The following is a 143,114-nucleotide window of genomic DNA, read 5'->3' as shown; positions in this document are numbered from 1 at the left end:
TTATGCAGACTTTTGGGGCTTCAGCCTCAGCCTTGTTTCAGTGAAGTTTGGTGAGCATTCTCTTAACTCCCTAGGAAGTTGTCCAGTTAGTAAAAGCAGTTGAATCAAAGAGCTGAAGCTTTATTTCTCATCCCAGATAAGACCATAACAGAAAGGACATAACTTCTCTTCATATAAATACTTAGCTATAAAAGTACAACAGATTTAACAGAAGTAATTAAGGGGTCTTAATTTGAATCAAATGGAAAGAAAAAGAACATTCTAATTATCACAAGAGCCATTGGAGTAGATGCTCTTCTGGAGTGACTGTCTCTTTTGTTTGCTCCTGCTGCTTTCTTTTAAGAGGGACACCACCTGCTTCTTGTCCTATGTGAATTCCAATTGTTCAATGTTGGATAACTTGCTCTTATATCAAGTATTGCCAGGTTCTTAGGAGCATTTTGCAAGTATATGCTTCCCCCTTAACTGCTGTGGACCAGATGTAGATATTATATAAAAATTGTAAGGTTAGTCCAGAATTTCACTTCACTTATACATTTAACTGATTAGATTATGATCTTATTAAGTTATTATTCCAGTGAAAGTATATCTATACTTCTAATTTATTTACTACTGCTTGTTTTACCTTTGAATTTTATACTTTTTCCCTTTTTATTCTTGGTTTGTTACTGTTTAGTTTAAAAATAAACTCTTTCACTAAGAAAGGTCTTTTTTTCATCATGCTTGTTGGTCACTGAATCAATTTGAATTATAGTCCCCTGGTCCTAGTGAGAGGTCATATGTGCGTGGTATGTTTACTTATTCGCTCTGACAAATGGTGGAGACATCAAACATCAGGGCCAAGAAGAACTCCATAAAACTAGGTAAGGTAATGGCTGAGGGCTCTGACTTGTATTCAGCAGTGAGCAGAAATCACAGGCTGAAGTGTCTCTCCCTGGCCCTTGCCTTGTCCTCCAGAAGCAGCTTGTGGGGAGAAATAAAAATTGTGAAACAGCTTCTGAATCACAATTTTAAGCCAAGCATACTGAAATGAATGAAAAGATGGATTTCAATTAATTTGTATATGCCATGCTTATCTGTTGTACTTTCATTAGCTATCTGGTTTAATTCTCCTTTCTTTTGCAAGTCAGATTCCTGAAGCTTGCCAACATAGCACAAGAGGTAGTTTTGTGGGTGTGTACTAGCAATTTGGTGTGGTATCCAAAGGTAAGGAGACAAAGACACTCAGATCTCAGCTGAATAGGTCAAACTCTATGTGTTTTTGCCAGAAATATTTCCTTCATGAAGGATTTTCTTGGTGACAGACTTCAAAGTTTTATATCAATATTCTCATTAAATAGACGTATCTTTGTTTTTGAGAAATGCAAATATTTAAATTGTGGAATAAATAAAATTAACGGATGCTTTCATCACTGGAGGTGGGGTCCAAAAGCATCCCACTGTTCAAGCAACTTTAGGGCTAGAAGCTGAGTTCCATGGTGGAATTTTAAATGCTATGAGGTGCCTAATTCCCATCAAAACTTTAAGGTATGTAGCCTTGCTCCTTTAAAAGAAGCAATAACATATCACCTAACAGAGGGTATTGAGTTATGTGGCTCCTCATTTCATGTTTGAGCCAATCTGTGTACACAGAGAATGAGTCTTTATTGGAACATTGCTAGTTTTTAGGATCCTCCTATGAGCTTGCTGTGCTCAGTCATATTTGTACTCAGTTCTAGGCTGTTTCTCAGTCTATTCCTAAACCAAGGAGAAAAAAATCCACTCAGTGAGAAGAAGTCAAAGTCTGGTTATTAAGGCACTTGCTTGGACATTTTGCTGATGGAGAGCATGCTCTGCACTCTCCAGCCTTCCAATGCTGCACTGTGCATGGGTTTCACTAACAGCACAATGTCATTTTTTCAACTTTGGTGGTTGGGCAGATTCTGACACACCAGGAAAATGTATCTGTTTCAATTTGGTATTTAACAAGGTGCACAGATGGTGTTAAAAAGCAGGTAGAAGTGGTTAATCACCTGTGAATTTTAGGCATTTTTCTGCTGTCCATAGAGGACTTGAAAAGTGCATTTACTGCATGGGTTTCTCCACTATGATTTGCATTTCCATGGTTATTTTCAATCAATCACTCCAGAGAGGTTTGCAAGGCTCTTCATTCCAAAGCAGTGAAGACCTGCTCATGTCCACATTGCTAGCGCAACAAATGATTTGGGACCCGAATCGTGGGGTATTCAGTATTCACGTTCAGGCAAATCTGTACCTCATCGCACCCTGAATTGTTTCATTTTACTGACACCATCTGCTTCTTGCGCCTCAACCAATTTGTATTCCATTTCAAGAGTTGTCCCCTATGCTCAGCTTTCTGACCTTGTAAATTGATCTCCTGTACAGTCTGTAACAAATACTTTCCTGAAATCTGGATGAATTATGTCAACGATTTCATCTTTATCAATTCAGCAATGCCTTGAAATGGCCCTAATACATTTGTCATACATGATCTTCTTTTAGCAGAACCAGGCAGCTTTCCCTTTACTAAATCACATTCCTAAAAGAATTGTAATCTGCCTTATAAATGTTTCCATTATCTTGCTCACTACCACAGTCAGTCTTACAAGTCTGTATTTTGCTGGGTCTTCCCAGTGTCTCTTTTTGACAGGTACTGAAGACACTTAACAATGAAGTGCATTTCAGGTAAATATTGAATGCTCCTTAAAAGAAGAAGAAAAAAATTAAAACCTAGTAAGATATACTCCTGGTGTTCAATAGTAGTTTTGGAGATTCACTTAAATGAATGGAGAGTAAAGGAGGATTTCTTTATTGCTGGCAGTTAGTGGCATTGATGGATCATGGCATGGACATTCTCAGTATGGCCAAACAGTTTCACTGTATGGAATTTTATATACCTACAGCTAAAATTCAATGAACTGATTCAGAAGGTTCAGGATAAACTATAACAATAAGTTAAACCCTTAAATCGATTTGGTATTTTAAAAGGATAGGGAGCAGCAAGATGTCATCTTCCTTCACAGATCTAACTTTAACTGGAACTGTAAATCCAAAGCAGAGTATTGGTGGATAAGAGTATATAATGTGTGATTTAAGACCCATCCTGGAAATCAGTGAGGATTTGAGTACACCAACTCTAAAACATTATCGGAGCATTATAAGAGTCCATCCAGAAAGTTAGGAGGATTTTTTTTTTTTTTGAAGAATAAAGATAAATTTCATATCTTAAAGAGGCTATTTTTGAAGAGTGCCAGGCAAGATGAGAAAAGAAAACGACTGTGAAAGGAGAAGCAGAGTAGCAGAGGCGTAGATAACCACTCATCCTATTATCCTCTCAAGATACGAGCTGAGGATGATTTCTATCAATGAGTTCCAAATATAACATTATTCAGCTTTCATTATGTTGTCAATCTAATTTGAATGTAAGTTATTCAGAGCACATGGCTGTTTTGCCTTTGTGTTTGTCTGTAAAGAGCTGCACCCCCAAGCCAGGAAAAAATAGAATTCTCGGATTAGAGGAGATAACGTCCTCATTGAAAGTCCTGTGTACAAATGCTCATTTTCTAATCACCTTTGTGAAACCTACCCCTACTACACCACACAGAGAAATTCTTCTTCAAAGTAAGAAGAATTGCAGCTTATTTTTTACTAACCCTGAAACAGCCTCTCTGCTTTATGAGGAATGGGAGAAACTCCTGCCAACTTACGTTAGTTTCTAGGGAAAAAAACACCTGAATCCCAAGATTTGGCTTTGGCAGTGACCTGAAGTTCTCAAAGCTCTCAATATTGAACAAACTGCATGTGTGAGATGAAATCCTGAATTCTCACTGAAGTGAAATAGAGTTTTTTCATTGACCTTAGAAAAACCAAGGTTTCAATCTGTCTTTTTGAAAGAGGAGTTACTAAAGTTTTTGCATTCTGTGGCATGGTTACATCAGAATTGAGTGCTATATAGATAGCCCACAAGTAATACAGAAAATATTATCCCTAGAACTGCAAGATCTAAGAGAAAAGCCCCCAAAAAATAGCTTGTTCTGTGCCAATAAGTCCATCTTCCTTGTCTTGACTCTAAATAAAAGCATAAAATTTGAACTGAAGGACAATTAAAATCTGAGAACATGCTCTTCATTAGCCTACTGAGTAATTTACTAGATTTCAGCTTCCCTTTCCTGTCCCCTCCCTCTCTACAATGAATGTACTCTAAATCTCCCTGGTTTTGTTGCTGTCCTAGGTTGCAATACTCTACTACCAGCTCCACCAGCTGTGGGGCATTAGCTGTTATGTCCTGCTGTGACTCACCCCTGATAACAGAAAATGAGCCATCAGGAACCAACTGCATGACTCATGGACTTACCTCACCCTATTGTGAGATGCTCCACCCAGAAGGGAGGAGCCAAGCATTCCCACCTGGATATAACCTGGCCTTGGACCTGCCCAAGTCAGCCCTGTCTGCTAGGTTCCTAGAGGGTGAGAGCTCCCACTGGAGCTTCAGGTGGAGACCAGACCTTCCACAGGATCACCATTTCAACATAACTACTTCATTTGGACTGCCACCACCACCCTGACTAACATGGTGTCAGGTTGTATCTGACTCTGTCAGTGGTTTTTTTTTTTTTTTATTATTGCATTGATTTTTAATTTTTCTATTAAATTATAATTTTGACTTGCAATCTCCCACTGGTTTGTTTTCAAACTAATACAGTTGCATTGTATCTTTCTCTTCCGCTTTTTATTTTATTTTTCTTTTGGCTCTTTTTCTATCTGAATTTATTGTGGGGTCTGCCTTTGAGCAGGGCCTGACTGAGGAGCTAGTTCATAACTATGAAACTCCAAACTGGAGATGCTTTCCTTGCCTGAATCTGCAGAGCTGCCACTGGTCAATCCATGGTTCCAATCTCATTCTCAAATGAGGCCTCTCTAATGAGGGAGGATGGCTGTCTCTTGTCTGACAGTTACTTTTGGGCATGAGCTACATGTGCAGCTGGATGAGAAGCCACTGCAGATCGCTTGCAAGGCACCACAGCACACCCTACATGAGCCTCCAGTAACACGAGCCAAGGATAAAGTCCGACCACAGGAGTAACTACTGGCAACAGACTGAGCCCCACCCCCTTTTGACAGCAGCAAGAGGTGTGTTCAAGACTGTGCTGCAAGGCATGTCCAGTCTGAGCACTCAGAGCAGGTCAGGTAGTGGTGCTGGTGTGCAGCTGCAGAATGGCTCAGTGGGGAATGCCTCCTCACCAAGCAGCACAAGGGATGAACAACAGGCACAATGAAGAGGGAGAGTAATGGTGGTTTTCATCCTTTCAGAGGCTAAAAGGCAACCAAGCAGAGGCTAACAGGTAAAAGAACCAGCCCCTGAACAACTTACAAAGGGTGCAGAAGCAGCTTGGACAACACCAAGCTGAACTGAAAGCGTGTTCCTGCTGCAGAGTCAAAGGCTAGGGTGTTACCTGCCAGCAAGCGAGTCTGAGTGCAGGCACTAAACACCTCCCAAGCAACAGGAGAAAGCTGTACAGGAAAGCTGAGGAGAGGCAGAATCTCAGGAAAATGCTGGAGACCAAGCTGCTCAGCTCCCAGCCGATGTGGACTGGTCCTGGCATGGAAGAGCAATCTGCACACGGCAAATTACACAGAAAATCAGGGGTGTTACATAATCCAATGGGTAAGTGAAAAACTGAAGGATTTTTTTACTTTTCAGGGGTTTTATTCCCATTTTTGGGTTCTAAATGAGCAGCAGTAGTATTGTCGTTCTGTTAAACATTCCCTGTTCAAGGATCCATTCCACATATATAATGCTTTTTTTGAATTTTACAATAATTAAGCATATTAGCAGAAGAGATGGGAAAAAGCAGTTTATGATAAAAGGAAGGGAAAACTTCATGAAGTTGAACAGTCCACAGGATAGCATTTACCCTTTGGCTTATCTACATAAGAGGCAAAGAGCTGTTCTCCCACAGACATCTTGTGGGCAGCAGGGCTATGCCGGTGTGTGTGACCAGGACTGTGTGTTCCACACCAGCAAGAGGCAATGTGAGAGTGAATCCCCCTGTTGCATCTCCAGTTGGGTTCATGCCTGTCAGTACAGCTACCATGTGTCTTTTCTTTTTAAGGGAGGAATTTAAATCAGCTCCCAAGTTTTACACTGGCAAAATGTTAGGATGAGAGCAGTTGGTAACCAGCGGGGAAAAAATTCTGCCACAAAAAATAAATAAAAATGAGGTGTTCCATTAGATTATTGGGGCATTTCAAGCCTCAGAGGTTATTCATGTAAATGAATCTTGTGCTTATACTCTCAGGGAGCACTAATCAATAGCACATGAAGAAATAAGCAACAGTCTTAAAACCCAGATGAAATCAAACCACACAAATCAGATCCCATTATAGATTTCAGTACCATGCTTTCGATCAGTGAGAATTTTGCTTCTGTAAATAAAGTTGTTAAAGGTGACCCCACATAAGGGTGAGAGTTTTGAACTTGCCTCCCAAAACATCTGAGGTGTTTGAAGCACTGTTTTTCTTTTGGATCAAGCCCAAAAGGTCTGCAAATATGGTTTATTTGGACAACGTGTGAAGGCTTGATTGATCCCAGAGCTCTGTTGGCATAAAGATTTGTTGAAGTGTGCTTTCAGGAAAACGTATTTGACTGTCCAGTGCTACCACCATGAGGACTATATTCCCCACAAAAACTAACAGTTTAGTTATGACTCTAAATAACTAGTGCAGAAGTTAAAAAAAAAAAAGTTTCAATTACATGAAATGTGATTGCAGAAAGAGAAATCAGTCTTGATATCAACACCATTGGCAATCCAAGTATCTGGAATTGCCCTGTTACCTGCTCACCAGAGTCACAACATTGAGGTTTTTTCTGCCTCCTTGTCTCTGAATGCAGACTTTCCACTAGCTCACATTTTCCAAGTGTTTGGAGGCATACAAAAGCAAGATGCTAAAAAGGAGGAAGGCTTTTCCTTGGTCTCTTGAACCTTGGGTTTGAAGATCTAAATTACCTGAGACTAATCTAAATTACCTAACTCACTTCTAATGAGAATGATTTACAATGTTTAGTTTGAATCAGACTGGCTTTCAGTCCATGAAAGGTGTACTTTGCATCTTACAGGTTATGTGTAGTTCCATGGCAGAGAAATGGAGATTCAGTCCCTATCTGCACTAGCCATATTGGTACCCAGGTATCTTACTTCAGTAATCTGTGTTTAGAGGGCTTTGTTCAGCAAGAGAGCATCACTTTAGTCTTTCCACAGCTTGTTATGTTGTTTACGATCTTACTCTGGCTGCTGTTGAAAACGCTTTTTTCCTTTTCCCAGTATGAAGTCACAACCTGCTGTTACTGTTTACAGCAAATAGGCTGGCATGGCTCTGCAAGCTGAGGAGGAACACACATGCAGCGGTAGATTTCCTGTAATGTTTTCACAGAAACTTGAATACATACTATTTTTAAAGAGTTCTGCCATCAAAATAGCTCATTTTGTTTGGGCAAATAAAAACCCTCAGAATTATTTGCGGAAAATATTGTGGAAATAAATAATTTGAAAATGTGACCTGCTGCTTACAATCTCTTAAGAACTAGACAAAATTTAGTGACTTCTTAGAGGACCATAACACTACCTAGTCTATTTGGAGGTAGTATATACTTCCCAGGGAAAAAAAAAATTGAAATAAGGGGGGAAAAAGCACTCAAAATTAGTGCAATGAGAAAGTCTGAAAATATAATTCTGAATAATTTACTTCCAAATCCACTTTTACCTATAGGACTCAGCCTGTGAGATGCTTTACAAAGATGTGGTCTACAAGACGTGGCTCTAGAGAACAGCCACACTCATGACCCAGAGCTGAAGGCTGCTCTTTGAAGTCGTGAAATTGCATGTAGGTATTTGAAGCCTGTATGGTATTTTTTTTGCCCTGCCTTTAGACCTCCAGCATAGTGTGTGCATTCATGTGCATGAACTAAAACATGTTGCTCCCTCTTGGCAATATGAAAAACTTTGTCAACTAATGGATCAAAAACACTTTTGTGTCTATCATAAAATCATAGAACTATTGAGGCTAAAATGACCTCTGGAGGTCATTTGGTCCAACACCTTGCTCAAAGCATGGGAAATGTCAAAGTTAGGTCAGGTTACCAAGGCTTTGTGAAGTCTAGCTCTGAGTGTCTCCAAGCAGAGAGATCCTACAACCTCGCTGGGCAACACAGTGCAGTGTTTCACCACAATGAATGAATTTATTTCCTTCTATCTGATGACTGAAGAAAGTGATGACCCAGTGGGGTCCCTTCCAACCTTACCTGTTCTGTGATTCTCTTTAACCAGAATGTCCATTACAGCAACTTGTGTCTGTTTCCTCTTGGTCTTTTGCTGTGTAATACTCAATCAGGGGAAAAATTGTTCTCTGTTCCATCTAACTCTACACAAACCTATCCATATTACAAGGCAGGGAGAATGAAGACATTTTCTGGCTATTAGAGTTTCTTTTTGCAGGCTGCCCTAAATGAAATTACACAGTCAATTCTCCATCAACAAAAGTAATGGCTGAATTCAGTGGTTTTTATTGATGCATCGTATTGGTGTTCAGGTACAGGATTTCCCATGCCAGAAGGCTGCCTTTACAAGGATTAACACGTCTTCATTTCTGTGGTAGAAACACACTAGATTTTTCATGTTTATGAGAAATATGAGGAACTAGTGATGTTCGCTCTCTTTTACTTTGTCCTTAAAACATATGTGGCAGACCTGTAACCACTGAAATAGCTAGTTAACAGTTATAAATGCATTTAAAAATGCATTTTTATTATTACATATAGGTAGAGTGTGTGGATGGGAGATTACTGTACAACCTTGTTCTAGACAGGCTTGTTTAATTTTTGTTTAACTGATTTACAAAGAGAGTCTGAATTATGATATTTTCTTTAAAAATTAACAATTTTATTAATCATAATTGTTTTTAATACCCATAGGTAAATAATGAATTAGATTACTACATTGATAATACATCTGGATAATTAGGAAATATGATGATGGCCACCACAATTTCTCATCTCTTCTGAGGTGTCTGCTTCTATCTAGGAGCTGTGGATGGGGTCAGGGCAGCCCTCATGCTGTTTGCTCAAGGGATATATTGGCATCCTCTTGACATTCCTCTCAGTCTAAGTGACTTGATCATGGACCTATGGACTTGGGGGAGAGTAGAAAATGCAACTCAGGTCTTCAGCATCCTGTCCTGAGGCGTAATTATATGCCAAAGTTGAAGAGCTCCAAGTTACCCTCTGCGCTCCAGTGCAGCACAATTAATCATGTACTCTCTAGAGGGACCCAGGTGGTCACACACTGCTAAAGAAGAAAGAAACTGAGTTAAAGGCAGAGATCGGCAGTATTGCTCCTTTCCTAGATTGGTTAAAGTCACTAGGAATAGCAGTCCCTTTTTTCTTTTCTAGTTCTGAAGTTTTCATACAACTGCAGTTGAGGAAAGGAGGCTTTTAGAGCACTTCCTGAAAAGATTTTTGTAATGACAAGGCTATATATGAGGTATAACATTCTCAGCTGAGCTCTGTTTCAGACATTGTTAACTGAGGTCAAATAGCACAAATGTGTCAGCTGTCTAAACATCAGCCTCATCAGGAGTACACTGCAGTGCTAACATGTTCAGACACCCTTCTATACCTTCAGACTGAGGGCCCAAATCCTATTTACAGAGCCATGCAGTAAGGAGATGGTGTTCTCCCCCAGCTCCTCTATCACAACAGACAGAAGGGAAGAGTTCAGCCCACTGGTGGGGATATGGATCCACCAAGCAAAATAGTTAGGATAGATTTCAATCAGTGGTACCACTGATACAGTGAACATTTCAGTGGATTACACAAGATGGGATGTGGCCTTGCTTTTCTTCTCTTCTTTATTCCACTGTGCACTGCTGCTGTAATTTCTTCAGCTTCTAAGGGAGCAAACCCAGAGCTGCTGCAATGTAGGGAGAAAGGGAAGAGTTGGGAAATCATGGAGTGAGGCATCCTGTTAGCTAGAAGGAAGGGCAGGGTTTAGGTAGCCTATCATGGACCATGGCAGAGGAGGCTTGAGCAGCATGAGATGCCAGAGGGGAGGATGTATCCCTGCTTCATGGGTCAAGCATGCACGAACATGACAAATCACAAGTTCTTTGAGGGCTCAGACTTGCCAGCACTGCAGAAGCCTACCATCAGTGCCTTTAACTCCGAGTGTCACTTATGTGCTAGGGCTCTTTTATGCTTCCCTTTCCTGTTTGCAGAGGCTTGTTTAATTTTGCTAACGACTCTGAATGAAGATAAGGCCCATGTGTGTAATAACAGACTAAAATTAAACTTCAAACAAATTATCTGTTAGGGTTTAGGAAAATCTTATCTGGGGAGGAATTAATCCTTGCAGCTTGTTTTGGGGCTTTAGCAGGCCACTAGGGATTTGAAAGAGAACAATTTTTCAGGCTGGAATATACACAGCAACTGGAACAATGTGCATAATTCCGTGGATATGATAAAGAGAGAAAAAAAATCCCAAAAAGACACATAAACATCTGAAGTGTAGCATGAACTGACTACAAACCAAATGCAGCTGCTGCAGATCATCAGCTGTCGCTGTCAAAGCCCTGGTCTCTTTGTGACTGATGTCCCTGCTTCCTTTGTCACTGTGCATGAGGACAATTCTGTAAGTCAGCTCTTATGCCCTAGTGCTCCCTGCTGCAGGGTTTGGAAAGCAGCCATTGCACCCTCCCAGTGACGTCAGGTTCCTCTGAGAAGGAAAAGTTGCTCAGTCCAGCCCATTAATCAAATCAACAGCGAGGGGGCAAGAAGTGCCCGTGGGGGTCACTTTGCTGAAAAATGCTCACGTGGCTTAGCCTGCTGTTGGGAATGGGATGAGAGGTTCCCATTCAAATGGGGCTGGCAGAGACTGGGCAAAGCCAGCCCCATTTGAATGCTACCACCCCATAAAGGCTTGAGGGATGTAGTCCCAGGAACAATTTCAGACTATCACTTTAGTTCTGCTTCACTCCCCTGCAAGTAATAGCTATGACAGACAATAAAGACAAAGGAAGACCTCTCGAAACACCTTCTTACCCTCATACCACAGAGATACCTCAAATTCCCTTTGGCAAGAGACTCCTGGTAGCGGTCTTCCATCTTTTTCATTCTTTTTTTCTTTCTTTCATCTTAGCTGTCCACACCAGCTGTAGGGTAAAAGAGCTATAGGAAGAGGGAGTAAGTGGGAAAAGGAGCTTTAACAGCCAGGAGGAAATAAATGAGTGTCTTTGTAAGTATAACCTAGATGCAATGGGGTAAGATGCAAGTCTTAGGTGGAAATATGCAGTGCCTGAACTCTGCAAAGGTTTTCACGGAATATGCTGTGTATTCCACTACTGTTCTGGGAATATTTGACTACCTTGCCATGCTGTCAGATTGTTATGGTCTGGGGTACTTAGAGCAACCAAATGAGTAATAGAATGGGCTAAAACTGCATCCTGGAACACTAGAAGACTGAATGCATCCACTGTAGGTGTCCAAAATATCTGACTGTGTTTCCTGAAGCTGTTTACGAAGAGGGATATCTTGTCTGACAGAAGTGAATGCAGTCAGAAGCTCAGAACACAGCAGGAAAGCATGTACAAATAAAGAGCAAAACACCCATTCCCCCTCTTTGATAGCTGGTTTAGATTCCTTCCCATCCATGTAGACAAAAGCTCTTTGGCCATTCTGCCTCTCCATCCACTCTCCTCACAATTTGCATTCCCTCCTCACAATTTGCAGCAGTAGTCCTTTGGTATTTGCAGGTCTCTTTCCCGCCTGAAGAGCCCCAAGTCACTGTTTGACCTACCATAATTATACAATTTATTAGGAAGTTAAACAGCTGAAGACTCACTGAAGTCCAGCTCTGCTGTCCTCCCTAGCCAGCACCATCTCTGCAGAGGTACACATCTGCATGGTTTCTCCACCCTGTCTCTGGGCTTGGGCTACATCCAAAGAGGTGTGGAGAGGGCTTAGCACAATGTGTGATCTTCCTGTCAGAAACCACCTCAGTCTCCAGAACAGGGCTCCTTCCTCTCCCTGAGCTGCTCGTGACCCCATGGTGCTTACCATAAATCTCAGGTGTCAACAGAGGAATTGAGAGCTAGGCAAGGAAAGCTCTTTGAAATAATATTTTCATCCCAAAGAGACAGAAAGCAAAAAGTAGGACCTGTTCTTCTGAAGCTTCTGCCAAGGACACCAGATTTACAGTCACTGAAGTGCAGTGGCACACCTGCATCAGTTGTCCTAGGTTGCAATACAGATGTATTCTATTACCACTTCCACAAGCTGTTGAAGCAGGTGGGGCACTGGTTGTTATCTCCTGCTGTGACTCACCCCTGAAAACTGTTAAGTGGCTATCAAGAACCCACCACATGACTCATGGAATTATCTGATCCTATTGTGAGATTCTCCACCCAGGAGGGAGGAGCCAAGCATTCCCACCTGGGTATAACCTGGCCTTGGAACTACATAGGGGAGTCTCTGTCTACTGGGTTTCCAGAGGACAAGAGCTACCACTGGACCTTCAGGTGGAGACCAGACCTTCCACAGGATCATTGCTTCAACTGAACTACTTCACTTGGACTGCTACCACCACCCTAACAGGGTGTCAGGTTGTATCTGACTCTGTCAATGCTTTTCTTGAATTATTTGATTTATTTTTAATTTTTCTGTTAAATTATAATTCTGACTTGTGATCTCCCACTGGTTTGTTTTCAAACTAGTACATCAGTGTACAGTTCAATGATGCCCTGACCAAAAACCCCAAGTACACAGGGTTAGACCTGAGGATCTAACAGTCCAGAAGTGCTGTGCTGGTGCAGTACTTTGCCTCAGCCATCCACCCCTGTTAGGTGGGCAAGTTTCTCTGTTCTTCTACTCCTCTTTGTCTCCAGCAGTGCTGGAATCACACACATCAAACATCTCGCTCTCAGTGTTTGTCTTACCTACCTAACCATCAGCCTGGAAGAAAACCAACTGCAGTGTGCACCAGTTGAACTTGTTCTTTCATGCAATTTCTTGAAAGGCATTTAACAACCTGTTAGTAATCACTACCTGCATGGTCTTTCTCAGTAGGCAGCCAAGCAGGACAAGGCAGAAATCCCTAGCAACATGCTGTCATTTTTCAGTCCAGACTTTAACTGGGCACAGAGGTCACTACTGAGCAATCTCTAGTCCATGCAGAAGGAATATGTAATCTTGGCAACGCTTCAAATGTGTGTTGATCTGAAGAGTGAAGGACTAGAGACAGGAGGTTAAGTAAGTTGTTGTGCTAAACTTATGGTATAATAAACCAGCTCTTTTTTACCTTCCTTGAATTTCCATCTGTAACTCCCATACAGGTCTTGACAACAAATGTCATATGTTTTATTGTGATGGATATTACTTGCAAAAGGCACACGTTTCCAAAGGATTGAATTTGCTGCCATGGGAGACAACGCAAATAATTTGGGGTTAAATACAAAGAGACAAAAGAAAGCTCTGTTGTTAGAGTAAATATAATCTTACTGCTTTGTATTCAGTTTTAGAGGATTCATGAATATCTTTGTTTTCTGTAACCTTGCACGTTATTGAAAAAGATCTTTCATTTGCTTCTACTCTTTGCAATTTCTTTAGATATTCTATTTCCTTGCATCTGCAGAAACTGAGCTGTTTTTCGTGTGCTTGACAAACCATCAACATCTGCATGTGAAAGATTTCAGAGACAGAAGAAACAGTAAAAAAGCAGAAGATAGGAGCCTTTCCTAATCATTTTTCCTTTGATTTTCAGACACTTGTGTAATAGGATGTATCCAACAGTGAATTTTTATGAAAATATGTTTAAACTGAGCAAATTCAGATTTGATTTGTTGACACTAGAGAACAAACTTAGTGAAAGAAGTAGTCTGTCTTTCTCAGAAGCTACCTCAGACTGAAGCTGTGTTTTGATTTGAGAGCATGAAACAAAAATACAGAATTATGCAGGGTTGATACCTACTGGAGGTCATTCCTGTAGCTGGAGGGCTGCCCAGCACACCGAGGTGGCACATTTCACTACTCAAGATCATGCTGCAAAAAGCAGGGAGTGAGGAAAGGCACTGTGAGCATCCAGCCATCCTTTCTGCTTTCCCACACAAACTGGTTTGCAACTGTGCAGTGCCTTGGTTTCTTGGTGACAACAATTGCCAGCTTTTACCAGATAAAGGAAGAGAAGTCCGAAACCTCATCCCTGGGGGTTTTCACCAGGGAAATGGAACAGTCTTCCTCCCAGTTTATCTTGCTGAATTTTTCATGTAAATCATGCAATTTCAGGTGACTGAAATTTGCTTTGTACAAAATAAGCTGCAGGAGCAGTTGCCACATGCTGAAGCCCTCCCCAAGTGGGAAGAGCTGCTCCCCAAGGGGCTCTTATTCCAATTTCTGCTGCTTGGAAGAATTTAAATCCACTGCTTATAACACTCTGTCTTTTCCCCAAAGACCTGGGCACCCTCGGATGCTGCCTGTGTCCAAGAACCACAGATCGCTTCCAAGAAAGAAAGGGGGTTGCTTATCTAATCTCATTTCCAAGTGTGGGCTCTGGGGAGCACCAGGACTGGGATCCAGGCTCTGTCTTCCCTCAGAATTGGGGTGGGTTGAGCTTTCCTTCCACCCAAGCCGTTACAAGTAACAGAGGGCCTGATAAACGTTCTCCTTAGCCCATCTATGGGGAGACAACTGTCAGCCACTCATGACTTAGATCAGAGGGCTTGCGAAAGACCATTTTGTCACAGTTGTTATGGCTCTAGATAATTTCTGCAGTGATCACCTCGGTGTCAGTGTTCATGGATAACTGCAGATAGTTGGTGTAAAGGGTAAATCCTGAGCTAGCTGTCAGTGTAGGCAAGTGATGGTGAAGTAGAGCAGTGTACCCATCGATGAGCCTGAGATGTTTTTAGTGAAGACAAACTTTGTGCCTTGGGCTGCACTTGGGAGCAGTAGGAGTGACTCACCCTCTTCCCTAAATTATGCCACTATGTGGGGCATGCATCAGACATTAGCAAGCTCCCAGTTATTCCAGAAGTTAGTGTGCTGTGCCAACTCATTACTTCCTAAATAGCTCCAGTGTCAGCGCTGAGTGGTGACTTAACTGACTGCTGACATTCACTGCAAGGTCACTAAGCTAAGTCTATACTTAGGAGCACTTTGGTGCTGCAAATGACATGGAATTGATTTAATCTATACAATGCCTTGTCTCTGATGATCCTTTCTATCACAGGTCTGACCAACATGGACAACAAAAGTAGAAGACACAATTAATATTCAGGTCACTAACTAAAACCTGGAGAGGAGTCTCCGTAAAGCAAACACTAAAGACAACACCAGTAAGGAATTGAATAGTAGCTGAAAATGTGAACATTCCTGCATTTTTTCCTAAGGAATCTAGCATGCCTCTACTGATGACTGCAGCAAATGTGCAGCATTTCTCACTGCAGAGAGCTCTTCTTGATTTGCACAGCTCTCTCTACAGTCCACATACTGCAAATGGATTCTCCCTGTCAATGCTCACTGAAGTGGATCTCCCTGAAAAGGCCCAGTGCCTATGGCCAAATGACAAAGATATGTACAGCTCTATTTGGCAGCCTTGAGCTTTCAGCATCTTCATAAATTCCCAAATTCAAAAGGTAATTCTCATCCCCCCTACCCCTACAGCTGTTAGCACATCAGCATGTAACTGGTGCCAAGCTACAAGAACCTCTTTGTTCTTCTCTGCCCACCACACCAAAGGGCCATGATTGGCTCCAGCTGGCCCTCATTGATAGTCTATCAAAAATACCAAAAGACAAATTATCCTCAGATGACCTGCAGATGTTGCTACCAGACACCCTACAACAATGAAGATAAATATCTCAGCTGTCATTTAAGGGGAAATGGCGTATGGTTCTTCAAGTCTGATGATTCAGACATAATAATCTCCCAGCAATTATGAACACAGAGGCAAAGAAAGAAAATTGAAAGGAGATAAACTCTCTATTACCTTCCATTTTACCCCCAAATCTGTCTTCATCTGTGTCTGAGAAAAGCAAAGGAACCAATCACTATTTGTTACTAGCAAGGCAGCACAGGATTGGAAAGTGTGTCTGCACATATGTGCATTCTGTTGAAGCCAAGGGTGGTAAAAAGGCATTAAAGTGTCAGTTTGTTCTGTATTTCACTCTATTCTCTTGGCTTGGGTTAGGTACACCCTTAATGCACATAGAAATAAACCATGTGGGAGCCATGCATTTCCTGCAATTCTGGAATGGGCTGGCTCAGGCACACCAGCTTCCTGCACCCCTGTACCTGCTCTATCATATGGGGTGGGACTTGAACTCAGCATGGATGTGAGCACAGCCCTCTCCACACAGTTGTCATCCAGGATTTCTTGATCATTTTCCAGCTCAAAAAGGCAGTGAATTCTGTTGTTTATTGGAGTTTCTTTATTCTACCTGCACTCATCTTCGGCCAGCAGTATGCTCCCAGCTCATGCAGCTTGTGTTGTGACAGAGAAGGAGATCTGGCCACACCTTCACAGTCCCAAGTGTGTGGGGGTTTATAGGACAAGCTCCAAATATGAGGTTTCACTCTTTAAAAATCATAACAATTGGGTGGTAGCTATTCCTCTGATAGAGGTAGCTGCAGTAAGTTTGTGGGGAGTAACTGCAGGACTCTGTAGTTACTCACTTCATTAAGTCTTAATTGTAACAATTCAAGGTACAACCCCAGCACCATAATCAGATCCTGAGGTGACAGAGGCACAGATAATTGTAATGAGCCTTCCTCTGAAATGAAAGGCCTGCAGTTTTCTCCCCAGATGCTAATAGCAGAGTCAGAAAATGCTGTCAGCAGGATCCAGAAGCTGGGGATCAAGGAGACCCCTGGGCTTCAGAATTTGCAAAAGAATAGTAGGCAGATGCCATTAACCAGGATTGCTGATGTAACTTCTCTTTCCTCTGTCTATTTCTAGCATGCTCTCAGAAGCATCCCAAGCAAACCTACACCATCCTGGCCTCATTGGTACTCTGTTTTCCTTAAAACTCTGGCAAAACTTTTTTCCACACTGGCAAGACCAAACAGAAAGAAACAGAAGAGAGAGATTAATCCATATGCAGCTCTCTCCTTCCATGTGCCAGCCCAGGCTTCATCCACACTGACCCCACCAGCACTGGGTGGTGAGCTCTTTCTTGACCCCCTGGCCTTCCATTCATGGGACTAAAATGAAGAATCAACTGTCAGGGCACACCTGCAACTAGAGGGTGAGTCAGCCCCAAGGGGCTGCTGAGTCAGAAGAACTGAAACAGCCACTGAAGTTGGAAAATGAGCATTCTTGTACAATCCAGTGCTAATGTCCAAGCAGGAAATAGAAATGAACTTTGGAATAGAAGTCAACAATTACAAATGAATAAAAATGGGAGCAATGCTACCAGAAGCCCTTCATTCTGGTGATGTCATGGTTCCCAAATGCCCTTCAGAAATGCAAATTGCCTACAATGTAATAAAAAGGGCATTTTCTAGAGTGTGCAGAGCTTGCATAGTTTAATTAAGCATAAACTAGGGTGACTCTTGAAGGGAAAATGATGTGGATTGCATTCTCTGAGTGACCTTGGAAAGGCACTTATAACTTTCTCTACACAGCAATTAAGTAAACTCACACTTCATATGCTGTCACTCCTATTCCTTTCCTTTTTTTAGAAAGATATTTTTTGTTCTCTCAGATTCTCTGATCTCACACTGATTTATCTGTGTGCTTAGAAAACGTGATTTGTTTCCCTCAAGTTAACTAAACATTTGTCTACAGCCTCACCACCTCTAGTTTTCTAATCTCTACTTCAATATTACTTATATTAAACTTCTGGCACCTGCTTTCCTTGCATTCCACCAAAGTCTACCTAGGCTGCCTCACAGACATGGCAAAACTGGAAAAAGGATATGCCTACAGAAATTTCTCATCCAATCTTCCCAATCCAGTGGCCTTCTCTGATGAAGTGACTGTGTCAATGGGCAAAGGAAGAGCTACAGATACCATCTATCTGGATTTCTGTAAAGCCTTTGACATGGTTGCCCACTACAACCTTCCCTCTTAATTGGAGGGAGGTGTATTTGATGAGTGGACTGTTTGGTGGGTGAGGAATTGTTTGTATGGTTTCATCCAGAGGGTAGTAGATAATAGCTCAGTGTCTGGATGGAGATCAGTGACAAGTGGTGTCCCTCAGGAGTCTATACTGGGATCAGCACAGTTTAAATTCCTTCATTAATGACATAGGTAAAGCAATTGAGTGCACCCCCAGCAAATTTGCTGATGACACCAAGGTGAGTGGTGCTACTGACACACCTGAAGGACAGAATGCTATGCAGAGGGACCTGGACAAGCTCAAGAAGCAGGCTCAAGGGAATCCCAAGAGATTCACAACCAAGTGCAAGGTGCTGCACCTGGGTCATGGCAATCCCCAGAATCAATCCAGGCTGGGGGATGAAGGGATTGAGAGCAGCCTTGCAGAGGAGGACTTGGGGTCACTGGAGGATGAAAAGTTGGACATGAATGTGTGTTTGAAGCCTAGAAAGTAAACTGCATCCTGGGCTGCATCCAAAGAAATGTGCCCAGCAGGCTGAGGGAGGTGATTCTCCCCCTTCACTCTGCTCCAGTGAGATCCCACCAGCTATGTGGTTTTGTGCACAGGAACAACATTGACCTGTTGGAATGAATCCAAAGGAGGGCCACAAAAATGATTACAGGCTTGGAGCCCCTCTCCTATAAAAGCAGTGAGAGAGTTGACTGTGTTCATCCTGGAGAAGAGAAGGCTATGGGGAGACCTCACCCTGATCTTTCAGTACTTAAATGAGGCCTATAAGAGAGATGGGGACAGACCTTTTAGTAGGGCCTGTAGCAACAGGACAAGGGATAATAATCTTAAACCAAAACATAATAAATTCAGAGTAGATGGAAGAAACTTTTAAAGATAAGGGTGATGTAACATTGGAACAGGTTGTCCAGAGAGATGATGGATGCCCCATCCTTGGAAACATTCAAGGTCAGGTTGGACAAGGCTCTGAGCAACTTGATGTAGTTGAAGATATCCCTTCTCATGGTGAGTGTGCTGGATCACACAATCCTGGGGCAAGAATGGCAATGGCTTATGGGGGAATTGGTACTGAGGGATTAGGATTTTTTAGTTGCTGTTTAAACTGCTTTCACAATATCAGTCTCTTATTTTGTGGGGGAGCTCACATCACATGGCCAGCCGGTTTTGTCAGGTTCTGAAGGTCAGGTTTGAAGTCCATTAGGCCATCAAGACTGCAGTTTCTCAAAAAGAGGCTGACGGTATGGGGAATGCAAGAGTTGTCAAGCGTCTGGTTTGCTAGGAAGTAAAAAAAGAAACCCAACCACTGTTAGCAACTCAGCTCCATTTCTTCTGGGATGGGGTGTGAAGAAATAGTCTCAGCAATTCCTGGCTATGAGCAGTGCTGCCAAGAGGGAGTGGTGGTAGCAGCTCATCTCTGGGGGCCAAGAGTGAATGGGACTGAGGGGATGAGTGGGACTCTTACAGCTGTTCTTCCACATCTGCCTTTAGCTTGACTTCAAAAAAAGCCCTGCTCTGTGCTCCCCTTGAAATTTGCAGAGGAGTGACCATCCTGCATTGCCCTTTGTGAATGCCTTTCTTTTGGTATCTTGCTATGACTTTCAAGGAGTAACAGATACTTTCCAAGGAAGATTTGAAGAATGTGGTAATGGGTGGAAAAAAAAGTTCACCTAGCAAGGGCAAAGAAACCAGGGGAGGGTAGGTGGGGAAACAGTGCTGATTTGCAACTGATGTTTGAGCTATGACGGAGTTTCAGTGAACCACACCGCAAGGGCTGCTGACTCATAAAAAGGTGGAATACCCAAAAGGAAAGCAATGATCCCAGCAATTGCATCCCATTATGGTATGTCAGACATGTCTTTGATTGCACAAGCCTATAATTAGTTACAGAGAGTTGTGCTATTTGTGAAGAACTGAGAGGAAACAAAAGAATTATTCCCTGTGTTAATGACTTGCAGGATCAGTGGATAACGCTCAAGGATTGCTTTAAATAAAATGCATTCACTGCTGATAGATTTATTTTTTCAATTTCAGAGTGTCAATGATTCGGTAAAAGTTAACAAATCTTAAGAGACCCCAGAGCAAAGATCTGAAAGTTTCGGGAGTAATTTCAGGGCTTGGTTCCTATTCACTCAGCATGTAAGAAATCCACTTAAAAATCTTAAGTACTTTTTATTTGAATTATTTGGAAAATTAAGATCTCTTGATTTTGTGGTAAGAAAGAACCGAGCTCATGAGCGAAACTCGCAGCAATAGCTGCGTTACATACTTGCTGACACTAGATGGGGTGTAAGGAAAGAGTGAAGGGGAAAATCAGGGAACAGCCAAACCTTGGAGGTCCGAACTATCTCATGCACAGAAGAATTTAACTGAGCTAAGCCCGGCTTCCTCCACCTTGTCAAAAGCCAAACCCAATCATAAATAGACAGGGACACGTTTGCCTACCCTGTCCATTCCTCCGGCAGTGTGGATCCCCACAATATGGGTATTTTAACACACATGATGCACCACTATTACTCATATTAACTACCTTTTATTCATATATTGAAAGAGTACATACACATGTCAGTAGCATAGATTGCATCAGCTCTTCTTTTCTAAAAAAAGCTCAATGTATATACAGCCTTAAAATGCTCCTGCTGTAGCTGGTGCATATTAAATCGATGCTTATATAAACTAATGTTCTTTACATAGATTTATGTATTTTAGAATACATTAAAAATTAACGGTGGCATGTTCTGTTATCCTTTTTCACTGTCCTGATGGTCTAACATTTGCATGGATATATGGATATGCATATTTTATTTACTATTCAAAACAATTTCTATTACAGGATTTAGGACATGGAGACAAACCCGTGGTTGCATTTGGAAAGGCAGAAAGTATTTTCAATGATTAGTGGTCTGTTTTTATGCCTGCATCTTGCAGCTTTTCTTTGGGAGCAGAAAGAGCAAAACAAGGCTCTATCTGAGATCCTGCCTTTGTTTTATCCTGTGAAAAGTACCATAACCTTTCCTAAATCAACTGGTGCTTTTTATTCTCCCTCTTAGCTGCTTTGACCTCAGCAGAACAGGCAGGCCAGTGTCTGACTCCAGGCTGTTCCTGAAGCTGGGAGGGGTGCTGAGCTGGGCTTTCTGTCCATCCAGCACAGCTGCTCAGCAGAAGCGGCAGCCTGCCCGCAGAATTCATTTCCCTCACTCTCTTCTTCTGGTCCCATGTGAACGAGCTAGACTCCTGTGGATCATTTTATCTTCTTTATTAAGCCTGTCTCTGCAGAGACCATTTTAATTTAATTCAACTTGATAGCCAAGTCTCAAAATCCCCTTGGCTCTTGAAACATTACAGTCTCCTGGTATTCAATACACAAGCCTTTTTCCAGCATCCTCCAGCTTCCCTTCAAGGATCCAATTTCTCTAGCTTTTCACTCTGAATGATGCCCCTTCCTGAGTGACCAGTACTCACTGCTGAGCCCTAAAAGGAAGTGCTGATGTACTGAGAAATGCCATCCTCATCAGAATATCTAACTCTGGTTAAACCTGCATGCTTGACAGAAAAACAATACAAAGTGCTCTCCGACAACATAGGCTAAATAAACGTTGCTTGCCAGCCATATCTGCTTTAAAAAGTAAACTGGTAACATGGTAAGAATTTGCATTCGCTGGCAGACGTGAATTTCTTTGTTTTGCCAGATTGATTAGCTTAATCCTAGGAGAGGTATTGCAAAATCCTACTGCAGAGTGTTGGTTTGCATCTACTCATCTTGACTGAACCACTGGGACTGACCCTGCACTGGGATTTGGAGTGCAACGCTTGACACTTCAGAGGGTGGGATGGGCCAGGTTGCCAGTGTAGTTAAAAACAAAGACAGGTTGAGCACCTCTGTAAGAAAAAAACCCTAACACACAATTTAAAATCAGAATAAGTTATATCTCTTACAGGCCAGTAATAACTTCATTGCATAGCAGAGAGGCAAAAGTTGGGGAAGACTGTGATATGCCAGATCACTGGTTGGTTATGACTCCTCACGGGAGCTCTTATACATAATCCTCTTCTGCAGCACACTTCCCATCTTGGATACTGGAAAGCCTAGGAGAACATCTCTGTTTGTGATAATAGTTCATGTTTCACATGTCTAGGGAAAAAATGTGAAACTCAGTCAGCAGGATGGTGAGATAGCCCTAAGTATGAAGGAATAAAGGACAACTTCCTTTGCTCCTCCTGCTTTATGCAAAACCTCTCTATTATCCAAGGCAGCAGTGAAACAGCAAGACATGATAAAACCACCTAGTAGTTTAAGTGGTATGAAAACTTAAAAAATATGTTGTGTAAGTGAACAGACAAGAGCTCTGATACACAATTTGTTGGGTAAGGGTGGCAAAGAGCCTTTCCAGTAAAACAATTCCTTGCTGTTATCCTGAGAGAGGCTCTGCATGCCAGGATTGCCCTGTTTGGGATGACTGAATGCCTTGGTTTGTAACCACCCAAAACACCAATGCAGCACAGTCTGTCCACATCTTCCTGTTTAACCTTCAGTGGATTGGCAACGTGGCAAAAGCCTGGACTCACCCTGTGGAAATCCCTCTTGGAGGCAGGATTAGCTCTAGTCTTGAACAGTCCCAACTGCTCAGTTTCAAATGACTTGGTGATACTGAAGTCACAGTTAGACTTCAGCCAGAAGGAGGAATCCCCAAACACAACTTTGATGTCCCAAACCTGAATTTATTGCTTATGAGCTGTGCTTGGGGGTGTGGGGGAACTCTAGACAATAAATCACCTCATGGTGTACAGAGGAGCTGCAACATGGAGTGAGTGTGTCAATGCAGATATGTGTTTCAGGCAAAGCTTAAGCTCTGCCTTCTGTAATGAGAGTTCACAACAGAATAACAAACACCCAGAATCTACTGGGAATCATTGGGAAAAGTATGAATTAGGGCAAAATGGGATGGATTTCTGGAATACCTATTAAAGCAGAGAGTGGGTGGGATTTGTAATTGACCCATTCACTGCACCATGCAGACCTCTGGTATTTTCTGTCTATGTTAACTTCTTAAGATCTCACAGTCCTGAAGTGACACACTTCTTTTCCTGGCTACCTAGTTACTGTGGGCTGGGCCACTTGTTATGCACAATTTGTTGCTGAAAAAAGTGAATAATGGAAGAAAAATGGCAATAGATTTTGACTTTCCCTTCAGTCTACAATGAATTAAAATGATGCCTTGGATTTACTATGAATCAGAGAGACCGACATTGAAGAGAGAGCTCAGTGTATTCTGGAATGCTCCTGCTTGCCTTTATAACTCATCAGCAACCATGAAGAATTAGCTATAATATTAAAACTTTCATTACTGGAGCATTAGTTTAGGAGTCAAGATAATTTTTATGCTTTGTATGGCTTACTCTTCACTTTCTTTATGAGATGCTCAACTCAAGGTAGTTTTCTGGATAAAATTTAAATAATTCTCTTAGATGTCAACATTAATCCTAATGCACAGCACTCCTCTTTGAATGACTGCAGATTGCAAAGTGTCTTTGAAAAAGGATAAAATGGACATGTCATGCAGTAACCATGTAAATGCAGTCCCTGATTAATATGCAAGTTTGAAAAGTTCAGAAAATGTCATCATACTCCATAGGTGCACCTGTTTTTGGAAAGGTCTCTTTTTGTTTTGTTTGTGTATAAATGTCATTCTACATAAATTTCACTCCAGCAGCTTTTCATAAACTCAAGTCAATGGTGATATGTTCAAATATTTGAGTGTTTCCTTTAAAACTAGAGGCAAAGAAAAAATCTCTTCGATCTGTTGACACAGCTGTGAAAGATCGTGGTGCTTGCACGTAGATCTCTTTAAATAATCTGAATAGCTTCTTTTCACCATCCCACTGGTAAATCTGGGAGAAGGTATAGTCACTTCCCAAGGCTAGATAGTGATTGTTCTTGAAGGAGAAAGGCTGCAGTGTCATGGCTCCTCGGGATGGAAGAGCCTGTATCTCCACAAACTGTTTGCTATTCCATTTCATAACTCTGGAGTCACCAATGAATCTCGTGAGTGTGATGTATAGGTCATCTTGCATCCTGAAACTCTTCACAGCCAAGACATCCTCCATGTTGGGGATTTCACCATGTGGGACAAACTTTTTGGAGGCTTTGTTCCACTGAAGTATAATGGGCACCTGAGAACGGCTAGAGAGGATTAAATGTGATTTCCCATCTATATCGAGAAACTCAGCATCAGTGTCCCTGAACCACTCATGAAGGGACTGATACGAATAAAATCCTTTGTTATTCCACTTATACACTGTTGACAAACCTGCTTTAGAGCTATCTGCTATGACAAAAAACATTTCACTGTCTATCTCAAAAAGCTCTATATCATTTGGCTTGGAAATGCGAGATACTTCAATATCCTGGAATTTGACAAATTTTGTCCAGCTTTCATCAAACTTGTAAATGTGTGAGCCACCGAAGAGCTGCGCCACCACCACAAAGACTTGGTCTCCAACAAGAATGGCTTTACATCCCACTATAGACTGACCTATTGCCCAAAGAAAAAAAAAACACAGAACAACACATGTATTAGCACAGCATAAAGCAACCTTTTTAAACCACAAACATTACCAAATCACCTCTCCTATTCTTTAAACATGCACCATCTCATAATTTTGTCTTCTACTACATGCCATCAGAGTGTCTTTCCAAGCTCTTTGCTTCCCAATAACTGCAGAGATGACTTGTCCCACCGTGCAAGGTATGTAAGTATGATGTACCATAAAATGCTAATACCTTTTTCTAAAAAAAACGTTTTATTTCTCTGGTTGGTCAAACACATGACCCTTAATATCCAAAACAATTATTTAAGCTAAATTTTATTATTTAAAAATGACAAGAGATTTTATCTTGCTGTTCGTCAAACATCTGAAATTCTCTTATTCTTGTAATTTCTATCTTTCCATCTTAACTAGAAGAATGAAATCTAGTATCTTTTTCTTGCTCCAAAAGGTTTAGAGTCAGCTTTTTGCTTCTGTACGTAGAAATATTGATGCATCTTGTGGATATATCATCTGACAGCAGGATGAAAAAGATAAATCTAACTCAGTTGTTTCTGTTAGGTATTCTTGAAATTTTGTTAAACTAGAAATATTTAGGAATATTGCAGTTGCCAGATAGATCAGATCAGGTTATGGTCTGTTTTGAGAATGTCAAGTTACACTACACAAGAACCACATCAAAAAAAGTAACAACCAGAAAATTACGTTAGGTTTTGTTGGAAGTGGAGAGGAATTCCTCTGTGAAGCACAGTTTAAGTAGAACTATACCTGCACAAGTTCCCCAGTGTATGCTTGGTCAGTCAGTGCAGGAGATTTGCCCTGGCTCCTCTGCTGGTCCCTACCCACAGCTTCCAGAGCTGGCCTGGGATGATCTGTCATCTCCCAGTGCAGGAGAGCTGGGAGTACCTTCATCTCAAGTACAGCAAGGTATCTGCAGCACAGGCATGGATGCTCGAGCTGATCATCCAGGCTCCTTCTGATCTAACTGAGTCAAAACACACTCCAGAAGAGCTTTCACCTGTCTCCTGTCTCCTTCTGCAGAGGACAGCAATGCCTTTCTCTGCATGTTCACTGTGAAGGCAACCTTGACAACTAGCTCAGCTCCATAAGCCCAAGTTGTAAAGGGCTAAATTTAGATATCCAAATGCCAAGCATACAGCAAATAGTGAAATTCTCTGTGGAGCTGGCTCCAGAGCTCTACAAAACACTCTTCAGGCTCTGCAGGAGGCACTTTATGTGCCTGTGTCCCCTGGCAAAAATCTCAGGCTCACATAGATTTCAGAGTCCACAGCTCAATCTCAGACCTTCAGGGAAAAATCTCTGGGTGTGGAGTGAGAACACAAGTCCCTGGCAGAAATGTCTCCCAATCAAGTCATTCAGAGTAAGGTGAAATATACCTGGAAGGCAGCTGTCTTTGCAAATGACTCAAACTCTCAATTTCATTTCCAGAGCTTTTCTAGGGCTCAGCTATCTCTCTCTGGGCTGTTGACTTCTCAGTTTACATCCATTGGTATGTATTTTACCCTAATCTACCAAAACACAATGAAACTTTAAAAAGCAACATTTAGCATTTCCAAAATCTCCTGAAAGAGGGGTAGCTTCTTGTAAACTTTTGTTAGTGACACACAGAGCTGATCTGAGGAGGTAAGTGCTTGCTGCCTTTGTAGAATTCAACACCAGGTGAGGACACAGCATACCCTATGTCTCCCAAAATGTAAGGGAAAAAATAATCTATCCCACACAACCAGGAACAGGAGGGAAAGATGCTCCATGGCTAAATTTAACTCCTGAGTCTTCAAAACCTCTGGCTTGGAGTATCTGGCAAATCAGGCAGTGGATAACAGCTCTAAAGACTCGGCTGTCAAGGTGTGACTGAGCACCACAAGTGTTGGTTGGGGACAGAACAGTTGTTAGAAAATCAGCATTAGAACATCACCTGGCATCCACACAGGCTTTTTGTCTGATCAGTAATCTGGCCAAGATGTTAAATGAGCATGTTTGTAAATTGAAAGTAAATGTGGAAGTTTTACAGCACATCTCCCTAGGTAACAACCACAGTTTAAATATTTCTTTTGTTTTTATGGGCTTCCTGGTCAGCTCACCCTAAAAGCATCCTTCAGAGCTGTTTCTTTCTACATGCAATGGATTATTTTTATATTCTGTTTTGCAGGCACTTTGGCAAGATCAAGTGTTCCCTCAGCTTCTGCTTTAACTAGCTGTGTGATTGAGGCAGTGAGTGCTAAGCTGGGCTATGGTGTGACATTCACAGCAAGTGTTTGTGCCTTCAGAGAAATTTACAAGATTGAACAAAAAAAGCCTAGTTTGTGTGCTACAGTAAGGTTAAATGTACATGTACTAACAAGATGCACTACTCCATGGAGTCACTCATGTCCAAACACCACTCACTTTGATCAGCTAAATTCAACAGAAATTCAGGACAAACCCCAAAAAACTGGTTCCATCTACAAATTTTATCCTTGCGAAATGCCAACAGCTCATCAGTGACTGAAATCCCAGTGTTCATTTACCTGTGATATTGTCATAACTCCTGAAATTCATTTCAATGTGATCCCACTCCAGCACCATGCAGTTCTCCATGCTGGGCTGTGCAATGGCTACAAACACATCATTCTTTGAGTTGAACGTATCCACTGAAACTGACTGGTAGGGCAAAATCTGGTGGACAACAAAATCTAGAAACAGACATTTACAACAGTTAGGATACATCCTTGCTGAAAACACAGAGTAAGTGGTCACTGATTAGAATGATTTACACTGAAAAATGAGCTAAATACTTTGGATTTTGTAGAACACTATCATGGCAGCGTCAGTGCTCACATTAGGCATGCAGCAACAGGGAAAGCGTCTCCTGCTTTAGGTATCATGAGCTGTCCCCTGGAAATGTGTTTGTCAAGGAGACCAAATATGTAAATAGTGAAATAATTCAGATTTTCCAGCTAGGCTGGCTACTGTCGGTGAAATAGAGAGAGAAGTCTCTTTCCCCACAGCTGGAAGTTGCTTTCCCGTCAAGTGAAATGGCCTTGCTAGAATCACATTCAAGCTGAGAGATAGCAACTACCAGCTGAAGTCCAATAACATCTTAAGTCATGCAAATTTAATCACTAGCAATTTGTGTTATGCTAAACCAGGCAGAAAGTGAAATGATATCTCAAGTTTGCCTGGGGATAACCCCATTTTGCCTAGACCATAGACAAAATGGTGTAATCAAAAACTCAGTTAACATAATGTTTTATGGGGCATTGTAATGTAGTTTAGGCATAAAATACAACCAACCTGAAAATTACTATCCAGTGGAAAACTTATCCTAGACAATAAGACTGAGGAATTGGAGCAACCTGTAAAGATTAGGAGTGTAACTCCAAAATTAAAGACTTTTTTCCTCAAAAATTATGTGCCTTTTTTGATTTAATTTGAAAATTCACCCAGGGCTAAGTCAGCAGTCACCACAGAGCTAATCTCAGGCAAAGTGAGGAGACTTGTGTCTGAACTGGATCTTTGACCAGACAGCTGTGCCAGATCACTATTATCAGAAAAAAAACAAACATGGTGTAGCAAAGTTGATAAAGCACTTGTGTCTAAAATGTGGCAGGAGGCCTGCATTGAAGTAATATATGGATAAAGATATGTAGAAAAGGAAAGGCATCTTCCCTATGGTGGTACTTTTCTGCAGAACCACACACTGCTCTGTTTTAAGCTCCATTTGCTACATGCCTTCACCATGCACTGCTACGTTGGAAGGGCCTGAGCATCCAGGGATTTTGGTGAAATGGTAATTAAGTCCTCACTCGAGTCCCTTATTTTGGTGCATTATGAAATAATTGCTGCTGAATGAAAAACCCTCTGTTTCTGCATGCTTGAAAGCCTTGCCCTTGAGGAGTTACACTTCTGGAGAATAAAGATAGATGACTGCCATTAAACAAACAGAGCAGATTCCACAGCTGTGAAAGAAATGACAGTCTTTATTCTTCGAGGGACTATTATAAACAGAGTTTGGGCTTGGTTCATAAATACTGGTAGGCAAACAAGAAAGTTATCTTCATTCTCACTGGAAAACTAAAAGGGCTGGGGAAAACTGACACTGAAGTATGCAGAAAGTAAAAGTAACTGACCAGTTACGAAAGGTAGCTAAAGGATGGAGCAATAGCAGATACAGTCACAGAAAATAAAAATATGTTTAAGATCTTGAGGGGAAAAAAGTCCAAAAAACTAATCCTAAAATGACATCTCCTGAAATCTGAACAGTTATGAAACGCTTTGGGGGAATACGTGAATTGAAACAAATTTCAATTTTGTTTTAAAACAGCCTGTTTGTAAAAATGGGTAGGAAAATAATTTGTAATCAGTAAAAAGCAATAAAAGCTGCTTCTGGCACCAGCTGGGAATGCCAGACTGTAATGTAGGACAGAGCTACCCAGTAGAAAGTTGCTGCCACATCAGGCTTGCCAAAAGTTTAGGCCCTGGGGGCTTGATTTAGTTCTACATACATTTCTTTGCTGTAATGTTAGAAAGAACTAGTACAGTAAATACAGGATTGGGGGGGAGAGCCCTTTTCCAACATTTTTCTCTTTTAAGTTGGATTCTCTGGATGGGAGAGGGAAAAGGACACTTTCCACCGTGCTGCTGGCTGCAAGAGCTGAACCTCTCTCCGTCCCACCCCATACCCAGTTTTGCTCTCCCTGTCTCAAGACACATGGTTTTCATGCTGTTTCCTGCTGGCTGAGAGTGGGGGCTTCCCCCTGTCCTCTAGTCCTTCATTTCACCTCTGCTCCCTCTGTGGTTGAACTGGCATCAGGGGTGAGGGACCCAACACTTTTATTGGGCTGATTTTCCTTCTGGCAGCCCTCACTCTGGCTGATCCCAGTACACAGGAGCACTGATGCTGGCACAGGAAAGGAGGAGAGTGCAGGGAACACAGGAGGACACGAAGGAAAAATGGGAGTGATTATCTGTTTGGGCAGCTGCTCCAAAACTGCATCCTGTGATTCAGCCCCACTCTCCTCACATCCCTTCTTCCCTGCAATGGATACTTCTACTCCACCTGAGGCTACCCAGGACCTGGGTGTGCCAGCAGGGAATGTTTACCATCCTTCCCTTCTCCCACTACAGGACATCTCCAGCACAGGAGCAAGAATGGAGCAGGTATTTATTAATCTGCAAACTACCTCCCTTCCAGACAGCAGGGAAAGAGAGGACCACCTCCAGAAGACAAAGGTAAAAAAGGGGAAAACAAGCTTCCAAAGCTCAGTGAGATGATCCGTGCCTGCAGGTCTGGGCAAAGCAGGTTCCAGGCATGGACACAGCCTGTTTCCAGTGGCTGTGGGAGCCCAAGACCTGTTTTCCAGTCTCCTGAAAGTGAATTACATGTTGCCCCGCAGCACAGCCCCCTCACACACTATTGAGGAAGAAAGACAAGAAATGAAGTGAAATGGCTTAACCTGCTTCCATGATGCAAGCACTGAGAAATGGAAAAGACAGATGCTATCATAAAAAGAGTTAAAAGTGCAGGTCATCAACACTGTCAATCACTTTCTCTGTGAAGAAACAATGGGATCATTTTGTTCTTTGCCTTTAAAAAAAAAATTTGGCAGCACCTCTTTCCATCTCTCCTGTTACCATCGTAGCAGTTCAGCTGATGCAATGAGCTGATTGAGCCAACGAGACACACATTTTACCAAGCAAACTGCTTTGTTACCACATCCTGCATCCAGTCATGACACAGAGTACTGGAGACCAGAAATTATGGAAAGTCTGATCCCACCTGGCAAAGGAGGGAAATACTATACAAAAGACTAACACAAATGATGGAGCTTTGCAGAACCCTGCCCATCACTGGCTTGGAAAGGAGAATACACCTATGGGGTATGTTGCTTTATTTCAGAGTACATTGTAAGCCTAAACCTGTGACCATTCAATCCTCAAGGAATGAATATGGGTATATTTACACTCCCTTTGGATCTGGAAGAGGCAATGGCAGAGAAAGAGAAAGCAGCAGTGGCCTGACACCACAGACCACCAAGGTCATACACAACACGCTGTGCTGTGGGAGCACTTCTCTGAGGGCATTGGAGCAAATATTCAGCTGGGCAATCTTTGCCCCATGGAATGCCTTCAGTCCCCAAAAGCTCTACAGCACATGAAATTAGATTTATGCTTGGTCTAATTTTGCTTACAGCAGACAAAGGGACAATGCTAAGGGTGAGTATTGCCTGTAGCAACTTTACAACCTAGGTACAAAAAGGTGACAGAGAGCAGGTAGATCAGGATAGGTATGAGGACCTGGCAAGTCTTTCTCTTGTGCCCTGTTAGTGCTACACAATTGCTTAAACCAGATTGCAATGAAATAAAGCCTGCTTTTACTTTGCACTGCTGCCTCTCGGTGATTTGGCAGACATGGGAATGTAACCTTGGTACTGTTCTAAACTTAATTGCCCTCCTGTGTTTGACATCCTTTTATGCAGCAGATTATTGCACTTTACCTCTGCTGCTCTTCTGACATAATTTTGAATTCCTAGTTCATTCTCCTTTCCTTCACATACTGCCATCGAAGCACCTTTCATACCTTTCCTGAAATTTTGTTTTGCATTACTAGTAATCAACTTTTCTGTTGTCTTTTAATAATAATGACTGACTTGATGACAGATGAGAACTTGCACACCTTTGATATTACTGTCTAGAAAAACAGCAGAGTGCTGACATTCTATTTAAAAAAGATGAAAAACAATACTTGCAACTGATATTTTCAGTTATATGATGTGACTGTATTTAAAGATAGGTAACTGCCGCAGTTTGGTCATAAAATATAAGCATAACCACATGCAAATTTTTTGTCACTCCCTTCAGCATGCTTTACATTACCTAAAAAAGAAAATCAAGATCCTAAGCAAGACAGTAGTCAGAATATTATTGGACTTTTCTCTTCAACTTAATGGAGTTCCATGAAGAACTTGGCACTATTGCCACCACATTTGATGCTAATAAATCATGATTTATCAAATAAAGATAACAGATATAGCCAGATATATTGAATTTATTTTCATTGCTTTCTGTGAAATACAGAGATTTTCGGAAGCTCATCTGCCATAACTATATGGCATTACTCCATTTAATAGAAAGCATTCTGTGATGAAAATTAAGCCACAAATTGAGTCATAATCAAGTCTTTTGGAATATGAATAGTCAGAGCTCTTCTCCCATTAGCACTTAATCCAAATAAAAACTCAGTACTTACTTTGGCTTCGAAATGTAATTTTCCCATTTTGTACTTGTTCTAGTACTTGGAAGTGCTTTGTATGTAACCCTTTCCTCCCCCCAGGTCATGCTCACAGAAGCAAAAGGGTATCATCTAAACTGCTGATATTTAACCATTTGTAGTGTGCTTAGAAATATACATTCTGAATACCTGTAGTGGTGCATTCATAATCAAAACTTGTCACATCATTTAACTTCTTATCCTGATATTCTGCTGGACCAATACACAGGACATCAGAAACAGTGGAATTTGTCATCTTTAACCACAAAAACAACCACTTGGCTTTGCAGTCACACTCAAATTTATTTCCCCTTAAATCTCTAAAAAAACACACAGAAATAAACATATTTGAAAACGTTGATAGCAATATGAGTACTACAGAACTGTTATCACCTTGACATGCTGAATTTCAAAATATCTGAGTATCCTTGAATTGTTCTGAACTGATAACAGCGACGTTTCTTAAGTTTCATTTGGACCCTTCTATTATGAGCTCTCTTTCACTGAGTTTTTTGAAAAACTGTATTAGTCTCAGGTCATACATAATCATAGTAATAGAGCATTGTGATTCGCATGTGAAGTTACTTTTTTGGTAAGTTTTCCTAGGATGAGGACTGTAAAATAATACATCCTGACACTCAGGTTGTCTGCCACAAACATCCTCTGCACCATTTGCTGCTGATAAATCCCATTCCTTCCCTGAATTGTTCCAGTGCTGCTGGTTGACAGAGCAGCCTTGCAGGCGCAAAATACAAATGTAAGACTTGTATTTTTTGAATTGCTGCTGATGTAGAGTCAATTTAACTTCTTTCTACTAATGTATGTGCAATTTCAGCACTCTACTCGTTCTTTGATCCTTTGGCAATTTCTGTGGCTTATGATTTTACTTTGCTGTTTGGAAGAGCCAGGCCAAAAATGGGAAATCCTAGTTATACAGGGAAATACTGACAGAATATCAGCAATGTGCTACAACTGCACAAAAACAAGGAAAAAAGGTTTATTTTTAAAAAATTAATAATTTTTACTAAAATAATCTCAGGGAATACATGCAACAATAATGGGGAAAAATGTAGTTTTGAAATTCATTGTCTCCCTTTCCCTAAAACACAATTTACATGAGACATCAGAAAGAAGTACAATAACACACACTGTGTACAACATCACAAGAAGCAACAGTGATTTAAGAAATTACAGTTACTTTAGAGGAGTCTATCAAGCAAACAATTATAAAATGAGAAAAACTAGAACAAAAAAATACACCTTTTCTCTTTCTGTGCAGATACCAGGTACAGCATCACACACCCAGAAACTAAAACTGAGAGCAAGAGTGACAGAAGCAGGCAGCCAATAGAAATGTTCTCATTTTACTTACAGTTCAATTAAAGAATCTAAATCGCTGAAGACATCCCTTGGCAGAGCCTTGAGATGGTTATTGGCCAAAGAACTAGAAAAGAAAGTTAAGGCTTAATATCCTTTCTATCTCGTATCTTGCAATTCTTACCAAGTCTGAGCTCACTTACAGGTTGTTAATTATCCAATACTGTCCAGCCACTGGCACTGTTAGTAGTTACCAGGAACAGGCATTAATTATTCTCATTCAAAAATGAAGATTGCTTGAAGTTCACATAAATGTAAAATATTTAAAGCTTTTTTTTTTTTTTGCCCAGGTGCAAATGTAACCCACAGAGCAGCCACTGAGCATGCTGACAGAAGCAGGAATGTTAATCATGAGTAGGCAGTGTAGTGTGGTGACACCAGAGCAGCACTGGGGGTGCCAATGGCACCTCAGCCTGAGCTGTGCCTGCACACCAGCAGCCCAACGAGTGGCAGTGCTGCCCGGGCAGGAATTGCTCTAAGGCTGGGTTTTAATTTATGGAGGGCATGGTGTTGACAGCAGGAGGAAGCTGACACACAGAGGGAAGAGAGGTTTTCTGTGTGGCAGGAAAACCAGTGGTGTCTCAGAGGAGTTTTGTTCAAGTAGAAGTTACTCTACCAAGTGTTAAATAACTTACAGGTGAGTCAGGTCACGAAGGCCACGAAATGCATTTCTTGAAATGGTTTCAATTTTGTTTCCTTCAATAAATCTAGGGGGAAAAAAGTATTTTAAAATACTATAAGTAACATTATTATTAGCATCATAGTGCTTTAAGCTATGGTTGCCAGATTCAGCATATTTCTGGGTAGCTCACTCAGACTGAAAGTTGGGAAATGTCAGTGGAGCTGCTCACATTCCCTTTTCCCTTTTTCCTTGGGTAGACTGCAAGAAGCAATGCAAGTACCTGGCAGCACAAGGGACAGCACATGACAAAAACGTCCAGCAGAAAAGGAACAAAGGGAACAAGGCAAAAAAAATTTCTCCTCTCTTGGTAATCCTCTCAGGATGTGTTGTGTGGGAGAATCTCCTGAGACAGACTTCAGAAGCCAAAGTCCTGCATTCCCCTCTCACAAATCACCAGCATTTTCAAGCAAGGGTGCAGCACAGAAGTGCCAGGGCTGCCCAGGCTGCAGAGCTGCTCTGACAGGGAGCTCCTGTGGCTGCACACACAGTGCCACCTCCACACCCACACAGCCCTGACTGGAACTGCACACATTTGACATCTGCACAAATGGCCAGACCCCTGCCTTGGTTTAGTTCTGGCTGCCACAGTTCAGTTCTCTCCAGCTGGGACATCACTTCTGCAGGGTGCCTGCTGCACACAAGTCACAGCCCCATGCACTGGGGGAATAATGACAGGCACATATTGATTCCAGCAGCACGCTGCTCCTCCTGCCTGCACGTCAGCATTTAAAGAAAGAGCTGATATTTGAGCATCTTGACCCCTGAGCACTTGAGGACTCATCCCTAAATACACCATCATCCCTGCAAAGTGATTGCAGCCAGGTGGCCATCAAGATATTGCATGATACAGCTATACCTGGATGAAGACAGCTGTATGCTGACTTTATAAAATGTTTATAGTATAAAAGTGCCTCCCTTATTCCTAAGCAGCTTTGTTTGCCTTCCAGAGAAGTTAGAGGAAAAATGCTTTGAGTCAAGATGGGAATGCAGGAGATGACAAGTGCTTTTGCTTCTGCAGTTCAGGTGTAGCAAAAATCCTTCATGAAGAGACTGGGACCCTGACTGCAGGCCAAGGGTGCAGACGAGAGAATGTTGCGTCTGCGTGGGAGGTGTCAGAGGCAGGTCAGCCCTTTCAGGGCTGCCTGGGGCCATAAATTCAATTCACAAGAGCAGAGCCACCTTGCTTCCTTACACCCTCACTGGCACTTGGTACCCCTGCACAGCATCAGCTCACTGGTCCATGCAAATAAACAAGGCTTCACTGCACACACTGCAGCAAGCTGGGACTCAGTGATTTGCTGGGTTCTTGAGTCACCAAACCTGGTCTCCAAGAGATTCTATTCTGGGAGTTCCAGCCTGTTTGCCAGCAAAGCTCCCGTGTTTATCACACCTGTCTTACCCAGACTCTGTACACAGGGTCAGATTAAAGGTGCATTGAATGCCAATGTCAGTGCTGCAAGTGCAAGAGGACACTGCTGGAGATATATTATATATACACCTAGGTATCAGCTGTGGGTGCTTCCCAGTTGCTCTTTGGCCAGAGACTTTGCTTTGTACACACAGACACTTGTCATTCCTGTTTGTCACTGAGGTTTCCTTCTGCTCTACAAAGTCTGATCCCTAGTAACTAAGAGACATGAGTTATGGAAGCTGTAATGGTTTTACTGGCTGCATGGCCAAAAAAACAAATCACAGAGAAAGGCCACTGACAGGCAGTTCCCAAAAGGTGGAGGGTGATTTGCTGGGAAGAGGAAAAACTCTGTGGAATTGGCAGAAAAGTCAACCACAACAATTAACCAAGCCCACTTGTTCAGCTCCTCAAAGAATTTGAGACTGTAAGGCATTACCAGTCTTCCTCCTGCCCCCTGGCTTGCAGCTGGTGGCCAGGGACAGAGATTTGCCCTTTGACCAGCTGAGAAGAGCAGGGTGTTTCAGACAGGGCTCTGGCTGCAGTGACCATTACAACTGCCACGATGTATGCTATGCTCCTGAGACAAGCTCATCAGCACTTGAAAGTGGGTCTCTAACGGTACAACAAAAAATGTTTTCCTTCCTTTTCACAAACATACTGCAAATAATTTTTTCCCCTGTAGACACAAGAAAAGGAGAATGCTCAGATAACTTGCTATCTCTGAAAAATCCAGATGTAGCTGAACCATGGATTTTGGCATATACTATTTACCATTATCTGCAAATTCCATCTTTGGCTACTCCACAGGTACCAGACTATTAACCCTGAATATACCCCACCTTAATATCTTATTTGCCTGCAAGATTTTAGCAAGAGTCAGTTTTATGAGCGTTGGTCTTCCTGTACAAAGGAGTAAATGTTTTCCACAGCTACATTTCAGCTCAAAAATGTGGGTGGAAAGAAGAATTTTTTCAGGTTGTATTCATAGTTTCAAACACACCAACTCATATTGAGTAACACAGAGAAATGCCAGTCTTTTGGAGTGTGAAGGGAGGACAACCTTGTACCAGGGTTACTACTTTTTTCTTTAAAGAAAAAAAGGTGAACTAAAAAGAAACAAAAATAAGGATCAGAAAATGAAAGTAATGTAAAAATCAACTAAGTGAATGATATAAACTAAAGGAGAGTTAAGTAATTTTAAATAATAATATAAATAATTACAATAATTTATGTTCTATGGAATATATCTTTATATATTTATTTATTTATAATTAATTACATAAAGTTAAATTAAAATTACAGTATTAAATGTATGAACAGTAGATGGGATATCAGGGAAAAGGCAAAATAGTAGACAAAAGTTTGGAGAAGAGAACCAGAATCAGGGTTGTTCTGGGCAGTACACCAGTACTCTGCAATTCCTCCCCAGGCCACCCACAGGTCAGGACAGGCTTCCCCACCTCTTGCCTGAGGTTCAAATCCCCTAAACAGGGATGGCACTGCTCTGGAAAGCCAAGACAAGCTCTTGCTAGGCAGTGCCTTTTTGCTGTGCTGTAATTGCACAGAGACACCTTGCATCCATGGTATCTTTTAAAAATGCACTGTAACCTCTGAAAAATCGTGAGCCACCATAAAGAACATTCGCACAGGAGTGGAACATAAATCCTTCAGCTCCCCTGCTCTTGGGAATTACAGTAAAGACCAAGACTCTGCAGCAGGAGTCTTGGCAACTTATCAAAACATCTTTATTTATAAAGGACGTAAAATACCAAACTTACAGGTATTCTAGATGGAAGAGACCAGCAAAGGCATCATCTCGTATAACAGTGAAGGAGTTGGAGTTCAGCAAGCTGAAAATGGAGAGCAGGCATTAGGAAAGCACATATAAACTTGACACACTGGATTATGCCTGTTGTGTTTATTGCCCATGACCAAACTAATCTTACTGACTTTAGCCCATATTGCCTCACCAATGCAGCACACATAAAATACTGTGGAATTGTCTATTAAAAAAAAAATCAAAAGCATTACATGATGGTAGTTAATGTCCACTAGTGCCCAGGAAAAATGCTTGCTGTGGCATTGACCTTGGCTAAATGTAACCTGGTCCTCAACTCTGTGGCCTGCTGAGCAGGACAAGCCACCATTATCTGGCAGGTCTGCTGAGTACGGACCCCATTCCCTCACCACCCCTCCAGCCCCACTGACAACTTTCAGGAGTCCTCCTCAGCACCAATCCTAAGCTCCCGAGCACCAGCACCAGCTCTCATTTATGCAGCCTCAATGGGCCAGTGCTCACTCATTCCACACTCCCAGGGGAGTGCTCCAAGCCTGACCTGCACATGGGCACAGCCTGCAGCATGGGAGGACAGCAGCCAGTTTGTCAGCTGGAAACACAGACATATCCAGCTCCCTGAGACTGAGAATCCTGCTATCTTTATAAAGCAAAGCGTTGTGTCCACAGGCAGGGAGGAAGAGAGGCAGTGCTGCCTCCTCCAGGCACTGCCTTGCCCTTCTCCTTTGTGAACTTCAGGGAAAAAACACATTAGAGCTGCACTAGAGAGGCTGTCACCTGAGCCAGGACAAGGCAGCCAGGGAGAAGGATGCTATGGAAGCTTTGCCAGCAAAGTTCATTCCTTGCTGTATCAAAGCACAGCAGTGGACTATCACCAATGTTGATGTTCAAAGGCAAAAGGGCAACCTCCTTTCAAGAGAATAGCAAAACTTCTTACTTGGTCTAAAAAATGAAGACTACTCAAAGGAAATAATTTGTTGAAAATCTCAGAATTTTTCCCTATGAATGAATATGTCTGCACTAATTGCTTTATTAGAGCACACTGATTAATGTTCCTTTTGTATGGTTTTAGGCATTTTACTAAAATTAATTTAGAAGACTAATGAACATGAAATGCAAACTTTCCCTGTGATCCCAGGATATTATGCTAATACTAGACAAACGTTCCTTAAATTATCCCGAAGAAATCTGACAAAGATGCAGGCCACTGTCAAAATTAAATCCTTGCATTACAATTTTACCATGATTACTGCCACAGAAGACGTCCTGAGGTGCCCATGTGCTCAATTATGCATGCAGCTCTTTGTCATTTAATCATTATTTTTTCTCATGTTTTAAGGAAAAATTCACAAATGACACAAACTGACAGCATTTGTCAGTGCCCAAGGTGGTGGGGGTGGTGACAAACCCCTCTCGCTTCCACATCTGACTTACTGCAGAAAGTGACACAAGCCACTTCTACCTTTCTCAGCAACCCACCTCTGCCCCACCACCCCACACCCCCAGCTTCCCCAGGAAATCTACAGCTGAGGAAAAAGGACAATCTCCATCTGCTCTTCTTCGTAGCACCACCATCCAAAACAAGCCCGATTCCCCCCATCTCTAATTTTCCACCCACAGTTTCTCACTGTTTGGTTCCTCCCTTTCCTTCCCAGCTGGCACAGGTCTGCTGTTTGCTGCCATTTATTGGTGGGCAAGGTCCTTATTGTCTCTGCTCAGGGCTCTGTGCTGACCCCCAACTCTCACAAGAACTCAGTCTTGGGACCAGTTTCACTTAAAGGAGGTGAAATTTTCCACCCCTTGTTTTGCCCACTTGCCCACTTCTCCACAGCATTTTGCACGGAGTGCTGCTCCTGCCAGTAGGGACACAGGCCTTTGAGTCCAACAAAGGAGGTGGGGTGCCCAAGCAGAGGAGCCTGGCCATCAGCTACCAGACACCTTTACAGACTACCTCTTGCTAAGACCAATTTTAACATCTAGCTCTGTGGCAAGCACTCAGCCTGGGTTTCTGGTAGGCTTTTGTTCTTTTTGCTGAATTTTTCTTTGCAGTGTATCTTTGCCTGGGGGGTAAGCCAGTCCTTACGGGGGGAGGTGTGGAGGGTATCAGGCATCCGGGCAGGCTGCACTGGGCTAGACAGGACACAGGCTGCTGCTCAGCTTCGCTGCAGACTACCAGAGAAATGAGTATCCAGGCTCCCCAGGGGGCTTGTACTGCAGTCTGTGTCTGTATCTTCCCTGCTGCCTCCCAGGACAGCTAAATTAAGCAAGTTTGGGTAAGCTCCTGGAGCAGGAGGTGCACACTTAACTGCAGCACGGGCACGACCGAGCAGCTTGCCTGGCGTCAGGAAGCAGGGGTGGCTGCAAAGTGTTGGGAGCTAGACCACTCTCTCCTGGGACAGAGGACCACTGGGTCAGAAGGTATCTAAGGGGCCACCCTCCGAGTTGCATGCTGAAGTACAGAGTCATGCTGCAGCCAGCACCGGCACTTCACACACAGAAGATTCCCTCTGAAGTGTGTCCCGGCAGCCTCCGCTCACCCCATTTGCCCACAACGTCAAAGGCAGTGCCAGACTCCTGGGCACAAAGCGAGCAGGAGTGAGAGCCACCACCACATGACTTTGGGGGAGAAAACTCAGCCTTAAACTTACTGAAGCTGAAGTTAAAAGAAGAGGAACTTAGGACATCATAAAACATTTCGCCCTCCTTTAGTAAATAAATACACATTTTATGAAGTGGTTTCTGAGCAGAAAATGCATCCCTGTTATGAAACGGCGGCTACATTGGGGGACTGTGCAAGCTGAGGATTTACCCATTTTCTCCCTTTCTGCCAGGGGAAGGGAACTCTATTTAGGAGAAACGGGGAGGCTCTATGCTTAAAGGGACTCTATTTAGGAGGAAGGGGCGAAGTGCTACTTGGCCGTGCTCCTTCCCAGTGCCATACTTACAGCAGCTGCAGGGAGGGCAGGTGGGAAAACATCCTGTCCTTGACTTCGGAGAAGGTCCCGTTGACCAGGCTCCTGGAAAAAGAGATGGCACCCATCAGGCGCGCCCGCCCCGCGCCCTTCCCCGCCGAGCCGCGGTCCCGCGGCGCGCAGCCCCGCACTCACAGGGAGCCCAGGCCGGCGGGCAGGCTGCGCGGCGCCCCCGCCGCCCCCACGCACAGCGCCGACTCCCGCCAGCAGCTGCAGGGCGGCCCGCAGCGCGGCGGCCTCCGCGGGGCGGCGGGCGGCAGGGCCAGCAGGGCGGCGGCGGCGCAGAGAGCGGGCAGGAGCCGCAGCGGGACCGCCATCCCGGCACCGCCGCTGCCCGCCGGCCGCTCCCCGCCGCCTCCCGCGCCCTGACATCAGCGCGGCGCCGCCTCCGCTGCGGCGCCGGGACGCGGAGGGGGGGTCCCGGCGGGCGGGGCGAGGCGCGGAGCGGAGCGGAGCGGTGAGGAGAGGAGCGGCGGGGCCACCTCGCCCTCCGCATCCCGGCGGGACAAGAGCCAAAAGCCCCGCGGGAGGCGGAGGGCGTGGGTGACCCCCGCTGGTAGCTCCAGAGTGATGCTGCCCCAAAAAGTCGGGGGGAGCATTGAGGTGACGGAGCGTGTCCAGAGAAAGGCAACGGAGCGGGTGAAGGGTTTGGAGCACAAGTCCTGCGAGGAGCGACTGAGGGAGCTGGGGCTGTTCAACCCGGAGAAAAAGAGGCTCGTAGGGGAATTATTGCTCTTTACAACCAGCTGAAAGGAGGTGGTGAGATGGGTGTAGTTTCTTGCCCCAGGTAACAAGTGATGGAACAAGAGCAAAAGGCCGCGCATTGCACCAGAAGAGGTTTAGATTGGATATTAAGCAGAGTTTCTTCACTAAAAGGGTTTTCAGACATTGGAACAGGCTACCTGGAGAAGTGGTGGAATCACCATCCCTGGATGCATTAAAAAAAATTACAGGATAGTGGAATGGTCTGGGTTGGAAGAGACCTAAACATCGTCTAGTTCCAACCCTCCTGCCATGGTCAGTTTTCACTAAACTCGGTTTTTTAGAGGCCTATCCACAGTTCCAGGGATGGGGCACCAGTAACGTCTCTGGGCAAATCCAATGTGTGTAGGTGTATTGCTTGAGGAGGTTTAGTGGTGGACCTGGCAGTGCTGGATTAGTAACTAGACTTGATGGTCTTAGAAGTCTTGTCCAACCATAATGGTTCTACAGTTCCAAGACCAGCTCGAGGGATGTCTAGATCATGAAAGAAGCAAATGGATGACGACACCACACAATTCCAGTTGCTTTCCAGTAGTATGTTAAGTGTTAAGTACTGTTAAGTGCTCATTAGTTGGATCACGTTGTATCTGAATGCTTGGAAATTTTCAGAACTGCATGTAAAACCAGATTTGGGGTGCCCTGATTTGAACAGGACATGTCATGCACGTCAATAAAAGAATTACCCTTGTAATTTTGATGTTACAAGTAACTAGTCTTGTAACATCAAAGAATTACTTTTGGTTGCTCATACAACCCTTATTGTCGTTTGTGTCCAAGCCCCTAAACTTTGTTTTCAGGGGCCAGTTCCGAAGTTCTCGTGACCATTCCCACTGCTGCAGCTTGTGCCTGCTGCCCACACAGCCCCAGTAGAGTCAACCATTAGGTGGTTGAACACAGCAGGGAGACTCTTCTTCTTTGTGCTGAACAGACTCAGGTCTCCATCTCCACCCATACACAGTCCCTGCAGCAGGCAGAAATTCAGACAGCATGAGCAATACCTGAGCTAGCGGTTTAATTAATTTATCATCTGATTAGGAAGAAACAAGACAGAGAAATTGTTTGAGGTCCGTGCTGGTCCCAGTTTTCTTTGCCTTGTTTTATCTTTTCAGTGATTTTAATGATTTGTGAAATACATCTCTTGGCAGGAGCTATTATGCTCCACATCTGCATCTTAATTCTACAGCCACAATAATCTAAGGATGTTTATTTCATTGGACAGCAGACATAAATTGTTGTGAACTGTTAAAGGTGCTGGATTTTCTGTCATTCTCTTCCAGCTGGGTAACTGGTGCTTTATTCTGAGGTCATCAAAGTGACAGAAGAAAATAATTAAAAAATTACAAGAACACTTCCAAAAATCACGAGGTTTTTATAATGTCTCTCACAGCACCCTTCTGGACAAAATATCCAGCACACAGCTAGACAAGTCCATAATACACTGGATGAGGAACTGACTGACAGGTTGGCTCGAAGTGTTACAGTAAAATGGGGTTACATCAGAATGTCAGCTAGTCACCAATGGGGTTCCACAGGGCTCCATTTTAGGGCCAGAGCTCTGTAATGTTTTTATAAATTATCTGAACACAGGAATTGTATATTAAGTAAGTTTGCTAATGGTACTAAACTAGGAGGAGCTGTGGACTCCCTTGAGGGTGACTCGGCCCTGCAGAGATGTGGGTAAGAATGGAGCTCTGGGCAGTCACCAACCATATGAAATTTAACCAGAATAAGTGACAGATTCTTCACCTGGGACAGGTGATCCTGATTATACACACAAATCAGGGGATGAGAGCCTGGAGAATAGACCTGTGGAAGGAGATCTGAGGATCCTGGTCAATGAAAAGTTGAACATGAGTCAGCAGTGCCCTAGCAGCCAGGAGAGCCAGCCCTGTCCTGGGGGGCATCAGGCACAGCGTTGCCAGCTGGGCAAGGGAGGGGATTGTCCTGCTCTGCTCTGCTCTGCTCTGCTCTGCTCTGGGGCAGCCTCACCTCCAGTGCTGGGGGCAGCTTTGGGCACCACAATATAAGAAAGGATATAAAACTATGAGATTGTGTCCAGAGGAGGACAACCAGGATGATGAAAGATCTTGAGGGTAAGATTTAATGAGGAGTGGCTGCAGTTGCTGGGCTTGTTTGGTTCATAGAAGGCTGAGGGGTGACCTCAGTGTGGCCCACAGCTCCTCAAGGTGTCAGCAAAGGGGCAGATGCTGATCTCTCTGGTGATCAGGGGTAGGGCACCAGGAAATGGAATGAAGCTGCATCAAGAGAAGTTCAGGCTGGACATTAAGAGAAGGGTGTTAACTGAGAGGGTGGTCAATCACTTCTTCCCAGGGAAGTTGTCATGGCTCCAAGCCTGACAGAGTTCAAGGAATATCTATCTGGCTGTCACTTAGTCATATGGTTTCATTTTAGGTAGTTCTATGAGAAACGGAGTTGGACTCGGTGATCCTTACAGGTTCCTTCCATCTTGAGTTATTCTGTGATTCTATGAAATAGACAAGACACAATAATAATTTCCCAAAACAGCGACAAAGTCATGATGTTTCCATGAACCAGAAAAGACATTTCTCCATGAAGTGTGACTGCTGTGGCCATGCAGGGATGTCACTTTGAGAAGCCTTTGATGCATTCATCCTTTCCAAGTGGCACTCAACATTCTGTCAGGAAGCACACCTTCAAGGTTCAGTATTGATACAAGGTTTTAAATGTCTACAAATGCCATATTGGTATGTAAAGTACGTTCTCTAAAAGATACAAAGCTAGGACGCCAATTCCGCAACTCAGATCAACTTTCACTCATGCTAAGCTGTTTCTTTAGACATCTAAAAATCCCAGGACACTTCAAAATGAAAAGGTGTTTACCTGCTAGCACTGCCCACAATTAATTTTGCAGACAAGGTGTCTTCTGATTTAGCTGATTTAAATGCAATTTATTTGGTTATCCCCTCTACTTTCCCATGGAAGAGGAAGCAGTATTTTCTCCTGCTGTCCCCATTTGGGGTGTCCTGTGCAGCTTCACCTGCAGCATCCCTGCTGTGCTCCCTGAGAGGCTGCCAGGCACAAACCACCTTTGCTGGAGGTCTAGAAAGTGTCAAGGCAGCTTCCTCATGAGCCAGAGGAGGCTGAGGTGGAATGAGAGGCAGGTGCAGCAGGGCCAGGGCTCTGCACAGCAAGGCACCAGTGTGAAGAGCAAGAGTTTTATCAGAGGCTGAGGAGAGAGCCTGGAGCACCAGCAGCACACAGCAGAGGGTCCTGTCCTGCTGAAATTAAAAATGAGTGATTGTTTTGGAAAATTCACATGGCAGAAAACAGGTGTTTGAGGGGTTAAAAATAAAAATACGCATGTAGATAAGCACATATAAATTTCTTTAAAAGAACATTCAAAGATTGCTTGGTTTAAAAAGTGATGATTATTTTATCCATGAGTTAGTATAAAAATGCAGTGGTATAAAAGTGAAATCTTCTCTCTTTTTTGAGAAGAAAATAGAAAATTGAATTTGATGTTGAAATAGAACATCAAAGAACGAGAAATAATACCAAAATGTGCATTTTTCTGCTTTCCTTCAATTTCCAGTGCATAGGCTTAGGTGATTTTTTATGTAGACTTGCAGGTGCATCCATTTAAGTCATGCCACAAATAAATGCAGTCAGCTGCATATGAAGGATTGTGCTATTCAATACCCATAGATAAAATGGCATTTCAGATGGGTAACACACGCAAAGAAGCACTCAGACAGCACGTCAGCAGGCATGATATAAAAACCTGCATGGAAAGGAGAGATGCAAAGGCTGTGCCATGCCTTTAATCAGTCTCTGTAACCAGGAGTGCAGAGGAACATGGGGATCCCCTGGGACTCAAAGTGAACCCCAGTGCAGACCTGCTGCATGAGATCTTCCAAGTGGATTTTAAATGGAAAATATTCTGATTCCCAGGTGAGTATGGCTGAGACATCTCAACATTTTGATGTATGACATGATCACTGTCATTTCTTCTAAGACTGCAGCTCTTTCTCCTTTCCAAAATTTTGGATGTTTATCTTGAATTGCAAGAAGAAAAGACATCAGAAGAACATTTAGAAGCACATAAATATTAAAACAAATATCTTGATGTGAAGGTTGTCAGCTTTGTTTCTTCAAGATCAGGAAGGCCTTTCCCACACATTCTCATTTCTCCTTCTTAATCCCTTTTTCATAATCCCCTGCTTTATTGAGTAAGTATTAACATAAAGGCTTTGACTGTATTTTTTCCTGTAACTTGACAGCAGTGGACAGTAGTAGGCAGAAAGCTGCTGACCTGCTTATCCCATACAAAACGAGAAGCATGGAAGGGAAGAACACTTCAAGCTTTTGTCTGAGAAAATTTAATTTCTAGGCTAGTTTAGAAATAAAAATTAGTTCTGTTGGATCATAACCCACCACCTTTCCAAAGTAAGAAATTTGGAAAAATTGTAGGTGAGAGTAAAGTATGTCAGTGGAAGTGTTCCCATTCTCAGGACTCTTAATTGCTTGTGACCCTGCTGTGGATGAAGGTATGGGAAAATTAATGCTCTGAGCAATATTCATCTTGCTGAGTGTTTTCCTTTCTTTCTTCACTCATGGTTGTTGTGACCTTTTTGGACTCCAACTGCTAGAGGAGATGTACTGCAACATGCAGAGCACGTTATTATTATCTTGAATTTTCTCCAGCTCTCAGACCAAATGTTTCATCTGCTTGGTCAGGATTAAATGTCCTTTGCTCTTGACTTCTGAAGATTTCTGGTCCAGATTGCACACCTGGTATGTTACTGCAGTTTTCCTTTAAAGAAGCACAGAAGCAATTTTCTTTGCTGAAATGCAGCACTACAAGACAGGTTTTTATGAAAACTATTTTAAAAAATACTCTCAGAAATCAAACAAAAATACAGGTTGCCAAATCCTGCTTTGGGAGATCTAGCATGCCCTCTGCAGTGGCACCCTGCTCCCCAGGCCCAGTCTCTCACACCAGCAGTGTGCTGCATGCCCTGTGTGGTGAAGGTGGTTATTGACATTACACCAGAAAAAGAGAACTTGCTCATGTGTACTGCTCTTGCTTTCGTGCTCTTTAAAAGACCCCTAAGCAGGGAGTCACGGTGGCTCCAAATCCCCAGATCTGGAAAGGAATCACTGTAGGAAGAGGAACAGGCAGAACAAGTTCAGGTGCCCCACATATTTTCACACATAGCCTCACCTATGGTCCTACCCTGCAATGAGACTTCTTGAGAAGAGGCATTAACTAGCACCACTGAAGGAATAAAAACTTAATGAACATAACAATCCACATGCTCTTCTTTTTCCTTCACTTGTGAATCCCTGGAAGACCAAAGGAATTGCAATTTGTTCCTTGAAGAGCAAAATTAATGGAGTCTGACCTAGGGCTGAGTACACACACTCCCATGCACCTTCCCTCCCTGCACCCTCAGCCCTCGGGATCTGCACTTCCTCACTCTCCCAGTTCCAGTGGCCTCATGCAATGGTTGCCCTCCTTCCAGGTGTGCCCCATCACTGTGCCTGACAGGTGGGCAACAAATTGGAAGTAGCTCCAGCTGGCACAGTGCTCTGGGTGTGCCAAGCCCAGCTGCTGCCAAGTGCTGGTACTGCAAAGGCTGAGCAGCAGGAGGGGCAGCTGAATGCTCCCTGCCTACCCCTCATCTCTTCTTCCCACCAGCTCCCTGAGTGGGAGCTCAGGATTCCTGTGTCCTCCACCCTTCTCTCCAAACTGCCTTTAACTCAGTGAGTTCAAAGTTATCAAAGGATCCTGGCAAACAGGCACAAATGCAAAAAGATGCAATAAAGGAAGTCTCATTTCTTTAGGACACCAGGCAAAAGAAAGGTCCCGTAGACAGGATGAAAATTCTGTGAGAAAAAGAGATTTTGATATTTGCAGGACAGGTGCATTTCACTATTTTGCTATGTGAAGTCTAGTAGGAAATTTGACCACTTAACCTCCCAGAAAATCAACAAGGGATTTTAATTTTTTTCTTTCCCCTGTAAACTAAAAAAGAAAATATTTCTAATTTCAACCTGTAAATGAAAGCAAAATATATCCCTTATATTCTCAAGGACAGAAAGACTATAGCATTAGCTACAGAAAAAGTGGTCGACTTTTGAATGAATTATGTCCTTTGAATTCAGTGAAACGCAATTACTGTATTTTTTTTTCCACATTTAGACAAAGCTCAGATAATCTGCAGCCCCTCGAAAACATAAGCACATGAAAAGAAATCCTTAGATGCCCCATAATTTCAGATAACCCACAGAGACAGAGAGGCCCTGGGAGAAGGAGAGCAGGTTTGTTGGAGTCCCAGCAAAGGACTATTAAACAGAAGGCTAGATTTTGCCTTGTATATATCTGTTTATGGACAAACTGTGCAGTCAGGTAATAAATTCTATCAACTGCCATTTGATCAACTGCAGTTCCTTGACCATTTCACCCCAATTCCACTTATTGATTTCCTGTGCACTGAACTACTTCCAACCTTGCCATTCAAACCTGGATTGCTGGCTGCAGCACCCTTACGGAACAGTCACTACATTTTGGAAGAGGACAAATCCTCTGCACTCCCAATTTCCCTGAAAATGACCCCAAATTGGCTTCTTCACATTTGAGATGAACGTTAAGATAATGTCCATCAAATGACAGACACTGAAGGTTGTAAACACCAGTCAGACTTAATTTGATACAGCTTTAGTGATGCTAGCAGGTGCTATGATATTTTCTCCATTTTAGAATAGTCAAATCCAATTTCAGCGTAGGAGGATTGGCAAAACAGTCTAAGATAACCCAAACAGATGTGGACCAGATTGAGTGTATTGGCACCATAGTATTTGGTGCCATTTTTGCTAGATTTTTCTCTTCTTCCTGCTAATTTTGATGTGGTTTCAGTCTGTTGTGCATCCTGGGCATGCTGAATGCTGCTGGAAGTGTGAAGGGGCAGTGCTGACTAAAGGGTGTGGAGGCCTAGTCAAGCTCTGCCTGTTCCTTTCTCTTCCCTGTCCTACCCCATTTCTACCAGAGTATTTATACTCTGAAATACTTGTAGAGATCTGTGCTCCCTTGTCAGGTCACCAGGGCTATATTAATGAGTGTGGCCAGGAAGTCAGGGGAGTTGCTCTTTTACTCACCAGTAGTGAGACATGTCTGCAGTTCTGTGCCTAGGTTTGACCTTTGCAATAAAAGATGATGAGATGGGGTGAGTTCAGCAAAAACCTACAGGCTGATTGGAGCCTGAAGCAATTTCCTCTGAGAACAGGCTGATGAAACTGGGCTAGTCCTGCCTGGAGAAGAGATGGCTTTGGAGGCACCTAACAGCAGCCACCCAGTATCTATGGGGAGACCATCAAGGAGGCAGGGCCAGGGTTTTAACCCACAAAGATGCATGGTAGGAGAATGAGAGACAGCAGGTGATGAAAAAAGAGAGGTTCAGATTGGATATATGGAGAAAGATTTTCCCCACGAGGACAATCAGAGAGTGGGACAGCTGCTCTGGGAGGCTGTGGAGTCTTCATCCTTGGGGGTTTCAAGGAGCAACTGAGTGGGATCAAAGTATTTGGTATCAAGCCCTGAGAAACCTGGTCTGACCTCAGAGCTGGTCCTGCTCTGAGCTGAAGTTGGGCTAGTGATCTCCTGAAGTTCCTTTCAACGTGAATCATCCTGTGATCACAGGAGTCTGTGGTAATGGAGCCTTGTTTATAGACTCCCTAAACTTGTAGGTCTCCATAGACTTGTAGGTGGTATCTCTGAGAATGAGAAATGCAGCTTTGAGGTTTTTTGCTTCCCCTAAATTTAAATTGTCATTAAAAATGATGGATTATTTCAGGGTTTGGTTTTTTTTGCATCACCCAGTTATATTCATGTATAGCAACATCCATATATATAGAAACAGAGATCGTCTGTGCATTTTCCTCTGTGTATTTATCCACTAAATGCATGTTTTATAATCCTCAGTGTTTTGCAAGGCTACAGGGTAATCTTCTTCATTCAGTAGTTACTCTTGCTCAGGAAATGCACAACAGCCACAAATGCTCCACAGCTTGGTTGCTGGGTAAACTGTAGCTCATTTGTATTCAGCACGCTGTGTAAAAGTGATAAGAAGCCAAATACTCCTAGGAAACAGCACAAATGAAATACAGCACGCAGGAGGCAAAGTATTTATAGAAACAAAATATCAGCATTTTCCACACATTTACACAAAGCAATTTCAGTCTTTTCATAGGAAAAAAAGAACATCTCTGGCACTCATTTACTCATTTCCCTGCAGTCATATATTTTGGCCAAAAAGCACTGACTACATGGAAAACCTTCAGGTCATAGCAAATTAAAGATCAATGACAACCTAAAATAGATGCTGTCATATTTTCTCTCCTAACATGTCTTTGCAATAAGAGCATTGTTTCAGCAAGTAAATAACGTGACATTTCTGCTTGAATGGGATTTTAGCATTGTGGCTGAACCCTGTCTGTAGATCCCCAGCCTGCTATGAGAGAAGGAATTATATCTATGTTTAACTCCTTGGGACCTCTGAATTGATTAGCTGAAGCCCATTAATTCAGGGAGAGAGAGGCTGCCATTGGAAAAGCAGCTGCCCACATCTCCCTTCATGTGTGCCTCTCAGCCACAGATTGTGTTTGGGGTGGTGAAGCCTTGCTGTGTCCAGGTGGAATGTGCACTGCAGCCCTTGGGACACATCCCCTGTCCCAGCAGGGCTGAAATTCTTCACCTGTGCTCAAGGGATTTTGGGTGTAAGGATTTGGAAATTCATGGAAAATATATGATAAAATCCCATCTGAAATGTGAATTTATCTTTTATTGATCTTTTATTGCTGGAGTTTTCATTAGGAACATTGAGAAACAGGAAGAACAAGAGAAAACATTGGAACTGTTTAGTACAAAGCAAAGAAATAAAGCAGTGGAAAAAAGCATCTGAACTTGGAAACAGCACAAAGACCTAAAAATGTCTTTTTGTTGCCATAGTGTACAAGAGAGTCAAAAATACTTTAGACAGAAATTGTCTTATCTATTAGCAGAAAAGACACTAAATTTAATGGTTCTAAGTAATCATTTGCACATCTCTATTTTAGCCTTTGTTCTCTTCAATCTTTACCAACATCAAATGAGCAACAAAACACATAGCGGTCAGTACAGGCCAGTGATTTATAAACAGAAAAACAAGGCTTGGACAGCACTGGAGGCTGTGCAGCAGGAGCCATGAGGTGCTGTTGGGGTCTATAGTTAACAAAGTATTTTCTTGAATCTATTATGTAGTTTATACCTACACACACAATGTCTGCAGGAAAAACAGATACATATGCAAAATGTGTTCCTGCAGAACAGGTTTTTTTTCTCTACACCAGCCTTCAAATCTGTTCCTACCTGGCAGAGGAGTGACAATATGTACCAGTTCTAGACAAGCCTTAAAAAATGGAATAAACTGGCCAAAAAAGGATGCAATTATAAAATGTCTAAAAAGCTGATCCCGAAGCAGCTGCAAAACAGCAAATCTAAAATTCTTTCTGGCCAAAAATGTGAAGGCTTTGAAAGTTGTTCTGCTTAGGAGAAATTGATGCAATGCTGTTTCTCACAAAATTTCTGAGCCCTGTTCCTTTGGGCATTGGAGGGATTAAGAAAACAAAGATAGTTTCTGTGCTTCTGGCAAGTCTTTTCCAGGCAGCCTATTTCCAAGCCTGCCTTTCTGGTCTCTCAGGATCACACTTATTTAGGGTAGGTCTGGCTTTCTACACAGTTCTATGTTTTACTCTTCCTTTGCATCTATAGTCAAGGATCAGAAAAGTTCCTCTTCACAGATGATTCTGTTTCTTCAGTGAATTTACATATGTCATCCATTGTATCTTGTGCTGATATTAAATGAAAGATGTTTGCTTCACCAACTTCTATAACATAGCTGGATTAGTATGAAACCTACCAGAGACATAGATGAATATTCATGCTCAGCACATTTGTTTCCCCCTTCAAGATGCTTACTGATTTACTGACATCTTTAAAATTAATGTGGACGCTCCATTATGTTTTGGATCACATGGCTAAACGGATCCAGTTTCTCCAGAGCTGTAACAGGGATGTCAATGTTTCCCAGTGTGTACAATATCTCTTTTCCTCATATCAGATTCCTATTTCCCATGTTAGGATTCTTTTTACTTTTCAATACTCATAAATCATACTCATGCAACAAAACAATTCCTTTTATTATGGAGTCTCCTACAGGGTCAGCAAGATCTTATCTAGAGCAATGCATATGTTAGAAGCTGCAGTTTGGGAGTTGTACTTTTCAGTTAAACTAAAAAAGGCTAGGAAAGTAAGGTAATACCTCTCTGTACACAGTGTAGGGGCAGAGCACTGAAAGGTCAGTAATGTATCAGATGGACCTTGGAGGGCACAAGATACTTCCTTCCCACAGGCAGGAGGATGGATGAGTAACAACAACTAACTCAGGGTAGGCTGGAGGGAAAAAAAAGAAAACCTAACTTAAAGATGTGAGAATGATGATAGAGGCACCCTTTCTTGTGCCCTGTCTGAAGTCAAACAGGCTGCACAGCTGGGTAATTTGGGCATCACCTACAGAACATTGTTTTCAATAGTGAGGTGGCCACCTCTCAAACAGCTTCGTTGTTGCCCAACTCCAGTGAGCCCTAAGGTCAAAATGTACCCATGTCCAAAACTGCCTAAAACTTAGGGTTCCAGATCAGGTGTGCTTAAATTCAAAGGTGATACAGAAATGGGACATTTATTTGCCTCTGCCCTCATGAAAGCCTTGAGCCACTATATTTTATTAAAGCACCTTAAGATAACAAGGGATCAAGACCTTCACAGAATGCACTTCCAGCCACTGTTTTTAAAATACCATAATAAGCACCACATTCCACCCTCATGCAATGCTTTTCTGATCATCATTCATCAAGGAAATGACTAATTTATTCTCAGTATTGCCCCAGAGAATTCTCTAAGCCTTGAGGGAAGAGTCCTACCCTGAGGCTTAAGAGTCTCCTCCTCCAGAGGAGATGTACTTCATCCTTCCAGGTGTGACAAAAAGAAAAAAAAAAATCCCCTCAACATTCATTAAGCTGAGCAGAAGGGAAAAATAACTTCACAACCTTTGGTCTCATAAGCCAGGACGTAAAGAGCAGTGTTCCAAGGATGCCACTGCTCTCCAAGAGAATCATGTAGATGTCCCAGCTGAGGCCCAGCCAGGGACCTTCCAACCTGCACCTCCTGCTGAAGCCCTTTGGACATGTTAGAGGGCTCAGAGTATCTCTATCTCTAGGGTCAGAAGGACTTTTGGCAGCTTCCTTATATATACTCTAGGGGCTATGGATGGCATTTAAAGGTGTCAGAGAGCATAGGATTGCATGAAAGATTTGGGGGTGATGGTGGATGAAAATTTTAACGAGTCAGCTATGTGCACTTGCAGGGCAGAAATCCAAGAGAATCCTGGGCTGTATAAAAAGGAGAGTGGCAGCAGGTCAAAGAAGGTGAGTCTCCCTCTCTGCTCTGCCCTTGTGAGACCCACCTGGAGTTCTGTGTACAGTTCTGGTGTTGCCAATGCAAGGAGGACATGGAACTGCTGGAGCAAGCCCAGAGGAGGTCAGAATAGTTAACCGCGAAGTTGGTTAGAGGACTGGAGCACCTCCCCTATTGAGACAGGTTGAGACATTTGGGGCCTGGAAAGTTCAGCCTGGAGAAGAGGAGGCTGTGTGGAGACCTCATAACAACCTTCCAGTAGCAGATTTTGGCCTGCAAGGAAGCCAGGGAGGGACTTTTCATCAGGAACTGTAGTGATAGGACAAGGGGTAATGGATACAAATTGAAAGAGGGGAAATTTAGGTTTGATATTGGGAAGAAATTCTTTACTGTGGTGGTGAGACACTGGAACAGGTTGCCCAAGGAAGCTGTGAATGCCCCAGCCTTGGCAGTGTGCAAGGCCAGGTTGGATAAGACCTTGAGCAACTTGGTCCAGTGGGAGATATCCCTGCTCATCCCATGGAGGGGCTTGGGACTAGATGATTTTTAAGGCCTATTCTAACCCTAACATTTTATGATTCTCAGATTCTGTGATCTGAGGTACTCTTTTTTTTGGGGGGTGGGGGTTGTTTGCTTGTTTTTGTTTTTTGGTTTTTTAAAATTTTTTTTCTTTTCCTAGCAATTAGGAATCAAGCCCCTGAGGAAGCAGTCTCTTACCAAAAGTGTTTTGCCCTAGACATACCCTCTAAGAGGAATCAGGAGGGAGCCAAGACCATACTGTACTGCAGGGGTGCTGGAATTGGCAGCTTTTCTCCTCTTACAGGGTATGCCCTGCTCCAGACCCAGGCTGTCGGGAGTACCCCAGTCAGTATTTGCTTAGAGTTAAGTCTATTGCTTTTTATAGGCAGCACTGTTACAAATGCAAACACACACCCGGGTATCTCAGCTATGAGAGGAGCTGTGCTGGTCTCCGATGTGGAGGCTTGGCTCACGTGGTCCCACCGGTCCAGCTGGCACTGGCACTTCCCAGCTCCTGCACAGGGCTCAGGACAACATGAAGTGCAATGCTGACAGCTGGATGGTGACCATCCAGCATTGTCAGGGATGGTGACAGCTGGGAGAGCCTGGCTCTCCCCATCAGTGCAAATCTGAAGTCATGACTTCCGTCAGGAAAATCGTCACTACAGTAACTGCAAGGTGGACTTATGGGGTATTGCCCTGAACCAGTCACTGAAAGCAGAATACACCTATCAGTTTGAATTCTGAACCAGACATCTAAAAGAATATCCTTGCTTGAGATAAAAGACTGATATCACCAGAGCTATTCTTCACCATTTCCCAGACTTTGCTTTACATTTATACGACCTTTTCCTTTCTTTAAATTTTTGCTTCTGCATTCAAAAGCAGAATTTTATAAAAGTTCTATTAAAGATGAGTTTGAGTGAAAATGATTCATTTGTTTTGGAGCCACTGTTAAGACCCATTTTCAGAAAGAATGGAAAAATACAGTCGTTATAAAAGAACTTTGAATGAAGACAAAGGTAAGCTCTTTGGGAGTGCAGCCAAAGCTCTGGGCGTGGGAATCACGTTCCCAGAAGTTCCTGCTTGACAGCTGGCTGCAAACGACTGGAGCATGGGGAAAATCCAAAGACTAGTGTGCAAGAGCAACTAAAGGTCATAGCAGCAAAGAAGGAATACGAAAATATGAGATCAATCTGTTGGGAATTGTGTATTTATCAACAAAAGGCTTTGAGAAAGATCTGTCAGGAAGATGAGGTAGGCAGGAGAATTTGCTTGAGAGACAAACGGGAAGAATCTTGCATTGAATTCGGAAAGAGTAGCACCACCTATTGGTGACCATTTTGGGTGGGAAAATGCTGGCATGTTCCCAACTGCACCCATGCAGACAAAGGAGAAAAGCTGCTACTACTGTGATGTTTGTTTTTATAGACACTTGAAATATTTATAAAGATGGGAATCTTTGTTGCTCTCCTTGTGGCACAGTTTATGTCAATTCTCAATAATGCCCTAAGTACTCAAAAAATACATAGGTTTGAGCTTAAGAAGACATGATTAAACCAGCATTACATCTGACCTCATTTCAATTAAAATAAGAGAAAATCCACAGAAAAAACTTTTGCATGTGTCTCACGCTTACCAGTATTTAACAATACAAGCAAAACTCTCCACATACACTAACAAGCAGCAGAGTGGAAAAGACTGCAAGATAAATATCTGTAATAAAGAACTTGGTGCCTTCTCTCCAAAGCATCTAATCAATCAAAATGTATTTTGCTCTGCATATTTGCCTATTATATTTGCTGACCTGTGTGAGTAAAGCTTACAAATATTGACAGTCTTGTGCTTTTTGGGAAAGAAGATTTCAAGTAAGGAGCCATCCATCACAGCATCAGCGCTCTTAGGAGCTTTTTAGACATAAGCTAGGACTTCTTGGTCATCATTTGTCACTGCTATAGGAGAGGTTACCGGATGGTTACCCACAGTAAAGGGGTTTCTATCCTGGCATATGTAGCTTGGACAAGGTGCAATTAATTTTTCTATTCCCTGTGCCTCTCTTTTTTTTTTTTTTTTTGCCTTTTTTGGGTTTGTTTGGGTTTGTTGTTTGGGTGTTTCTTCCTTTTATTGCTAGCCTGTTAGCTAGAAACCTCCACTCAGGGGAACCAGACTTGTGTGCAGTTCAGGCAGGTTAAACTCTAGTGGGAAAAGCTTATGTGGAGAGACTGGTTTAAGGCCCATCAGCTGATGCAGTTGATGCCGGGCTGATGCCAAGTACCCATGAGCAAGAGCTTCAGCTTTCCCTGAAGTTCCTTTGCTGTCTGTCAGCAGCTGGTAGGATCAGGCCACCATCCCTGCAAGCTCTATTAACATATAATTGGATGTGTTCAATGGCATCCCCAAACAGCATTGTTTCATCTCTTACCTTCATTCTCTTTCACTCATTTAGCAGCTGGCTAAACGACAGACAGAGGCAAGAGGGAGCAATTCTGCTGGGAGGTGCCTGTGCTCAGCCCAGCTGTGCCACAGCCATCAGTGACCTGCTGGTGCTCCTGTCCCTGCACTGGCACAAGCTGGCCTGAGACACACAGGCCACACCTCGTGGCTCTGTCTGCTCATCTGCATATCACGCAGAAGGAAAAGCAGCTTAATTATTTTTCTGTTTGACATTTCTGATTGCAGTTGTTAATTCTATCAATGATTGTATTAGATAACTACAGTGTGATTATATATAAAGTTATAACATTGGCAAAGCTATAATATAAACTAATATAACTAAATTATTATCTGGATTTTGCAAAAAGCTTGGGAAGATATTTATATACTGAAAGTGTTCTTGGAAAATGTGAAATCTCAATGGAAGTTTTGTGAATGTATGGATGAACTGTAGCTTAGATTATCAGCATTTATGGCATCTATATTTTAATTTCCAAACTACTCTCTTAGTAGGATTTTAAAAAAAATATGTCTTAGAAATTACTGGTTTGGGTAATTTTTGTCTTTCTTGAGTCTTTGCAGTAAAACTGAAAGCTCAGCAACAACCTAAGTTTAGGCAAAAATTACAAACTCCTTGGAAAACAAACCAAATCTCTAGATGCAGCATATGATGCTCCTGTTCTGCTCTCTATGTGTTAAAATTGAAAGGTCTACCCTGAGACAGAACCAGAAAGAGAATTCATGTTTCAAATTAACTGATAGCACTGGAATGTTTCCTGACAAAATCTTACTTTAGAAGCCTTGTTTTCAGGAAAGCTACAAGTAACAGCTTAAAAAATAACAATGGTTTATACTGTGGATATGTTATTTGCTTAACTTTCAGCAACTCGTGTTAAACTTTCTTAAAACCATAGACTTCCAAGGTAGGATTGGTAGCATGTAAAAGGCTATGTAACTATAATTTCTGAGATATTATTCTTGATCATTTGATAGTCCTGAAAACTGACATTTTCTGGCAGTGCATATTTAATGAACTGAAATGATACTCAGATGATGGCTCAGTGTCACTTCACTTCTCCTCCTCTGTCAGTCTGGAAGCAAATCAGAGATCTTTTCTAAGCTCCTTTTGCATTAGGCCCTTTGAAATTATCAGAAGAGCTATGTAGTCAAAAGCAGTAGCCTGCAAAGTGGGAGCTGCTGATTTTACTTCCACATATTGCCATAATGTGGTATTTAGTCTTGTGGAACCTATAGCAAACATTATTCAGGCAAAAATAGATTTATCCTTGTTCAAATAGAAAACAGTTAAAAATGGAAGATTTGAGGCAATCTGTGAAAGAAGAGAGGCAAGGACAAGGATAGTGTGTGTCCTGAGCTAGCCATCTTGGACATCACACTTTGACCTCCTTCTTTGGGCTTCTGAGACAGAGCCAAAGGGCATCACCAGCACAGCTACATGAAGGGCAATTGGCCCACTGAGGGGATCCTGCTGCCTTTTCCTCGTTACCTATAAAATGGAAAGGGTGCTTACTCAGCTCCATCTCACAAACTGAGGAGAAAATCCATGCTTTCCATTTCAGGCTTTGTAGACCTCAGGCAAAAATAAAAGATACATGCAAGTGTTGTATAATCAAAACCATAAAATAAAGAATGGAACGGAATGGAATGGAGTTCTTAGACAAAAATATTTATAGGATTTTTGTACATGCAAAGGCTTCTCTGAGATCTGCTCTCCCTTTTTAATGCCACTGTGAGTTTCTGTTGGTCTTTTTGGAAGGCCTTGAACCAAGTCCCTCATGACATATATATTCTCAGTCTGGACCAGGACATGATAAGTTTTCTGAGTCAGTGTCATCTCTATGCTTTTGTGACACAGTTTTTGCACTACCATGTCTTACTGAAGAAATGAGGTCACCCAAGACCCACAGATTCCTAAATACAATTGCCTGTTACTGTAGAGTAAGGCAGAAGAACAGAAGCAACTGCAATCCCTGCACAGCCCTGCCACACAGTACACACCACCACGATATACTTGAGCATGGGACCATGTAGCAAGACCCAAAACACAGGATTTCTGCCAAGGAAATCTGTTTCTCTTCAGCCAGCACAGGGGTGAGGAAGAGAGAAAGGAACTACAGCACTGTACATGAAAATAATATCAGCACTGCAGTGTAGGAACAACAAAACTCAGGCAAACAGTGGGGAGGGGAAAGTTGAAGACATCTTACAATTTAGTAAACTCATGTCTGATCAATATAGAAACAAAATCAAATGTAAAACCTTGTAGACCTGCCAACACAAAGGCCTGAAGTAGAGCTAGTTCCTTTCACAAGCCCTTAAAGCTCCTCTACTCCACACTGAATTTAAGACTCCTTGAAACCTTATCCAAACAATTACAATCAGCATGCTGTGGACATCAGCAGCAGCTGATGGCATGGCCAGCCACAGTCAGGGTAGCCCTGGAGGCAGCACCACCTGTGTCTTGTCCGCAGAGATTCCACCTTGACCAAAGCTCGAACACACCAGAAGGAGGAATGCAACTGCAAAAATACAAAGCAGCAACATGCAGAAAACCAAACCTGTAAGGTAAAAAGCAGAAGGAGAACACACAGCCACTATTAGAAAAAAGGCAGAGGGTGACAGCAACCTGATAAATTGAAAAAGGAGGAGGAATCACAGAATTTCAGAATAGGTGAAGTTGGAAGGAACCACAGTGGGTTATCTGGTCCACCCTCCCTGCTCAGGCAGGGTGGTCGTGGAGTACATGGCACAGGATTGTGTCCAGACAGTTCTTGAATATCTCCAGTGAGGGAAACTCCACAGCCTCCCTGGACAATCTGTTCCAGTGCTCTGTCATTCACACGGTAAAGAAGTTCTTCCTCATGTTCAGGTGAACTTCCTGGGCAGTAGTTTCTGCCCATTGCCTGTTGTGCTATTGCTTGGCACCCCTGAGCAGAGCCTGACTCCATCCTCCTGACACCCTCCCTTCAGACACTGATAGACATTGATGAGGTTCCCTCTCAGTTGTCCCTTCTTGAGGCTGATCAGGCCCAGCTCCCTCTCCCTGTCCTTGCAACAGTGTTGCTCCTGTCCCTCCATCATCTTCGTCACCCTCCTCTGGACCTGCTCTAGGAGCTCCATGGCTCTCTGGTACTGAGGAGCCCAGGACTGGGCACTCCAGACACACCTCACCAGGGCTGAGTAGAGGGACAGGGTGACCTCCCTCAGCCTGCTGGCAGTGCTCTCCCCAATGCACCCCAGGACTCCATTGGCCCTCTTGGTCACAAGGGCTCTGCTAGCTCATGGACAGCTTGTCCCCCAGCACCCCCAGCTCTGCAGAGCTGCTTTCCAGCAGGTCAGCCCCCAGCCTTTGCTGGTGCACAAGGTTACTCTTTCTCAGGTGCAGGACCCTGCATCTGAATTTCAGATGATTCCTTTCTCCCCATCTCTCCAACCTGTCCAGGTCCTTCAGAAGGGCTGCACAGCACCCAGGGGAATCAGCCCAAAGCTGCTCCCAGCTTTGTGTCACCCATAAACTTGCTGAGGAGGATCTGCCCCTTCATCCAAGACACTGATAAATAAATTAAACAGTAATGGGCCCAGTATTGAACCCTGGGGACACCACTCATGACAGGCCTCCAACTAGACCCTGTCCCACTGATTACAACCCTCTGGGATCTGCCATTCAGCCAGTTCTCAATCCATCAGGAAGGAAGAACTGTTTGAAGAGTGAGAAGATTTATCATTAAAAAACCCTCTGCTCTTCCCAATGTGTTTGAGAACACATTCATTGTGCATGTGCAGCTTATCTCTATAGCTCAGAGAAGAGAATAGATCAGCTCTCTGCTGTCACCTCGACTGACAGACAGCTGTTGCTGTGGCAGAGTGACAGCTGAAAAGCCATGTGATTGATTCCAACGTGTCTTGCTCAATTGCAGCTCACGAGAGGCTCGTGTTCACTCTGCTTTTATTGAAGTGATTTCTTCTAATTGTCTATTTAACACATTATAAAATACTGGGAGATACAGGTCAGTGCTCCAATAAACTGATGTTTGGGCAATGTTTTCCAGGTACAAATGAAGATTTGCTTATGCTCAACACAAAGGCTGAAGAGAAAAATATTAATGATCTTATCAGGTAAAGCAGGTGTTGTGGTCACACCATCAAGGTCACTAGTATTAACAAAACACTTTGAAAACAGAGCTGTGGCATGTTCTCAGCAAGGTGCTGGAGTGTTGTAGAGATAATGTACTCAGCCTCGAGGGGAAAAAATATGATGCGCTAACAGTCGCTAACAGCTGTTAATGGCAGAGTATTGTGGACAGGAGAGGGATGTTTGACCTACCAGTCCTTTGGAGGAAGCTGTAAACAACTGGCTTGATTCCCCACTGCCTTGCCCCTACTATGGCCTTCTATGCTTATGCCAAGTAAATGCAGCATAAATACCAAATGCTCTCACAGCGAAAGAGCTGTGTTTTGCCACCAATTGCATGGATGTAAAAATCTACAGAAAGTGCAAGGTAGGGGAAAATTAGGGCCTGCAAACACGGGAAGAGGGGTTTATGCAAGAACAAAGCAAACAGGGAGACTGAAAAATGCAGTTATATAACGACTAAATGAAAGTGGCATCTTTTTGCTCTGCTAAGTGGTGCCCCAGGAGTCCTGAGTCAGCTACTGCCTTCCACGACAAAAATACATTGTTACTGCTTCTTCTTTCTGAGCCTGTGGCAGAGCCATCACATCCAGGAAAGAGAAACCACCACTCCCTCCTGGATCTGCAGACTGGACAGCCCAAGGCCAGTCGCACATTTACTTCTGCCTGGCTGACACCTGCAGGAGAGCCACCGCAGGCTCTCCTCACTTGGCAGAGCAATGGCATTTCAGTATGCAGAGCAAAGTTATGCCATCACTGGAGCTCAAACAGCCTCAGTCCTGCTCCACCCCATTAGCAAATCCACATGTGCCTTACAGCCGCGGTGAAGGCAGCAGCAGTGTTTCACTCGCCATAACTTTAAATACTGATAAGGCTGTAAAAGCAATAAAGAACCATTTATACTGCCCATCTCAGTGCACAAAGAGATGAAAAGCTATTTACCTGTAAATGAGCACATGGATCCAGAAGTGACTGGGTGAAGTCAGCAGAAGGCACTATGAAGAGCCCACAAAGACCACATTCTCAGTGACACAGTCACTGAGAAATATCTCCCTTCAAGAGGCCTTGGATCAATGAGGCTAAAATTCCTAAGCATGCCTTCAGAGGTGGGAAATGAACTCTGTGGGGCCCAATGAAACCATGAGCTACTAGGTGAACATGGTGTGCATCTTTTCTGAAGTGCTATCCTGACACAGATTTAACATTCAGCTGAAATTTTTAGAAACAAAATCAAAGAGAAAACCAGAGTGTGACAGTTTGTGCCATCTGCATGGGATATGAGCAAGAGTTTTAATGGCGCTAGTTAAATCATTATTAAAAAAAATTATATTGAAATCCATTTACTGATTATAAACCCTTCAAAAAAAAAAGGCTAGTGGCATGTGCACTTGCACCTGCTCCCTCTCTGTGCTCCAGTTGACTTCTTGTGTAAGAAGTTCTGCATCAATGGGGATGGCAATTCTCTGATAGGCATCCTTCCTGCTTTTCCATTCTTTTTCTGGTGCACTAGTACAGCAGAGTCTAAAAAAAACCACACCCAAAATTACTCAGTGTGGTGAGGGGAGAACAGAGTACTGGAAATGCATAGTTTTAGAGAGCAGGCTACTACTGTGATGAAATGAGAGCTGCATTTTGACAGTATTCTCTGGTGCTTGCACTGTGCAGGAGGTCATGACTTTACTATGCATACTCTGGTCCTCCTGGAGACTCACCACCTCCTCAGCTGCACAGCAAGCATTTCAGGCTATTTCTATTTTTATGAACTTCCTAGACACTTTCCTCATCTTCCATCTAAAAATGCATCGTTACTGTATCCCAAGCCTCTCCACCCACTAAGCCATTTGCAATTCTGCTACCACTATTGAAATAAATGCTGTATAGAATCAGAAGCCAGAAGACATTGGGAGTAGTAAGCAGACTTTTAATCAAGGGTTTATATAGTATGTGGCAAATTTTTTAAAAGACATTTCTCTAATTACATTAGACACATTATTTTCCCTCAACAGCTACATTTCTTAATTTGATGTATTGCAGAGCAAACTAAGCTCTTTTCCCTTCTGCAGTTCTTACACTCCAGAAAGCTGCAGGTTTGAGTCCTCAACAATAGCTGTGTCTGCAAACCAGTTCTACTTCACATGTGCTTGGTAGCCCAGTTTCAAAGCAAAGCAGGAACACTTTCTCCTCCTGGGCACTGAATTCTTCTGCAGCCAGAGCTCAGGGCTGCACCTGTGACCTGCCAGCTGCAGTGCCAGAGCTGTGCATCCTGACCCAGTGCCTACAGAGGTGGCTCAGAAACAGTTTAGGTAAGGGACAAGAATGGTTGCAAACATTTTTTACATGAGTTTCCATAACAATATGAACTTCATACATCACAAGAGCCAAACACATATAACCAGTGTAAAAAGACTGAAAAAGGTTGGAGACCTGGCTCCTTTTCCCTGTGTTTTGGTCATGTGCTCCTCTGGCACAATTCAAACACAAGAAATTTGCCTGAGAAACAGTGTTTGGAGAAAACAGATCACTAGCAATGCTACATGTTCATCTTGAATTCCCAAGTGGTGTGTTCCTTCTTGGGATGCCTAGAAAAAAAATCAATAATGCATACACCACTGTTGCTGTAATATTGTGTGAACATGATCAATGCCACCCTCCAAACAGCAGTTGGTGTAAGATGGCAGTCTAATGTTTGCAGCCCTTTGAAAACAAGTAATAGGAAAGGTAGCACCCAGCTGAAACCACTGTATTCTTTCTATTCACTTCACATTAAAAACCAAACAATTTTAATTTTGCTGTAACTGACTCAGCCTGGATTGGAACACAGGATCTAAAGGCAAATTAAATTTCACCATCCACATTAAGAAATCAATTCAGCTTCTGAACTGGATCAGCTTTGAATTTAGTTGAAATGTGGTTTGATGAAAGACTCCTGTTCAGCAGCAGATATAATTATCACACCCATCCTAATTAGATCATGAACTTGACTTTAGGATCCCCAAAGGAGTATTGAAAGCTTGGTCCAGTTACACTGAACTTGGTCCAGAACACTGAAGCTTATCCATCAAGATAAATATATTACCAGTTCTTTGATACAACAGATGCTTGATGAGTAATGGAGCAAATGCCTTTTTAACTACAATTTTTTAAAAGCATTATTAAACTGCTCTAAAGTGTATGCTGTTATCTTTTAGGGAAAAGAAGTATAATACATGAAAAACAGTTATTACAGAGCACATGGAACACTATTTTTCAAGCACTAGTTTCAGAATTAAAAATATTTGAACAAAGGTTCTCTGTGGAGAGTCACTTTGTAACCAATTCAAGACTTTAAATAGCTATTGTTTAAAAAAATTGTCAGCTATAGAAATTGTTTTCCCTTCAGATTCCAAATCCTGTCAAACTAGGGTGATTAAAATGTTGCATTTAAAAAAAGGGGGGAGGGAGGAAAAGCCAATCTAATCACCCCTTATAAAAGTAAAAGCAGCAACTCAATTTTTAAAGTATCATGAACAAAAGGCTGTAACCCATCTATCATTCACATATGGATCCATGTAATGATTCTTCAATTAGAATTATTATCTGTAGAGCAGCTGAAGACTGAGAACTGCTGATACACTGCAGATGAGAACATTTGCTAGTCTCTGGGCTCCAGCCTTTCTTAAAAAATGATGATCGCACAATATAGACTGCTCGGTTTATATGTGTATTAAGCTGCAATGCCAGCATTTACATTTGCAACATTACAATTTTGCTTTCTTAGGCTCAAGAGAATTTGCTGCATCTGGTAGATTTTATTTGCTTTGTATCTTAGGCAATTGTTATGAGCAAAGCACAAATAGGCAATATTATTGCACCAAGTCCTTTGTTTTGTTGATTATCTCAGATACTACAAAAAAAAGTAAACTAAGAGTAGGCCTGTGAGATGGGTCATTCAGTGTCAGTTCACTTGCACTATATTATCCCAGTGCTATTTTTATAAGGCACAGCCATCTGCTCCCTCATTTCTTCCACCTGTATAGATCCAGATAGTCTAAGATGCAACATCAGAGGGAAAGAAAAGCACCTCGCACAACAGTTGCAGGCCCTGTAAGGGGGAAAAGTCACTTTGGTGATTCAGACTGCAGCAACCTGAGTGGTCCCTGCCACCAAAGGTGACTGTCTTTGCTAAGCAAGGATCTGTACACATCCCTACTGCAGCGCCACAGTGGGTATTGTGCTGGCTCTACAGCCACTGCTTCTCAGCCTGGCAATGCTCAAACACACCCCAGCTTCAGTCAGCAGCTGCTGAGCAGACAGATCACTTGGCTACAGAGCAGTAACTCAGAGCAGTAGACAGGTAGCAAGAATGGTAACCTCCTAAACCTGTCATTCTGAATCCTCCTCTTCTGGAGTATTCCAGGTGCTTTCCCATTCCTATTTCATGGCTGGTAACCACATGCTGTGCCCTAGAAGATGATGGAGAAAGGTAGCTACATAAATACTAGCTGTGAGACAGCCTTACTAAACAGGTATCTCTTCTTGATGTTCCTACTAAGAATTCCTGCTCTATGAACCCTGACTATGTTCTGGAGCCCAGGCAGCCTTCCCTGATGTCTCCCTCATGAGGTAGAAGCTGGAGACAGCAAGTTGGCTCTCACAGATTTTTGAGCCATGTGAAAGCCTTTGGTGACATGTGTATGTAGAGATGAGAAAAATTGCTGCACTTAATTAAGAAGCTTTTCTACTTCACTGTACAATCTTGGAAAGATCTCCATAGAAGACAAATACTGCTAATGTATTTGTTATTTGTTTTAAGCTGCACAGTTTGACATATGCCCATACCATTGCCATCTTTCACAGTACTGCTTTTAGCGGGTGAGAGCTGCCATAGCCATGAAATCTCCCTGCAGCTGTTATACAGAGGAAATGAAACCTCTGCTCGTGGGTATATGTTCCAGTGTTATTTCACTACTTTATTATAGACATTACTGAGCAGAGAATATGAAATTTATATTCTTACTTGAAAAATACTTTTTATCCTCTACTGAATCTCCTATTTCAAATGTGCTGTAAAGAACCCTGTCTTCTCCATTCACTTGGAAATATATTGCCATTTGAATTACTTAAAAATTCCTTACATTTGTGACAGTATAGAATGGTTCTGTCTCTAATAAATGAACATTAATTAAAACTGAAGACATTTATGAGGATAAAGAAAGCAACACCCCCCGAAAACTGCTACAAAAGTTTACCAAAGCAGTGTAACATGAATATTTAGTTCAAGAGTTTATACATAATGGTGGGGCACATTTCTCAAAATATTTTAGATTTTCCCACTTCAGGTGGCTTCACTAAGATCTGTGAAGAACTTGAATGACACAAATTAAATTTTACTTTTGTTTGCAATTAAAGCCATCATCTTATTTTTTAATAAGAAAGGTTTAAGAAGTAAAAATCAAAACAAATTACTTAGCTCTATGAACTCTTATTCAGAGCATTGTTGAAATTTTCAGCTTTGATTGCAAATGGGAAACATTTCAAAGACAGAAAAAAACCCACTAATCGAGGAAGAAGTTTAATCTGTGTTAGAAGTGACTGAATTACTTGCAGCAGACAATTTATTACGAGACCATAAAAGGCAGAGATTTCTTCCTCTCAAGAGAAGAACACTGCTGTTTTCTTTATTCAGAATCAGGATACTACTCATCAAATTGCTTATTTTAGCTGCTATCACGCATCTCCCTAAATTCTTATAGTAATAGTGCTAACATTCACATTCTGTGACTGGTCATCTAAATCAATAATTTATACTCGTTCAGGCACAGAACAGCAATATCAAAAACCAGGAAGAAAGGCATCACTAAGGCCTGGTTGTTTTCACTAGCTGCTCCAATATACGGAATACTGAGGCAGTGAAGGCAGAGAGCTGCAGAGATGTGGCTCCTAAGTTTGTGAAAGTTTTACTGACTGGAAAAACTGAGGTACAGCATCCTCTTAATAAAAAAAAAAAATTTAAAAAAAAAAAAGGAGGGGGGAGGGGAAAGAGAGAGAGGAAGAAAAGACAAGCCATTTACATCTCTTTACCACCACAAGGGTTCAGTGGCCAAATTATGTGACAGGTCTCCAAGGATGTGTTTGTACAGCAAACAACAACTGTGACTGCAGTCAGGGGAGCTGTACCTGCACAAGCTTTAATCAATCTAACGTGTAACTCAGCAAGAATAATGTGGAAGCTGCTGCTCAGTTTAAGCTTAAGATACAATGGACCTCATTAAGTGAGAACGCCTTCGTGATGATTAGCACATTATTAACTCCCACATACTAGCATCACCCCTTGTATGAATTCATTTGAATGTGCTGGACAGTCTCTCAAAAGCACTGCTTTTGATTAAGTGATTTACTGAGGGGTCTGAAGGCTACATGTTTCGGATCCCACCCAACAAAATAACTAAAATGTTTCCTGACATTTAGACATTTAGAACTCATTAATTGTGGAATCCTGAGCAATACTGCATTACAGACAGACAAAGAAAATGTCTGAACATTATGCTTACTTTGAACAGTAACTGACATAGAAGTTATGTACAATGTAGTAACCACATTCAAGAACAACTACACATTTTGCAGCCTTCAGCACTGTCACTCCAGTGATATGGAACCTTTGTTTCAGGAACAGACTCTGAATCTATTCTTTGCTTAATGAATTCAAATCAGCAACAGCACAGAGCCACAGAAGCAACAGTGCCAATGGCAAGAGACACTACAGAAATGGAAGTATATAAATTTCAACAACAGTGGGCTAAAAATGCCAAAATACTCTCAGGTCGCATTGGCTCTTAAAACTGCTGCATTAATCCTACATGGCATTTCTCCTTTTCAGTGAGTTTTTGATCTGATTACCCTATCAAATGGGAAGGATTAAAATAAAAAAAAACAAAGCTACCTCCCCAATGACTGTACCTCCTCACTCCACAACCCCTGACTTTCAGTATTAAGGCTCCTTTGGGCTGCTGAACTATGCAAATGTTTTCAAGAGCTCAGTACTGACAGGATATGAGGTACTCTAAGTTCCTTTTTGCCACTGGAGGCTGACTAGTTCTAGATAGTTCATGACAGGTGAGAACACCTGAAAAACATTACTATTCCAACTCTGTCATTTCCCCACGCAATTTGAACACTGTATTTAGTAAGCGCTATCCAACATCTGCATAAATCTTTGAAAAGAAATTAGAAGTGACACATTCACTGATGAAAAATAAAGTATTTGGAGAGCAGAGAAATGTGTTGCTTGGATGGTCTATACCTAGGAGGGAATTCAATCACTGCCACAGACAATCTTGTTAAACAAAAACATGTGAATAAACATCCTGTGATTTGGTAAACACTGGTCCAAATAGCCACACAGAGATTGAAAGGCAAACTCTGAGCCTTTATGAATGTAAAGCTTTACTTTGGCAGATATTGAGTGCATTTCATACATTCCAAAAAACTCGTGTCTGGTCCTTTGTTCTTGGAGAGAGTATCACCTACTTTCTTAAAGCTGAATTCCACCAAAATTTTTATTATTGTTTTCAATAACAAGAATACAAGATCAAGAATAAATTTCTGCACTGCAGATGCACAGTCCTAATTGAATACAAACCTGACATACTTCAGACAAAACCATATCTTCCTGTGTTACTAAATCTGTATTTTCTAGTCTTCAAGTTGTTCTGTGGCTGTGTTGGAATCGCTTATTGCATTTATACTTTTTTCTTGCTTTGCTTCTTTTCTAAAGGTCTTCAAACACTTGTCAAGTCTTTTTAGGAATACATCTACATCTTGCTTTTTAATTCCAATTGCTGAGGCAGCATTGAGGTAAGCACAAGGATAGTCATTTGCATGTGACATAAAGCCTTTAAAAGTGTAGTTATTCACAGTTTGTACAGACCCACAGGGAACAACCCTGAAATAAACAAACAAGATTGTGATTCAGTCAAAGATGCCTTATATTTTATGTGGTACCCTATGTTGAACACAATTACACAAATTCCTACTGAAGTAGGGAGTTGCTATTCCTACCACTGATACTCAGCACCAGCATAACTTTTAAAATCTGTTGAAATACCAGGTCAAACAGTATCTACTACAAAATAATTACTTATGCAACAAAAGGGAAAACCTGAAACCTTTACACTAGGAAAGGAATTGGAGAGTTATAACTTCAAAAATTCAAAACTCTTGAATAATTTCAGCCAAAGATGGTGAAAATTACAGGATGAGCCAAGGTTAGGACAGGCAAATTAAAAACAGCATCTAACCACAGTACATATAGATTTACTGTCATTCATCTGTGCAGGAAGTGGAATAATCCAAGCTAATGAAGCATACCTTCTGATGTGGAAACATTCAGCTCTGCTACAAAAAAATAACATTAAGTCTATGGCAGAAATTAGCATGGCAGCAGTAATATTCAGATTAAGGAATGCTGCCAAAACAAATTTTAAATCATTCTCTTCTTCTAAAAGGTTTAAACCAAAACCATTAAAAATTATTTGGCTTGCATTTCATTGTAACAGTGTCTCTAAGAATAAATTCAGGTCAGACTGGCTCAGGCTATAGATTTTTAATTTTTTAAATATTTAAAAAAATATAATTGGTTCCAGAAAGCAGAAGTTTTTTCCATTTAACAAAAAGCTATGTAGGGTTTTAAAAGCTTATTCCCTTGACATCCAGCATACCTGTATTTGTGCGGCAATAAACAAAACAAGTAGCTCAGTAGCTTACACCTAACTATAAAATCAGACAACAGCTGGAAACTAAATGAAACCAAGGGATGCTAGGGAATAATGACACTAAATTAAATGGGCACAGATTACCTATTTAGGCTACCAAGGTAGACATAGGAAGCCTCACTGCTAACTCAGGCAGGGAGACATTACTAGTCTATAACAGTGATGAAGAAGGGGGATTACTCTCTGACTTGTTATTGTCAGACTGCCTTCTGTAATCATAACACAATTGGTATAAAACATTTTACAGGATTTCATACAATATATGCTAATACAACCCCTCCCCCCCTATTTTTTTTAAATTCATGGTATCCTTACCTTGCTCCAGAAACTTGTCTTGTGAAAAGCATAGATCCAAGCTGAGTAATAGCAGCATCATTAGTTTCATCTAGATTCTTCAGTGACATGGCTAAAATAACATAAGGTCAGGTTAAAACTGCTACAAAACTGCTTTTTCTCCAAAGAACCATCACAAATGATAACCTGCTTTCCAACAACAAGAATCTAGCTAAATATTTGTGCTGACTTAAAAAAAAAAAAAGAAAAAAAAAAAAAAAGAAACACTCCATATAATAATTTCTAATTTTTCCACAAGCTGTCATAGATTACTTCTCTGGTTAGACTGTATGCAGATTCTGCATAGGTGGGCAGAATTATTTTGGTGTTCAGCAGAATTTTTGGTTAGAACAAATATCTTGAGTAGAAATTCCATAATGTCTTTTACAACACTAAGATGATTGGTAAAATAATTGTACCCCAATTTATTTTTAAATCTACTTTTTATAAAGTATTACTACATGCTAACATCTTCTGCCTGTCTTGAATTAATTTCTGTCAAATGAATATGTTGGACAGGAGCAAAATAATGGGTCCTAGTTACTACTCTCCTTTTATAGTAGGTTACCTTATTGGGTTCAATTTAGTAGGGTGCAGTGATGTTTAATATATAGGAATAGTATGCGAAAGTGCATTATGAATCCACAGTATATTAGATTTTTTTTTTTAAGTTAAAACCCCAACAATTACCTAAGGAAATGGGATTATGTGGTGTGTCTAACAGTCTCTCATTGTGGTTATCTGCCAGCTTCTTCAGCTCACTTGAAAGATATGAAAACATCTCCTGGAAAAAAAGATGCAATATTTTTGTTATTAGCTATCAAACAGAGAAAATAGCACCTATTTCACAAAACTGTTAAGTCTCCATTACATCCTACAGGTGCTCAGCTGATTCTCTTTTCATGTGTACCAAGTAAGTGGATCAGACAATTCTCTGAAATAATTCTATAAAGGAACAGCTCCATTTCCTGAACACTGTTCTTATCTCTCAAGCTGATACAAAAGTCTCTATCTGGTCTAATATATGTGCTTGGGATGTCATTCATTCTCTCTATGGCCCTGAAACCTAGGCAGGTAAAATACCTTGAAGAGACTCCCACTGCACAGCAGGTCTTACCCCACCCCACTTTTCAAGAGCCTTCCTGTGCCCTAGCCCCCTAAACCACTGGGAATGAACTGTTACCATCACAAGTGGCCACGTTATGGCAAATTGCTCCTTACTTTGCCTTCTCTCCATTAATACATTCCAGACTAAAAGCAGTATATTTTGTTACCATGTATCACACAGTCACATTTCCCACTGGTGCAGAGAGACTTCTTTTTTCTGTATGAGAATAAAAATCCAATCTCTTAAGGAGGCTATGTGCACACATTTGACTGTAGTTTGTTTCACACAATATACACTCTCCTAAATATTCAGTTCAGTTGAGCAGTCTGTTGTTTTCCTATGACCCCCCTCCTGTTCAAGCTCATTAAAAGAATGGAAATATCTGAATTTTTGCTATCACTTAATTGGATTGCACCTTTACTGTCAAAGTGTCATAAGACTGAGATTCATAAATACTTTGGCTCAGATACAAGTCACACTGCACATAAAAGGCTGTTTCTTTTACTTCATCTGGATTTTATATCCTCCCTCTTCCCCAGTAGTAATCTATGATAATTGCTCATGCTCTTCCTCACTTTAATATATTCCTCTTCAGATATCAGCTCAAAACACTTATGGACAGAGTGAGAATAAACACCATTCTTCTTATTGTATGCTTTAGCTTTTTTTTTCATTCTTTTTAATGCTTAGTCTCTCATAAAAACTAGCAAAACCATACAGACACTGGGTAGTTTTCTCAAAAGATATTAAACACCAGGTTTCTCCTCTTTCTGGCCGTAAAAATTGTGCTGCTTATCTGCTTCAGTGTGACTGCCTGTTTAAGCATCCTCATCAATTTCTGGACCTGACAAGTGATTTTTCATTCTTTAAATAGAATTACCTCTTCTGTTTGTAGAGGAGTATCCTGCTTTGACCTGTGGACTCTGACAGATATAAATTACAGCTTGTGATCAAAATTATGCTTTTGAACAGAACCTCCCCAAGGTCTTATGAAACCAAATGAACTTTGTGGTACCTATGTTAGAAGAATGTTACAGCTGCTTTTCTTGAACCACTGCAGGAAACCTTGTTTCCCTTCATGAGCAACTAAATGAACAGAGCTCCCCACCTGTACTTCCTAATATCACATAACAAATTCAGACAGAGAGAAACACGTACCCTCTTACTGTGTGAATGAACTAGGCTATTGATACAACTATCCACAAGAACGTAAAACTTCTGCAATGACCGAAGCAAAAAAAAAATTTCAGACATCTATGGTTAATTATCAGAACTGGAAATCTTTGAAAAATTATCCTTATTTCTTGCAAATCAAGTGATTTTATGGTTTTGGTTCAGAGCTTATTTACAGTTGACTCACAGAAGCTGAAAAACATTTATGCTTCAAATGTTCAGACACTTTTGTCTTTCCTCTGGTCCCTCACTGCATATAAGCACATTATTCATTTGTTACTTTCCATAATAAGCATCACTAATGTGCTAGCTAGTATTTTTTTTGGAATACAAATCATACATTAATTTGTGCTCCCTCTGCTGGCTATTTATTTCTAAAACTGAAGCACAGTATTACAGAAATATACATAAATTGTGCCTACTAAGGAGATATTATTGGTGAAATTAGTACTGAAAAAAAATATATTGGAACAATACCAATTTCCAAATAATAACTTTTGTGTGTTGTACCTAGGGAATTCTCTGATAAATCTCCTACAGTGTTACAGACAGGACTGCTGAAAGGAATAATGAAAGTATTACTGAGAACTGGTATAAAAAGTTACCACGGCATAAATGTATTAAATTTAATTAAATCTATTCAATGAAATTAGGTTACGAGAGGAGCCTTTACATATATAGGAATTTGTTAAAACAAAGAAGAATGGAAAGATGGCAAAAAAAATCCAAGTATGTATTCTCATCAGTTTGACTGAAGCTACATGAACACAAATTCAAAGCTTCCTATTTTTATGAATGACACTATTTTGCACCTTTCCATTGGAAGCCCTCTAGATATTTTATAGTTTCAGAAGTTTGTTGCAAAATAGATTAACTGCCTTTCCAAAAAAAGGATTAAAGCAATATTTTTGTGAGGTCAAATCTATAACCAACCTCCATTATAAAATATTTCTCTTATATGGAAAATTTATAAGCACCCTAAGCAATTATATATAATTGAGCTCTTACATAATAGATTTTCTGTAGCAGGCACTCAAGTTTCCTCCAATGAAGCAAACTATTATGCTAAAGTTACACTGAACAACCCAAACACTAAATGTCAGTTAAGTTTCATTATTTAATTCACTCTTTTACCTTACAAACTTGTCACAAAACCTCATTAGGCTAGAGAAATGAATGTTAAACTACGTGGAAATGTCTTTCACTTATGGTTCTTCCAGCACTTAAGCCAACAAAATACCTTAAAAATAAAGAAGAACTTTATTTAGAGTCAACAACACCGTATGCATCAAATATGCCAAGTGACTCAATTATTTGGAGGAAACAGTCTACTTCCACATATATACACATAAATATTTTCAAGGAGTGTTGTAACAATCATTAGAAATATTTTAATCATACTATATTTACATTATAAAACTATTTTTAATAGAACGTACACTAGTATGGGTGACTCTTCATTTGTTGCTCCATTGTGATAAGCACTGTTCTTCCAAATGAAAATAACTAGAGAGAAACAAGTATGGACAAAGCCAGTAACTCCAGAGAAAAAGAAGATGGAGGTACTAAATAAGCCATCAGTCCCATATCAGCTGACAGAGGCAACTGATGAAGGCCAGAAAAGTTTTTGTGCAGGGCTGAAACTATCCTACTTGGCTCTAACCACCCAGCTTGCTTACACTCCAAGTCTGTAACACTCTGCCTTCCTCCCTGTGCCACTCCTCTGAAAAGATGAGCTGTCCTGAGGAAACAGCCACAGAGCCGCTTATGGTGCTGGAGATGACACAAGAGTCATTTTACAGCCTCTTCACACCAAACACAGACTACCAGCTCTCCTATGCTTGCCTGAGACTGATCTGGTCCCATCTTGCTTTGGAGCAGCAGCTGTTTTATAACACAACCCTCACAGCCTCTCTTCTTTGTGCCTCACAATGACCAGCTGCATGTGAGCTGTAATCTGACCAGAGCACTTGGCACAGCACTCCACACAGCAGAGAAGCTGCAGTGCTGAGCACGGAGAGCTAGCAGTAGATGAGAGCCCAGAAGAAGAATTACTTTCTTGAAACACAGCCAAACATGACAAACTATACATATATGTGTGTGACGCCAGCATATACCACACAACCTCCCAGACAGATTCTCCTGCATTGCAGCAATTTTGTTCTGGATTTATACTATAAAGTTTTAAAAGTATGAAATTAATTACAGAAACTTTAAATCTTTATATCATCTGTATTTAACAGATGTGCAATCTAACAGAAAGTGCCCAGTAAGTCTTGGAAATCTGATTTGGTAACACTAATGCTGACCATCACCACATTCACATTTTTATAAAGGTCATTTTTAACTACAGCAATCACATTTTTTCTTCAGCACTTGTGAGACCTTGAGCTCAGTCTCCCTGTGACCCATATCTCTCCAAGAGAGGCTATAAGTATGGAGGCCTCTCTGAAATTTCCATTCATGCTTGGCACCTGTTTAACTACAGAACACCATTTAGAACACTTAAATTAATTTGCCTCCAGCCACTCTAAAGTTTGAACATGGTTATATATACTTTACATGAGGAAAAGCTAGGAAAATTCTGGTATTTGACAAGCTACAGTGTAGCAAACTGTCTAGGAAAAAAAAAAAAAAAGAGTAGCAAATGTCTATCTTGCTTTGAGAATAATTGATTTTTTTACAGTTTTAATATCCCTCATTAAATGGCTTTCCTCTTCTTCCATCATAAGTAGAGCAGCAATACAAACTGACACTGAACTGAACAAATAATTTATTCCAATCAAAACAACTACATTAATGATAACTCATGAAACATAAACCCAGTATTTTACTGAATTGGAAAACCCAAACAATTTTCTCCCATTCTGTATGATTTTAAATATTTTAGATACATACTACATAAGGACATAAAAACAACTCCAGTTGTACTCAGAAAGTATACAGACAGATGGATACCAATATAAAAAGCTCTATCACATCCCAACTAACACAGAAATGCATTTAAGAAAATGAGAATTATCTTGATTGCTAGAATAAAGAAAGTCTAATGAGGAAATCCATAACTGGTGAAAACAAAATCATCACCTCTTCAATAATACCAGTATAATAATTGGTGAGGTGGATTAAAAGGACCATTCTGGATAATAGTTAACAGGTATTAAACCTCATTTGTAGTGTTCTCAATGTAAACCCTTACTGTAGGGTTCTTGCCCTCCATAAAATTTGAGGTGACAACTAAGCCTGTTGTTTATGCCATTACACAGTGCAACAACAGTATTTTCTTCATGAGGCCTGGTTTAGACACACACATACATATATGAAAATAGCAACTTTTATGACCTAGAAATGCAAAATATGGGACACAGTGTAACCTGTACTGAGCCACAAAAAGTTGCCATAAAAACATAACCTTGACATAACGTTATGAGTGCTTTAAAAGCAAATATATTAACAAATTTGACTGTGGACCAGCTGCTATCTGCATTGCAAAAGGACCTAGAATGGCCTACTGAGATCAGAAAACTACTCTTCTAACCATCACATTAGCATATAAAAAGGAATACTGAAAATTTAGTACTCCTTCATATCATTACATATAATCTCACACTCTTGGACAATTGCACACTCCACAACTTCCAGCTTGTCACAAAAATCCTATTCCCATGTACATGCTCCTCTCCCTTATATAATCTCTTCCCTTCCTGTATTAAACAGCTAATCTGTGTAAAAGAAAAACTGGGCAGATTATTTCTATCCTTGCTTGTGGCAAGACTAATCTCTTCTCAGAAATATTCTGGTCTTTCTGGCCTAAGCTCAAATAACCTGAAGTAACACCCATGCGAATAAGCACCAGGTAAAAAGAGAAAGGAAAAAAAATACCTGAAGTTTTTTATAGCTGATTTTTTTGTGTGAGTAGGTGCAGCTGCACCAATATAGAAAGGAGTACTCAATGTCAAGCTATAAATAGTTCCTGCTGGAAGCTTAATAGCTCTGCCTCTGCTTCCTCAGAGCACAGGCAATAAACTATCACTATTGCATTTTTACAATTCAGGAACAAACAGATTTAAGCAAAAATGTTTCTATTTCTATAGCAAATCCAATAAAAAAAACATATTTATGCCATATATAAGGCTCTGTTTATAGAGTATACTCACATTTGAAATAAAAAGACCTGAAGTTGTAAAAATATAATACTTTATTCACTTTTGAATTCTACTTCCAAGAAAATGAGATGACTCAAAATATACAGCTACTCATTAAGACATTTATGAAAGAATTACTATTTATGATTTGGACAGTATTTCTACTGCCCTTTATACATCTGCTACTGGTAGAAATCTAACATCAAAATCACCTTTGTAGAAAACAATAAATTCACTTGAGATTCTTTTGGACATAAGAGTAAAGAAGAAAAAATAGAATTTACTTTTAATAAAGACACAAAACATACATGGTAATACATAAAACAGTCCAGAATAAAATGTTGCAGCTGAGGCAAAAGTGGTAACTGCTTTCAGTGTTTCACAAGCTATTTTCAGTTTAGTTGCACAGATCACTTCTTAGTCATCGTAAGGCCACTAAATTGGTTTGGTTTTCTATAGTCTAGCTATTCCTATGGGATCTCAATTCCAGCACAGAATTTCTGGATGCCTCTACAAGCAGCTAGAAATAAGCCACAGCATCCAGAACACACAATAAGAGACAGTAGCAAGCTGCCAGCAGGAAACAACTGGAACATAGTTTTCAAATAAAATAATGAAACAGATAATGCACAGTTTAAAATTATTGATTAATACTACTTAATTCACGGCATTTCCTTTTATAAAGCCTCTATAAAAAGAATCTTCTGTATTACTATATAAAGAGAAAAAAATGAGGCACGTATTAATTCCAGAATTAAGGATAATTCAAGATATACAGATTCCAACATGATACCCACTGGATTTTTGTGCAGTGCAATTATAGCGAACTTAAAATCCATAGTCTGTGAAAAGCAGAGAAGACACCTAGTTGTGTGTCTAGATGAATACCTAAAATGGAAATATTTTTCTCTTTTTGTGGCAATGCACAGTATTTGTAACCCAACCAGAAGCTGTGATTCTCCAGGGAATGTGGTACACAAACATTTAATTAAGCACTATCAAAGCACAAAGGCATAATAGGGACGAAAGAGGAAGAGCACAGACCCTGGGTTACTCTGAATGTCCGATCTCATGTCCTGGAAGCAGTGTGACCATGATAACAGAGTACAGTACTTCCCCATTTAAGTTTTTGTGGACAAAATTCTACTATATTAGTCACACTTTGGAACAACAAATATGAATATTTTACAAGATAGTACAGGACATCGGTTTAGCTTCCTGGTTTGAACAACAACATGCAAATCATGCTTACTCATGAGCACCATTTAGACAAGAAGTAATTATACCATATTGACTTTCCAGATTCAGAGCTCAGAATAAGTTCAGTGGCTTTCCAGACAGAAACTGGATTTACTACACAAAGCAGTTTTGCAACAAGACTTTGTTAACAGCTGACTTCAAGAAAATACTGCTTGCCAAAAAGCTTACCTTTCTCTCTTTCAGTAACTTTTTGTAGCCACTGGTTCCCAGAGACAGAAGCGTAATGAGGACATCTAAGGAAGGAGATGCAGATGCTCTTCCTGAAAGAAAAACCCCCAATATACAGATGAAAGTGGCAAAAATAAATTTTACGTGAAAGAAAGCTGATAATCAAGTTTTCTACAGTAATTTTGTATGGCTGAATTCAGTCCATGAACTAGTTACCTGGATACATTTTGCTGATCTCCTGAATGAAGGACTCGTTGAAGCCAGCAATGATAGCACCACCTACTGGAACCATAAAATTTTTGTCCAAGCTCTGAACAAAAGCATCTATCCTGCCAACTCGAGCACCCTTTATTAAAAAGGACAAAAAAGAAAAATCCACAGCACACATCAGAAAAAAAAGGAAACATGATAACATCATAATTATATAAACTTGTAGCTAAAATAAGTATAATGCCTGAAACTCTCAGATACTGCATTTGTTATAAAAAACCCCAAAACCCTCACAGCATTACCTTTTTTAGCACTGCTTACTATTAATACTGTTGTCTGCTTAACATAGTACCTTACAAATTCCCATTTTGCTGTGATTTAAAATATCAATTTTAGTTCCTGCAAGCCTAAGTGCAGCTCCTTTTCAACAACAACCAAGAAGAAACCCCTCAAAATTTAGTGGGAATTATACAGTTAAAACTGTTCAACCCCAAACACTTTTTACAACTCTCACAATAAAAGGCTACACATTAATGCTTCATTAGCAAAAGCTTTTTTCAATACATATATAAATTTGCATTAAACAAACATGCTGTTACAGCACTCCTTCTTCTAAGGCTACTTGCAAAATTAAGATTCAAGTAACTTCTTACAGCAGATATACCCCACATCTTTATACCTAACCACTAATATTTTCAAAGAAAAAAAAACGTAGATTCTGCAGTACATCTTCAATTTGAGTAGCATGCAACTGTGAACTGTACAATTAAAAAGTATGCAGCATAAGAGAACCTGAAAAATAGCTTAAACCCCATACATATTAAAATACATGCAAATAACATATATTTTTAAGACTACATACTAAATGCAAGAAGTAGAAAGAGTTAATACCTATGGCAAACAGACTGAAAAAAGCGGAACCAACTAAACCACATTTATTAGTTCTATGTTTTGATAGCTTCATGCACAGGAGATAGGAAGAAGCAATCCAAGTTTGTCAGCTTTTTGATGGGAACATGAATGCCAGCAGCTACCATTTGATTTAATTGACAGGAGACCACCAGAGGAAAAGCACAATATGAAATGGTCTCATAAGCTTTTTCCTGCGATACTCTTGCCAGTTCTATTCACACTGTGCTCAGCATGTACATATTCCTAAGTATTCATTAATAACTACTTTCTCATAAACAGAAAATTTTCTAGCACACAAAATAATTTTTTTGTAAAAAAAAGTAAAACAAATCAGAGCTCAAATGTATACATTTACATAAGCAAGGAACAAACAGCCTATTGAGTGCACAAAAAATACAGAAATCAACACAGTAAAAATTCTATTTGTAGCATTATAGTCTGAAATGTTTGTCTTTAGAACATTTCATGCAGCAAAACCCAGCACTTCCTCAGCCCTGTCCATGTTAGTTTCCCACTAAACTTGTGCAAGTTAAATACAATAAATGTACTAAGTACATTACCAATAAAGCATATACCATTTTCTATTTCATGAATTCCCTCAGTCTTTTAAGATTTAGAAATGCCAACATGATGTTTCTGTGACACTTACACATTAAGCTGGTCTGTGTCCTGTCAGTAATGTCTTAGTAATCAGAAAAAAAGATGACCAGCATATTTTATATTACTAATAGTTCAGGATCCTCTGCATCCTATTAAGTATAGCCTCCTATTCTTTTGAATAGGTAACAGATAAGAGAATATTGAAGAACAATACACATACAATACAGTGAAGAAAAATGCAAGAATTCTGTTTCATGACTAATGTTAGATATCAAGCAACATTCTCTTCAAACTAAACAGCAACAGAAATTAAACTTTTTGAACATTGAACTTAACCCAGTTTCCTCAGCTATTCTCTGTGCCAACAATATTTTAACAGCGACAACATCTACCAAGTGCTGCTGTAGAATCCCGTACCTTCAGCTGAAAAACTCTAACTCACATTCTGTTGAAGCCTTAATTTCTATTCAAGTATGATCCCCTGAGTTACTTTTAGTCAACAACCTCAGGAAATATTTTAAGAAAGGTTATTAAGGACATTTTTTCATTATGAAAGAAACATGAACATATACAAAACCTAAATAAATTCAGTGTTACATAAAAAGCATACAATAGAAATAACTATTATGTTTAAATTATATTTCTGTCTATTTTGCGTTCTCAGAAAATTGTTCAAATATCAGACACGCATGGGATTACTCTCAAAGCTATGAAGCATCTGATAAAATTTTCTAGGTTGTCCACAATCACAGATTTACTTATACTTGCTAAAAAATATTATTGGAAATACACAGCTCCTACCTGCTGGATAAGATGCATACATTTTGAAGACTGAACTCCATATGCATTGTTGACAATATGTGGAATGTCATAATTAGCACAAATCACAGCCAGTTCCTCCAGCCTGTGAGCATAAAAATGTAATTTAGAGAAGCATTGATTACTGTAGCTCATCTTACAAATCAGACCATTAAAAGACTGAAAGGTCTACAAGGAAGTTGGAATGAGAAAAGTAACTTTTTTGATTAGTACCTCAAGGCAGTATTTGTCATCTTAAGCTATAAATGTTAAGATGAAAATTCTATTGGCTTTTACATATATTGCTTATTGTTTATTTGGTCTGAAATTTTTCTTGCTTCATTTTAAGTTTTGTCTGGTCACCAGTAAATATATCCCAAACCATTCTGCTTCAGATATAAGCTTGTTTTTTTGTTAATTTAATTGTAACTAACATAGCTTTATTCCTTTTCCTTTTTTCCTTTTCCTCTAACATTCAAAGGGAAAACAATCTATAGTAATTTCAAGAGTGTCTTGAGAATCAAAAGCATCCTATAATAAGAAGTTTTTACATGCTTCTGTTTATTTCAAAGAACTAGTATTTCTAGAAATAGACCCTTTGGCTGGAATCTTACTTGCATGTTTCAGATAAACTAAGAGAAAATAAATCCTTTAAAGGAATGGAGAGCCCCAAAATGTCTGAATATGGACATCAACAAATTGAAATGTTGTTCAGCTGTTTACTCTTCACTTGCCTTTAGAACCCCCTGAAATCACAGTGATGTCCACCTGGATTGATTAATCAGTCAAATTAAGATTTACGTGAGCACACCGATCATTTTAAGTAAGGCCCTTCAGCATTCTAAACATACTCCAATCATACTCTATTTTTTCAAAAATACTCATTATTTTCCCCAAATTTTTGAATCTATTTTAGAAATAGAATGAATTTGAAAAAACTAGGCAATATATGATAATTTGAAGTTATGATAAAGGTAATATTACCTTAAAAAAACCCCAGGAAACTCTACTTCCAATGCATTTTTACTCTATCTCCTACTGTACAGCCTCTCACTGTAATTTACTGACATACATATAAAATGTGACAGTATGAAAACATTTTCCAAGAGGTGACATTCCTTTGCATTCTATTCTTGTTATATTGTCTAGTGTTATTCTGCAATGCAAAATTCTGCTGCACATGTCAAATTTTCTGTACATCAGTCGTTAGGAAATCATCATTACCACACTATCCTTAAAAAAATCAAAAGCACTTTATGATTAGGAAACACCAGTAATATAATGTACATATTGATCTTCTACAGTCAAGATATGTGTCAGGAGCTGCATGTCCAACAATTTTTCACATTTATCAACACAGAGTCCCAAAATATTTTGAGTTGGAAGGGACCTACAAGGATGACTGAGTCCAACTCCTGGCCCTGCACAGCATAAGCCCCAAGAGTACCCCCATGTGCCTGAGAGCATTGTCCAAATGCTTCTGGAACTCTGTCAGGCTTGGTGCTGTGACCACTTCCCTGGGGAGCTGTTCCAGTGCCCAACCACTCTCTGGGGGAAGAAGCTTTTCCTGATATCCAACCTAAACCTCCCCTGACCAAGTGACAGGCCATTCCCTTGGATCCTGTTACTGGGCACTAGGGAGAAAAGATCAGTGCCTGCCCCTCCTCTTCCCCTCATGAAGTTGTACCTGCAGTGAGGTCTCCCCTCAGTCTCCTGTTCTCCAGGCTGACCAGAGCAAGTGACCTCAGCCACTCCTCATATGGCTTCCCCTCATTAACAGAATACTTGAGGAAACATAACTATAGGCAGGGCAAAGCTTTTGCCTTCTGATCTGCTGGCTCTTAATCAGACTCATTCCTCACCTTCTAAAGAGACTCAAAGGAACATAGTTTCCCTCTTACAGGCTTCAAGTGCAGGCAGAGAATCTCACCAAACTAGAAACACAGAGGGTGTACAGCTATGTGTATGTTCATGTTTCTCACCTCCTGAAAATGAAAGGAGCAGTACTTCTGCACGTACTGAAAATAGAAAAGTATTTTTTCCTAAAAATATTCTATTGAACAATTAGATCTATTTTGCAATACAGAACGAGAGTGCTACAGTTTGAAGAGAATGTGTTAGTATGCAAGGGAAGCATGCAATGATGCACAGCACCTGTCTGTACCTGCACCTGCTTCCAAGGCCTAGAATGCAGCATTAAAAGTGCTACTAATAATACCATAAAAATAAAGCATTAACGTGAGTTGGGTACTAAAATTCTTAATTGTCACAAATAGAGAAATATTTCCCAGTTTATTTTTTCTTTCTTTCTCTCCTGTTTGTGAAAGTTCATAAAAAGAAAGCTTTGTTCTTTTTTTTCTACTACTGAAAGTAAAAAGATACAGAATTCTGCAAAGTACAGAAACCAACTAGAAAATACACTTTTTCCCTTTGGTTCTCTTAAACACAGTAGTTTTAGAAACACCTCACAGCAACAGCAGGTAAAATACCATCTGAGAACTGATGAGAAAGAGGGTTTATACACTAGAGAATTACTCCCATAGAGTTAAACAATACTTCAAAGGAAAGCCATAGGTACAGCAGCCATAAAACTACTTAATATTTTAGAACACCACAACCAGAACTAAATAAAGCCTTACAAATGCAGATATTTAAAAACAGACATTTAAAACTGCACCCTCCAGAAATGCTGTCAGGGTTTTCCTTCCTACGGGAAGATGAAGGTTATGGCCTTCAACAGTTGACAGTTTTGTTTAAACAGAAAGTACATTCAAATCTTCTTATATCTGTGGTATATCATAGCATAGTGCCACTTCCTAATAATTCATCTCTTAGTTGTAGAGGACAAAACAATCGCAGCATGTCAAAAAGAGGAAGCAGATAAGGAAAAGATTCATTTACCCAAGCTATAAAACAGACCATTCAATTTTGATAGCCATGATTTAAGCATGCCAGTAAATCTGCAAGTCAACTTCAAGCGATGTTCATAGTATTCTGACAGAATTATATGGTTTTAACTCCCATCTTTCCCTCTAGCAACTAGGTTAACCTATGATAAATACTGGGGTTTTTTTTAAGGTAGGAAAAGAGAGTGAAATATATCTTTACTTGTCACATTGCAGAGTCAGTAACATTTCTTTCCTATGCTTGTGAATAGCCAACTAAATTTTCCAAATAACAAAGTAATTAACAAAGAAGCACACCCAGCAGAGAAACTATAAACAAAAGTATTTTCAATTTTGTGATAAATTAAAAACAGTTGAAGTGAAACTATGGAGACAATACATTTAAAACCATGTTTAAAAAGTCATTAATATTTCCCACTTCAACATGCTACATACAAGCCCACAAAAATACATCTGTTCAGTTGTAAAACCTAAGGAATTTGCTTCTTGGTGCTAATTTCCTTAAGCAAATAGAGAATGTAGGTTTAATAAATGACAACCATGCTCATTTTGGACAAATGACTCAATATACCATGTATTTCAGGCACCTTTGCTCCAGCACGTCACCTTCAGATTGACAAGTATTTCAATCAACACAGGTTGAAATAATGTGTCAGATATTCTATTTCCCGTCTATAACTGCAGTGTTCATCTCAGCTTCAGCCAGAGCTTGAATGACATCTCTGTAGCAACTTCAGAACTTATGTGCACAGACATGAAATATTAGAAAGGTATGCAATGTATTTTAAATTGCTTTTAATGATTTAGCAGCTGGAAATTATAATTAGCATCACGCAATCAGGCAGCAAATGGTGAAACCAAGGTACAGCAGAGCAAATTATATGTTACAGTCACACAACACACCTGCCCCAGATGCTTCCAAGAGTTTCCCTTTATTGATATATCTTCATTACCCTTATAATCACCAGCATGACTTTAAATTTAGCTGTAGTTTTTTTGGTTTTTTTGTAACTATTAATAGCCTAGGAAAATTCATCACAGGCTGGAGGAGAACAGTAGAAAAGGCAACCGTAATATCAAAACATGGCATTAGCTATGGAGCTACACTTCCTGGATTATGTGTCTATGAGAGCCTACTTTTACAACTTCCATGAAATTATAAGAAAACCACTAGCAAAATGACACTAATTTCATCGTAAGAGATCACTGTTAACCTCACCTATATGACAGAAGAAAAACATTCTGTGTAATTCTCACTTTTTAAATATACTTTTCTGGAAGGGGATTAAAGTACCTTTACTAAGAGTTGGCAGAGACAATTTTAGGAAGATGGATGGTCAAAATATGGAGGCTTTGGTTGATTGGGTTTTGTTGTCATGGGGGAAAGGGGAGATGTTTATTTGTTTTTACAGTAACAAATAAAACACTTTTTACAAAGACTGCTTACCTATCAGGTACCCTTGGAGCAAAGCAAGATGTTGTAGAATGCACACAAAGAATATTTTCAGCACCAAGAGCCTTGATTTTGGCCTCCACTGCTTCGAGGTCTGTTCGTAGCTCATCACCTTCTAGCACATTTTCTATCACCACAGGCTCAAAACCTGACCAAAAAAAGCAAGACCTGAATGTAACTCAACAAATCTCTGACTAATTGAGGGGTTTTAGTTCCAGTATACATCTGAAAAAAATGTCATGCTTCTGTTGTTTTAACAGATTCTAACAGAAAAGACTGTGCAAATCAGACAGATTGTCACTTTTTGATCACAATTCCTAGGACACGAGTTTTTGCATAAATTTAAGAGAGAGATATTTGAACGATGAGCTTTGGTTTTACATAATTCTAAGGACAGCAAATTAGGCATCTTACTCTGAGAGCAAACTGTAACTTCCTTAGTATTGTGTTCTCACTTGACTATTTCATACGCCTTTGTACCACTGCACACACCTGCATTTTGTAAGGCATTAGGAAGACAGTATGCACATCTTAATCACGTTAGAAATCAGGGGTGCAGAAATAAAGCAGAACTACCATACATCAGGCCTTTTTTGGATCTTACTGCAAGGATATGAATTGATCACTCTGATAGTTGGAAGTTTTGTAACATACACTGTGTAATCCATCAGTTACCTTCTTACCTGCAGTTATCATTGATTTAAAGCAAGATTTCTGGTCTATACGTGGCCAGATAATGTATTTTGCCTTTGGTCTCTTGTGCCTCAATGTTAAAAAACACAAAGTTAGACTCATGCCTGTTGCCATAGGAACCACAAAGCAACTGGTCACTGTCCGGACACCTGCATATAAAAAGCAAGTCAGAAATTAACATGAGGAACCCATGATGTAATCCCACAAACAAGTGAGATTTTTCAAATTTACACTTACCAGCCAGTTTTATAACATCGAGAACTACTGAATTAGTAAGTTTGTTCAAAAGGCTTGAACCTGCAGCTTTAGGCTGTACTGCAGAAATATCACCTGACCTTCCAATTCCATGGATCAACCTAAAGAAAAAGAAGTTGAAAACACACATCAAGTTTTTTTTTTCCACACTGCAAAGCTGTAATTCTTGCTGACTGAAGAGAATTTAATTTGTTAAACAATTGTGGAAAACTTTCTATCCAATGCAACTTCAGTATCTGCCACAATGAATTCTATTGTAACAAACTACATATATTCATATGAAATCTTGGGGTTTTTTAAACAGTAGGTAAACCATGTTCCAGCATAAAAGCAAAAACTTTGAGAAGACCCATGGTATCAACACCTTTAACATCTGGCAGGTTTCCTTTTAAGTGCACCTCAGCATTTCTTGATGTTTGCCAAATTAGCATTATAAATGCTGACATGTTCAGACACATAACCAAGGAAAACAAAAATGAGTTGTATACAGTGTAATGTAGCATAGGCATAGTGGTATTATAGATACTCCCTTGACAAATGCTTCATCTCCATAAGGCAAGGAAATAATATATACTGTGACAAATGTATATTTACAAAGTGATACATATCTATATATAGCCATATATATGTATCGCTTTGCTCACCTTCTACATCTTCACTTCATCTATCATTCTGCTATTCAATGTTATCTGTCATGGAATACCACGTCTTTCTGCATTCTGCTTATAAATTTTGGTTATAAACTGCATTTATAAATATTGAACTTTATTTAGTTCAGGAGTGGAGGATCCTGAAGTAATTTATAAAATACAAGCTTACAGAACTAACTTTACCTATGGCTGAAATGCAGCAGCTAGTAACAATATACACCTACTAACAGCTTTAATTCTGTTTTTACCTTGGCAACAGGGTAAAATGCAGTCCAATGAGTGTAGGACATTCAGAACTTCTTGGGGCATGGTTTTACAGCTTAAATTTATTCTCCTGTTTCATGTTCTAAGTTGAAATCAACAAACACTTGATAATTAATTGAAACTGACACATAATCCCCACTCCACCTAAGATATTTTCTTCCCTCATTCCTGCTATGTTCTTAATTGCTGTGTCATATCAGCACTTTTTATTTTGTGCATGTATGTACTCCTTCTTAAGGAGTAATCCTCCCAAGCACTGACCCTTTATTAAGCTAAAAGGAGAGACAGTTTGGAAACCATCTCCTGCTACCTCTATCACTCCCAAAGTCACCTCTAAAACTTATTGCAGAAATAGGTGGAGGGGAGGACACCTTGCTGTTGCTGACACTCACAGGTTTAGCAGATGCCAGGTGACAGAGCTGCATTGGAACAACAGTAGCTGAATGCCAGTTCAGGCTCCTTCTGGCCAGAAGCCAGGCATGCTTCCTCTAGCACTGTCCAAAAGCAGAACTTCCTCAGACATCCTCCCCAAAAAAGCCAAGCTGATGTATTACTGGCTTTCTCCATTAATTTTTCATGGTACTGTAGGTGTTATGAAAGCCATCAAGCCCAAGTAACTCAACCTCCATATGGAAAAGCTTACTAAATTTCTGGCCTCTAATATGGTTTTGCGTTAATCTTTCAAGGAGAAACATCCAGGAACTTTCACTTTGTTCCACTCCTGTTGGATAAAACATCACAGCAAGGTACTCAGCACAGAACTCAACACACACATACAAAAAAGTATATTCATAAAGAAACGAATGCAGAGCCTTAAAAATTATAGCATCCAACACACCCATTAAGTGTCAGAAGGGCTAGAAGCTATTAAAAGCTCTTTTTGTCTTTATAGATCTCTTGACTTCACACAAAATCTATTATAGATGACCGGGGTTTCATCTGCCTATCAAGTAATCACATTATAAAGCTATTAATAAATATAACAAAATACAAATAGCCATTCACTAGCAATGTTCAATATCATACAATTACAATGTACAGTAGATTTTAGTAATATAGAGATTAAAAGATGCACCTTGTTAAAAAGACAAGTAATGCATAGATTATTTTAAACCAGTAGGATCACTGCTTCCTTTGCAGAGGACAACTCAACATCTTCAGGTGCCGTGACTTCAGCATACAGGACATAACCCTGACAAAACCTTTTTGCTTCATTTAAGACTTTCCAATGAGTTATTAATGAAAATTTAAAATAAAAAGCTGTATCAATTCAATTGTCACATTATAGTATTTTCCTCAAATGCTATCAAGGTATCAGATAAATAAAAGTACAATACAATATGTCATTGGAAAACATTAATAATAAACCTGAATAATTCAAGCTGTCAGTAATTTGTACCTGTAATGCCTTCGGGCAACAAGTCCTGATGCCACTCTTCCTTCCCTCTCACCCACGCCACAGTTGCCCAGGAAGTTATTGCTATCCATTATAGCAAGTTCATGAAGAAACAATTCAATGGTGCTTTCATCCCATCCATCTTCAGGACATTTTCCCTTAATAATAAGATAAAGGTAAATACAAAACTTGGAAATTAAAAATGAACAAAACTTTATGCAACTTGTTTGATTAATGTTACCCATCTTTCCCACTCTGAACAGCAGTTTGTATTTTCATTATGCTCTTTTATACTTTCTACAAACCTGTATTCAGAGAAAAGTTAAATAATGATTTTCACATATATTAAATACAATTACATTAGTACATCCTGGTATTAAAACAATCAGGGTATTTTTCACCTTCAAGAGTTCTTTATGGTACACACAAAACCACTGCAGGGCATACATGTTAATTACTCCCTAACACACTATAGATTATTTGATGTACTCTCTGGACATGATGTACAACTACAGCAACTCACCAGAGTAAACTGCATGAAAGGGAAGATACTCGGGTATTAGAGAACCAAAACTTTGCGAAAAAAACCAATGAGCAGAAGGGAAATGCAGTTTCAATGTAACACATCTTCCAATCTGCACATTTTCCTTTCTAGTTATCATCTAATAGGCACGGAAACCACCTCCCGGAAATGTCAAAACCTGCAATCAGAAACATGCTCTTTTTTGTGCTCTTTACTATGTTAACAACTACATCCATCTTTGCCAACTGCAGAAAAGATCCTCAAAGGGACGCAAAAACCCATGAAGATTTTTATAGGTCCACAGATTTTTTCATATGCCCCAGCAACAAAACGGCCAGTTCAGAAAATCTAATTGGTTTCTGAAGTGTAGTGTCAAAGTTAATTTGGAAACAGTAGAATACATGACTGAGGATGTTCAGGAACTGAAACATTTGCTAATTCATTGATAAGGATTTTTATATGCTGGAGGCAATGAAATACCTCGTATAACAACCTGCTAATATCTTCCTGTTTTTAAACATTTATTTAAGTGTTCGCCGGGCCTTTCTCGGCAAACGCACAACCCAAGGCAGTATTTTTCGTCCCAAACGCGGCCATTCACGCCGGGGCTCCGTAAGGTCTCTGCCACACGGCAGCGCTCTCCCGAGCCGGCGGCCCGACAGCGCGGTGGCGCGGTGCCAGAGGGCAGCGGGTCCGTGACCCGGGCCGGCCTGCGCGCTCACGGCCCTGCCCGGGCCGGCCCGAGCTCCCCCGCCGAGCCCGGTTGCTCGGAGAGCTGGCGGGCGGCTCGGGGCCGCTCTGCCCCCGGTGCGAGGAGGGCAGGCGGGCGGGCGAGCAGCTGTGCCCCGGTGCGGACGGCGGTGGGAGGAGACCGAGCGGCTAGGGACTGCCCCGCTGCGCTCGGAGCCCGGTGCGCAGGGCCGGGAGGCGGCGGGGGCGGCGGCCCCATTACCTGCTCCAGCAGCGCCCGCAGGCGCAGCTCGTGCGCGCGGCGGCCCTGCGCCCCCTGGCGCACATAGGCCGCCGTCACCAGCCGCTCGCTGCAGCCCTGGTTCTCCGCGTTCATGGCCGCGGCGCTCCCGGCGGCGCCGCCGCTCCCGCTCCGCGCCGGGCGGGCCTGCGCGGGCCAGGCACTTTCCGCCGGGAAGGGGCGGGCAGGGGCGGGGCGGGGCGGGGAACGCAGGGCCGCGGAGCTCCGGAACCCCGCCCCGCCGCCGGCTCCGCGCAGCGGGCCGCTCTCCGCGGGGCCGCCCCCGCCCGGCCCTTCCCGGCCGCTGGGTGGGGCCGGGCCGCCCCGGTGCAGCTGTGGGGCCGCAGGGGAGCGGGCAGAGCTCGGCGTCTGTCACCCGCGGTGTCCGTCTGTGAGGGGCAGCCCGCCAGAGCCCATACTGCTGGGCTGGGAAAGCCTGGTCCTGGGCTCTTTTCCCCTGCCCCGCAGAGTTTAGCGTTGGGCTGTGGAGAACAGCCGCGAACCTCCCCGATGTTCCCGCCTGGGCGAGGACATTCTTTGCTCCTCGGGACATCTCTGTGGGCATAAGTGGTTGTGTTTCAGGAAACAGCAGCAGCCGGCCAGGGCTGGGGGCGTAGCCCAAGACTGTATCACAGGGACAAACACATGCTAACCAGGGACACCTAATTTTTTTATTTATTATTTTTTTTTTTACTACGTCGGAAAAAGCAGTTACGCCGGCAGGAGATCTGGGACAGGCTTTGCACCTTTGCTAGGAGCTGCCAATAAAGCCTCAGCAGGTGGAAGCTTCCGTGGAGCACGGGAACCCTGCCGCCTTCGCTGTCCCCAGGCGGTCACGGGGACTGGCAGGTTCCCATTTGCCTTCTTGAAATTACCAGCAGTGAGTGTACAGAAATTGAAGAGGTGCGTTAAGTATGCGCTGTGTTTGTCCCAATGTTTAATTATAACCAGCCTGTACCTGGTCAGCTGAATTTCTTTATGAAGTCTTATCCGATTCTTCTGTTTTACAGTTTTAAGCTCAAACTGCTAATCGGCATGTGAAGAGTGCGTAGCCACCGTCCTGCTTTAGTAAGTTTAGTTAGCCTGATTAGGATCTTTTGGGCGTTTTGACAGAGTAATCTTACACACCTATTTGAATTGTTGGCTCATAATATAATTAACACTTAGCTCCTTAGCCCTTTGAGCAGAAGAGAGCGCTGCGAGTTAAGCTCTCCTACTTCTCGGTCCCCGCAGTCACCGCGCCGGGGCTGTCGGATGTGCTGTGTCGCTGCTGCTTTATAAACGCGGAGCAGCTGCTCCTCCCGCTCTGTATCACAAGAGGGCGCTCGCCTAAAGCGATAAGTGCACAATTGTGCGGGTATTCCCTCTTTTTCCTCCTGTTTTTCCCACCCCAGTGTTTCGACATGGTGCTCAAATACATATAAGCAGTGACAAAGTCTGCTCTGTTGGTTAGGATAGGGACGAAAGCTTTAGCATGAGGAAAATGATCCAGATTATTTGCGTGATGTAATTCTTAGTAATTTTAATCCAGGTGGCTAATTAAAGAGTATTAGCAACTTGGAATTAAAATTAATGGTTTGTTAATAACTGTGATGGTGACGTGTATTTATGTGTTTAATTATGAGCTCTCGTGGTGTTTGAACTCTGCACTACTGAAGAGTGAGGCAATGTAAAGGTTTTGTTAAATCAAGACCTATGAGCAAGTTACAGAATTCTCATTGAAGCAGAAGATGAAAACTACCAGTTAACTGCGTTTATAAATACAGTAATGTGTAGATGAACGCACAAACCAGAAGAAATAGGGTTTTTTACTATTTTTTGCTATGAGGCTGGTGAGACACTAGAACAGGCTGCCCACAGAAGTTGTGAATGCCCCATTCCTGTGTTTAAGTCCAGGTTGAATTGAGGTCTGAGCTACCTGGTTTAGGAAGGTGTCCCTGTCCACAGCATGGGGGTTGGAAATACATATTCTTTAAGGTCCCTTCCAACCCAGGCCTTTTATGAAATAACTAATGAGTTATTTCTTGGTTTTGTTTTTTTTTTTTTTTCTAAAAGAACAAACTCTCAATCTTCTCAGGAGCTCATGAATCAACTGTTCAATGGAACATTATTGAAACAGCCACAATTCACCTGTAGCTAAAGGGAGGTGCATTATCACTTAACAGTCTTCTGGGAGAAATGTTAGACTTCTCCCATTTTAGTCTGATCTTTTTGTCTGCTTCGTACAGAAATGATTGTCTGTATAATTTTCTGTATAGAAAACAACATCCAATTGCTGTAACTTTCATGTCTGTGTTTATGAGGCATAAAATGGGTATTTATCTGGAGTCACAATTGACTAAGTTAACTTCTAATAGAAAGTAATGGAAACAGAAATGCAAGTGTGAACAGATTTTATCCAATGTTACAGATATTAGTAGTTACATAAGTAAATGACACTCGGCTTAATTCCAAAGTCCACTGGCTGACAGGTAACCCGAGACAAAACAAACACGTCCTGCATTTCAGTAAGGTTTTGTCAGTAACCAAGAAAAGTGAATTCTTTTCCTGTAATCCAGATTATGCACATGTTAAATCCTTATACCATGCGTAACCATAAGAAGAATGGATAATAAAGATACACAATTACTATTTTTAGCTGAGAACTGATTTGCTCCCAGTAAAACCCAGAATCTCAGGTTTATGCAAGTATGTAATGCGTGTATCTTTCTCCCATATTTCACCAAAACTTGAGGAAAACACCTCTTCTATAGAGAAGTTTGGGAGAATGCATCCATACCCCCACCTGATGCAGTATATTGGCGTTAGAGTTGTATTCTCTTTCTTCCAGTTAACAATGCATGGGTGGTTGGGAGAACATGGAAATAATAGCAATGTATTCATACTGTTTTCACTTATATTGTTTTTATACTTAGTTTTGGAAGTTACTGCGATGGTATAGGACAAGAGCAGCTGGCTATGGCAAGTGGCGGCCAGGAAGCAAGCCTGTTCCAGGTGGAGAACGAAGGCGAGTTTCGGGGATGTTTTTGTCGAACGTCCGGCGCTGGAAGCTGGTGTCCGAGCTCCGTGACCGGTCGCTGGCCCGGGGAAGCCTTCGGAGCTGCCGCCGCCCGCCGCCGGTCCCGGTGCTCCGGCGGAGCCGCGGCCCCTTTAAGGCAGGTGGCGGGGCGGGCGCGGGGCCGCGCGCAGGCGCGGGCGGCGGAGCCGGAGCGGCGGGAGAGCCCCGAGCCCGCCCGGCCGCGCCGCCGCCTCCTCCCGCCGCCTTCGGCCCCGGCCGCCCATGGCGGAGCCGGGCGCGGAGGAGCCCGACGAGCGGCTGCTGCTCCTCGCGGAGCCGCCGCCGATCCCGCCTCAGGCAGAGCCGCCCTGGCGCGGGCCGCAGAGTGCGAGAGCCGCCCCCGGCGGGGCCGTCCGGCAGTGTGGGGAGCCGGGGCTCGAGGAGGTGGAGGACTCGGAGTACTCGGAGGACTCGGGGCCCGAGGGGGATGGAGAGGACGAGCCTCTCCTGCGGGCGTCGGGTAGCGGCCGCGGGCGGCGAGCGGGCGCCGCCTGGGACAAGGAGCGGCGCGCCGCCGCAGGTACGGGCCGGGGCCGGCGGGACGCGCGGGGAGCGGCCGGGGCGGCAGCGCGGGTCGGGCTGCGCTGCCGTGCTGGGCAGGGCGGCCCGCGGGTCTGGGGCAGAGGCAGCCCCTGCCTGGGTCTGTCCTGCCAGCGAGGCTACAAAAATACCTGAAGTGCGCTCCTCATGCCGTGTCCGATGGCACAGCATCGCTGAGGGGCAGAGATGTGTTGACCTCTCTCGACGTATGGGCTCGCTGACTAATGAAGGGAAGATGCTGCGAATAGATCGAAATTCGACTACCTTGTCTCTGGGTGCAGGGCTGCACGGACTCGTTTACATCTCCATGAGTGTCTCTACTGTTACTTCTCACTTTCTGTCTGCTGCTTTGTTGGGCCTTGCTTTGTTTATTTCTGTCATGGTTTTTGAAACCTGTGGCTTTGCATGTTTTAAAGTCTGTTCTGTGGTGGGACTGGCGGCTGCTTCCTGAATACTTGGAGAAGTGTCAAGTTTTCAGTTTGTCTCCCCTATCCCACTAATTACTTTTTTGTGACCCCCATCGTTTCATCTTGAAAAAAAGATTCAGGCTGTGTCTGTTCCTTGTTTCAGTCATATGCTCACTTTGTACCATCACATGCTTTAAGAGTTTTAGATGTGGGCTCTACTGTCATATTTTTGGTTTTCATAAAAATTTATCATATTTTCATATTTTGAAGTCCAGTCTTGATGAGAGAAATGTAATGTGAAAGTTCATAAATGCAAGAGCTTAGTTATTAATTTGAAAAGAGATATAAATATATACCCATTATCTAATTTTAAATCTACTGGCTAAATGATAAATTACATAATATATATTGCTTTCTTGTTTTCTTTAGACTTTCAAGCTTTCTGATTCTGTGCAAGTTTGTACATAACTATACATGTAGGATGGGTTTGCTGACAGAAATATGTGGAGTTCTATCACTTCTTAGTTTTTGCTGTTGTAATTGTACCATAGGATTTCTTGCCAGAGGCTGGCAAGACTGTTTCTTGCAACAACAGAATATTAAAAAATCCAAACAAAGCCCCCATCAAGTTTAACAAGATAAGTTGTGCTAATAGTTCTTTTTTAGTAACCGCAGAGAACTTTTACTTCCTTGGCCACAAAGACAGAGAAATCTTTTAAGCACTGGTGTCAAGTATAGTCCGTACCTGTATTGTCAACATGCCATTAAAATGTTAGAGTTCTCCTGTCTTTTTCCTACAAGACTGAAGATCTGTTAAGGAGACTGTGCTTCTAGCAAAATGTTTCTACAAACTTTAAGAAAGAAGTTAATGCTTCAGAGTGGAGGCTAGAGCCATGTGTCTTGCACCACTGATGCAATTAGGATGGTGAATGCAGAGTACTGCTTGGAGTCTGCCCCAAAAGTGTGTAAGAAAATCTCAGAACTATGATTGATTACAGCATCTCATCCTTTGTTTCCTTGTCCTTACCTTTTCTGTATGTGCATTCAAGCCCTTGAAGGTGCAGGACCAATTCACGTCAGGTGGAACAAACATGCAACAGATGTTATTCATACATATTATTGCAACAGAGTGTTTTCATAATGGAGTTATGGTCAGAATAGGAGACTGTATAGGAAAAGATGGAATTGGTTAAAGGGACTACCTTTGATCATGTTAATGTTTAAAAAGTATAAATCTGTCTTAGTGCTGGAGGAGTTCATGCATGTTACTCTTGCAAAGTGTATTAGCTTAGCTTATGTCATGCTAACTTGATGGAAGAACAGGCTGAGGTGCATACGTGGATCATACTATTTGTAACTTCTTTGGCAAGTCTTCATCATTCCGGTATAGCAGCTTCACAGACTTGGGCCTTGTCCAAATTAATTTGAAAAAAGTTCTCTTGGTAGTTCAGCTGTGTGTGTGAGCCCTGTCTCCTTAATGGGAGTTTAATGAGAAGAGTAATTTTCAAGAGTAATTGCAAGAGAAACCTTGATTAGTTATAATTATAAGTTTTTGGAGATTGTACTGGGAATAAGTGGTGACATAACATGCTTTCTCAGTGGAAAACTTGATTAAAATATTTTTTGAAAAAGAAATTTATTCAAAAAAACCCCAAACCTTGCCACATTCAACAAATAATACTATGTTCAATTAATATGGCTCACTTTGATACACAGGGGTTGATAAACTTCTTAAAACTGCTAGTTTCCTTGTCAGCTTAAATGTTTTTGTACAGCCACATCACTGTGGTAACATGCTTCCTAGCAGCACAGTAGCAAGACTGAACTAATAGTGAGTTTCAAAAATTATTTATCTCTTCTTCCTTCAGCATGCAGTGTAATGTGGGGGTTTTTTTGTTTTTAATTTATTTTTTTCTGAAGTTATCTCTTATTTTAGAAAAGACATGGTTGAAGAATTTCCTCAAGGCAGTGAGACTACTTAATGGTATTAGATTCTAGAATAAACGCACAGAAACTAAAAACTGACCTCTGAGTCTTCCACAGAGACAACTGCAATCTGGGTGATACAAAGTTCATTTGTAGGTTTTCTTCATCTGGAAGATAATTGTGCAGAATGACTTAGCATGGATGTTGCACTTCATTTGGTAACAGTATAATGCACAACCCTGATTTCACCGGCAAAAACAGTTGTTGGATCTCAGCTGTGTGATGTAATGTAGACGTGTGGAGATAGCTGAGGCTTGACTGTGAAATAAGAACCACTGATTCAAAGTGACTTTTTCCATAATAGTAAGTGTATTGTGGGTCTTTTGGTTTATTTCCCTAACTCACTTAAGTTCTTTGTGACAGGAAAGCCTTTGAACCTTTTCCCTCTCTCTTGTCCTACTTTAAAGTCTTATAGTGTAATTTATCACAGCAATATTGGCCAAATAGTTGTAACAGATTCTGATCACATGGGCTGTATCTGTTGATTCTTAAGAATTATCTGCTATTAGCTTTAAGGTTTCCCTTCCTTGTTTCCAACTTATACTAAGATTTTCCTATTTTTTATGCTTTTTAAGTGTTTTTGTTTGGAGTCCATGTTACTGCTTGTGAGTGGTGCATGCAAGCAAGTGCTAATGTTCTAAAAAGCTTCAAAAACTGTCCTGAGCTACAAGGAAAGTTTTTTTGGTTTTTTTTTAATTCTCCCCAAACTGTTAAGGAGTCTCTTTTCTGAATGGATTCTGTGGTGGTTGTCATTCCAGAAGGATGTATGTTAAATTTCTTCAATTGCTGGAATGGGAACAGAGCAACTTTATCTGTAAATTTTTAATTTAGACTAATGTTTGTTCATGCAGAAATGAGCCCTGATGCACAGGTCAATTAGAATGCACTTGGTGAACATGTGGAACAATCCCAGCCTTAAAAGTAAGGTATAATAATCTACAGTATCAAAACTTGTGAAGAAATAGTTAAAAAAAATTGGAAGATCAATAGTATTCTGGTACCTTCCTTTCTAGTTGTCTTTCTAAATGTTTGCGTAGAGTCATAGAGTTTGCACAAATGTCTGCACAGACCTGGGTGTTTGGTCAGGGTGTAAAGAAATGCTCCAAGTCGCATGCAGTGTATTAAGGCTGGAATAGTGCTGGTGTGCAGGACTTCCCTGCCAAGTTCGTGCCACTTGTAAGTGCTACATGTAACAGGTTATTCAGTGGATTAACTTCCTTGTGTCTTAACAGGTAATAAACATGTTAGCCGAGCTCTTCAATGGTACAATACCATTCTGATAGTGGGTAATGGGCAGTGTGCTTCCAGGACAAAAAAGTAACATGTAAAATCTTTCATGATCTTTTTAAAGTTGTGACTTTGGACTTCTTTTTTCTTAGATTTTTTTCATAAATAAATATTAAAAGAAGAAATCCTTGAGAATGGTAAATACTTAGCAGTGGTAGTGTCAAATTTCTTGTTGCAGATTTGGCTGATTTACTTTAAACAAAAAGTTGATTAGACATGGATAAATCAGTGGAAAAACTTGCACTGATTAAATGGAACAGATTTTTCAGCCTGCTGTTGAATGGGTGTCAACAGGGGAGGCTATTGGCTTATCAGTGTGTTTTGCTTATGTTTAATTTGTAGTACAAGTTGCACTTAAGACTGGTTGTTTTCTTGTTTTTCAGGGCATACAGGACATTCTGCAGATATGAATATATTTTTAGATGATCCAGAATTTGCAGAAATTATTCTGAGAACAGAACAAGCTATAGAGTGTGGAGTTTTTCCAGAAAGAATCTCTCAAGGATCCAGTGGGAGTTACTTTGCTAAGGATCCAAAAGGGGTGAGCATGTTACTGCAAAGTCAGACACACCATCAGCAGCAAGCTGAAAATGGAAATTCAGAAATTCTGTTTATATGCAAATTAATTTGAATAAGTTATTTAATAATTTATTGTATGCCAAAATTTATTTTGGAAAAAGCAATGCAAGCAATACTTAGATTTCTAATTATGTTTTGCTCCATAAGCTAGGGCAAAATAACTGTTATTTCTTTGCTGCAGTTTTATCATGTTTTTAATGATCTGCACCAAAGAAATAGGGAGAGACTAAAAGGGCCTCTAACATCTGAAAACAATTCAGGAATTCTCTTGTGCAGAATGTTTTTCTCTGTATGTTTTAATTGGTTTTTGCCCAACTGAGCTGATTTCACTATGGTTTAAGTTTCTTTAGCTAAGCCTCCTATATTTTTCTCTTTTTTTCTTAGATAGTCTTTTATTTAGGCCACGTTTTCTTTCTCATACATGGTTGGTAGATGGGTGAGAAAAGCAATATATCAAATCTACTTTTTAACTTGTGCTTGTCTGCTGAATTTTAACTGGAAGATTTAGTTTCCTTTTTGGAAGATTTGTTATGCCCTTGTGTAATGGCAAATGGTACCTTGAATAGCAATCATCAGTGAGGTGTCCTAAGGTTACTGTGAGACAGAGAAGTGATAGTTACCTGAATATCTGTCTTGAAAAGTAACATTTGGTTAGCATTATTTTGTAAGAGGAAATGGTATCTCAGACATACTTTCACATTGTTTTCTTTAAAACAGAAATACTTTGCTACTGACCTGTTTCACAAAGTAAGACCTTCAGCTGCTCAGCTTTTGTTAATTTGTCACATCTGATTTTATTTTAAGCTCAATCAGCAGTTTTTAAGTCTTAGATAGATGTAGATGTTCATTAATCCTGAAGATCCCGGTTGTGCTAGAAATGGAAGTTGGAACACTTCGAATACCTAGATTTTTCAGAGCATGTTCAAGATTGCTGTTATTCCATGTGTTCCCATAACAGTAATTTCACTTTCATTTAGGAAGTGATACGGTTTTTGTTTAGCTTTAAGTCATATTATTGGTAGTTACAAAATATATTCCTGTTTTGCCAGTTAATTTTCATAGTTATTTAGTTTGTTTTAATGGCAATTTTCTAGTGATAGTTTTTACATTTTATTGGATAAATGATTTTTCTTTTTTTGGAGTGGTTACCTGACTTTATAAAAGTAAATATAACAATTTATTATTTTATTTTTTATGGAAAGTGGCAGAACCACCTGTGTAAAATCTTCTGAAAACTGCAGTTCATGTGCCTGTGTTCCAGGAACATTTGTTAGTAATGATCCCATTCATTCTGGTGGAGAAAATAAAAAGTTGGTTGGGAAGGAGGGTCTCCTTTTTGAAACCTGAAGGAAAAATTCTTTCTGTAATGGCTCTGTGGGATTCTTGTTATCCCATGCAATGTTGTAAATATAAAAACCAGACTTCCAACTTCAGGTCACTCCCTATTTCAGTGGCTTAGATCTCTGTAGACTTTCTGGTTGTGGGCTTTATTACACATATTCAAACGTCATGATATTTTTAAAGTAGTATTTTGAATTAGGTTTATATCTTATTAAATGTGCAATAGGAAAAATGTAAGTAATCAAATACTTAAATGATGCTTAAATCAATAGTTTTTCAAAAATTCAGTGCATGATGTATCAAAAGAATAGAGTGTCAATCTAAAAATGCTTTACAACTGATTTAGTGCTTTTTTTTTCATCTTTTTCTTTACACTGTGCAATCAAGATTTTTTTATCCTTAGTTAGTAGAGAAATCACTAGGGGAAAAAAATCATACTTGTACCATATGTGCAAATCTGTTTTGTCTAAAGCTTATCTAGGTTGATTTGCTGGTTTTTGGTCACTAGCAAATGCCTGAGATACTCGCTGAGCCCTGGGGCTGGTGAGAGAGTACTTTTTTGTACATTTTTGTATAAACATAACCAAATTGGATGGGGGTTATTATTCCTTGTTTTTTATGTGGTGATTTTCTTGTTGGTTTTACTGTTCTTTTGCTAGGTTGTTTGTGTTCCTAGTTAAGTTTCTGGTAGGAAAGGACTTGCTCTCCTCCCTTATGCAGGTCATTGATTTGAATGTAAGTATTTAGGAAAAATGAAGATTGAGAAAAGAAGACTTTATTTTATATGGTTCAGAAAGAATTGACTGCAAAATAAGAAAGTGTTAGGGATATGGGACTGTGAGAATAATGATACTGAGTTCTTAGTGGGCTTTAAATTTTGCTTTTATTCTAGAGCTTTTCTGTGTTTGGTGTCCATATTAAAGGTCTGATAAAACTTCATTTTGTCAATAGTGCAACTTTCATGTGTAGAATGGATTTCAGATCCTGTTGAGTATTGCATCATTCCACTTCAGACCAGTTCTGTGACTTGCTTTCTCCTATTCCTCTTGAGTAATCTCTTCTTTCTTATGCTGTGAAGGAGCTCATTAAAGATGTGCTAAGCGTTCTTACTGGTCAGCTTCTGAAGTGTTTGCCCAAAATGAATACCAAACTACAGGTAAAATAAGCTGCTTCCATTAGGTCACCTTATGTGCTGATTTGGTTTTGTGAGAAACATAAAATTCAAATAGCCTAATTAAAATCAGCTTTTTGCATGTCTTGGCAAAAATGGTGTAGTTGCATAGTGAGATGACATTCAGTATTTAAGAAGCATTATTGCCAAAGGGTTGAATATTTCTGCATGTGTCATTCATTGTGTAAGTAATAAATAAAAGACATCATGTCTCTTACAAATTGTTCTGCAATATGTTCCTGACAGTTTCAACTAATTGCTAGTGCTAATGGAGTCAGTCTGTAAATTGTTTTTGACTGGCAAAATTAAGACTGGCCTTGGTAGCTTGTTCTATAGATTGAACTATTTGGTTCTACTTTGGTCCTCAAGAGCAGTTGCTCTGCAAACTTTTGCAAAGTTCTAACTTCAGCAAGACCTTGAAAACTGTATCTTGATTTGACAGTATAGCACAGTACAGTCCAGGCAAGTAATAGAATGAGCTAAGCTCCTTTTTCAAATGGGCACTTATTAGGAAGTATTAGCCAGAGAGTGATTCAGAAGAGATAATTAAAGGTTTGGCATGTACTTCTAGATACACCACAATGATTCTGAGAAATGCAAAGCTGCTAGCTTTGTTTTAAGCAGGTAGATACATGTGATTCAAGAAGAAAAAACTAAATTTTTTAAAAATTCTCCACTTAACATTAGAATTTTTACTAAAGTAGTATACTAAGTGTTGTGATTTAAAAATAAAATAATAATAAATAGTAAAATATTAAAAAAACATGCTGGCCTTTCACATTGCATAGAATATTTATTGTAAGTATAACCATTTGTGTAGGTCTAAGTTGAATTTTGTCTGTGCAGTTGTGTTCATGGTTTTGAATGCATCCTTAGAGTCACAGGTAACAGCATACCAAACCCAAGAGAATTCTTGTCAATTTGTTTCTGACTCTGTTGATAGGACACTTATTTTATAGTATGAATGCAAAAAATGGTATTTTGTAACTTAGTTTTCCTTGTAGTTAATTGGAATAAATCAACGTAGGTGGATGAGACAGATGATGCTACTAATGCCTGGTGTCTTGTATATCTGTTTACAAACTGAATGAAGTTTTCTGTACTTACTCTGTCTTGCACAATCTTGGACAAAGCAAGATTGTCTTGGAAAAATTGATTGAAATTTTTTTTAACCAAAAAATTGGTTGAAAGTTCTCTGGAAGCTAAACCAGCTGGTCAGATCCTCTCCCTAATCCATCTGAATCAGCAGCTACTGAAGAATACTGCTAGTTTCTGACTGCCAGCAATCATGTTCATGACCTGAGTGGGAATCAGCTTTGAATGTTGGTACAGCAACGGGCAGTGTTCAGCTTGTTGAGATATTCACTTTTTTTTCCAATAAGGATTCAATGAAGTACCAATATGGGAAAATGCTTCTTAAACAGTTGTCCTTAAATGTTTATTAGAAATAATTTGATATACTTGCCATTGTCCAGTGAGAAAGAATGAAGATGCAGCATTTCTACAGCATTCCACCTGAGCTACAGAGTCATTATGTGAACTTCATGCACCAGGCCAGGGTTTATCATAGACCATTGAAAAGTTATATAGTGTGGTAATAACCTTGTGGTTTGAGGTTAACAAATATAGAATTCTATGTGGAAGGCAGCTTGAGGAATTATCTATTAATGCCTGTGCTATGAACCAGGATTATTTTAACATGATTCTTGAGGAATGTCTAACCTGTTGTTAGTTGCACCCTGTTTTGGAGAGTGCAGAACCTGGCTGCCTGTTCCAGTCTCAAGCTGCACTTAAGTTTCAAAAGAATTTCTTTTTTGCAACTTATCTGCTGTGATTTAAGCCTGTCATTTTTTGGCTTGTTAACAGTAAATGTGTTGTTTCTTTTTTTTGCTTTAGCAACCTGTTCTGTAGTTCATCATACCTCAGTCTTCTCTTAGCTTAAGCGTTCCCTGTTCCTACTGTCTTTCATTATTCACATATTTTGTGCTTATTCTAATTTTTTTCAGCTTTCTCCCGTTTGTTAACAACTTTCTTGAAGCATAGTGCCCAAAATTGGACACAGGGTTCTGAATAAAAATTATACCATTTACTATGTGTCTCTAATATAAACGGTGGCTGATGGTCAGTCAGCTTTGAGTTGAGGAATCTGCAGCAATGGTAAATTACATCACTCTTGGGAATTGCAACATGGAGAACCTTTTGATCCATTCAAACTCAGGGCAATAAGAAAAATAGATTTAAAAAGAGAAAATATATCAGTTGATTTTTAGTGTTCTATATGTTTGTCACTTTCCTGGAGCCATTATGTCCCTGAAATAGCTGGTCAGTGAGTTGTTGGTGGGCTGAAAACTATTTTTAAAGCTACTTTTAAAACCTATTTAAAAAACATAAGACAAATATATGTGTGTGTGTGTGTGTATATTTTCCAAAATGCAGCCCATTTTAATTTTGACAAAACGTTTTGAAAAAGTAAATGTTGGTTTGGATTTTCTCTTACGAAGAGCTTACTTTGAATTTGTACTAATCCTAAAGAAGCACTTCATGACAATTTTATTTGGAATTTAATTTTTTAGTTTTATTATTTCATCATCTAAAAAGAGCAACTATAAAATGCACTGGATAGGATTTAACCAGTATTTTCAAATTACTAATTTTCAAACTAATTTTAATATTTTGCAACTCAAAGTGCTCATATTTTAATTTTGTATTATTTATTTTAGAAAATTATTGGAGTGTTCAAACCAAAATCTGAAGAGCCTTATGGACATCTAAATCCAAAATGGACCAAGTATTTTCACAAAATTTGTTGTCCTTGCTGCTTTGGCAGAGGATGCCTTGTTCCAAATCAGGGATATCTCTCTGAAGCTGGTGCCTATCTTGTGGATGAGAAGCTGGGGCTTGGAGTTGTACCTAAAACTAAGGTAAAAGTTAAAACACAGAAATTATTGAGTTTAAAAAAAAAAAAAAAAAGCAACAGATTTGTCAGTCTCAGAACTGTGCTTGAGTAGATATCTTTGTGTATCATGTGTGTTATCTATAAGTCATTTATAAACTATTGCAAGTACCAAGGCACAGGGGTTTGGTGTAGAAATAGTGACTGTGATTTTTGTTTTAAAGGGTAAGTTTGAGATCTGAATTGAATCTCTTCTTTCTTGCATTTCTTGCATCTTCTTTCTTGCATTTTCTGATACTTTCTGTGCTTCGTGTTTTGATGAGATGCAAATTTGCAAAAATCAGCATATAAAATTCCCATTTTTGTTTGGGACTTGTAAAATAGGGAATATTCACCTTTTCATATAAAATTTATCTGTTGAAAATGCCTGGTGCTTGCTTCTTGGTTTTTTGTTTTTTTTTTGTTTTATAGCTGAGCATAAAATTTACAATTGAAAAAATGAGGAATTCTGAGCTGTGTTTAACTTTCATATTTTAAGGTTGTCTGGCTTGTCAGTGAGACCTTTAATTACAGTGCAATAGATCGTGCAAAGTCAAGAGGAAAAAAATATGCTTTAGAGAAAGTGCCAAAAGTTGCTAAAAAATTTAATCGCATTGGACTACCTCCTAAGGTAAGATGAAAAATAAGTAATTTGTGCACTTCCTGGTTCTTAGGCAAAACTTTGAGTTTTTTTAAAAAAGGGTGTTTATAAGTAACTTCAACAGTAGAAGAAAGAAACTTGCTGCTTGTTGAAAACTATCTGAAATTTGATACATATGACTGTTTCCATGCAAAATGTATCCACTCTTGCATCATTCCTTCATTTGAACTATTTTAATAATCTGTCACTCTTTGTTTCAGTATACAGTCCGGTTTTCTGCTGAAGTAGTAATTGTTATATATCTCACTTTTGTTCTGTTCATTGATTGCATACTACCTTACCTTTCAGTGTCATATTTGATAATGTAACTCTGGTTTTTTCCCTGCAATTTTTCTAATTTTTAAATTTCTTGTGGGGTCTTTTTGCCTCCTATTGGTTTTTTAAAAATTCTTTTGGGTAGCCTATTGTTGTGTTCTTCCTAACTTCCTTTTGTCTTATGTGCAGACTACACTGACTAAAAACCTCACATCTTTCTTGCCTAATGAGCCTTACTGTATCCCCAAAATATCACCACACTGTTCTAATCCTAAGCTTTTAAAACACAAATTACGTACAGCTTGGGTAATCCACTTGTGTCAGTTCCCAGCAGTGTAGTTCCATGTGACATGGGTTGTGCAAGCTTGTATGAGCATGGTTATTCCACATGCTGTGTGTTTATCTATCTGCATTTTAGTTCTCAAATACAAATTCTTGAATTTTAATCTCGAGCAGCTTTCACATACATGTGGAGCCTATGCCAACTTTCATGTTCTTCCTTGGACTCTTAGGAAATGCATTTCAGTCATTTTTATGCAAAAAGGATCTGTCTTGAAAAAATGGTTAATTCTGCTCTTACCAGTGAATGTTTAAGGCTTTTCAGAGAGGAGGACTTTTCTCTTCTCTTGTAATTTTTAGTGAGTTTTCTCTGAACTATTGAAGCAAGTGTTTCCAATGAAAAAGAGAACAGATGTTACTTCTTTCTCTTTGTTTCATGTATTTCTTATAATACTATGTGTTCATTTACATCAAGCTGTCTTACTACATTTTATTCCTGGTAAACTCGGTGAGTGTTTAAAAAAATACTTTAAAAAAATCACCACCAGAACTCCCAGAAACCTACCCTCACATGATTTGACTCTTACCTATTTAGGAATATATCAATGAAAGAGAAACCACTTTTTTTTTTTCTTTTAGATTATATATTTATTTTAAAAAATGTCATACTTCCTGTGCTCTGAACTTTGAAAGTATGTAATGAATTTTTCCGGTAATGTTGATTACTTGCATGACCTACCCATGTGTATTTTCCAAATGCAGTTTCTTAATATTTCAGGTTGGCTCCTTCCAGCTGTTTGTTGAAGGATATAAGGAAGCTGACTACTGGCTCAGGAAGTTTGAAACTGATCCTTTACCTGAGAACACAAGGAAAGAATTTCAGTCTCAATTTGAAAGACTGGTTATCTTGGATTATGTCATCAGAAATACAGGTAATTGTTAGTGTCTCTTGGTATCGATCCATTTTTGTGAGGCAGAAAGCAATGCTGGCTGAAAGCATGTGCTTAAGGCTTTTAATGCATTTCAGATGCTTTTCTCACAATTAAAGGCCATAAAGATGCATTTTAAATTTAAAAATATTTACTTTGGATTAAAACATTAAATATGGCAGTACAAAAACAATCCAAACAACCCTTTGTGATTGTTCCTCGCTATTTTAGTCAACATTAGAAGTCAAGAACAAATGCTTTCATTGTGCTTTAATTCTGTGTGTGGGCTATTAACTGTTTCCCCCAATTAGGATAAAGGATGGTGGGGTATCAGGGCCCATAAGAAAAGCCATGACTACAATTCCTTTTTTGCTAAGCTGGAGCTGATAATAGCACAGTTTCACATCAGCTCACAATAGTTCATGTTCACTGTGTAGAAACTGAAATACCACTGCGATGTGTCCCTCTCAGTTCTCCTGCATTACTGTTTCTTTCACTTAAAAGCTAGGATTCTTCTGTTACCTGTGTAGGTGAATTACTTCTTGAGGAATCCAAAGGCAGTTTTACGTTAAAATATTTACTTTGCTGCTTTGTCAGAAATGAGCATTTTTGCTTTTATTCAGACATACCTGGTCTAGCTCATTTTTCTTTCCTCAAATTCTCTCTTTTTAGAAGCAAACTAGAAGAAAGTTTCATAAGAACATGATACTTGCTAGCTTTTGCTATGTTCTATTAGTTTTATCAAATGAACCTCATTGTTTCCAAACAGTGTTTTTTGACATTCTTAAAATTGTGAGGCAAATACTCAAAATGCAAAACCTTATTACATTGATGATTTTACCTTCATCTGACATATCTAATCATAACAGAACATGAAAATCTGATGATGATTAAACTTAAGAGAGCACCTTAAAATGGCAGAAGGTCCTACAAATCTATGCAGTCATCCTCTGGCTGAAAGACCTCAGAGTGTTCAATCTCTCAGTTTTGTCTGAACAGTGCAGACATTTTCAGCTTCTTGCCATTCTTCTCTGTTTTTGCCCCCTCTCTGTCTTTGTAGAGTCTGTTTTCTCCATGTAGTCAAAGCTCACGCTATCTATAATTTTGGAGGCCTTCCCCATTTCCTCATCAGCATTAAAACAAGCTTAAAAATTAAGTCATTGTGGTCTGATAGTGTTTTCCTCAGGAAAAATGAACACCACAACCAATCTTTCTGCGTAAATTGTATGAAAATAGTTTATTTTGGCTTTCTTGATATTTTGCTGCATGTTCAGCCAGTTGGGGAACCTAAAGAAGTGGTAGATACCTAAGAACACAGGGTAAATTTATGGTCTTTCCACTGAATCAGTCACCTATACAATTCAGTAAAACTAAACCACATGTATTGTGATGGGAAAACCCCTTTTGGAACAGTTTTGCCTCATTCCATGGGTCAAGTGTCAGTTTACAATATTGTTGTATGTCACTCTAGATGATGATTTCTTTATAAATGACATGTTTTGACATGTATCTTCCTGTTTAAAGACAGAGGTAATGACAACTGGTTAGTCAGGTACGAAAAACAAGATGATACACTTGATCTGTCAGATAAGGTAAGACAATTGTACTCTGAAACTTATATTCTTTAAATTGTTTAGTTTTGTAGCTTGATCTTGCTGAAGATTAAGGGCATGTCCGTAATCCTGGTACATGGATACCTCAAGAAATATAACTACAAATTATTATAGGCAAAATGAGTGGAAAAGCTATTTTGATTAGACTAGGTGGAACAGTGCTAGAAATTTTTATTGTTCTGTATTTTTGCTCTGCTAGCTTGGGCTGTAATAACAATAACAATGTCCACTGTTGCTCAGGCACATTTCTTCATCTCTTTGTGCTCTGCTTATCTTGTATTTGGGGAAGGGTTTCTTTTTAATGGTGGTAGAGTAAGAAATTATATGGGGTGTTGTTTACTTGGATACTGCTTTATATTGTTTAAGTTGAATTTAACCTGTGAAGCTTCAAAGTATATTATTTAGTATTTTTAATGTGTTTTACTGTTTGTGTAAGCACATAAGTATCACTTACTTTTTAAATATTCCTTCTGTAGGATAGCCAATGGACTATAACTAAAGAATCTATTAAAATTGCTGCAATTGACAATGGTTTAGCATTCCCTTTTAAGCATCCTGATGAGTGGAGGGCATGTGAGTACTGCATTCTTCAATCATCTTCCTTTTAGGAGAGTAACTTCCAAAGAAGTAATTTTGTGGTGTTGTAGTAAAAAACTAAGAAATCATCACTGTAGCTATATATTGAAATTTTAAATAATGTACTTTTCTTAGAAAGTTAGCAACAAAAGCCATTTTTGCAATGGCATACATGATCTGGTTCTTGTTTGTATTTTTTACCTTTAAACAATATTAATACATGGACACTCATAAATATAGTACTGTATGTAAAGAAACTAATGGTGGACTTGGAAGAATTTAGCAACGTTTCTTACACATGTTTTCTTGAAAAATGTGGTGGAAAATAACTTGAGTGCAAGGATATGCAAGTTGTCCCTCTATTGGCCAAATTTTTATTTCAAAATGAAGGTACTGTTGAAGGAGGACAAGTAGGCAGGTGTTTTTTCCCTGTTCTCAGCTTTAAAGCTAAAGCTGAGTAACTGACTTTGTAGAAGTTAGTATTTAGTTAGTCCATTTTCCATCTGCTTGAAAATACTATTACTGTTAAAGGGAGATTGTTTTTGACCCCATCTCTGACTACTTATTGTTAGAAGGGAAGGGCCCAACAGGGTTTGCAATGACTTCTGTGGGCTATTATCCAATCAGGTAATTATGGTAGTTAAGTGTGGGCTAGTTATGCTGTCAAAAGGCTAGTTAAGTACTCCACCCAGAGCTCTGTGTAGTCTCTGTCTTGATACTCAATATTGTCCTACATATCTTTTGGCTACAGTCACTTCTGTAGCTGTTCCAAAGACAGAGCAATTATTGCTTGTTTTATACCATCTTCAGCATCAAAAGGAATAAATTTGCATGATCCTTTAGAATTCTTTTGCAGCTGGACAGGTGTGTGATAATTTTGTAAAAGTAAACTTGTAGCATAATGTTTACAAATTGCAGTCTCTAACCACCTAGAGGATGGTTTTGATGACTGGGGCTGGTTGGTCATAGAGGCTAACCTTCTCAAAGCCTGAGAGCAGCATTTGCAAAAGGCAGAAAGCTGGCAGAAAGCATGGATGAACAGGAAACTCCTGACTAAACTGGGATGCAAAATTTAAGTACATTAAAAAAAAGAAAAAAGAAAAAAATACGTAGAGACTTCCCTGAAAAAATAGAGAATTTGTCCAAAAGTGCAAGGATGGAGTTTGGAATGTCAAAGCTCAGCTGGAGTAAAGCTAGCAGAGAACATAAAGGGCAACAAGAAAGGGTTGAGTAAATTAGAAGTGGGAGTGGGACTGAAGAAAAGTGTGGCAAAGACACAAAGGCAAAAGGCATAAGAAAGAACAAGTTACTCAATACTGACTTGGCCTCACTTTTCACTTGTAAGTTTTTTGCTTTCAGGCTCTTGGATCTCAAAGCTCTTAAGTAGAGGCCCTGGGAATGAATCCCTAAAGCAGAAGAAAGAGAGCACTTAAGGAAAATGGCCATACAAAAATTCATAGGAATAGATGGGATGCACTGGAAACAGTGGGAGCAGGCTTATGCTATTGTAATGCAGTTTTCTCATCACTCTTGAAACATTAAAATAATGTGATAGGTTATTTCAGTCTCTATGAAGACTGTGGAATGAATCCTCCTGGAAGCTGTGTTCAGGCACAGGAAGAACAAGAAGGTGATGGGGAAGCCAGCATGGATTTACCAAGGACAAACTGTGCTTGAATGACTAGACAGCTTTTAATGATGACAGGTTCAGTGGCTGAGGAGTGGGCAGTGAATACTGATTTTTTTTTTTTCTTGACTTCGATGAGGGCTTCTACATGCTCTGTTGTATTATTGTAACAAGATATGAAAGCAAGATATCAACTGAACAGACTGTGAGCTGTGTGGAAGAGTGGCTGGAATGTCAGACTCAAATGGCTGTGGGCAGTGTGAGGAAGTTTAGGGGGTGGCTTGCTGCTCATGACTTTTCTCAGCTCCTGCAATTAATAGTTTGGTGCCTTTTTTAACATCTGATAACATTAATTACTTTTGCAATATAATTTGGAAAAAGCTAACAGCCATTACATGAAAAGCTATGAATGTGTTTCTCTCAACATGCTTGGCAGAAAGAATTTAAAAAATTAAAAATTATATTAAAAATAGTAGCTACTTTTTTGTTGATTCTTCAATTTGAGTCAAATACCTGAAAGCTTTTTATTTGATTGCATCTATTATTTTACCACAAAGGAAACTGTATTACTAAACTAGGGGAAGGCCTCTACTGTTGCTCACAGTGATTTATTTATATACCTTTTTTATGTATTGCTTCAACTAAATAGTTATTGCTTAATATATTCTCACTGTTTGAAAAAATGGCTTAGCAATTGTAAAGCTGCTCTGGTTACTGTAGCCAAGGGAGAGGTGTGGGGTAACAATGTTGGGAAAAAGGGAATGTTACTGAGAACTTGCAGTAGGTAGCAGAGTACTCAACTGAGAATTTAATTTTTGCTTGTTTATCATTAAGTGCACTGTTTTTTTGCATTAGATCCCTTTCACTGGGCTTGGCTTCCTCAAGCAAAAGTTCCTTTCTCTCAGGAGACCAGAGACCTAGTTCTTCCTCGCATTTCTGATATGAACTTCGTACAGGACCTTTGTGAAGACCTTTATGAGCTATTTAAGGTGAATCAAGTGCTTCTTTGAACTGACTGTTCCTGAAGTAGCTGATACTTGTAATGGGGCAGTTACATTCATAAAAACAAAAACCATCTGACCTCTGAATGTCATGATGCTATTTTACCTCTAACATTGGCATGGTAGAAAGCGTTTATGTAATTATAAGGAAACTGTCACCAGTGTGGTTAATTGACAGTAATTAGCTCATCTGAAAACATAAATTACCAATTAAATATCTAAGTTTCACGTAATCAATTAAAACTAGTTTACTTTTACAGCACAAATCTGCGTAAAAATTGCATTTAACATACTTAAAGTGTTGTGTAGCCACTTAAACTGTAGCAGCCTGAGGAACCCATATTTTTCGTATACTTAATTTTATATGCATATATTGTGCTAAGATGATGCTGAAATCTTGACCATATTGAAAGTCAAACTCACTTTCAAGATACTGCTCTGCTACAGTATTGGCATGTAAAGACTGTCCTTCTCGAAAACATTTCATAAACATTTGTGTCAGATGTTCAAGTGAAATAATCCGGTTGAGGATTTAAAATTTTCAATTCTTTTAACTTGTAATGGAAATGCAGCTGTAATGTCAAAACTAGATCCTGAAACACATTTTTGCAATAGTTGCATCTTCGACTCACTTGTATTCAAAATGCCTCTGGGTTTGTTAGTTAAGTATTATTAAATCTGAGGAGGAAATACTCTTCTGCTAGAGTTATTCTGAAAGAAAGAGCAGGGTAACACTGTGTGATGGTATTAAGTCTGGTATCTACCAGCTATTGGTATTTACCAATGCCCAAAAGTGGTATCCACAGATGTATTTTATTTTATTATGTGGAACAGTCTTCATTTTCATGTATGTAAACTTGATGCAATAAATAGACCTTTTTGTGATTCATACTAGGATTCTATTTGAAGCTTTCAAAAATTATTATGGTGTGGGTAAACATGACTATGCATGTTATGACAATGATGAATTTGCATGCTAAATATATAGCCAAAAAGAAATGGATTGTTTACTATGAACTGTTTGTTTTCCTAAAAAAGACTGACAAAGGATTTGACAAGGCTACTTTTGAAAACCAGATGTCTGTTATGAGGGGCCAGGTAAGACTGCTTTCTCACATTTTTATTTATGTATTTGTCATCACTCCGCAGCTGCTTTCTTTAGAGCTACAAAAACTGACTCCTAATTAACTCAATGATACTTGAAGGTATTTTCATCTGAGAAGATTAAATTTTTCTTGAGTTTGTTCTTATTTGTAGATAGATTAAGAACATTTTATGTAAAAATAAAAAAAATAAATCAGCATACACTTTCTGCTGTTTCATCTAATTCGGTTTTATTGTTTTTGTGGGAGATGGGGAGGACTAAACTGTATATTCTTAAAAGGTATTTTAAAAATGAAAAAGAACGAGTCCTAAATTTGGATGGAAAATTTGATGTGTGATTTCATTATGCAATTAAAATAAATGTGACTTTAGATTAGAGGGATGACTTGGTTATTGAAATACCCCTCACACAAAAGCAATATTAGGTAATAAAATTCCTTCATCCTATCAAATGTTGAAACCATACTTCAAAACAGTCCAGCCATTTTCAGGTTAAAAATTTGATGATAGTTAAATGCTGGGCTGTTTTTCTTGTTTTTCTTTGTTTTCTGTTTGGTTTTTTTTTGGTTGGTTTTTTGGGGGGGTGTGTGTTTTTTTTTTTAAACACTGAAGCAAGAGAGGTGGGGTTTCTCCATCTTCCTCCTATTTTACAATTTTAGATGGGTGTGAAATACTAGAGAAGAAGCTTTAGGTAAGAACAAATTATTTAGTTAATTGTAGTCATAAAATAGCAATTTCTGCAAGTGTAAGGCAATTGGACTAGACAAATTAATAGTCCCCTTTGCCCTGAATTTATTGAATCATACTTCTTTGTGTTCATAAATTCAACATGGATAGTTTTAAGCCACACAAATCCTAGAGTGTTTTAATGCAATTTTTTCTCTGTAGAATTTCCCATATCAAGAAGTGCCTTGCGGAAGGCTGCAGCTCTGCTTATTCAAACATAATTCCAGTTAACATCTGTTGTGTGATAGATAAAAGACAGAAAACCTTACTTATTAAATTGAATTACAGGAGTTGTTTCTGAAAGAACTCTTCTGGGAAGTTTGTGTAGTCACTGGAAGGCCACTTCTTGAAGTACTCATCCATCCTAAACTGTATTAAGTAGCTTTTCTCTGATGAGACAATTGGCTACAGGGAATCTGTTGTTTAACACTTGAGGGAAAACATGATTGATATAATTGAGAGAAATGCAGCTGATGTGCTCAAAATTAATTTTCCACTGTAAAGGCTGCATCTGGACACTTTTCCCACACCCTTTACCTTATGTGGATTTTAGCAGAGATTTGTTTTAGTTTTGGGGTTTTTTACCTCTCTATAGCTATCTAAGAGTGTGCTTCATTGTGGGAAATGTCAAGTTTTCAGGCACACAAGAAATGCAGATAATGAATAATCCTTGGATGTAAGTGGAAATACATTGGCAAATAATGCCTTTTAGCATTGATTTTAAAGTTGCTTTTGGTGTAAAACTAAAGTATATTATGAGGGCATTATAGAAGACATGGCTTTCTAGATCCCATGCTCATAGATTCATTCAGTTGGGGTGAATTTGCAGCATAGCCAAAATATCTAAGTACATCCTTAAAAATGAGAATTTAAGAATTAGAAAATGAAGAATCTAGTTGATAAAGATAAGGAGACTGCAGAGAAATGTATCTTGCATGTGAGGGTCAAGGTCTTTAAATCCAAGATTCCAAGTGTAGTTAGAGACCTGTTTTTGTAAAATGTAGGGAAAAAATTTGGAAAGGGTTTCAAACCCAATGAAACAGTTCTCTGAAGAATTTAGAGTCTGAGCAATGGGTAACACATCTACAAAGAATTGCCTTAGAACTTTGAGAATGTAAATGTCAAATGGAGTTGCTGGCAGAACGAAATTGCAGTAAATAATGTAAAAGACCTTGTTGGCATTCTCTGGCCATGAAAGAGCAGAATGAGCAGAAGATCAGTAAGTCTCACAGGGAAGAAAGGGCCATTGTGCAAGGGAAAAAAGGCTTGATATTAAGGATAATGCAAATGTGTCAGTAGAGCTAAATTGAATACTTGCCTCAGTTTTCAGCAGGATAGCATTGAACATGGAGTTAAGTTATCAGGGTAGTCCATGAGCACTGAAGTTTTGGAAGGAAGATAACAGACTCCTGGGAGCTGAGGGCTGAATTTGGGTCTTGGCACTGGGTTTGGTTTGAGCTAATTATATGTCTTCATATCTTCTGATATGAAAATAATTTGTAGCTAAACTGCTGATATGTCTTATGTTCAGTTGTGTAGATGGCTTTCTTGTAAGTATATTTTTCACTAAAGGTGCAGTGCTTTCAAGAGATTTGCTAAATTTAAAATGGTCTTAGATTTTTATCTCTCAATATTTTCTGAAAATGTGGAGAGGACTGCATGATATATTCAGGAAAAGAATGGCAGTCAGCATCAGTAGGATGTATTCATGTTACCAAATAAATATTTCTCTTGCAATAGCATATCTTTTGAAATTTATTATTTAACAGCACAGTCCTCTAGAGAATTGATTTTAGGGTGGCATCTAAATTGATAAGCCTGTTAGCCAGTTTTATTTGTGCACCCTAACCTTACCTGCTTTTACTCTTTTTAGATACTAAACCTTACTCAGGCATTAAAGGATGAAAAAAGTCCCATTCAGCTTGTTCAGATGCCACGTGTGATTGTAGAGCGAAGTAGCACTGGAAGTCAGGGCCGAATTGTTCATCTGAGTAATGCATTCACACAGACCTTTCATAGCAGGAAGCCTTTCTTTTCCTCCTGGTAGCAACACAAATACGTGGGAAGAGTAAGTTTCTCTTAACTTTAGAAAGCTACTTCTGTGTAAAGGCTCTGCAATAATGTACTTCTGCTGTATACCAAGAGCTTTGACTGCCGACACCTCAGAACTTAAATTCTAAAGACTTAAGAAATGTATTTTGAATGTAATAAAAGTTTACAATTTTTGTGTCAAAATTGTGAATTCTTACGTCAGGAAATGAGAAGAATTTGTCCATACTGTATTTTTATAGGCTAAATTAATGTATTCTGAATAATATTCTGAATAAGGGAAGATAGTTTGCATATGCTAAGAAACTAATTTTGAATACAATAGGATTTTTTTGTTTAATGTAAATGTGACAATCCATATACTATCAATTTCTTTTTATATGGCCTTTACAAAATGTTCAGAATGTTATCTTTGATTGTGAAAATGCTTTTCCTTGGAATTTCTTCCTGATATTTTAAACTGGTTATAGCTTTTTGTAGACTAGTTACTTGAAAAGTCATGCACTTGAAAAAAAACCCAATCTGTCCTTGACAAACAAGTCAAAGAAAGGGAGAAGGGGGAAAAATGCTCCAAGTAGGCTTTTTTGCACGCAGGGACCAAAAATAATTAAATAGTTGAATTACAGAAAAATTCAACCCAAGTAAATACACACAGATCCTACTGTGACAAAATAGACTGAGTGTATGTTTCAGAGGTTGAAATTTCACTGTAGTGTTTAGCACTTGTATATTGAAGCACACATATGGGAATCTGTGATATTTCTTTAGAAATGCATCACGATGAAGGAATTGCACCATGTTGTTACAGGTTTGTTTTGCCATACATGTAAAAATGTGTTCATCAGTTGTCACCAGCGTGGGTCTTCTGCTAATGACAGAAGCTCTAATGTGTTCATCACAAAGCCAGTCTGCCTTCTTAATTTCTAGCTAAACACAATTTATTTGGGTTTTTTTGACTGGAAAAAAAAAAGAGAAAAAACTGGAATACCTACAGCACAGGGAATTACTTTTGTGCCCTGAATAATGTTGTGCTCACCTGCCAATTGCCATTTGAATTTATGTTTAAGTTACCTGGTTTAAGACTTGCTGGTCATGTTTCTGGGTCTGTGGCTTATGTAAGGTGGTAATTATTTTTATTTTAGTAATTTTCTGCACAGTTAAGATGGGGAAGGGGAGAAAGATTGCTGCTTTTATGAAACCTTCAGTATTTCAGACATTGCTGTATTTTGTAATTCTAAGCAATATTGTTGAACTCAGAAATAATAAAATGCTTGTATTTTATATAATTTCGAGTGGATGTAAATATTAATGTAGCGTGTCAAGAACTTCAACACCCTGCAATGGTCAGTCCTTAAACGTAAACGCGGTACGGTGCAGTTGAAGCGGAGAGGGAAATGCGCACGTTTATAAAGGTGTGGTGCTTGTTTCTGTCGGAGCGGTTTGTTAAGCCTGGCCGCTGGTGTTCCGCACGCTGTCCCGCTGGGAATGCTGCGGGTTCTGCCGGCAGCGCCGTCTCCGCTGGGGGGCGCCCCGCGCCGCTCCGCGCGGTGCCCGTCGGGACGGAAGGAAGGAAGGAAGGAAGGAGGCGGTGCCGAGGCAGTGCCATGGCGGCGGCGGGCCCGCAGCGGCTCGGGTCCGGCGGAGTCTGCCTGCTCAGCCCGGCGTCCGGCGCGCCCAGCTGCCCTCACGGTGAGCCGCACCCGGGGGGCACCTCCCGAGCGTCCCTGTGCTCGGCTCCCGCCGCGCTCCCGGCTCCCGGCGCGGGGTGCTTTGCAGCAGCCCTGGTTCTGGACGCGCGGCTCTTGCAGCGGAGCAGCGAAACAGATCTGCGGGTGTTCCCTGTGTTATCGCATCATCGCGTTTGTCCCTAGGTCCAGCGCTTTTGTTTGTGAAGACCGGCCAAGGAAAAGAGGAAGGAAAAAGATTCTATGCTTGTTCGGCTTGCAGGGATAGAAAAGATTGTAACTTTTTTCAGTGGGAAGATGAGAAGGTAAGAGGGCACTGCTTAATGCTACGCTAAAGACTCAGGGATACGAAAGCGATCAGAGGTCTGGAGCACCTCTCCTATGAGGAAACGCTGAGAGAGTTTGGGTTATTCAGTGTAGAGAAGAGAAGCTCCGGGGAGACCTTACAGCAGCCTCCCAATGCCTAATGGGGGCCTCCAAGAAATCTGGAGAGGGACTTTTTGCAAGGGCACATCGTGATAGGACAAGGGGTGTTGGCTTTAAGCATAAAGAGGGTAGATTTAGATGAGATATTAGGAAGAAATTCTTTACTGTGAGGGTGATGAGGCACTGGAAAAGTTGCCCAGAGAAGCTATGGATTCCCCTGTCCCTGGAATTGTTCAAGGCCAAGCTGGATGGAGCTCTGAGCAGCCTGGTCTAGTGGAAGGTGCCTCTCTACCCGTGGCAGGAGGGTTGGAGCTAGATGACCTTTAAAGTCCCTTCCAACCCAAATGACTGGGGATTTGTTCTTCTATTTAGTAATTTAAAAAGTATATTTTGTTGCAGAAATCTGTGGCAACTGCTATTTTCTAACCATTGTCTAACAGTTTGTATTTAGCTGAGCACTTATTTCTGTCAGGCAAACACGTTTCAATTATAGCTTTCAAAGTAGGCTGTGCATATTTTGAGCAAAACTGGTATTTGTTATTGTATTGCCAAAACATATAGGAAGTTTGCCAATGCTGTGCAATGTTGAACAAAATTGGGTACTTCTGATGCCAAGGTACCCTCATTTCCCATGATTAAGATAGAGAAAATCTGTTGGATACAAGGAACAATGGGTATAAAGTACTGTAAAGTACAAGTATAAAATACTGAGACGGTGAGGCACAGCATGATGCTCAGTAATCTCAGAATATCTTCAGCAACTTCTCTTTGTCATTCATTTAGAATATCACTTGTATTACAATGGTTTTTGCTGTATTAAATTTTACTGTCTCTTCCTTTAAGCAAAACAGTTCCATAAGTTTTGACCAAATGTCTTGAAACTGTTGTGAAACCATGAGTATGTTTTGTGGGGATAAAGTAGAAGACTCGGAAAAGAGTGTGAGAGACTGAAATGTTAAAGAATCAGGTCCAGATCATAACAAAGAGCTGTCATGCTTTCAAAACGATTACACACAAAAGACTTGGGCAACATTTCTACTATCATCAGTTTTTCAGGATCAGATCATAGTTCTTCAGAGGGAACACAACTGCTGGTGCACATTAATAGAAAGGATGACTCTTTCTGTCTTCATCATAATCTCGTTTGGAGTTTTATCCTGAGTATGTGATAGAAGAATGAAATGCAAAATTTAAAATCACAATGAGAGGCTTGTGTTGTTTTGCAGCATGCTCCTGTGCTGCAGAGGTACTTGTTCTTCTGAGCAGCAAAAACTGTGATCATTTTTCCTTGCAAAGTAGCTAATGAGACCTTTGATGCACACCATTTTTAAATGCTGAGATTTGATGTACAATTGCAGTAGCTGCTTGTCTTGTAACTTTTCATATATGCAAATTTTACAGGTGTCGGAAGCTAGGCTTGCAGCACGTGAAGAATATAATAGAAATCATCAGCCTTCTTTTACACACAGACAGAATGTGGACAGGTATCGTTAATGTATGTTTTCTTCAGTAAAAATGAAGTAATACAGGTTTAGGTTCTCTGAATGTAGAGATAACATTTCAGCATTCTTTAAAATATGGAAAGAGGAGTTTGGACAAATACAAGAAAAAATTTAGACAAAAATAAGAACTGTTGTATGGCAATGGGAAGGAAAATAGCCTGAAACATTTAATTGGAGCATGGTGTTTTCAACCCAGGACTTTGGGGGTTTGCATCTGATTTTTTTTTTTGTATGTATAGTCATTCTTATGTTAGTGCTCATAATGTGCTACCAACAGGTCTGTAGCAGTTCCTGTTAAAAAATTATTCCTGACTTTAGTGAGCAAAAATAACAGGCTTAACATTGTGAAAAGAAGCAAAAGTAGTAAAGTAACAAATATTGTCCAAATTTTATGTATAAACAGACAGGCCTTTGCTGATAGTTGATGGAGTCTTCACTCTGTAATCCAGTTATTCTATGGGCATTCTCAGTATACTTGGTCACTGTATTTTATGCATTTCAAAGTGTCCTTTGAGTATTTTTTCATAAATAATACTTCATTTGCATGGAGTTTAGCAAGAGCAATGTGAACTGTATTGTCTGTTTAAATGTCTGAACTCTTATGAAACCCTCTCCACAGCTCCCCTTGCTATCTTTGATAGAGGCTTTTTTCAAACTTTGTTCTGTATTGTCTTTTGCATTTAAAGGTACAAGAATTTTGTTCTGTTGCCATTATCAAAGAGGAGGTTTTGTCAGGAATGCCAGCAATTGCTATTGCCAGCAGAATGGGAAAAACACTCGGATCACCAGTTCCTGTGTGATATCTCCACTGCCCAGCTGAAAAGTCCCAGTCAACTTCTGCATCCACTGGAGAATAAAAAAACAAATGCACAGTATTTATTTGCAGACAGAAGTTGCCAGTTCCTACTGAATCTCCTTACGGATTTAGGATTCAGACGAGTGCTCTCTGTTGGAACACCCAGGTACATCGATGAGAATTGTTACACTTTCAAATGATACTTCTCTCTCAAAACGGTACAGCTTACTAATAATTACATGTTCAGTGATTCACCCATAATAAGATATTCACTATGCTTTAATTGGTTAGGATTATCCAAATATCTAGTGGGGTCTAGCTTTGGACTCATAAGATACCAGAGAAGACTAGCAGCACAGCAAATAACAGCACATCTCATATTCAGATCTCTTTGTTCCTTATGGAAGTGACAGTGAATTTCTTAGCTTATGGTTTTTGGGGTTTTTTTTGTGCAAGGGGATCCAGTAAGCTCCACTGACTTCTTGTCTTTTAAGACTAACCTGTTTTTCTAACTTTCAGTATCAGCCAAACAGAATCACCCAAATTTAGACTACTCCATTTTCTTTATCTGTTTGGTTTTAGGCTTAGTAATGTACCAGGCATTCTGGTCTTGCAAGATAATTTCTGAAGCCAGTGATTATGTGTTAAATTTCTTGTTCCAATTATACTTCAGGCTTCATGAAATGATCCAGTCAAAAGCATCTCAAGAAGATTTCAGTGTTAGAAGCCTTCTGCTAGATATTGATTTCAGGTAGGCTTTAACAAATATTTATCTAGATGAAGAACATGTATGAAGATGTGTTCTTACTGCTTTAAGAGATAAATTGGTGGTTGTTTTCCCTTTCTTGTCTCTGCATCTCTGTTCCTGTACCCATGCACAAATGGCATCCAGTTTATGAGAAAAGTAGGTATACTTAATTTCTCAGTATTGGTATGTGTTGTCAGTAATAGAACCCAAAGAGGATCTCTTTTTTGGGGTCTGTTTTAGGTATATTTAACGTTCCCTTAGGATAGATGAAAAGTTGTTTATATTTTTCTACTACTATCAAAATTCATTTTACAGATATTCGCAATTTTACACCGAGGATGAATTCTGCCACTACAACATGTTCAATCATCATTTTTTTGGTGGAGAGGTAAGGCAAAATATTTATTGAGTGCTTTGGTAAAAAAGTGCATGTTGTTGATGCAGAATTTTGTAAGCAAGTCATAGCTGGTCTAGTAGAAAACATGAGAAAAAATAAGAACATTTTAATAAAAGCAGCAGTTCAAGTGTGTAAGCAACATTATTTACTATAAATTTAATAGACAACTTTAACTTTGAATCGAGTGGAAGAGAACTACTGAAGAGGAGGCACTCTCATTCCTTGATTTTCAGTATTGTTTTGATATGTTAACTGAACAGGGCACTTGTTTTCAGTCCTTCAAATCTACTGCGGTTTTTTGTGGGTGTTGTTTTAATGCTACTCAAGAGGAAATTCACCTCCACAAGAGGAAAAAAGGTCTGTCTTCAAAGCTGATACTTTTGCAGTGGTCATTTTATTGCTAAAGACAATATGTTCACAGTTCTTGAATCTTTATTTCTGGAAATTAACCTCTGTTTCTTACAGGCTGCACGTGAAACTTGCAGGAAATTCTTGTGTGAAGAGAATGGTGAAAGAGTTATTATGGTAACTGATCCCCCATTTGGAGGTTTAGTGGAAGCACTGGCTGCTAGTTTTAAAAAACTGATGGCAATGTGGAAGGAGACACAAAAAGAAGGTATGTATTACAGCTGGGTAGGTGGGTTGAGCTGTAACGTCACTGTAAGGAAAAAGTATCTATTTATAAGTCTGTGATTCTTGTTACTCAGGTGAATGTGAGAACACTCATATTATAATTTCTGAAGATGAACTAGCACATATCTAATTTATTTTCCTGATATTTTTAGTTCAGTAATGCCCAATTTTCAAAATCTGTCTTAAATTACCATTATTTTTGCAAATCTACCTTGCAATTCAAATGGACTTTTAAGGTAGAGAAAAATAGGCTATCAAACCAGTACCATTACTTACCAACCTAAGTGGGTATCAAGAGTTTAGTTACATGGCACTTACAGCTCCACATACACAAAATATGCCCAAACTTCCTGTTGCCTAAGGGAACTGGTTCTTCTGCCCAGCATGATGTACATAGTCATGTTTACATATTTGGAATGTTCGCTGTAAATTTCTTATGCTTCATATATTATGTTTTTTTCCTATGTAAAACAAAGTGTTTTCATTACTAGGTCATGACAAAAAAGAGATGCCCATGTTCTGGATATTTCCATACTTCTTTGAGTCTCGTATCCTTGACTTTTTCCCAAGCTTCAGTATGATGGATTACCAGGTATGGCTGAACCCAGTGAATATGCTAAATACCAGTTGTGTGCAGTGTGGAAAGGAATATGAGAGAAAGCAGGTATGATGGTAGCATTTCTCTGTAGATGGGCCTTGCTCATGTGAAGACTGGATTCTGTATTTCTATCAGTCATGATAACTTTATCATGTTCCTGTTATGTAACCTTAGCTCATCTGTCATTTATTCATGAACCCATTTATTCATTAACTCATTTATTCTGCCAGGTTTTCAGTGTAACAGAATTTGCACTAATTTTGACAGGTGCATGTTGCAGAGGTGAGAGGTAACCTGATGAAGAGTATTTAATTTTTCACAGATGTTGAAATGTCAGTGGGGTAGTCCTCAGCCCTGGTTTAAAAAAAAATAAAAAATAAAAAATTAAAGTCTTTCATCTCCAAAACTGCTAGGACCAAAGTACAATTACAGTGATGGAAATGTTTGGAGTTACTTTATAAGTGAACTTGTCAGTGATAAAACAATTATCTGGCATCAGCTTGTGCAATATTGTATCCATTCTGTACGTAGTTTAAGCACACATACTTCAGTATGTTCTGGGAGCTCAGTCATGGCTATTCATGACTCTAAAGGTTTATTTTGTTCATTTAACAGCTGTGCATGAATTTAGACATTGATGTTCTGAGCAATGTATTTGTGTCTTGTAGAATGGAAATTTGTTGAAGAAAATTGAAAACAAAAGCTAGACTAAACTTTGCATTCCTGCCAGTGTTCAGACCTAAGCATTTTTGTGACAAGTCTCTGAAGGCAGTGCTGAAAAAAGCACTACTAATTAATTTGCAACTTCATAAATTATTCTGACATAGATTAAGGTGTCACCTCTTGTACTGAAAAGCCAAACAGTATAGATCCTTTCTTTTAAGGGGTTGCTCTGGTAAATAACTGCCATGTTATCTTAGGTGTGCCATGCAAATGAGCAAAGAAGAATAAGTAAAATATGATTATTGAAGTATTGTGAGTCTAGCCTAATACTATGTTTCCACAAATTTACAAATGCGTCCACTATGAGACAAAAAACTTGATGTAGAATTTGTAATCTGATTTGGGGTTAGAGTATTTTATATAAACATGACCATTTCATAAGGCACATATAAAGATAATAAATATGTAAGTAGCTCTGCCTGTGCTCAGCATTCAGTCTAAGACTCTTTTTTATGGTTTTATTTTTCTAGGTAGACTATGATAATCATGCACTGTATAAACATGGCAAGACAGGTCGTAGACAGTCACCTGTCCGTATTTTTACGAACCTTACCCCAAGTATGATTGTGCTTCCTGAAGAAGAGGGATACAGGTAAGATGTGTTAATGCTCAGGTGACTTTTAAAAGAGTGTCTTTGTTCTTAATCAGGGCGTAAAGTCTCCAAAGGAGTTTGGAATGGTGTTGTTCAGTATATTCTTGCCTAACCTGGATACCAGACTTAAAAGCACATTTTTCTGTCTCATTCTAAAGTTGCATGTTACATAAACAGTGTATAGGATAACTCAAATATCTAAAAAGACATTTATATTTTCCAGTGGAATGATGACATTCCTCAGTTTGTCTGTAGGAATTTTGTCTGTAGAAGTTTTGTGAACATCTGCAAGAGCTATGTCTGATAATCAGTTGTTAAGACAGTAGTTAAAAAAATGAACACTAAGAGAAGCATTGAGGACAGAGGAATTTTATTTCATTTACTGATAATGTTCATAATGTGACTTCAAGCACCTGAATTTTACTATATGGATGTATTGTATGTAAATGGCTTAAGTGGTCATTTATGCATCAAAGACATAATCTGTAATTCAACAAAGTGAATATGTTTGTTGTTAAGCTTGTATAAAATTAATTGTTTTGTGAGCAAATAATGGACCAGTACATCTTTTTCCCCAGGTTTTGCACTGTATGTCAGCGATATGTTAGTTCTGGTAACCAGCACTGTGAGATATGCAATTCATGCACATCAAAAGTAAGTATTTTCATTTCTTTTTGAGTGGCAGTTTCAGCAGTAGTCAGGTAGCCTGACTACTCTGTAATACTTGCTTTGGTAAAATCCTATTCTGATGCTGAGTTCCATGGGAAACCCCCAACTGTTTGGTTTCATAGACTTATTATTACCTTCACAAGGCACCTTTTATTACCCACTGGGAATTAATTTCTCTTTCCCCATTTCCTTTGTGTTGGAAAGAAGACAGGAAAACTTTTCTACTCGGCACCTAGACCAGAGCTTACTCCCCAGTGATCTGTTGACACATGTATTTTTTCTTATGCTTTGATGTTGTAGAACTTGCTAATTTCATAATTTTCATCTGTGGTTTTCACAGATTCCAGGATTGTCATTTCTGAGTTACAGTCCTTCTTACAGAGGACTTGTGCCTGTAAACAGTGGGGACCATAGACGAGTAGTTCTGTTTTAAGATAAAATCAGTGGGGGGAGGTTTAATAAATAAAAAAACATTTGTTTATCTTTTGTAGGATGGCAGACGATGGAAACACTGTGTTCTTTGCAAAAAATGTGTAAAACCCTGTAAGTACAGAAAAATATTTTCTAAATAAAAGTACACGTAGTCCAAAGAAACTGAGTTTCCAAGCCAGAAGAGAAAATATTCTGCAAAGGAAGTACAATGTAGTAATTCAGAAGATGTAGAATAAAGGAAAAGTCTCAATTTCACACAAGTTGCTATTCATTAATTTAGATGTACTTGCATTGTGTGGAAATGTAAAAATTCCTGTCGAGGCACACAAAATCCCATTTATATTTGTTATGGGAAAACTGAAATACTTCCATTTGTTATATAAATGTTTCCTGATTTTGTAAACTTTTTTATTAGAATTTCATAAATGAGTAGGCAGTTACTAAAATGTTCGAGACATCATGATAAAATTATGTTTTATGCACAAATTTAGTTGTATTTATAGCTCTGAATAAATAGCTGAAACAGTCATTTTTGTTACCGTTATAAAAATAACAGTTTGTAAGGACATGATAACATCTGGACTATTTTTCTTGTTAAGATCACACGCAGGATAATAGTTCTAATGGCAAAGTAATTCACACATAATTGCCCAAAATGTCTGCTGAAGTACCTGGCTGCCTTTTGCAATGTGCTGAGGGACCAGAAAGTGACTACATCCATCTCTGTAAAGCTAATCCAGAATTAAACACCTGGTATTGTGGCCTATATTTAAAGCTTAGTTTCAGAATATTCATTTTAAACTTTCCCAAGATCATATAAATCATGTTACGTCTTTTGCAGCTTGGTTTCACTGTAACAATTGCAACTGCTGCACTCTTCAAAAGCACAGCTGTGAGAACACTGATGCTGGCTGTTTTGTTTGTGGCAAGGCAGGTCACAAGCGCAGTGCCTGTCCCAGTCTCTCCCGTGCCAGAACAGCTTGTCAGTAAGTGTGAATTTGCACTAATCCTGTCAAATATAACATTAGGATGAGATCAGATCTTACGTCATGGAATCAGTTCAGAGAGAGATGATTTGTGGCCTTAGGTGGTGATGTCAGCTTTCACTGTTGCCCACTTGCTGCATTGCTGGGGAGTAATATACTGAAGGGAGGGTATGATAAAAGGCAGGTCACTGACTGGGGCTCCCAATTCCCTGTGGCTTCAAAACTGATTTGTATGGATCACAAATTTGGTGACTGGTGCATGGAGCTCTGTCAAGAAGATTGAAAATTGAAGTAATGGAATACTTTTATCTCCTCTGAATTCCTCATGACAGAGCCTAAAAAAGAGTCACTATAATGGTTTTATTGCTTCCTGTCTCTTTTGTTTCATTGTAGCATATTTTGCTTTTTTCCTTCCGGTGTTTGAGATAATTTTTGTAGTATGATCTAAATCTCCACCATTAAAGAGTGTCACATTGGTACTTTTATTCTTCCATTTCTGTCCTGTAACATACAGAGCAACACTCTACACATACTTGTATGTATTAAGAGAGCCAAGTAAAAGGCATGCAGTTGTCTTCAGATGGAACTACCTGAAAAGCAGAAAGGGGATTTGCTAAGACACGATCCAGCAGATGGCTCAGCCTTTCCAGTTCAGGATAACTGGTTGCACTTTTGTGAATTCCTCTCCAGAGTAATGGGTTTGTCTGTGATTCTGGACTTGAATGGCTGTAGCAGTGGGAATGCTCAGCTCTTGCCTCCCTAAAGCTCACACAGTGAGCTCACACAGTGAATCTCACACAGTGAGATTCAAATAATTAGCCTCTTGGATCAGTATCAAGAGATCACTAGGTGCCTGCTGGGTGGTGGAGGAGTGCAGGTGTATTGCTTTATGTCCTACTGATACTAAACAGGGTTTTGCTTAGGGAGTATTAGACACAAAAGGTAGCAATGTTTCATTTTATATATCTCATAAAAATACATCTTTTAATGTTTCTTTTTCCTTTGCTAAAAAAAAAATAATAAAAGGATGCTAAAACAAATTCATGAAACCTCATCTGTTTCTTCTGTCAAGTAAGAGACTGTCCTGTCAGTTGTATCAGAATGGTTCAGTACTTTCAGGCCATCAGCTAGTTTTTGCTTATTTATTGCAGAAGATAACTTAGACTTCTTTTTCTAATAAAAATTTGGTATGTTTTGTTATAATTATTCAACGTTTTGCATTATGACATACATCTTTTGTCAGAGACAGAAAACAATCCCCTTGCTAGTTGTATTTAGGTCCTGTACTAATTGCAGGATGCTTCCTAATGGTGTTAAATTTCATGTACGTTCTTCTAAGTCTTTCTGTTATATATTCATGCATTATATGTTGAGCATGAAACTCTATTTGTGTTTTTTTGTATTTGGTGAGCAAATTTCTTGTTTTCAATATGTGTTTAAATTTAAATGCTGAATAAGTACATAAAATTAAAGATTAATGACAATAAAGTGGACAGTTTTGGGAAGTTGAAATATCATAACATTTTAAGATGGAATGTTCCTTGTACTTTTTGTGACAGTACTTCACATACTGTCACAAAATTCATAGACTTATTTAAAATACAAGCAAATGTACTTGTCCAGTACAAGAAGTATGTTCTCCATTTTATTCTAATCTCTATGTTCCTTTTTTGCTTTACAGACCTGAAAAAAAGAAAGGGCAGAAAACTCAAAAGAGACTAAAGATGGTGATGTGTAGAAGATTAGCTATGAAACATGCCATATTCTCCAAGAAGAAAGTAAAGAATAAGAAAAAAAAGACATGACTTTTCTTGCTGTTACATAGTTGCTAATTTATTTTTTTATTACCAGCCTTTCATTCAGTTTTCTAAAAATGTAAATGTAAACATCCAAAATAAAATCTGATTGAATTAAAAGTGACAGTTCTTTTATGATACGTCATTACTGGTACAAAGAAACACCAACCCAAAACAACTAAGTGAATTACTACAGCCCATCCATCACATTTGTATAATGTGATAATTTTGTATTTAGGGTTAGCTATTTGTCTAATTTGGTGGGTACTGGACGTTAAGGGGAGTACTGCAGAGAGGTGAGGTGCTGGCGGATGCTCTGGTTTTATATCTGTATTGGAGGACGTGGGGCACGGCAGTAAGTGAGGGTAGGCAGAGGGGAAGGCACGAGGTCTTCACAGGATGCCTTGTGCTTTTTTTTTTAGAAATTTCCAAATGGAAACGGGGCTTTAAAAAAAAGGACTGTATTTAGTACGCTTAGTAAGTGGGCGGAGTGGGAAGAGCCTGACCCGCCGCCCCGAGCCTCCTCGGGCTCGGTGCGGCGGCGGCGGCCCCGCTGCCTGGAGGGCCCGCCCCGCTCCCAAGGCCCGCCCCGCTGCCGAGGGCCCGCCCCGCTCCCAAGGCCCGCCCCGCTGCCGAGATCAGCAGCCCCGCTGCCGAGATCACCAGCCCCACCGTTGCGGCCCGCCCCTCTGCCGAGGCCCGCCCCGCTCTCGCCGCGGCTGGAAGCCCTGCCCCGGAAGCGGGAGCGGAGCCCCGGCGGGTACCGGCAGAGCTCCGCAGCCATGCCCGCCTTCAGGCAGGTGGGCGAGAAGCAGCTGCCGCAGGAGGTGGTGTTCATGTCGTGGTCCCCCAAAAGGGACCTCATCGCCCTGGCCAACCGAGCGGGCGAGGTGAGTGCGGGTGCCGGGAAGGAGTCCGGCAGGGACGGGCGCTCCCTCTTCTGCAGGCCGAGATGCCTTTGCTGTTACTTGGGGCATATTTCTTGTAAGCCTGGCCATACATTTAGGAACAACAATTTTTTTTAAAATCAAGCTTCTTAATACTTACTGCCCCTTCATTTTGAGCATTCCATTTTGGAAACAAATTCATATGTGATGCTCTCATTTCCTCTGTTTCTGCGATTTTAAAGTGCATGAAATTTCCTATTTAAATGAAATCTACTTTTAAGTACTTCTTCTGCTGGAACTGCAGTATGTGACCATGCGTGAAGACAAAACTTGTGCTTTCGGGCTGTCTGCTGGGGAGGTGATGGGTAACCCCTGTTGGTTAGGAGCTCCTATCCTTATCCTAGCCTCAGCTTATTTCTCTGTATTGCTGTAACCTGTGTATTGCCTTCTAAAGGCATAGGAGTGAATTACCTGCTAGAGGAGCAGGTGGTATTTAAGAAACAGGAATTATTAAAAACGGGTAGAAAAACCCATGCATCTTGAAGTGATTTACAAACTGTTATTAACGGGAGAATGTGGTTTAAGTTTGTCTTCCATGTATTTGCTTTGCAGGTTTTACTTCATCGGCTTGCAAACTTTCAACGAGTGTGGAGTTTGCCTCCAAATGAAAACACAGGAAAAGAAGTGACAGCTCTTGCTTGGAGACCAGATGGCAAAAGTAATGTCAAGTATATGAAGTGATATGGTGTAATAAACATCCCATGAGAAATAGTGAATGATGGTACCTCTCATCTCTGGAGGAAATGTACAAGTAAACTGTGTATGAAGAGAAGGGTGGCTTAATTTTATGTAGGTTTAGTCACAGTAATAGAGAGATTAACACTGTTGAGTGGAATTGCGAGAAAGATTTGTAAGACAGATTTATGTCCCAAATTCTGCTTTTCTGGTTATAGCAAAACTTCAGCCTCCTAACTGAGCAGGATATTTTGTATGAACTACTAAGTTTGTTGGGAGAGAAAGAAGCTGTCTGATCAGGATTGATTGAAGGGCTGAGCTTGCATAGGCAGAACTTTGTAGGCTAAAATTGCTCTAATTATAGATCAGAGAAGGAAAAAAAAACCCTTTTTTGTATCAACAGAAATAATGTTGAAATTAGTAGCTTAATAAATGTATGCCAGAAATCAATTTATTTTTTATTCACTGGAGGTGGAAAAATGAGAACAATCTTCTTCCATGACATGTGCATAAAAACTACCTATACTGTTTTGATGGCATCTGAAGAGTTTAAGAAACTTCTTTTTAACATGATTACTTATGATTACAAGGAAGTAAGTACAGAAGCCTCTGCCTCCTATTTGCTATTGTAGATGAAGAAAGTGAGGAATAAAGTGGTGCAAAAGTTGCTCAGCAACTCCTAGTATGTGTTTTATTGCAATAAAACCCAAACCTTTCTGGTGGACAGTCTTTATATATTGTGTTGGACTCATGTTTGCAAAATTGGAAGCCTTTACTTTATCAGAACTATTGTTAGAAGTGCTAGAAGCATGTTCAGTTCAACATTTAGATAAATAATTGTGAAATCACACCTTTTCCTTCAATTTATCACCTAAAACATGACAGGAGTTCAAACTTTCATTGCAATAAGTAGATTTCAAATGAAAGCTTGGAAGGACTGTACAGAGAAAAAGAGAAGTGTCCAGTAGTTGGCTTTGAAGGCACATTGTTTTCTAGGTCAGTGTAAAATACAGAGTTTTGCACGCTGGTTATTTATACATTTTACTTGTTGTTCTCTAGTTTTGGCTTTTGGCCTTGCTGATACCAAGCGGATTATTCTGTGTGATGTAGAAAAACCTGAAAGCTTGCACTCCTTCTCTGTGGATTTATCTATTACATACATGCATTGGATGGAAGTAACTGAGGAAAGCAGGTGAGTCTGAAAAAGAAGTAAATCGTGGGCTATGTAATGCCATCTTACTGATAATTTATACTTGATATGTTCCAAGCAGTCCCATAAAATAATACAATATTCCATTGCTGTGGCTTTTCTTCAACACTTGGTTAAATTTTTCCTTTTTTTTTTTTTTAGAATAGGCACTTTTCATGTGTTTATTTTTGATGCTGATATCTTAATTTTGTTCTTTAGGTTATACATTAAATGTCAGTATGATCTTGAGCACCTGCCTCTTAAGAGCTGCTTAATCTGGTGTTAGCTTGTACAGCCTGTCTTCTGATCTGGTTTGCTTCAATATCAATCAATTTATTAAACTAATAATAATAATGTTATGTTCATCTACTTTGTTAGAATAAGTATTATATTTAAATCTTTCTTCACCTGTGTTTTCAAGATCTTAATTTTGGTATTTACGTCTTTCATGTTTTGTCTTTGGTGTTACATCCAGTCCCCATGGCAATTCTGGTCAGGAAGTCAGATTATCCCTAGTAACCATGAACTCTGTGATAAAACAGTTTTCAGCAGCACTTGTGAGCTGGAGGACATCATGGTCCCTGTTTCTGCTGAGTTACAGAAACCTCTGATATGCACCTTATGGCAGCACTAGAATGTTCGTTAAATAAAACGTTTATTTAGAAGAGGCAGGTGGTGTAAGCTCTTGACTTGAGGAGTTCCCTCCTCACCTTCAGGAAGCATCAGTCTTAAAATAGCAAGAAAATAACTGTTTTAAATCACTGTAACATTTTTCTCCTGTGGGGATAGGCTTAGCATCTGATGGGGAATCTCATCCTTCTGACATATCTCAGGTGTGATACTAAGTGATGTGCTTTCATCTTCCTCTCACTGCAGTGTGTCTTTAGCTGTTTTGAGTTGTGGGCAGGTTGTACTGCAGGTTTGGAGAGAGTTTAAACAGAAAATCTCTGACTGTAACTACATTACAGGTAATGAAGGATTTGGTGTGAAGCCTCTGAGCCAGCAGAGACAAACTTTATTCACTAGAAATAAAAAAAGATTTTCAGTTCTTTTATTAACTTGATCACTTGGTACATTATTAAAGGTCCCATAAAGAATTACCCTCTGATATTTGTAACTTCAATATACATAATGTATTGAATATATGCTCTAACACTGGAGTTAAAAAGGAAGTCCCTTTTTATTTTTACAGCTTGGGTAATAAAGACAGTATTTTGTTTTTTCAGTGTTCTCACTTCCTTTTACAATGCTGAGGATGAATCAAACCTCCTTTTGCCTAAATTACCAGCACTACCAAAAAAGTAAGTGTTACACTAGGAAGCTTGAGAAGATACCGTGTGTTATTTGTTATTTTTTCGGTTATTCATCTTAAATGCTCTACAGATGTCTGATCATTGCTACTGAGAGTAATTATTTTGTTTTCAGTTACAGTACCACTGCAAAAATTTTCAGGTAAGAAATTGTCATTTTATACTCTGTATTTTTTAGTTTTATTTTGTTTTCTGGTATTGAGACAAGCTACATAAGCCCTAATCACATATTTTGTAATTTCAGTGAAGAAAAGTCAGATGAGATTATGAAGCTTCTGGGTGATGTCAGGTAAATTCTGTCTGTGGGTTGTTGTTGGTTGAGGCTTTTTGTTTGGTTGCTTTTTTAAAGGTATAAAATATGGAAAAGTTTAAGCTATTCATAATTTTTTTTTGTCTCGGAGAAATTACATGGAATGTCTTTTTTTTAATGTACAAAGGTAAAGTTCAAAGAATATATTCTTAAAAAGTTTCCATCAGTTTGCAGCTTTTACCCTCAGTTTAGAGGGATTATAAGACACTTTAGCAGCAACTGCTGTTGATATCATATCTTGTTTTTCTTAAAAAATTTCTTGGGGTGCATTTGAAGACTGATTTATATGTTACTTAAGATGGGCTTAGAGACATTTTTGAATGCTTGCTTTATACAGAGAATTCCTGGGGGTTTGTAGGAGTGTGACAAATCTAAGCTTAAAATAGCTCTGAAACTAGCTGTATTAGTGTTACTTTAAAATCAATAGCTGTTATTAGGAAACACATGAGGAGCAGCTGGTGGAAATGTAGTTTAGCAGACTGAGACTGGCTTTGTGCAGTGCTTTGTGCTGCTTTTTTGAGGAGGGCACTTAATGTCTGTGCCTTTTTTTTTCCATTTCACTGTTCTTACGGTCTCACCACTGAGAATCATTATTCTTAATTCAAATTTGCATCTCTGTCTATCACCAGTAACTCCTTTTTAAAACTTGGAAGCTCTTCTTACAGTAGGATTTCCTTGCTTGAGAGAGAGAGAGAGAGAGAGCTATCTGTGGTATAGGAGCTTTGTGAATTCTCTGCTCCCTTCATCCACTGAAACCAAAAGTTTTTAAGATACTGTTATTCTAAGTTCTGTGTTGGTGTAAACAGAAACATTCTGCTTCAGTATGTATTTATTTAGGTATGTAACAGGCAGAAGTTGCAGTTAATTTTCTTATATTTGTAGGCTTTTTCCCAAGCCAGTGTAGCACGTTGGTGTTAATAAGTGAGCAAAACACAGACCTGTCTGTCTCAGACTCTATTCTTTGAACTGGGTTTCTGTTTCTGATGCTGTTGATACTTTTGTGGCTGTTATTGCTGCTGCATTCATTTTAAATGTTTATTGCTTTTGAGGTTTTGCTGAGGAGTGCCACTGAGTGACTGTGACAGTGTTTCCTTTAGTGCAGTGATTCTTTAGAGGAAGATTTTTAAAAGGATGGAATTTAAGTATCAAGAACTCTATCTGTATGTGTTCAATTTTCCTTCAGTATGCTTATCAACACATTCTTCTGTTTATACAGACTTAATGCTCTTGTCCTTGGTGGCAACTCAGGATTCATTGAGATTTATGCTTATGGAATGTTCAAGATTGCTACAGTAACCGGGGTACGTTTGGTTCCTTTCCACATTTTTTCTTTGTAATATACTAAACTACAGCTGAATTGAGTGAAAATATACATATACTTACACAAGTGAAAGTGGGGTACTGAATGTTAAAGAAACTAATTGGTTGGGTTGTTGTTTATTGATGGAAAGACATTATAACTTGGAATTTAGCATCTTGTTTCAAAGTTTAATATTAATACAGAATAAAAAAATCAGGTTTATTCCTGAACTGTAGCTGAAAATTAAACTTTGTTTTCACGTGTCGTTGAACATGGTCATCTTTGTATGTCAATGTGTTAGAGCAGTAAATACATCCTAGAGGAAATGAAATGTTTTATTAACTTGTAAACTGGAATCCTTCAGGTGGCAGGTTCATGTCATGGACTGTGTTTGTCTAGTGATTTGAAATCGCTGTCAGTTATTACAAAGATACAAAGCACTTCAGACAGCGAAGCAGAAATAACGTATTTTCAGGCAAGTAAACTAATTTTAAAATATTTTTTAAAAGTAAAACTGCTTTTTAAATTGCATTCTGGTAGCTTTATTGCTTTTCCATTATTTACAGAAAAAACACAAATGATCAGTTCCAGCCTTGCTGAAATTCACCCCAGTTTAGCTTTTGAATTTATGATGTTAACATGCAGTTTCGCTGATGAGACTGAACATGGTGATCTGAGGCATTCTTTTAAAATACTACTTTCTAAATAACTAATTAATTTATTCAATTACAGTTACAGTTATGCAGATTTTCTTCATTCTGCACACAAAGGCATAACAGCAATGCTTTTGATTATTCTATCTATTCAGAACAGACACCCTTAAAACTATTACCATTAGAAAATATGGAACCTTATCAGAAGTTTTTATAGATGTATTAAAAATATTCATTGCTTCTTTGAATTAAATGTATTTTCCTCTCAAAATCAAGTTCAAGGAAATGAGAACTGAGAGATTTTCTGTGGGTCTTTCCAATCTGTCTTTTAATTTGTTAAAAGACAAATCATCTGTTAACTCCTTCTTGTTTTATTTGTTATAGTTGGACACTAGTCTATTATCAAGTTACCTACCTGAGGTAACTCGAATGGCCCGGAAATTTACTCACATTTCAACTCTGTTACAGGTACAGTTGTGTTACACCATCCTTGTAGTCTCATGGTTCTTGCAGGCTTTAACATTCTAATGCAAGTGTATTAAATGTATTAAAGTAGGAAGCTTGAGTTGGTTTTAAGTAAATGTAGAGCTCCAACTTGGAATTTGATAATAAATTTTGTGTAAGATCTACAGTATATCTTCCCTTTGTATTGTAACATCCGATTTTTGAATGTGTTGGTGAAGGGGAGAAAGGAAATAATACTAATGCCAGTTTCTGTATTACAGTATATAAAGCTGTCATTGACATGCATGTGTGAAGCATGGGAAGAAATACTGATGCAGATGGACTCACGACTAACAAAGTTTGTACAGGTACTGAATGATTAACCATCCTTTGGAAAAACACTTTTTGCAGTAGTTCTCTTGTTCTTGTTAGTGTACTGCATATCTTAATGTTTAAGTATGATGCCTCCACATAACAGTTTCTAAGTTCAGAGACAGCCTGGAAACTGTTGTGTGTCAAGTACTCTGATGCTGAAGGTAGCTAAGTACAATAAGTCATGATTTTATTGTGATACTTTATTCTGAATTTTTAAAAAAGCATAACTTTCATCTTGCCCTGCTGTTCATCAGTTGCTTTCTATTTAAAGTTGTGCTCTTTGTGCTTAAGTAATTGATTAACTGATAACTGATAAATGTTGAGGAAAAACATTTATAGCCTAGTTCAATAGAGCACATACAATATCCATGTTTAAGATGCTCTTGGATTTGCTTAAATTTTGTGTTCATTGACCATGGCCAGAAGTTAATGAATCATGTAACTTATTTATTTTTTTTAAATAGATACTTGGTGATGGTAAACTGCTTAGAATTTTTATTGGGTAATGCAATTGAAAATAACTTGAAATACTAAAAAAATTTCAGTGATCAGAAAGTTTTCAGTGATCAGTAGTCTGATTTCAACATTCACTGGTATGGGTGGGTTCTCTGAGTACTTAAATTGAAGTGTTTGTGAGATAATTTGGTAGCCTGGATTTAATCTCTTCACCAATCTATTTCAATCATTTTGACTGACAGGAAAAGAATACAACCACTTCTGTTCAGGATGAGTTTATGCAGCTGTTGTTATGGGGCAAAGCAAGGTAGTTACTGTTGTTTTATCTGAGTATGCATTTGCACTTGATATTGAAACACAAAATTTAATGCATATTTGGTTCTCTTCCACCTTCTTCAGTCTGGAACTTCAGGCATTGCTAATGAACCAACTGACAGTAAAGGTATGTTAATATTTTTTTAAACATACTAAACTAATCTATTTCAATATCTTTTAATCATTTTTATGTTAACAGAACATTATTGTATGATCCTATTTCTTTGTTAACAGGGTTTAAAAAAACTTGGTCAGTCCATAGAGTCTTCCTATTCCAGTATACAAAAATTGGTTATAAGTCATTTGCAAAGGTAAGTCACAGAATTTCCAATGAATTATAGATTAAATGGCATATTATACACTTCATTAAAAAACAATATTCTGTATTGGTGGTGCTTTTCATGTAAATGTGCTGGTATGGAGACTGTGATCATGGCAAAACATATTTTACTTTTGCATTGTAGAGGACTACTGAAGTTTATTGAACAATCTCCATGGTACATCACCTGTAAATTGCTGCCTGGTGTGTTTTATAGGATCTATGCAAAATATTCACATTAACTTTATGTGGTGGTTAAAATCATGGGCATAATATTTGCTTTTCTCTGAAGTGATACGTTACCTCTCATATATGTCAGACCACCTTATAAAGCTTTGCACTTTGGGCATTAAATTATAAAAATGTAGAATGCAGCAGAGCACTGAATTTCCAGAGGGCGAATAAAAAATTATACTTCTTTCCTCTGCCTTCCTAGTGGCTCTGAGGCACTGTTGTACCACTTGAGTGAATTGAAAGGAATGGCCTTATGGAAACAAAAATATGAGTCTCTGGGATTAGATGCATCTGGAATTGAAGGTACAGTAGTGTGTGTGCTATCTGCCTGCTCTGATTTTACTTTTGAAAGCTTAATAATAATGGTTAGCTTTTTTTTTACAGAGGCTATTACTGCTGTTGGTTCTTTCATCCTGAAGGCAAATGAGCTGCTTCAGTAAGTATAAAGTCTGGAGAGTTTAAACAACATTCCTATCGAGTCTTGTGTTGAAGGAGATGGATGTGGGTGGGAATAGAGGAGGTTGGGAGAGCAAGATTCCTCTGCTGGGGGTGGGCTTTCATCTTGTCCCACTGCATCTCAGACTCATACCACAAAAACAGTCTTACTTGGAATGTTGCATTGGGTATTTTGAAAAAAACCTGGTATTGCTTGCAGGCATTTCTGTGGTAAAGATGGGACTTAAGCCTGGAGCAACTTCTGACATTCAGATTTTGTAATTTCTTTTCTTGTTTCTTGTTTAGAGTTATTGACAGTAGTATGAAAAACTTCAAGGCATTTTTTCGATGGCTCTATGTTGGTAAGATTGATGACATAGTAATCATTCAATATCTGTTTTGTATTGTAAGCATTAAAATGTGGGCAAGTAATTAGGTAAATCTTAGTTATAATCATCTACTTTTTTCTATCATAGAAAATTTCTGGACATGTAAAGAGATATATTTGATAAAGAAAGATTAATTGTAATACTAAACACAGATTACAGATTTTATAGTTTTCAATTAAACTTAGTATGTATAGAATAGGTATTATATATACATAACCTGTAATGCTGCTCCAAACTGTTTTATTTTCCTTCATGAGCAATTTGCTGGTCTTCATTTGGAGAAAAAGACAGGACTTTATTTACTTCACATAAAATTTGAAGTATAGCCTAATTCTCTTTTACTATTACTTGCTGTTTTCTCCTGTGACAGCCTAGTTACTCGTAAGGTTCTGCACAGATGTAAGCAGTCTCTGAATGTCCAGATGCACTTAGTAGCCACCTTCAGTTGTATCTGGGTAGCTGCAGAGAAAATGTTAGAAGGAAATGCAGAACACTGTCTTTTAACCTGCTTGTTTTTATAAAGTGGTCATGAATAAGTTTATAACTTCTAATTGATATTTTTAGAACTACTTTACAAAACATAGGTGGTCTTACCAGATACTATAAAAGCACCACGGTGTCTGTAAGATAGTTAGCACTAACTAGCAGGAATTTAATACTTCTAGTTTAAAAAATTGCAGAAAGCAGAACTATCAGAGTTCTTTGTCATAATGTTACATTCACTGCATTTGTTTGGTTTCAAACTAAACAGAGAACTGTATCCAAGCCTTGCTGATTTAAAATTAGTCCTGTGCAATTCTCTTAAAACACATTATTCTGGACATGATAGTTTTCATGTATTTTACATGTATCCATTTTACTACTCTTAGTGTGTACATGAACAAATTCTTATGAGTCCTTTTTATAATAGTTGTATCTCAGTGTCATACAGGGTAGAATGCAGTTGAAAAAGATTAAAGATAAAAATTCTTGAAGATGTGTAATGTAAGTTAGTGGGACTAGTGAGGCTTAATTTCAGTCTCAATTTGAAATTCTTAATTCCAGACTTTTTTTCCTGTGATGAATTAATCTTTTCTATTTTAACAGCAGTGTATTATTACATAGACATGAAAAATTAAGAATATTAGGAAAACAGTATTAATGCAATAAGAATATGATTTTTCCCTCAGCCATGTTGAGGATGTCAGAAGATCATGTGCTTCCAGAGCTGAACAAGGTAATAGTAACATTTTCTGATAAATGGTGATTCTCTCTGAATTCTGCTCATCTTGAAAGCAGAATTAAAGGCTGCTTTTTGTTCCAAAACTTAAAGGATAGTGTTTGTGTCATCTGTTTGAGAAAGTTGATGTCTGCACATTCACACTAGTATGCTGTCATGCATGAATTACTTTTTCTGTTTTCTTTGTTAACACTAGTGTATTTAGTACACTGTGTATGAAAGGCCTCTGTACAGCAGCTCTTGATATGCCCTAAGTGACAAAGTTAACCAGAACGAGATTTTAGCATCTTTACCATTCCCCATTAGAGGAGAGGGAAAATGTAAGTTCATAATACCTGCATCAGATTTGCAGCCACCATCACACTGCCCTCACCTGAGGGTAAAGGTTCCTTCCAGAAATAGATAGGCTGGAGGAATGGACAGGTAGGGACCTCCTGCAGTTCATCAAGGACAAAAAGGTTCTGTCCTGGGGGGGGTTGTGTAACCCCCTGTGACTGCACAGCTGGAGCCCAGCTGCCTGGGAAGATGCCAGCTCTGCTGAGATGATGTGGGAATCAGTGGATGTGGGCTGGGCGTGAGCCAGCAGTGTGCCCTGGCGAAGGTGGGCAGGGGTGACCAGGGCTGCGGTAACGAGAGCATGGCCAGGAGGTCAAGGGAAGTAGTTACTGTCCTTATTTAGCACTTGTCAGATTGCATCTCCAGTTTGGGACCCTCCTATCCAAGACAAACAGAATGATCTGGGATGAGTTCAGCAGAGGGCTCCCAAGCAGGTTGGAGGCTGGAACATTTGCCCTGTGAGCACAGGCTGAGAGAGCTGTGCTTGTGCAGCCTATAGAATGTGTTCTGTACTCACTGAAATGTATTTCTTGCCCTCTGCTTTTCTCACAATTTTTTTCCTTTTAGATGACTCAAAAAGATATCACTTTTGTTGCTGATTTTCTTACTGAGCACTTCAATGAGGTAAGTGATACTGGTTTTCCAAGTATGGAATCTGACTGTATTCTTGCTGACAACAACTGAATCTGAAAAACCGTAGAATAAAATAATTTGATCATCTTTTTGTTCATGACTTCTTATTAACTTTGTGTTTAAATAATGGGTTTGTCTGCATTATTTTTTTAGGCACCAGAACTTTACAATCGTAAAGGAAAATACTTCAATGTGGAGAGAGTTGGCCAGGTAAAGAACTAAGGAATAAATGCAAAGAGAATAAAGGAAAAAATCCTTAGATACATAAGCTTTTAAAGCTGTGTCCACTTTACTTCCTTGGCTCTTTTGCTGTGTTGCACATACCAGTAATGGTAAAAGAGAGTATTTTAATTGTTTCCCCTTATTAGTACGAAAGTGGGGGTTTAAAACTGTGCCTTATAGTTTCACCTTACACATGCTGTAATTTTAGGAAAAGACAAAAACATTTTTCAGCAATAGTAAAACTGTAAAAGCCAGCTGCAGTAGAACTGATATGTTTGTTGTCTTTATGGCATTAATCACTGGATTTCAAAACATTTGTGCTCAGACTTGATTTAAAAATCAGTTTCTTAGGGAAATATCACCATGTGATCTTAAACAATAGTTGATTTTTCTTACTGTTTCTAGATGGAGTGGAATATATAGTTTTAAGACTATGGCATGTTAATTTAAGAACAAATGTTTAATATACTCACTGGGGCAATAGTGAAGGTGAATTCTAATGTTCCCTGTTCTTAAATTGCAGTCTTAAAAACATATGTTTCTTTTCTAGTACTTGAAAGATGAAGATGATGACCTTGTATCACCACCTAATACAGAGGGAAACCAGTGGTTTAACTTTCTTAAAGATAGTACTCATCTTAAAGGTAATGTGTTTTCATAAAAAAAAAGAAGTGAATGCAAGATATATGTGGAATGTAACAAATGTAGGAGAGTTACCTTTTTTCATGCTTATGAGTTACTTCTGTAGTGTTACTCATTGGTCTTCATCTCAGTAGAATAAAATAAATGGGCCTTGTTATTTTGCACGGGGTTTGTGTAGCTGCTTACCCAGTCAATTACCATTTTCTGGGTATTGGGAGTTCCCCATCTTTTCTGTACCAGTCTCAGAAGTGTGGGCTTGGAAGGAATCCTAGAAGATGTCTGTTTTAGGATATCTGAATTCCAGTTCAACAAAGTAATATTTATGCTTAGATTGTACCTGAGGCAAGTGTCCTAACTTGTTCTCTTTCACTGGAGTCCAAGACTATTTTGTTATTTAGTGGTGAAAAAGAAGTAAGAGACCATAATGAGCAGATGGTGAAAATGATTCTTGTTTAACTTCAGCAACCCATAGACTGTAAAACCTTGAAAGCATAAGCTATTGTGTAATAAAATTTGCCCCAGTTGCCTTTTTCTGCCTATTTAATTCAATAAAACGGGTAGAAATGATAGCATTTTTGTTTGGAAAATAGTCCTTAGAAAACTTATTTTTAGAGCTACTTAATAATGGTGTAATAGGTTTTACCAGAGATACAAGCATTTTTTAAATTAACTTTATCTGTTCACAGAAAGCCCACTTCTGTTTCCCTACTACCCTGAGAAATCACTGCATTTTGTCAAAAGGCAAATGGAAGGGGTCATTGATCAGTGTTTACAAAAGCCAGCAGTAAGTTCAGTTTTTATAAATTATAACTTTCTTTTAGGGGTAGTGATCAACTGAAGGTAGTAATTGTGCTTAGCAAGGCCTGGAGCTTTAATCTTTGTATTTGAGTGCCTACAACTTGGCTATAGTCCAACTTCACCACTGCTGTGATATCTCAAGCCTTTGGCTAAGGGGAGCATAATGGGGAATTCTTTTGTTTAACATATTCTGTTCCCACATTATTGGGATCTAGTTTTAATGTTAATTGTGTGTGTGTGATGTGTACCAGATAACTGTGTTAGCTGGCAGTATGTTAGTCTAATATTATGAAGAAACATGAAACAAGTATATGAAGGGACAGTAGTGTTTGCACTACAGATGTTTATTCCAGGATAAATATTGGTGGATTTTTCTTTCAGATGCACTCAGAGGTTGTTGGTTGGTTGATAAGCATTTTTTGTCTTAAAAACATGTATAATTATGAGTAATTACCTGTATTTTATGGCGTATTTTTATTATATTTTTTAGGATGTAATTGGAAAGTCAGTGCATCAAACAGTCTGCATCTCTCTCTACAAAATTTCTCAAAGGTATTTCTTTACTAAAAGAAACTAAAGAATTTGCAACTAAAACTCATGCATGGATAGCTTTTTTTCTAAACTGTTTTGTCTTGCCTTTGCAGTGAAGATTCCACACCTCAGTTATTTAAACTACCATTTCTGTAAGTATGCTGCTATTCCTTGTTCCATGTAGTTTATCAGTTATTAAAACTTGATAAAAATTTTCATTTCTTCCTCCGTATTGCAGGTGGAATGACAAAACATCTAATTTACATTATGTTCTTTTCACCATGTTAGAAAATTCTATTTCTAAAATACACATTTTGAGGAGACATACTGATACTTCCAGGTAAGGCAAAAAGAGGGAAAAAGTGTGAGCTTTGCCATGTTTGTACAGAGACAGTTATAACTTAAATCTGTTTGTAAGAATAAGGAATGAGCACCATGAATACAGTCTTTCGTGGATACCAGAGAAAATGAGGAGTATGTTAAGAAGTGCTGCAGGAAACTGTAGCAGGAACTGCAGCAGAAGTTTGTGTTGTATTAGACTCAAGAAAATCTAATTTCAAGATCCAAGATGGTTCTAGGATAAGGAAAAAAATTTGACTCCCTTAGACTGCTGCTGACAGAATTACTTGTTTGTGCAAACTTCTGAAAAATTACAGAGAATCCTGCTTCCAGTGTTGCTTTGTCTCACTGGGAACAGTATTCTTTGATTAACATCTTGCAGTCTATAATTTAATACTTTTAGAAAGTTTTAAAAGTATTTTAGAATACTTCTGGGGAAATATGGTAACTGCACTCACAGGTGCATCAAATAGAATGCATCTCTTTGGGCTGTAGATTTGTGTACCTTCAGGGGTTTCTGTGTCCTCGGTGTGATTTTTCACAGCCTGCTTGTGCTGATACGACTGTTCAAGCTGCATTCTGTCAGTGGGATGGCTGAAATGAGCTGGGTTTAAAAAGCAACAAAAACTCCTCCTCTCTGTAAAACTCTGATTTTTATAATCTATGTCATTTGATTTGAGGACACAGTGAACTGTGATGGGGTGGGAATTTGGAAAGCAGTTTAAGAACTGCATCCCAGAAGCCAGATGCAGTTTTCCATTTGATTCTATTAGTCACATTTTTCTGAGGAGCAGAAGAATTTAAAAGGTTCCCATCCACCAATCACATAATTTTGGCATGTAGCCCTTTATTGTGCTAAGCTTAGATAGGCTTACACCATCTTGTGCCACAGTTGCCATTAAAGATTTTGAATTTTCTGTGAAGGGAAAAGTATTTGTCACTGAGATAATTAACACTGTTGTTCTAGGTCTGTCAGTAATGGGATTCTTGCAGTAGAGTTTGGAAACTTCTTGAACAGCAGTATAAATGAGAGCTCAGACTCCAGGTCAGTATATTTGATTTTTCTTCCAGATTGCAGATTGCTGAATTGAAGATCATGTTTCCTAGTGTTTTCTTGCATTAACTTTGAAGTTAACTCACCAGCGTGAATCAGGTTGTAAGAAATGGCACAAGTGCATGAAGTTGCAGGGTTGTGGGAGTCTTACTTTATATTTCATCTCGAGGTCAAGTAAATTTTAGTTTTCCTGTTGAAAACTAGAGCTTTAACACAAGTGCAAGAAACAAAGCTAGCTGGAAACAGGTATTGCTTATCTCTGTGATGTTCTCTAAGTAAAATAAGACTTGATATGCCTGAATGTAGCCATCTTACAAGGCATGTGGTAGACTAATACCTTCATGTGGAATGTATGGTGGACCAAGACCTTCATGGCTTTTTCATGGAGAAAGGCCAGATGTGATTTGCCCTCAGTATCATCAGCTGTGTTTCTAAATTTTCTTTGGTGTTTATGTTTACTGTTTCTTACATTTCATCTGAAATGTGAAGATCGCTAGTAAGTTTTTTGTGAGTTGCTTCTTTTTTTTCCCCTTCAGAATAGTGTGCCAGGTTATGGCTATCATTCAGTGTCATAGCTGCATAACTGACCCTTTTTATCATTTACAATAACACTCACTGTTAAGTACTGAATAGTTTTTAACATGAGTGCCATGCAACTTTAAAATATTTTAGTTCAGCATTATCTTATATTACTTGATACTTTCTAAATTATTTTCCTATAGATGCTACAGTTGCTTGGATGCTCACTTCTATGATGATGAAACTGTGACTGTAGTTCTGAAAGAGAGTGTGCAACAAGAGGGGAAGGAGAGAGTCTTGGCTCAGCTGCCTTTATCTTCAGTATATACAGATGAAGACCAAGATAGGAAATTCATCTGGGATTCTACAGAAAGGTATTGGCAAACTTGGTGCAAATCTGAAAATGTAGAACTGAAAAGCAAATTAAGCAAATATTCTAATTGTTTACAGTTACTCCTGCTTTGTGTGTGTGTAAGTATTTCAAAAGCAAGACTCTTTTTGTGCTAGGAGAGTAGAATAGGGAGATGGAAGCTTCCTAAAGAGTTTGTTTTGTGGTTTTTGGGAGGTTGGTTTTGGTTTGGTTTGGTTTTTTTGGTACTGATACTACTGGTGTGCTTGGCTGTCATGAAATGTAAGGATCAACTGAAGACACCCTGTAGAATCAGAAACTTTCCTTTCTTTAGAAGATACTAACTTTGCTGGTCAGAATACTTCAATTTAGGATGTTTTCAGCATATCTGCTCATATACCTCTGCCTTCTAATAAGAATACACAGATATTTATTCATCTTTCCCTGGTAGTCACCCTTACAAATATTGTCAGCTTAGCCTTAAAACATCAGAACTGGTGCTGCTTTTTGGCATTGGCTTAGGCAGAGGAGAGCATCTGGCAAAAGTGAACACACACACACAAAGGCCAGTGTAGTTCAAGCAGTGAATCCAGTCTTTTAGTTGTTGTTTTTACTTTTCTGTCATTCTTTTCTGGTGGTTTGCTTAAGATGCATTTTTTTTTTTCAAAATAAAGAGCCATACTGAACTGTAATTTTTTTTTAATGCCACAAAGATACTGTGTATGCAAGAATGAACAGAAAATATTAAGAGCAAGCTCAAATTAATCCTGGCTGCTGTAATAGGCAGGGAGTGTCTTCATACAGTCCCTGTGAGTGTGGTAGTGATGCATCTTTGAAAGGTCATAGAGGCCAAACTTCTGTGTAAGGGGAGGCATTGCATCCAGGACTTTGTTCAGAAGCTCCTCTTTGTGCAGAGGAGAGGTTTGAAGGAAAGCCACCCTCATCTTCCTGCTCTAGCTGTTTCTTGTGAGAAGAGCAGACTTCACAACTCCCTTCTCACCTGCTGTAATGTTTTTAACTCATGCTGTGTCTCTACAGTTGGATCTCCTGCTCTGGAGTATCTGTAGCAGCATTTTGATGGTTTCAAAGGCTTATCTGCTTGTTGCATATGATGACATTTTGACATAAGAAACTGGTGGTTTTTCTTACAACTGCAGTTGTTTCTTCTGAAGCAGCTTTGTGCTCTTTTCCTTGCTGTGTGCAGGCTGGATGAGCGAAGTGGTGAGATCCCCACACGTACTGTCTTCTTGGAGAGTCAGTGGAGAGTGCTGGAGAATATGAAAGCTCAGTATGTTTCTGTAAACGGCATTAGAAAAGTTTCTTGTGTGGTAAGTGCAGTATCTCTGAAAAAGTCTGCAAGCTATTAAAGAAAATGTGCTGATTGAAGTGGTAACATAAGAGTTAGAAAAATTTATCTCTTTTTAACAAATAGATTATTTTCTTGTTATCTGCTGTAAGTGTGTCAGGGTACAATCATACCTGTCTAATAGCACAAGATGGAAAAATTTTAACAGAAGGTAATAGACCTGGATTGCTTTACTTCTCAGCCTGTAGAGCAATAAAAAAATTGCTAATTCCCTTGAAACCTCCATTTCAAAGATAAAGGCTATTTGCAAAGCTGTTGGCTGACAATTGAAACGCTGTTGGTGTTTTTACTTATTTAGTCATTAACAGAAACTTCTTACTGTCTCTGCAGCTCAGTTCAAACCTCCGTCACGTCAGGGTGTTTGAGATGGATGTTGAGGATGATGGGGAAGTTGAGGAAGAAGAAGAAGAAGAAACAACTCAGATTGCAGCTGGGGAACGTGATGAGCTGAATCAGCCTGCAGATGGCCAGGACAATGTGTGTGATGCATCTGCTGAAGAACTGCCTGATGAAACTGAAGAGCAGGAGACAAGTCTGGATCCTTGACATAGGCTTTGACAACAGTAATGTGACAAGACTGACTGTAAATACTTCTTAAATGGCACGAAGAATTTGCGTATTGAAGAACGAACAGAAAATATTAAAAGCAAGTTCAAATTCACCCTGGCTGCTATAATGGGCAGGGACTGTATTAATACAGTCCCTGTGATTGGGGTGACCTGGAGTGATACATTTGAGAGGTCATCTAACTAGTTGGAAAGCCATCTGATTTCAGGCTGCTGAGATGATGGATCCTGTATGTCCTCAAGCAGCTGAATTGAATTGGAATTCTGTATTGCTTCTTAGCTAAGACTACCTTTATGGACTCTTTTTGACTGGGGCATGGCTTGGTATCAATAAAAGCCTTGAAAGCTTTTCTATTTGCCTTTTTTTTTAGGTGAGAAAAAAAAGAACTACCAATGGAGGGTTTTGTAGTTAGGCTGTCCAGTCCTGAGTACTGTTATAAAGATAAAATAAAGTTGTATATAAAACCAACAAAACTTGGGACTTAATTCTTTCCTTCTCAGACTTTGTATTCTAGTAATGGGTATGAAAGCTTCCTGTAGAACCAAAACCTAAGACTGCAAATCAGTGTAAGACTAGTTACACAGCAAAATTTAGCAATTGTTAATTAAATACATAGCTTTAGAAGCTCTTTGGATACCATTTGTCCTTGGTAACTCAGCATTTCAATCTGTGCAGTTCTTTAGTTCTCAGTGCAATGTGTGTGTTTGCATGTGAATGATTTGTCAAATATGTGCATAATTTGTCAAACATTTGTGTGTCTCAGCCTGCCTAGTTTCTGTGAATTCCTGAAAGTCTGTCTTCTTGGTCTGGAATTTTTTGTAATGAAAAATTGCAGCAGAGAGTAATTTTTTTATTCTGATTTGGCATTGTATGCCACACATAGCCCTCAGCATTATCATGTTGATTGCAATTTATCTATTACTGTAGGCATGATGTAGTGCTAAGCAGTAGAAACCAGAGGCAGCATTTAGAAGTCTAAAATTTTTTTTCTTCCC

General features: G+C 39.7%; 5 protein-coding genes and 1 long non-coding RNA gene across 10 annotated transcripts; 3 read left to right on the top strand and 3 right to left on the bottom strand.

Moving 5' to 3' along the window:
- Positions 1-20,624: 20,624 nt before the first annotated feature.
- On the bottom strand, positions 20,625-40,497 carry LGI2 (leucine rich repeat LGI family member 2). Its single transcript, XM_085059231.1, has 8 exons — positions 40,300-40,497; positions 40,138-40,209; positions 37,176-37,247; positions 33,940-34,011; positions 33,300-33,371; positions 32,078-32,247; positions 27,186-27,350; positions 20,625-24,644 (listed from the first exon to the last, which is right to left on the bottom strand). The coding sequence occupies exons 1-8, from the start codon at positions 40,479-40,481 to the stop codon at positions 23,827-23,829; spliced, it is 1,623 nt and encodes a 540-aa protein (XP_084915357.1). The 5' UTR covers positions 40,482-40,497; the 3' UTR covers positions 20,625-23,826.
- Positions 40,498-44,626: 4,129 nt separating this feature from the next.
- On the bottom strand, positions 44,627-46,388 carry LOC146438500 (uncharacterized). The gene is made up of 3 exons (XR_014852087.1): positions 46,332-46,388; positions 46,133-46,254; positions 44,627-45,721 (listed from the first exon to the last, which is right to left on the bottom strand). It is a non-coding gene; the product is annotated as an uncharacterized LOC146438500 (long non-coding RNA).
- A 15,034-nt stretch (positions 46,389-61,422) lies between these two features.
- Positions 61,423-88,272, bottom strand: SEPSECS (Sep (O-phosphoserine) tRNA:Sec (selenocysteine) tRNA synthase). Of its 2 annotated transcripts, XM_085059230.1 has the most exons (12): positions 88,072-88,193; positions 87,120-87,297; positions 86,600-86,754; positions 84,269-84,387; positions 84,022-84,180; positions 83,333-83,486; positions 78,983-79,085; positions 76,676-76,805; positions 76,460-76,551; positions 69,296-69,389; positions 68,588-68,678; positions 61,423-67,443 (listed from the first exon to the last, which is right to left on the bottom strand). In XM_085059230.1, the coding sequence occupies exons 2-12, from the start codon at positions 87,132-87,134 to the stop codon at positions 67,194-67,196; spliced, it is 1,362 nt and encodes a 453-aa protein (XP_084915356.1). In that variant the 5' UTR covers positions 87,135-87,297; positions 88,072-88,193; the 3' UTR covers positions 61,423-67,193. The 2 variants fall into 2 exon arrangements, with proteins under 2 accessions (XP_084915356.1, XP_084915355.1); XM_085059229.1 differs by lacking the exon at positions 87,120-87,297 and having other exon boundaries at positions 88,072-88,272.
- Positions 87,892-113,496, top strand: PI4K2B (phosphatidylinositol 4-kinase type 2 beta). 2 transcript variants are annotated; one of them, XM_085059227.1, is made up of 12 exons: positions 87,892-88,029; positions 88,801-88,992; positions 89,100-89,157; positions 91,005-91,667; positions 101,179-101,379; positions 101,890-102,021; positions 103,364-103,517; positions 105,039-105,106; positions 105,604-105,700; positions 108,186-108,319; positions 109,370-109,429; positions 112,035-113,496. In XM_085059227.1, exons 4-12 carry the CDS (start codon positions 91,110-91,112, stop codon positions 112,206-112,208), a joined length of 1,578 nt encoding a protein of 525 aa, XP_084915353.1. In that variant the 5' UTR covers positions 87,892-88,029; positions 88,801-88,992; positions 89,100-89,157; positions 91,005-91,109; the 3' UTR covers positions 112,209-113,496. The 2 variants fall into 2 exon arrangements, with proteins under 2 accessions (XP_084915353.1, XP_084915354.1); XM_085059228.1 differs by lacking the exons at positions 87,892-88,029; positions 88,801-88,992; positions 89,100-89,157 and adding an exon at positions 95,751-95,908 and having other exon boundaries at positions 91,289-91,667.
- Positions 113,497-113,754: 258 nt separating this feature from the next.
- On the top strand, positions 113,755-124,313 carry ZCCHC4 (zinc finger CCHC-type containing 4). 2 transcript variants are annotated; one of them, XM_085059225.1, is made up of 14 exons: positions 113,755-113,899; positions 114,082-114,200; positions 115,723-115,805; positions 116,510-116,785; positions 117,293-117,370; positions 117,683-117,755; positions 118,230-118,380; positions 118,889-118,989; positions 120,189-120,310; positions 120,889-120,964; positions 121,471-121,522; positions 122,253-122,397; positions 123,424-123,468; positions 124,079-124,313. In XM_085059225.1, exons 1-14 carry the CDS (start codon positions 113,815-113,817, stop codon positions 124,200-124,202), a joined length of 1,530 nt encoding a protein of 509 aa, XP_084915351.1. In that variant the 5' UTR covers positions 113,755-113,814; the 3' UTR covers positions 124,203-124,313. The 2 variants fall into 2 exon arrangements, with proteins under 2 accessions (XP_084915351.1, XP_084915352.1); XM_085059226.1 differs by lacking the exon at positions 123,424-123,468.
- A 544-nt stretch (positions 124,314-124,857) lies between these two features.
- Positions 124,858-142,592, top strand: ANAPC4 (anaphase promoting complex subunit 4). 2 transcript variants are annotated; one of them, XM_085059223.1, is made up of 28 exons: positions 124,858-125,083; positions 125,693-125,798; positions 126,875-127,007; positions 128,231-128,305; positions 128,430-128,456; positions 128,559-128,603; positions 129,841-129,925; positions 130,289-130,399; positions 130,962-131,045; positions 131,303-131,389; positions 132,095-132,159; positions 132,252-132,294; positions 132,402-132,478; positions 132,923-133,023; positions 133,105-133,156; positions 133,462-133,517; positions 134,714-134,760; positions 135,667-135,723; positions 135,886-135,942; positions 136,505-136,598; positions 137,283-137,380; positions 137,885-137,946; positions 138,039-138,077; positions 138,164-138,265; positions 139,232-139,309; positions 140,041-140,211; positions 141,391-141,514; positions 141,883-142,592. In XM_085059223.1, the coding sequence occupies exons 1-28, from the start codon at positions 124,976-124,978 to the stop codon at positions 142,096-142,098; spliced, it is 2,400 nt and encodes a 799-aa protein (XP_084915349.1). In that variant the 5' UTR covers positions 124,858-124,975; the 3' UTR covers positions 142,099-142,592. The 2 variants fall into 2 exon arrangements, with proteins under 2 accessions (XP_084915349.1, XP_084915350.1); XM_085059224.1 differs by lacking the exons at positions 124,858-125,083; positions 125,693-125,798 and adding an exon at positions 125,807-125,825.
- The last annotated feature ends 522 nt before the right edge of the window (positions 142,593-143,114 follow it).

This window comes from Lichenostomus cassidix, chromosome 4 (assembly GCF_008360975.1).
Source record: "Lichenostomus cassidix isolate B80296 chromosome 4, HeHo_3.0, whole genome shotgun sequence".
NCBI classification, from domain to species: domain Eukaryota; kingdom Metazoa; phylum Chordata; class Aves; order Passeriformes; family Meliphagidae; genus Lichenostomus; species Lichenostomus cassidix.
Note: the sequence above shows the minus strand (reverse complement) of the source record. Positions and strands in the feature narration are given on the sequence as shown.

Coding starts and splice junctions, on each gene's coding strand:
- LGI2 (XM_085059231.1), bottom strand. CDS start 40,481: ATGGCGGTCCCGCTGCGGCTCCTGCCCGCTCTCTGCGCCGCCGCCGCC. Junction 37,248..40,137: donor CTGCCCTCCCTGCAGCTGCT/GTAAGTATGGCA, acceptor CTCCATTTTCAG/CTTGCTGAACTCCAACTCCT. Junction 34,012..37,175: donor CTCTTCCATCTAGAATACCT/GTAAGTTTGGTA, acceptor TTTTCCCCCTAG/ATTTATTGAAGGAAACAAAA.
- SEPSECS (XM_085059229.1), bottom strand. CDS start 88,185: ATGAACGCGGAGAACCAGGGCTGCAGCGAGCGGCTGGTGACGGCGGCC. Junction 76,806..78,982: donor GTATGCATCTTATCCAGCAG/GTAGGAGCTGTG, acceptor TTTTTAATAAAG/GGTGCTCGAGTTGGCAGGAT. Junction 69,390..76,459: donor AGTTACTGAAAGAGAGAAAG/GTAAGCTTTTTG, acceptor CTTTTTTTCCAG/GAGATGTTTTCATATCTTTC.
- PI4K2B (XM_085059227.1), top strand. CDS start 91,110: ATGTTTTTGTCGAACGTCCGGCGCTGGAAGCTGGTGTCCGAGCTCCGT. Junction 91,668..101,178: donor GGAGCGGCGCGCCGCCGCAG/GTACGGGCCGGG, acceptor TATTTATTTTAG/AAAATTATTGGAGTGTTCAA. Junction 103,518..105,038: donor TTATGTCATCAGAAATACAG/GTAATTGTTAGT, acceptor TCCTGTTTAAAG/ACAGAGGTAATGACAACTGG.
- ZCCHC4 (XM_085059225.1), top strand. CDS start 113,815: ATGGCGGCGGCGGGCCCGCAGCGGCTCGGGTCCGGCGGAGTCTGCCTG. Junction 116,786..117,292: donor CTCTCTGTTGGAACACCCAG/GTACATCGATGA, acceptor ATTATACTTCAG/GCTTCATGAAATGATCCAGT. Junction 122,398..123,423: donor CGTGCCAGAACAGCTTGTCA/GTAAGTGTGAAT, acceptor AAATAATAAAAG/GATGCTAAAACAAATTCATG.
- ANAPC4 (XM_085059223.1), top strand. CDS start 124,976: ATGCCCGCCTTCAGGCAGGTGGGCGAGAAGCAGCTGCCGCAGGAGGTG. Junction 131,046..131,302: donor ACATTTCAACTCTGTTACAG/GTACAGTTGTGT, acceptor TCTGTATTACAG/TATATAAAGCTGTCATTGAC. Junction 132,160..132,251: donor TTGTTATGGGGCAAAGCAAG/GTAGTTACTGTT, acceptor CACCTTCTTCAG/TCTGGAACTTCAGGCATTGC.